This window comes from Elephas maximus, chromosome 2 (assembly GCF_024166365.1).
Source record: "Elephas maximus indicus isolate mEleMax1 chromosome 2, mEleMax1 primary haplotype, whole genome shotgun sequence".
Taxonomy (NCBI): domain Eukaryota; kingdom Metazoa; phylum Chordata; class Mammalia; order Proboscidea; family Elephantidae; genus Elephas; species Elephas maximus.
Genome location: NC_064820.1, coordinates 146,451,949 through 146,591,989, shown reverse-complemented (window position 1 = coordinate 146,591,989; position 140,041 = coordinate 146,451,949). Strand labels below are relative to the sequence as shown.

The 140,041-nt window shown below is 46.3% G+C and overlaps 2 protein-coding genes and 1 long non-coding RNA gene across 7 annotated transcripts; 2 read left to right on the top strand and 1 right to left on the bottom strand.

Moving 5' to 3' along the window:
- The first annotated feature begins 40,075 nt into the window (after positions 1-40,075).
- Positions 40,076-63,262, top strand: SKP1 (S-phase kinase associated protein 1). The gene is made up of 6 exons (XM_049873652.1): positions 40,076-40,216; positions 43,231-43,327; positions 48,715-48,788; positions 57,403-57,546; positions 59,204-59,344; positions 60,042-63,262. The coding sequence occupies exons 2-6, from the start codon at positions 43,231-43,233 to the stop codon at positions 60,075-60,077; spliced, it is 492 nt and encodes a 163-aa protein (XP_049729609.1). The 5' UTR covers positions 40,076-40,216; the 3' UTR covers positions 60,078-63,262.
- A 101-nt stretch (positions 63,263-63,363) lies between these two features.
- Positions 63,364-101,027, bottom strand: TCF7 (transcription factor 7). Of its 3 annotated transcripts, none has more exons than XM_049873650.1 (11): positions 100,582-101,027; positions 100,331-100,397; positions 99,676-99,800; positions 76,304-76,415; positions 75,375-75,462; positions 73,298-73,390; positions 72,276-72,395; positions 71,641-71,803; positions 71,429-71,536; positions 70,359-70,407; positions 63,364-67,771 (listed from the first exon to the last, which is right to left on the bottom strand). In XM_049873650.1, the coding sequence occupies exons 1-11, from the start codon at positions 101,020-101,022 to the stop codon at positions 67,749-67,751; spliced, it is 1,389 nt and encodes a 462-aa protein (XP_049729607.1). In that variant the 5' UTR covers positions 101,023-101,027; the 3' UTR covers positions 63,364-67,748. The 3 variants fall into 3 exon arrangements, with proteins under 3 accessions (XP_049729607.1, XP_049729606.1, XP_049729608.1); XM_049873649.1 differs by having other exon boundaries at positions 63,364-67,748; XM_049873651.1 differs by lacking the exon at positions 73,298-73,390 and having other exon boundaries at positions 63,364-67,748.
- On the top strand, positions 100,332-137,723 carry LOC126069962 (uncharacterized). Of its 3 annotated transcripts, none has more exons than XR_007516099.1 (4): positions 100,332-100,420; positions 108,204-108,347; positions 108,655-109,210; positions 132,807-133,298. It is a non-coding gene; the product is annotated as an uncharacterized LOC126069962 (long non-coding RNA). The 3 variants fall into 3 exon arrangements; XR_007516101.1 differs by lacking the exon at positions 100,332-100,420 and adding an exon at positions 136,194-137,723 and having other exon boundaries at positions 102,602-108,347; positions 132,807-132,967; XR_007516100.1 differs by lacking the exon at positions 100,332-100,420 and having other exon boundaries at positions 102,602-108,347.
- Positions 137,724-140,041: the final 2,318 nt, after the last annotated feature.

Below are 140,041 nucleotides of genomic sequence, written 5' to 3'. Positions count from 1 at the left end.
ACATATTTTCTAAACTAAGTCTTGGGGTTAAGAGAACAGAGCTTGTAGCCAGAGTGGCTTAGCTTTAGAATGATTACTGGGGTTTATCTAATTGTGGAGAATGACTAAGCTTTGGTCATCTATTGCAGAAAGCATTAGTACCTTACCTGCTTATGAAATGGGTAAGAAAAATGTGCCGGTAAGTGCAGTGTTTTTTTTTTTTTTTTAATAAATAATTGTGATTGGATGGGATTCACTAAATTGGATAATCTTGTTTCTCAATAAAAGGTTAGAATAAGATTTTTATAAAAACTTTTAAAAAGCTTATTCTCTGGACAAAGGCTTGTCAACTAAGAATGAGCATTCTAAGTATCTGAGTGCTTGCAGAAGTTTCCTTGGAACTTTGTGAGGGTAAGTGAATTGGTAAGATGATGTGCTCATTTCTTGAGTTGAATATTCTACTGAGCAAACGATGTGGTTTTTTTTTTTCCCTTTCTTGGCTGCATGTTGAAAATTTGTTAGAGTAGATGTGTTTTTAAATGGAGGTGTAGGCCGTTAGATTACTTCTCAGAAGGACTTAATTTTATTTAGCTTAACAGGAAAAAGATGGTTATTTCTGTGATTCTCAACCTCGTTGCCCACGGTTTCTGATTTAAATGACTTGGAGAAGGACTCAGGCATAGGTATGTTTACATTTACCAAGTGATTCTAATTTACATCTAGGGTGTTGAGAACCACTGCTTTTGTTACCTGACACAAGTTTAAGGAAATTGGGTTTTGTGGTGATTGGTGGTGGTTTATTTTTGGTAAATAATTAAAATGTACTATGTGACCATTCCTTCGTTTAAATAGTGACTTTTACCTGCCCTGTGTAGTGTGCTCCTAGAAATTGGCCTAATGTTTAATAATAGGCTTGCTTGTTGGGAGGTAGGTTCTGTTTCCAGGAAGCTAGACTTTTTTTTTTTAACCTATTCTCACATTCTTTGACATACTTCTGGCTTTTATAAACCTTTTTTCGTTCACACTTTCACATTTTAGTGAATAACCTCATTAAGGCTGTAGGTACATTACTTTGGGTGTGTCTGATAATCTCCATATTTGTTTGAATTGTAGTTTACAACTACAGTTTATAGTCTTAGGTCTATAAATACATTTTATTTGTGTTTTTCTTACATATTTAAGTAATTGCACAAGTACTGCTGTCTAGACAAAAATGTAATGTCAGGAGAGCACTGTGGGATCATCAGTATGCTATCCCGTAAATGTACTGGCGTATCCTGTAAATAGGGTTCCATGTTCATTTATCAGCTGCTCTGTAAACTTGAGGGAAGAAGAATGTGGGATACAGACAGTAATTTATAATGTATAAAAGTTTGGGTTGCTTAAAAGTTCAACTTAGAAAGATCGGTGATAAGTAAGGGGCCTAGGCAGAAGACCAAATTTGATTTGTGTCTCCTGCTACACTTGGACCAGAATTGCTCTCCCAAGAGCTGAAAGAGAAGATAATTATAGCGAATGATTGAAAGCTAAAAAAAGTTATACAAATCCTCATAGCTGAAGTCAAATTATAAGTACTTTGTATCCTCAGTGGACCTGGAAGAAGATTTACTTGGGAGTTTTTTGTTTGTTTTTTAATTTTTCTCTGCCTAAAATACTGTGGTGGTGCTAGCTGCTGGCAAGTTGATTCCAATTCACAGCAACCCTGTGTGTGCAGAGTAGAACTGCTCCATAGGGTTTTCAAGGCGATGACCTTTCAGAAGCAGGTCCTCAGGCCTGTCTTCAAGGCTCATCTATGTGGGTTCAGACTGCTAACCTTTCAGTTAGTAGTCAGGCGTTCAACCATTTGCACAACGCAGTGACCTCCTAAAATACTAACTCAGCACACACACAAAAAACCATCACTGCATGTGACTAATTTTGCTATGTAGAGCCCTTGGGAATTTCTCAAGATAGTCAGCCATGGGATACAATCTCCTGAACACAGTGTCATCAGTGGAAAATAACTAGATGTGTTCTTTCGAGAGATGATTTAGGAGACCTTAGTGCAGTGGTAGGCTGCAGCCCCCAGTCCAGTGCCCTTTAGTGGAAGCCATAGACCAGATAGAAAAGGGAGTTAAGAGTGTGCTTTGCAGAACACTAGGAAGCCCAAAGTGAAAGGTCTAGTTAAAGCTATTGGAAGTGCCCAGTACCCAGTGTGTGCCTCAACCTAAGGGTTAGCGTTCCTTCTGAGCCGCAGGGAGACTCAGTCGTCTAATTTGATACAGGCTTTTGCAAAATTCAGCTCTAAGTGGAATGTAGGGGGAGCACGTTTGAGGGCTAATAGATTTTGTAGGCCTGGTCAAGGATGGGCCTCCTGACTTCAAGGTCAGGTATGTCTAAACAAGTCTCAGGAACAAGGCAGGTCATAAGGTGTAAAATATAGCAGATGTAGAATATACCCCTGCTGTCTGGTCCAGTTTCCTTTCAGGGTAAGCCCTTTCCAACAACAGTGAGGATCTGAGGTGTGTTTTGAATGTAGCAGGCTCCCAGGCAGAGGAGCAGGAACAGAAGCCATGTAATATATTTGGTCTTGAGTGTTCTGTTTCCCAGAATTGCATGCAGAGAAAAAGTGATTAATCTCTACCTTGGTCCAATAAAACTACCAGTTTCACTTGAATCTTTTCAAGGGTCAGTGACTAAAATTAGGAAACAAAGATAAGCCCAAGGTCCAGCCCACTGCCCCCTCCCCATAGCAACACTGGAACCGCTTGTGGGGAAAAGGGTTAAGTAGGGTAGTCAGGATTTTTAGGATGGCAGTGAGATGGCTCTCCTCTTGTGGCCTCTGAGTAGGTGAAGGAATGTGAGATCTAGTCATCTTCGGTGCCACTGCAACATTTTTGCCCTTAATTCTGGTCTCTGGTTCCTTTTTAAAAAAAATCTTAATGATTACTTCGTAGGTCTTTGGATTTTTTCAGTTCCACCTCAGATCCTAGGAAAAATTCTCTAGAGATTTTTTTTTAAAGGAAATGACAATATGCGTAGACAACTTCTGGATTGTCATAATGAGAGTATTTGTTTAAGCCATTACTTAGAAGCACGTAGACATTCTCCTGTCAACCTGAGTGACATATGGCCTGTCTCATTGAGTATGTTAGAAGAGTGCAGAGTAAGTGGTTTATGGCTCTTGAAATACATCATTTGGGTGTTATGATCCTAAAGGCAATAGCTGACATATTCTGAACTAGTTTAGGGCTCTGGTCCTCTCAGCATTAGTGAATGAGGAGGGCTGTGTGCTGAAATGACAGTTACTGTAAAGGGTTTAATTGAACTCAAGAGTGACCAGGAGAGCAGTAGGTATTGAATGTTCAGTCCCTGAAATGGCAGAAATAGTTAATGCATATCTAACACTGAGCTCTCGCAATGTACCAGGCATACTGCACTTTCTCAACGCAGTTCAGAACAGGAGTAGAAGGTTCTGCTATTCAGGCAGTCTGACACCAGAGCCCCTGACTGAAAGCATTAGAGTTCTGTTGTCTTCGCTGAGGTTCATTCACATTTAGGGGTATTTGAAGGGAAGACAAGAGCTTTTGCGTTTAGAGAAAGTGACCTTGTATGTGCCTGACCCCTGCGTCAGGGAGCTGAGTATGTGGCAGGCCCTTTGGGAAGCACGGTGAGGGAGGCTTGCACACAGACCTCAAGTGGCTGACCCAAGTCAAGTATCCTGGTTACTGAGTTCCTGGAGCCCATGGAATGACTTGACTGACTGTCATTGCAAGGGCATTTATTTGAACCAGATTTTGAATGGGAATCAGCTGAGGCTGATGAAGAAAGTGACTTCTAACTCGGCCACTGTCATCATCACAGCCTAAGTATTGCTCCCGGGGTTAAAGGTACTTTCACAATGGACTGGATTAACAAGTTTTTTTTGTTTTGAATTTTGTTTGTTTCTTCTTTTTGTTGTTTGTTTCTTTTAAGGAAGTACATATGGAGTGAGATGCCCTATCCCCAACTTCTAAAAATTCATCTATAAGTGAAATAATTCTCTTTTTCCCTGAAAGCCCAGTTGGTTGTTGAAGTATTCTTGTGGCTTAGGAAATGACCTTGATGCTTCTAGAGTCTTAAAAAATCTCTGTGATTCTGTACAAGACTGTCAGGAACTAGTCAGATGTTCAAGCTTTAACAAGGATGAAATCTCCTGCTAGCCCCTCGTCACCTGACCCCTCTGGACACCCTGGCCTTGTCTCGGGATCTTTGAGAGGAACCAGAAGCCAAGACCAACTTTCTTGTCTGGTCTCCAGGTGCTCAGATACCAACAGATTGTGATATGGAGGACTAGACGCCACAAACACTGACCACCTCTCTGTGTGGATGCTCAGTCTTTTTAAAAATTGGTCTTCTGTTTTAATAAAGTCAAACAATAAAGATATATACAAAAAAGTTGTCTCCCTGCCAACCTTACTCCTGTGAGGTGACTATGAATGGCTTCTGAGATACCTTCAAGCTCATACCAGTACGTACAAGAATACCTGTTTGTAGGGTGGTCCTGCTCTACCTTGTGATCACTGTATAAATTGCTTCCCTGGGAGCAGCTTAGGTTGTCTCTGTGTGTGTGTGTGTTTGTATTACTACCTCACCCTTTCAAAACACAAATGGGAGCAGACACTGTTCTGCACATTGCTTTTTAACAATTTCAGTACCGTGCCAACCAGTAGGAGCTTTTTAATTCTTTTATGGGTAGTAGTAGTAAGTTGGCAGGACCATGCTGGGTCTCTGAAATGGTTAAATAGGCAAAACTAAGTTGACTCACCAGTTTGTTCCTGTATGGTCATGGCTGAGCACAGGTCCAATATTGGGTGACTTAATCTTCCCAGTTTGCCTAGGGCTTAAAGGTTTCCCAGAAAGCAGAGTTTCTGTGCTCAAACCAGGATGATTGGTCACCCCAGTATGGAGTTCTGTGCACACACCTTGCTCTTCCCTACCCTCACCAGCCTGGCAGAATCCAGCCTCAGCTTTGGCTTCCAGCTGCGTTCTCAGTACAGGAGGTGGTAGCTGGATGAATTTACTCAGGCCCAAGTATTAGAGTCCGCCTGCTGCATGGTCTGGTGTCTTAGGTCAGCAGAAACCAGTTTTTCCATCAAAAGCCTGTGACTCTGAGACACATATCATTGGTCTGAGGGGGGTTAGAGATAGGAAAAATTTGACAAAGAATAGGAAGAAAGAGGGAAAAGCAAGAGCAAAGGGGTAAATATGTGATTATACCAAGAGAACCCTTTTTTTTGTATTCTCAATGTGGGTCTAATAAGAGTCTTCTCTGTCTGGAGGACCACAGCAAATAGTGACGTTTGAGTAACGTTCATGGGGTAAGTAACCCACCTCCAGCCACCAGCTGAGCTGTTTGGTAGATGTGCAGGTAATAGCTGGCTCAGGTGGTCTATCACAAGTACCTCGAGTTGGATAAGTGACTAGACAGCCTTGGTGGGCTTGGGAACCATTTTTATTTCATTGCAGCACAGGGCTGTGTCCACAAAGACAGAACTGTGTGGTGCCTGGTACAGAAGCGAAAAGGTGTGCAGTAAGCCTCCTCATCCTAGGTGTGCTGGGTCTTGGTCATTGAAGCTTTGAACTTTCTTCATTAGCCCCTTCTCTTAGCCAGGAGTCTTGTGGAATGTAACAACCTCTGAAAGGGCAAACAGGAAGAAATGGGTTCAAACACTCATTCAACAAATACTTTCTGAGCACCTGCTACGTGCCAGGTATTGTTAGATTCTGGGAATAAATACAGTAGTATACATGACAAAGGTTCTGCCCTGGTGGAGCTTAAACTCATGAGAGACAAAAAGAGGAGGCAAGAGAATAAAAAAGAGGTAACCTATTAGTCAAACCTGCACATACTTTTAGGCAGATTGTCCACTGCACAATTCATCACTCATGGTCATTGTAAGTTTGTAAATTATGACGATTTTCTGGGTGTTGGCTTTTAAAATTTTTAGCAAGGCACTATTTGGGCTATTCACAAGGCTAGTGGTCTCTGAAGGAGCCATGGTGGCACAGTGGTTAAGTGCTCAGCTGCTAACCAAAAGGTTGGCAGTTTCAACCCACCAGCTCAGGAGAAAGATGTGACAGTTGGCTTCCAAAAAGATTACAGCCTTGGAAACCCTGTGGGACAGTTCTACTCTGTTCCAAAGGGTTGCTATTGACAGGGACTCATTTATACAAATGTCAAAGGGACCACTGTTACTGCCAGACAATCCCCTCTGCTTCCTTAGATTCTTTCTCAGGCTTCCGAAGGACTGATTCACAGTCTTTTTGTTTATAATAATGACTTTAAAGAAAAGTTATGTAACACTAGGTTCTCATTTGGCAATTTCTATACATATAATTCAGTGACATTGGTTACACTTTTCACAATGTGTCAGCATTTTCATTATCTCCATTCTGGTTATTCTGTTTCTATTAACCTAGCTTCCTTGTCACCCTTGTCATCTTTGGTCTAGGGTAAATGTTGACTGTTAGGTCTTATTTAGATGATTGCTTAGAGGTGCACAATACTCACGGGTGTTGCTGTTTATTTTATGAGCCACTGTCTTTTGGCTGATGGGTGATCTCCAGGAGTAGTTTGAGTTCCAAGTTTAAAGAGTATCCCAGGGCAATAGTTTTGGGAGTTCCTCTAGTCTCCGCCAGTCCAGTAAGTCTGGCCTTTCTTAAGAATTTGAGTTTTGTTCTACCTTTTTTTTTTTTTTTTCCTTTTCTACCCAGGACCATCTATTGTGTCCCTGGTCGGAATGATCAGAGGTGGTAGCCAGGCAGCACCTAGTTCTGGTCTCAAGGTAGTTGAGGCTGTGGCTTGTGTAGACTATTAATCCTGTGGACTATCAGTCTCCTCAAATTGCTAATACCTCCCCTCCAGTACTCTAAAACTCTGATGACTTTGCCTATTACTACTTGAAAATGCAACCAGACAAGGCCTCTCCTTCCTACCATCACGCCCGCCAACCTTCTACAGCTGGATTTATAACCTTGGCCTCCCTATCGGGTTATGCCTATTAGCATACAAACGTAGCTCTAGTTATTTTTGGTCCTACAGTCACACTCCTCTGACCTCACAGCCCCCTTAAGTGATTGCCCCTTGTCTATGCTCCCATTTTTAGCAAAACTTCTAGAAAGAACTATATTCTGTTCATCTTCTCATCATTCTCAATATACCACTCCACTGAAACAAATGGCTTTTATCAAGGTCTTCACATTGTCAAGTATGGTAGATATTTTCCCAATTTCTATTTTTTAGCATTTGAAACTTAACTGAAATAATATCTTTCCCTATTTACCATTATACCACATTTGCCTGTTTTCCTCCCACCTTTCTGAGTACTACTTCCTACACTCCTTTGCTAGCTGTTCCTGTCTTCTAAATAATAGAGTGACCCAGAGCTTATTCCTGAAACCACTCTGTCTATCCTACTGTCTGTCTTCTACCTAGGTGATCTCATCTAGTCCCATCCATATGCTAAAGGGTTCCAATTTTATATCCTTAGCCCAACTTCTCCCCAGAGCTTCAGAGTTTTATATCCAACTGCCTACCTGACATGACTCAGATGTCTAACGTGTACATCAAGCTGAACTCTTGTTTGGGATGGCAGTGAGACAGCATGGTAAAATATAAGATGTAGAACGTGCCCTGGCTGTCAGATCCAGCTTACCTTTCAAGGTAAGCTCCTTCCCAGCAGCAGTGAGGATCTGGAGTGTGTGTTGATAAATTAGAAGCTTTTATCACAACATGACAATCATTTGTTTAAAAAGAAAACTGAAGGGCAGTTTGTAGAGCACCACAGATCATGACCAGGCCCACTACCCACCCACCCTAAACCTTTACTCCTGGTGTTTTTCTCCTACTTCAGTAAATATTACCACTGTACATGCAACTATTCTTGACACCTCTGTTTCTCTCATCATCCACATCTGGTTCATGAGCTGCACCTCCAAAATACATCCTTAACTCCCCTGCCCCTGCCCTAGTCCAAGCCTCCTAAAAGGTCTCCCTTCTTCCCGCCACTACAGTCCATTGTCCACACAGCCACAAGAGTGATTTTTTTTTCTAAACCGTAGATGGGATCAGGCACTAAACTGCTTACCAGACTCCACCCCCTGAAGCTGCTTAATGCAAATAGAATTAAATCTAAATTTCTTAGGATGTCCTACAAAGCTCATCATAATTCAGGCCTTACTGCATCTCTGCCCTCATCTCTCTCCCCGTGCATACTGGGCTGCAGTTCCTGCACCAGACCAAGTTCTTTCCCATCTTAAAGCCTTTGCACGCGTTTCCTCTGCCTGAACATTCTACCACATGTTTCCATGGCTGGTGCCTTCTTATGCAGGTTTCTGCTTAAATGTACTGCCCTGTTGCTTTCTAGCAAAACTATCACACCCGTTGTCGTCGAGTCAATTCCAACTCATAGCAACCCTATAGGACATAGTAGAACCGCCCCATAGGGTTTCCAAGGAGTGGCTGGTGGATTCGAACTACCAACCTTTTGGTTAGCAGCCGTAGGTATTAACCACTGCACCACCAGGGCTCCTCACTTTCTAGGGCATCTGTTTTATTTTCTTCACAGTACTTATCTGCTTAACATTATTTGTGCTTATCACCTCTAACTCAATAGAAGATAAGCTCCCTGAAGGCAGAAGTCTTGTCTCTCTTGTTTACCACTGTCTCCTATATATTCGGGGGAGGGGGATAAGGAGGGGAAGGCTGGATAATTATTCATTGACTGACTGACTGGCATAGTCCATACTGGCAGCTTTCAGGACCAGTTATATCTAGTGGGTCATTTGCTGGGCCTGGCCTCAGAGATTCTGCTGGGGAAATCCCTTCCACTCTGGTCCCTTGGCAGACTGGCCTTCCTGACTGGACGCTAAGCAGTTACAAGCTAACACTTGGCTTGTAGAACATTTTCAGGTCACACCATCACTTCACTGATGTCTCTCCCAGCCTGGCTCCTGGAGTGCTCAGCAATTCAGGGCCTAGCCTGGAGCTTCATGGGCAACCAGCTGGCTGCTGGCTGGGCTGTAGATCTTTCAGAGAGGTCTTCCCTGGTGGCTTTGCCCAGGTGTGCTGCCTATGGTTGCCATGTTGGTGCTAGGGTCCTTTGGGCTCTATAGGGGCAGAGGGGTGGGGGGATGTAGTGAGTGATGGTAGGTTATGCCTGTCATGGTTTTCTTATGTGTGAAGGAGCCCTTGCTGCACTGCACTGCCCTGCTCCTGATTGAGTCCACCCAGTCCTTGCTGCCCAGACTTGCTGTGGACCCTCCAGAGGGACACTGTGGCCCACAGGGCAGGGGGCTACTTCCAAGGGTCACACTGTCTATGGCTCATCAAGCTGCACTGGCATTCAGCCTCTGATGGCCAAACCAGGGCTCTGAACAGGACCCTGGGTCCTGGAGAGGAGAGAGGGCAGCTTCTGGAGGTAGCTACTAAGGGGGCCTGGCCAGAGGACAAGACGGGGAGGGGACAGGCTCACTGAAGCTGTAGTCTTCGGATGGCCATCTCCTTCTCTGGCACCATCTGCTGGTCAGAGCTAATCAGTGCTGGTAGTTCTTGAGGGCTTGCTAGGACCAGAATTAAATCCCATCCCTGTCCCTGCCTTTACCTGGGCCCAGCGTGGCCACTCTTAGCCCACAAGGAACCTAACTCATGTGTCCCCATAGACCTTCCTCCTGAAGGAGAGGGTGGGATGGAGGGGAGCCCATGTTCTTCTGGGAAGCTCCGACTAATCTGTGGTGAGTTAGCTAGACCTAACTAGACCCTGCTTTGTGGCCTGGGAAGGTTAGTTAACCCACCTCAGCCTTGCATTCTCTTCTGTAAAATGGGAATGATTATAGTCTCACCCTCCTAGGGTCATTGTGAAGATTAGGAAACTATGTACAGGAAGAGCTCGGCTCAGCACCCTGGCCCAGGTCAGTGTTCCATGCTGTGTTCACAGGCATGCTAATTGAGCAGTGCCACTGCCCAGACCCTGCCTCATGTGTAGGCTCACTCTGGCTTGACAAATCCCTCCAACCCAGCCTGGGATTTCTGCCTTCTAATGGCATTGGAAACAGATGTGGGTGTTACAGATTGAACCATGTCTCCCTAAAATTTGTGCTGTAATCCTAAATCCTACACTTGTGGATAAGGAGCCCTGGTGGCACAAAGGCTAAATATTTGGCTGCTAACTGAAAGGTCAGTGGTTCAAAGCCACCAGCGGATCTGCAAGAGAAAAGACCTGGCAATCTACTCCCATAAAGATTACAGCCTAGGAAACCCTATCGGGCAGTTCAACTCTGTCCTATAGGGTCACTATGAGCCAGAATAGACTTGGGGCACACGACAACATTCCTGTGGACGTAATCCCAATTGGGAATAGGGCTTTCTTTGTCATGTTATATAGGGTGTGTCCTAAACCTAATCATTTCTGAATGATATAAGGAGCACCCTAAACACAGACAAGTAAGCACAGATGATTGAAAAATAGCTGCCGCATGAAGATCAGCAAAGAACTGAGGAAGGCTGGGGCTAGAGAAGCTGAGACAAGGATTTTCTCTCAGACCTGACTGAGAGCTTTCCCCTAGAACTGGTGCCCTGAAATTGGACTTCTAGCCTTCTAAACTGTGAGAAAATAAATTTCTGTTCTTTAAAGCCACCCACTTATGGTATTTGTGTTACAGGAGCACTAACTAGCAAACTAAGACAGTGGGTCAGGAAGTTTTCTCTTTTACCACTTTGGTGTGTATGTTACTGCCATTTCTGCCTAAAGCAGCTTCTCCAGAGTGGGTCAGACAGAGGCAAGGTAGGTGATAAGTGGCCATTTCTACAGATTTGTCCGAGGTTTCAGTTGGACTCTTGGGCCTTGGGCAGACAGATAAGTCTTCTCTGGGCACAGGGGCCTTGAAGAAATTGCCCACCCTCCCTCTCAGCATCCCCCATTATGTCTTCAGCCTTGGCTGTGAATAGTTGGGCAGCCATGTGAAGCAGAGGCTACAGGGGCCTTATGTTCCTTCAGGAATTGGCACTGGCACCATGTTACATGCAACCCACCACCCCCCTGGTTTTTATTGTGATAAAATATATATAACAAAAACATTTGCCATTTCAACCATTCTACATGTACAATTAAGTGACATTAATTATGTTTACCAAGGTTGTACAACCATCACCACTAACCATTCCAAAATTTCTTTCACCCTTAACAGAAACTCCAAAACCAAAAAAAAAAAACCCCACTGCCATTGAGTCAATTCCGAATAACAGGAAACCCTGGTGGTGTAGTGGTTAAGTGCTATGACTGGTAACCAAAAGGTCGGCAGTCCGAATCTGCCAGACGCTCCTTGGAAACCCTACGGGCAGTTCTACTCTGCCCTCCAGGGTCGCTATGAGTCGGAATCTACTCGACGGCAGTGAGTTTGGTTTGATAGCAACCCTACAGGATAGAGTAGAACTGCCCCATGGGGTTTCCAGGGCAGTAATTTTTATGGAAGCAGACTGCCACATCTTTATCCCACGAAGTGGCTGGTGGGCTCAAACCACTGACCTTTTGGTTAGCAGCCGAGTACTTAACCACTGCACCACCAGGGTTCCTTTAACTGAAACTCGGTGCCCTTAATAACTTCTTTTTCCCCTTCCACCTGCCCCTGGTAACCAATAATAAACTTTAGTCTCTACAAATTTGCCTAACCTAGATGTTCCATAATGTGGGTTCATATATTTGTCTTTTTGTGCCTGACTTATTCACTCAGCATAATGTTTCCAAGGTTTATCCATGATGTAGCATGTATCAGAACTTCATTTCTCTTTATGGCTGAGTAATACTCTATTGCACATATATACCATATTTTGTTTATCCATTCATCTGCTGATGGATGTTTGGTTGTTTTTGGCTATTGCGAACAGTGCTGTAATCAACGTTGGTGTACAAGTATCTTTTTGAGCCAATGCTTTTAAGTCTTTTGGGTATGTACCTAGGAGTGGAATTGTTGAATCGTGGTAATTCCATGTTTAACTTTTTGAGGAACTGCCAAACTGTTTTCCACAGCACCTGTACCCATTACAATCCCACCGACAATGGACGGAGTTTCCAATTTCTCCACATTGTTGCTACCACTTGTTGCTTTCCATTTTTCAAATTATAGCTATCCTAGGTTTAGTAGGAGTGAAAGGAGCCTCGTGGTACAGTGGTTAAGTGCTCATCTGCTAATTGAAAGGTCAGCAGTTTGAACCTACCAGCTGCTCCCCGGGGGAAAGATGTGACAGTCTGTTTCCATAAAGATTATTCTGGCTCATAGGGAGCCTTGGAAACTCTATGGGGTAATTCTACTCTGTCCTATAGGGTCGCTATGAGTCAGAATCGACTTGATGGCAGTGGGTTTGGTTTGTTGTTTGTTTTTTTTTTGGAATGACCAATGACATTGTGTTTGTTGGCCATTTGTATATTTTCTTTGATGAAATGGCTGATGAGGTCCTTTGCCCATTTTTTGATTGGGCTGTTTGTCTTTTTATTGTTGAGTTGTAGGAGTTCTTTTTACATTCTGGATATTAAACCCCTATCAGATATATACTACCCAATTTTTTTCTCCCATTCTGTAGGTTGTCTCTTCACTTTGCTTATAAAGTCTTTTGTTGCCTGAAAGTTCTTAATTTTGTTGAGGTCCAATTTATCTATTTTGTCATTTGTTGCTCATACTTTTGGTATAATATCTAAGAATTCATTTTCAAAAACTAGGTTCGGAAGCATTACCTCTGTGTTTTGTTCTAAGAGCTTTATGGTTTTAGTTCTTACATTCAATTTTGAATTTATTTTCATATATGGTGCGAGGTATGGGTCCAGCTTCATTCTTTTGCATGTGGAAATCCAGTTGTCCCAGCACCACTTATTGAAGAGATTATTCTTTCCCCAATGACTGGACTTACCACCCTTGTCCAAAATCAGCTGACCACAGATGCATGCATTTATTTCTGAACTCTCAATGTTCTATTCCATTGGTCTATATGTCTATCGTTATACCAGTACCAGACTGTTTTGATTACTGTAATTTTATAGTATGTTTTGAAATCAAGAACTATGAGTCCTACTTTGGTCTTCTTTTTCAAGGTTGCTTTGGCTATTCTGTGCCTCTTGCAATTCCATATAAATTTGAGATTGGCTTTTCCATTTCTGCAAAGAAGGCTATTGGAATTTTGATTGGGATTGCATTGAATCTATAGATCACTTTGGGTTATATGGACATCTTAACAATATTAAGCCTTCCAGTCCATTAACATGGAATGCCATTTTATTATTTAGGCCTTCATTTAATTTCTTTCAGCAATGTTTTATAGTTTTCAGTGTATAAGTCTTTCACTTCCTTGGTTAAATTTATCCCTATTTTATTCTTTTAGGTGCTATTATAAATGGAATTTTTTCCTTAATTTCCTTTTCAGATTACTACTGTTGGTGTATAGAAACCCAACTGATTTTTTGTGTGTTGACCTTGTATTCTGCCACTTTGTTGAATTCATTTATTAGTTTTAGTAGTTTTCTTGTGGATTCTTTGGGATTTTCTATATATATGTTCATGTCATCTGTGAAAAGGAGGGATAGTTTTACTCCTTCCTTCCTGATTTGGATACATTTTATTTCTTTTTCTTGCCTAATTGCTCTGGCTAGGATTTCCAGTACAATACTGAATAGCAGTGGTGACAACAGGCATCCCTTGTCTTGTTCCTGATCTGGAGGTGAAAGCTTTTTCTCCACTGAGTGTGATGTTAGCTGTGGGCTTTTTATACATGCCCCTTATCAGACTGAGGAATTTCCTTTCGATTCCTAATTTGTTGAATTTTTTTTATTATGAAAAGGTATTGGATTTTGTCAATTACACTTTCTGTATCAGTCGAGATGATCCTGTGGTTCTTTTCCTTTTTTCAACTAGTGTGATATATTACACTGATTGATTTTCTAATGTTGAATCACCCGTGCATTCCTGAGTGTCTTAGCCATGTAGTGCTTCAGTAACAGAAATACCACAAATGGATGGCTTTAACAAAGAGAAATTTATTCTCTCACAGTTTAGGAGTTTAGAAGTCCAAATTCAGGGTGCCAGCTCCAGGGGAAGGCTTTCTCTCCATCAGCTCTGGAGGAAGGTCCTTGTCATCAATCTTCCCCTGGTCTAGGAGCTTCTGGGTACAGGGACCCCAGGTCCAAAGGATACACTGCCTCTGGCATTTCTTTCTTTTGGTAATGAGGTTCCCATGTCTCTCTGCTTGCTTTTCTCTTATATCTCAAAAGAGATTGACTTAAGATATAAGCTAATCTCGGTATATTGGGTAGTGGTGGGGGGGGGCTGGGAAAGGAGGTGCAGAGGGAAGGGTTCTATGCCCATGATTTAGACAAATTCAGATTATCTCAACATAGTTTTATATGTGCATTTTAGTTAATACTGCTGCATATTAAAGGACAAACAAGTCCTAATGCCCAAAGTATGTTAAAAGTAGAAGTAGTAAAACAATCTCTTTATAAATGTCTTTTTCTTAGTTTATAGGAAGGGCTGTCTTCTGGGAGTGACCTTTGTTAATCCACCACTTGGAGCTAGATGTATTTCTGTACTTAGTCATTGAAATGGTGGACGAAGGAGACGAGGAAGGGTGAAGGGCAGGGCTCTTGTCCAGTATCTCCAAATTAGAAAACTTTTAGATTATATGTGCATTTTTTATAAAGTACCCATGTTTATTGTGGACAACGTTTATTATTTTGCAGCATCTAAGCTTTTTAGATGTCTTGAGGTGGCAATGTATGAAAAAAAAGTAGCGCTAGTGCATTAACCAATTTGTAAATATCTTTTTGTTATAATTAATAGAAAAGCATCTTGGACATGGAATTGTTAAACCCCCTCTGAGCAGTGTACATCAGAATTGACTGGGTTGGCTGTAGAGGGGTAGACGGAAGTACAAGGGGAGGGTTGTATGCAGATGTCTCTATGTTTACATTTTGATGATAGCCCTTGATGTGTGTGTGCATCTCTTGGCTGTACTGAGAGGAATACATTGTTAAGTTCAATGGAAACGCCTTGCTTATATTTTAATAGATCTGAGTATTAATTCTCTTAGAAGCGTTATACTTACTGTACTTTATTGCTTTATATTTCATTTTAAATTGTGCATTAAGGGAATGCGGTATTTTAGTTGTAACTCTGCCAATATCTTTATCTAGAGACCTGTTACCTTTTTTGTTTTATGAAATTTTTGTCCTCAAGAAAGGCAGGGTTTCTTTTTTTTTTTTGTTCCTGATTGAGTCAGTGTCATGTATTCTTCGTTGTCAAAATACTCTTGGCTTTGGGATTTTGAATTGGTAAATATTCATGAGGTGTGAAAAAGCATAATCCATACTGTGAGACCTCAACCACCTAAAAATGTATGCTCAGTTGTGTATACATACGTAGGATGTAGGAGGACATGTCAAACTAAGCAAATTATCAAAATGATTTTGGATACCTTTTGTATTCTTTGCTTTTCAGTTTTCTATAATGCACATATTTTTAAAAGTTTGAAAAGAAAAAATAATTTTATTTTAAAAACCAAAAAAAAAAAAAAAAAAAGCTATAACCTAATCTTGTAGATTGAGTCCTGCCTCTAATCCTTCCTCATTAATATCATAGAGGTAGAATTTACAACACATAGGAAAATCACATCAGATGACAAAATGGTGAACAATCACACAATACTGGGAATCATGGCCTATCCAAGTGGACACACATTTTTGGGGTACACAATTCAATCCATGACATTCCACACTTTAACCCCAAAAATTCATATCCTTGCCACATGTAAAACTCATTCACTCCATCATATCATAGCAAAAATCTTACATCAACTCCAAGTCCAAAATCCAAAAATTCCTCTTCATTTGTGAAATCTAGAATACAAGTCATCTGCTTCCAAAAGTGCAATGGTACAACAGGCAGGAACAAGCTAGACATTTCCATTACAAATGGGAGAAATTGGAGGGAAATAAGGGATAGCAGGCACCAAACCCGAGCAAGTCAGCAGAACACATTATGTTAGCTCTCAAGGCTTGAAAATAATCCTCTGATTTCTGAGACAATTTACACAATGCCCCTGCCCTCCAGACTCTAGGTATATTGGCCATACTCTCCAGAACCTGAGTGGCAGCCCCTCAGCCCTGGGCTTCATCTTCACCTTCCAGGCCCACTGGGACAACAACTCTGCTCCCTCAGCTTTAGGTGCCCTAATTCTCCTAGTCCATCTGAGTGATGAATGACTCTACCCTTTGAGACACCAGAAGTCGTGGCCCTACCCTTTGAGACTGAGGGAGCTCCACTTCCTGTGTTCCATGTCTCTTCAGCTTCTGCTTCCTGGTTCCTTGGCCTCTCGGCCCCTTGGGCCTTGTCACCCATGTCTGCCCTGCTGGGGCAAGGGTTCCAAAGCTCTATAGCTCCACAGATAAGTGCCTGGAGGCACCCCACTTTGCCGGTAAACTTCGGTCGGAAGGGACATAGCTTTCTTGCTCTGTGGGTCAGCAAGCCTAGCTCCACGGATAAGTACCTGGAGGCACCCCACCCTGCAAATAAACTTTGGTTGGAAGGTGCTCAGCTCTCTCGCTCTGTGGGTCGGCTCCAGTGCTGTGTCATGCTGGTGTTCTGGTTCTGCTGCTGCTTCTCACCATCTGTGCCATCTTAATGTAACAGCTTTCCTCATTTCTGAGTCCTCACCAGAATTGTCTTTGACATCCATAATTCTACCAACAGTCTCTTCAAGGCAATCTAGGCCTTCACCACTAGGCACTTCAAAACTCTTGCAGCCTCTACCCATTCACAGTTTCAAAACTGCTTCCACATTGTAGGCATCTGTTACAGCAGCACCCTACTCTCTTGGTACCAAATTCTGTCTTAGTCATCTAGTGCTGCTATAACAGAAATACCACAAATGGATGGCTTTAACAAAGAGAAACGCATTCTCTCACAGTTTAGGAGGCTAAAAGTCCAAATTCAGGTGCCAGCTCTCATTCCCTGGTGCTAGGAGCTTCTGGGCTCAGGGACCCTGGATCCAAAGGATGCACTACTCCTGGCACTTTTTTCTTGGTGGTAATGATGTCCACATGTCTCTCTGCTTGCTTCTCTCTTTTACATCTCAAAAGGGATTGACTTAAAACACAACCTCATCTTGTAGATTGAGTCCTGCCTTATTAACATAACTGCCTGTAATCCTGCCTCATTAACATCATAGAGGTAGGATTTGTAACACACAGGAAAATCACATCAGATAACAAAATTGTGAACAATGGCCTAGCCAACTTGACACACATTTTGGGGGGACACAATTCAATCCGTAACACCAGGATAAATTCCACTTGATCATGGTGTATAGCCTATTTAATATGCTATTGGATTTAGTTTGCCAGCATTTTGTTGAGGATTTTTGCATCTATATTCACAAGGGATATTGGTCATTTTCTTTTCTTGTGATGTCTGTGTCTGGCTTTGGTATTAGGATAATGCTAGCCTCATAGAATGAGTTAGGGAGTCATCCCTCTTCTATTTTTTGGAAGAGTTTAAAAAGAATTGCTGTCCCTTTTATAAATGCTTAGTAGAATTCCCCAGTGGAGCCATTTGGTCTAGGATTTTTTTTGCTGGGGGCAGGGAGGTTTTTGATTACTGATTCATTCTCTTCACTTGCTATGGGTCTGTTGAGATTTTCTACTTCTTCTTGAGTCAATGTAGGTAGTTTATGTTTCTAGAATTTACCCATTTCATCAAAGTTGTGCAAATGGTTAACACACTTGGTTGCTAACCCAAAGGTGGCCAGCTCAGGTTCACCCAGGGGCTCCTTGGAAGAAAGTCCTTGTGATCTACTTCCCAGAAATCAGCCATTGAAAACTCTACGGAATACAGTTCTGCCTGACACACATGGGGTCACCATGAGTCAGAATTGACTCAACAGCAATTAACCGTTATTTTCTTAGGATCCTTTTTATTTTTCCAGTGTCAGTTGTACCACCCCACTTTAATTTCTGATTTTAGATATTTGCATGTTCTCTTTCTTTGCCAGTCTAAAGGTTTGTTGATTTTATTGATCTTTTCAAAAGACCAACTTCTGGTTTCACTGATTCTATTGCTTCCCCCCACCCCCCCACCATTTCATTTATTTCTGCTCTTGTCTTTGTTATTTCCTTCCTTCCGGTAGCTTTGGACCTAGACTGCTCTTCTTTTTCTAGTTCCTCAAGTTGTAAGATTAGGTTATTGGCTTTAGATCTTGGTTTTTAATATGCTTATTGCTATAAATTTCCCTCTGAGCACTGTCTCCACTGCATACCGTAAGTTGTGGTATGTTCTACTTTCATTTTTATTCAACTGTCAGTGCTTTCTAATCTCTTCCTTGACCCACTGGCTGATTAATGTGTTGTTCAATTTCCACATATTTGTATATTTTCCAGTTTTCTTTCTGTTATTAATTTCTAGTTTCATTCCATTGTGGTTGGAGAAGATACTTTATATAACTTCAAGACTTTAAAATTTATTGAGACTTGTTTTGTGACCTAGCATATGATCTATCTTGGAGAATGGTCCATGTCCACTAGAGATTAATGTGTATTGTGCTGTTGTTGAGTATAGTATTGTATATATGTCTGTTAGGTCTAGTGTGTTGTGCTATTGTTTTTGTTAGGTATTCTTGTGTCGGTTCTGACTCATAGCCACCCTATGTACAACAGAACAAAACACTGCCCGGTCCTGTACCATCCTTAGAATTGTTGTTATACTTGAGCCCATTGTTGCAACCACTGTGTCAATCCATCTCATTGAGGGTCTTCCTCTTTTCCACTGACCCTGTGCTCTGCCAAGCATGATGTCCTTCTCCAGGGACTGATCCTTCCTGACAACATGTCCAAAGTATGTAAGAAGCAGTCTCACCATCCTTGCTTCTAAGGAGCATTCTGGTTGTACTTCTTCCAGGACAGATTTGTTTGTTCTTTTGGCAGTCCATGGTATATTCAATATTCTTTGCAAACACCACAATTCAAAGGCGTCAATTCTTCTTCGATCTTCCTTATTCATTGTCCAGCTTTCACATGCACATGATGCTATTGAAAATACCATGGCTTGGGTCAGGCACACCTTAAGCTTCAAGGTGACATCTTTGCTTTTCAATACTTTAAAGAGGTCCTTTGCAGCAGATTTGCCCAATGCAATGCGTCTTTTGATTTCTTGACTACTGCTTCCATGGATGTTGGTTATGGATCCAAGTAAAATGAAATCCTTGACAACTTCAATCTTTTCTGTTTATCATGATGTGGCAAGTTGGTTTGTAGTGTTGCTCAAATCCTCTATTCCTTATTGATCTTTTTTTTTTTTTGTACTTTAGATACAGGTTTACAGAGCAAACTAGTTTCTCATTAGACAATACATATATTGTCTTGGGACAATGGTTGCCAAACCCACAACATGTTAACATTCTCCCCTTCTTGACCTTGGGTTCCCCATTACCAGCTTTCCTGTCCCTTCCTGCCTTCTAGTCCTTGCCTCTGGGCTGGTGTGCCCATTTAGTTTCATTTTGTTTTATGGGCCTGTCTAATCGTTGGCTGAAGGGTGAACCTCAGGCAGGAGTTACTTCATTACTGAGCTATAAGTGTGTCCGGGGGCCATACTCTAGGGGTTTCTCCAGTCTCTGTCAGCCCAGTGAGTCTAGTCTTTTTGTGTGTGTGTGAGTTAGAATTTTGTTCTGCATTTTTCTCCAGCTCTGTCTGGGACCCTCTATTGTGACCCCTGTCAGAGCAGTTGGTAGTGTAGTTGTGCTGGACTCAGCCTGGTGGAGGATGTGGTTCATTAGTCCTTTGGACTAATCTTTCCTTTGAGTCTTTGGGTTTCTTCATTCTCCCTTGCTCCAGATGGGGTGAGACCAGTGGATTATCTTAGATGGCCACTCACAAGCTTTTAAAACCCCAGATGCTACACACCAAGGTAGAATGTAGAACATTTTCTTTATAAACTATGTTATGCCCATTGAGCTAGATGTTCCCCGAGACCATAGTCCCCACAGCCCTCAGCCCAGTAATCTGGTCCTTCAGGGGGTTTGGATGTGTCTATGGAGTTTCCATGACCTTGCCTTGGACAAGCTGTGCTGGGTTCCCCAGTACTGTGTACTGTCTTACCCTTCACCAAAGTTACCGCTTATCTATAGTCTGTTTAGTGTTTTTCCATCCCCTCTCCTTCCCTCCCTCCTAACCATCTTTTTGTGTGTAAACCTTTTCATGAGTTTTTATAGTAGTGGTCTCGTACAGTATTTGTCCTTTTGAATTGACTTATTTCACTCAGAATAATGCTCTCCAGATTCACCCATGTTGTGAGATGTTTCGTGGATTCATCATTGTTCTTTATCGTTGCATAGCATTCCTTATGTGTATGTACCATAGTTTGTTTATCTATTAATCTGTTGATGGGCACCTAGTTTGTTTCCATCTTTTTGCTGTTGTGAACAATGCTGCAATGAACGTGGTGTGCACAAGTCTATTCGTGTGATGGCTCTTGATGGGGTTGCTGCATCATACTGTATTTCTATTTCTAGCTTTTAAGGAAGCACCATATCGTTTTCCAAAATGGTTGTACCATTTTGCATTCCCACCAGCAGTGCAGAAGAGTTCCAATCTCCCGCAGCCTCCCCAACATTTGTTATTTTCCTTTTTTTGGATTCATGCCAGTAATGGTGGGGTGAATGGTATCCATTGTGGTTTTGATTTGGATTTAATGGCTAGTGATGGAGAGCATTTCCTCATGTGTCTGTTAGCCCCTTGAATGTCTTCTTTGGTGAAGTGTCTGTTCATATCCCTTGCCAATTTTTTAACTGCATTATTTGTCTTTTTGTTGTAGAGATTGTCATTTTCCTGTAGATTGTAGAGATTGGATCTTTGTCGGATTTGTCATAGCCAAATTTTTTTTCCCAGTCTGTAGGTACTCTTTTTACTCTTTTGGTGAAGACTTTGCTGAGCATAAGTGCTTAATTTTTAGAAGATCCCAGTTATCTAGCTTATCTTCTGGTGTTTGCGTATTGTTAGTTATGGTTTGTATCCTATTTATGCCATATATTAGGGCCTCTAGCATTCATTCTATTTTTTCTTCTATGATCTTGATAGTTTTTGGCTTTATATTTAAGTCGTTGATCCATTTTGAATTAGTTTTTGTATATGGTGTGAGGTTTGGGTCCTGTTCTATTTTTTTGCAGATGGACATCCAGTTTTGCCAGCACCATTTGTTAAAAAGACTCTTTTCCCCATTTGCTGGATATTGGGCCTTTGTCAAAAATAAGGTGACTGCAAGTGGATGAATTTACATTTGGGTTCTCAATTTTGTTCCATTGGTCAATATGTCTGTCGTTGTACCAGTAGCAGGCTATTTTGATACTGTAGCTGTATAGTAGGTTCTGAAGTCAGGTAGTGCGAGTCCTCCTACTTTATCCTTTTTCTTCAATAGGGCTTTACTTCTCCAGGCCCTCTTCTCTTTCCATATAAAGTTAATGATTAGTTTTCCCATCGCTGTAAAGAATACTGTTGGAATTTGGATTAGGATTGTCTTGTATTTGTAGATTGCTTTGGGTAGAATTGACTTCTTCACAATATTAATTCTACCTATCCATGAGCATGGTATGTTTTTCCATTTATGTAGGTCTCTTTTGGTTTCTTGCAGTAGTGTTTTGTAGTTTTCTTTGTATAGGGCTTTTACATTCCTGCTTAGATTTATTCTTAAGTATTTTATTTTTTTAGGGGCTATTATAAATAGTATTGTTTTCCTGATTTCCTTTTTGTAGTTCTCTTTATTAGTGTATAGGAAGCCAACTGATTTTTGTATGTTTATCATGTGCTACTCTGCTTAATCTATTAGTTCCAGTAGTTTTCTCGTGGAGTCTTTTGGGTTTTCTATGTATAGTATCATATCATCTTCAAATAGGGCCAGTTTTACTTCTTTCTTACCCGTTTGGATGCCTTTTATTTCTTTTTCTTGCCTTATTGCTGGAGTTAGGACTTCCAGCACAATGTGAAGTAAGAGTGGTGATAAAGGGCATCCTTATCTTGTTCCTGTTCTCAAGGGGAATGTTTTAGCCTCTCTGTATAAAGAATGATGTTGGCTGTTGGTTTTGTATAGATGCCCTTTATTATCTTGAAGAATTTTCCTTCTATACCGATTTTATTGAGAGCTTTTATCAGGAATTGTTGTTGGACTTTGTTGAATGCCTTCTCTGTGTCAATTGAGATGATCATGTGATTCTTTTATTTATGTGGTAGATTATGTTGACTGATTTTCTAATGTTGAACCATCCTTGCATACCTGGTATGAATCCCACTTGGTCATGGTGTCTTATTTTTTGATATAATGCTGAATTCTATTAGTAAGAATTTTGCGGAGAATTTTTGCATCTATATTCATGAGAGATATTGGTCTGCAATTTTCTTTTTTTTTTTGGTGCCTTTGCCTGGTTTTGGTGTCAGGGTTATGCAGGCTTCATAGAATGAATCTGGAAGTATACCTTCCATTTCTATGTTTTAGTTTGAGTAGTACTGGTATAAGCTCTTCTCTGAATGTTTGGTAGAATTCTCTAGTGAAGCCATCTGGGCCAGGGCTTTTTTTTGTAGTTGTTATTGGGAGTTTTTTTGTTTTTTACCTTTTGAATCTCTTCTCTTGTTATGGATCTGTTCAGAATTTGAACTTAAGTTGTGTTAGTTTGGGTATGTATTGTGTTTCTAGAAATGTGTCCATTTCCTCTAGGTATTTCAGTTGTAATGTTGTAATGTCTCCCATTTCATTTCTTATTTGGGTTATTTGCATCCTGTCCTGTTTTTCTTGTCAATTTGGCCAATGGTTTGTCAATTTTATTCTTTCAAAGAACCAACTTTTGGTTTTGTTGATTCTATTGTTTTTCTAGTCTCTATTTCAGTTATTTCTGCTCTGATCTTTATTATTTCTTCTGATGACTGTAGGGTTCTTTTTCTCTTCTCTATTTGTTCAAGTTGTGTAGCTAATGTCTTTATTTTGTCCTTTTCTTCTTTTTTAGATGTGTGCGTCTACTGATATAAATTGACCTCTGTGCACTGCCTTTGATGTATCTCAGAGATTTTCGTATGATGTGTTTTCATCCTCCTTTGATTCTAGGAATGTTTTGATTCCATCTTTGAATTCTTCTATTTCCCAGTTGTTTTTAAGCAGGTTGTCATTCACTTTCCGTGTTTTTTGTTTTTTTTTTCCTTTTCCTTCCCGTTATTAATTTCTGCTTTGATGGTGGTGTGATCAGAGGAGATGCTATGTATTATTTCAGTATTTTGGGTTTTGTTGAGGGTTTGCTTTGTGGCCTAAGATGTGGTCTATTCTAGGGAATGTTCCATGTGCACTGGATAATAATGTGTACTTTGCTGCTGTTGGATGGAGCATTCTGTACATGTCTGTGAGGTCAAGTTGGTTGACTGTGGCCTTTAGCTCTTCTGTATCTTTGTTGAATTTCTTTCTAGATGTTCTGTGCCTCACCGAGAGTGGTGTGTTGAAGTCTCCTACTATTATTGTGGAACTATGAATTTCTCTTTTTAGTGCTGTTAGAGTTTGTTTTATATATTTTGGAGCCCTGTCATTGGGTATGTAGATATTTATTATGGTTATGTCTTTAGGGTGGATTGTCCCTTTAGTCATTACATAATGCCCTTCATTGTCTTTTATGGGAGATTTGTTTTAAAGTCTATTTTATCTGAGATTAATATTGCCACTCCTGCTCTTTTTTGGTAGCTGTTTGCTTGATATATATTTTTCCATCCTTTGATTTTTAATAAATTTATCTCTTTGTTTCTGAGATGTGTCTCTTGGGCACAGCATATGGATAGGTCCTGTTTTTTTAATCCTCTCTGTCACACTCTATGTCTCTTTATGGGTGCATTTAAGGCATTTACATTCAGTGTGATTATTGATAGGTGTGAGTTTATTGCTGTCATTTTGTAGTGCTGATGTTTTCTTTGTTCCTCTTTTCTGAGCTGAATTCTTGTTTTTTTTAAATTTTTATTGTGCTTTAAGTGAAAGTTTACAAATCAAGACAGTCTCTCACACAAAAACTTATACACACCTTGCTACATACTCCCAATTGCTCTGCCCCTAATGAGACAGCCTGCCCTCTCCCTCCACTCTTTCATGTCCATTTTGCCGGCTTCTAACCCCTCTACCCTCTCATCTCCCCTCCAGGCAGGAGATCCCAACATAGTCTCAAGTGTCTACCTGATCCAAGAAGCTCACTCCTCACCAGCATCCCTTTCTAATCCATTGACCCATCCAATCCCTGTCTGAAGAGTTGGCTTTGGGAATGGTTCCTGTCCTGGGCCAATAAAAGGTCTGGGGGTCATGACCACCGGGGTCCTTCTAGTCTCAGTCAGACCATTAAGTCTGGTCTTTTTACAAGAATTTGGGGTCTGCATCCCACTGCTCTCCTGCTCCCTCAGGGGTTCTCTGTTGTGTTCCCTGTCAGGGCACTCATCCGTTGTAGCCGTGCACTATCTAGTTCTTCTGGTCTCAGGCTGATATAGTCTCTGGTTCGTGTGGCCCTTTCTGTCTCTTGGGCTCATAGTTGTCGTGTGACCTTGGTGTTCTTCATTCTCCTTTGATCCAGGTGGGTTAAGACCAATTGGTGCATCTTAGATGGCTGCTTGCTAGCATTTAAGACCCCAGATGCCACTCTCCAAAGTGGAATGCAGAATGTTTTCTTAATAGATTTTATTATGCCAATTGACTTCGATGTCCCCTGAAACCATGGTCCCCAAACCCCTGTCCCTGCTATGCTGGTCTTCGAAGCATTCAGTTTATTCAGGAAACTTTTTTGCTTTTGGTTTAGTCCAGTTGTGCTAACCTCACCTGTATAGTGTGTTGTCTTCTCCGTCACCTAAAGTAGTTCTTATCTACTCTCTAATTAGTGAATACCCCTCTCCCACCCTCCCTTCCTCCCCCATCTCGTAGCCATCAAAGAATATTTACTTCTCTGTTTAAACTATTTCTTGAGTTCTTATAATAGGGGTCTTATACAATATTTGTCCTTTTGCAACTGACTGATTTCACTCAGCATAATGCCTTCCAGATTCCTCCATGTTATGAAATGTTTCACAGATTCATCACTGTTCTTTATCAATGTGTAGTATTCCATTGTGTGAATATACCATAATTTATTTATCCATTCATCTTTTGATGGGCACCTTGGTTGCTTCCATTTTTTTACTATTGTAAACAGTGCTGCAATAAACATGGGTGTGCATATATCTGTTCATGTAAAGGCTCTTATTTCTCTAGGATATATTCCAAGGAGGGGGATCGCTTGATCATTGGTAGCTCTATTTCTAGCTTTTTAAGGAAGTGCCAAATCAATTTCCAAAGTGGTTGTACTGCGCTGAATTCCTTTTGTTTGTGTATTTTTTTTAATTAACTTTTATTAAGCTTCAAGTGAACATTTACAAGTCCAATCAGTCTGTCACATGTAAGTTTACATACATCTTACTCCCTTCTCCCACTTGCTCTCCCCCTATTGAGTCAGCCCTTTCAGTCTCTCGTTTCGTGACAATTTTGCCAGCTTCCCTCTCTCTCTATCTTCCCATCCCCCCTCCAGTCAAGAGTTGCCAACACACTCTCAAGTGTCCACCTGATTTAATTAGCTCACTCTTCGTCAGCATCTCTCTCCCCACCGCTGACCATTCCCTTTCATGTCTGATGAGTTGACTTCGGGGATGGTTCCTGTCCTGTGCCAACAGAAGGTCTGGGGAGCATTGCCTCCGGGATTCCTCTAGTTCGCAGTCAGACCATTAAGTATGGTCTTTTTATGAGAATTTGGGGTCTGCATCCCACTGATCTCCTGCTCCCTCAGGAGTTCTCTGTTGTGCTCCCTGACAGGGCAGTCATCGATTGTGGCCGGGCACCAACTAGTTCTTCTGGTCTCAGGATGATGTAGGTCTCTGGTTCATGTGGCCCTTTCTGTCTCTTGGGCTCTTAGTTGTTGTGTGACCTTGGTGTTCTTCATTTTCCTTTGCTCCAGGTGGGTTGAGACCAATTGATGCATCTTAGATGGCCCCTTGTTAGCATTTAAGACCCCAGATGCCACATTTCAAAGTGGGATGCAGAATGTTTTCGTAATAGAATTATTTTGCCAATTGACTTAGAAGTCCCCTCAAACCATGTTCCCCAGACCCCCGCCCCTGCTCCGCTGACCTTTGAAGCATTCATTTTATCCTGGAAACCTCTTTGCTTTTAGTCCAGTCCAATTGGGCTGACCTTCCATGTATTGAGTGTTGTCTTTCCCTTCACCCAAAGCAGTTCTTATCTACTGATTGATCAATAAAAAACCCTCTCCCTCCCTCCCTCCCTCCCCCCTTTGTAACCACAAAAGTATGTGTTCTTCTCAGTTTTTACTATTTCTCAAGATCTTATAATAGTGGTCTTATACAATATTTGTCCTTTTGCCTCTGACTCATTTCGCTCAGCATAATGCCTTCCAGATTCCTCCATGTTATGAAATGTTTCAGAGATTCGTCACTATTCTTTATCGATGCGTAGTATTCCATTGTGTGAATATACCACAATTTATTTACCCATTCATCCGTTGACGGACACCTTGGTTGCTTCCAGCTTTTTGCTATTGTAAACAGAGCTGCAATAAACATGGGTGTGCATATATCTGTTTGTGTGAAGGCTCTTGTATCTCTAGGGTATATTCCGAGGAGTAGGATTTCTGGGTTGTATGGTAGTTCTATTTCTAACTGTTTAAGATAATGCCAGATGGATTTCCAAAGTGGTTGTACCATTTTACATTCCCACCAGCAGTGTATGAGAGTTCCAATCTCTCCGCAGCCTCTCCAACATTTATTATTTTGTGTTTTTTTTGGATTAATGCCAGCCTAGTTGGTGTGAGATGGAATCTCATCGTAGTTTTAATTTGCATTTCTCTAATGGCTAATGATCGGGAGCATTTTCTCATGTATCTGTTGGCTGCCTGAATATCTTCTTTAGTGAAATATGTGTTCATATCCTTTGCCCACTTCTTGATTGGGTTGTTTGTCTTTTTGTGGTTGAGTTTTGACAGAATCATGTAGATTTTGGAGATCAGGCGCCGGGCAGAGATGTCATAGCTGAAAATTCTTTCCCAGTCTGTAGGTGGTCTTTTTACTCTTTTGGTGAAGTCTTTAGATGAGCATAGGTGTTTGATTTTTAGGAGCTCCCAGTTATCTGGTTTCTCTTCATCATTTTTGGTAATGTTTTGTATTCTGTTTATGCCCTGTATTAGGGCTCCTAGGGTTGTCCCTATTTTTTCTTCCATGATCTTTATCGTTTTAGTCTTTATGTTTAGGTCTTTGATCCACTTGGAGTTAGTTTTTGTGCATGGTGTGAGGTATGGGTCCTGTTTCATTCTTTTGCAAATGCATATCCAGTTATGCCAGCACCATTTGTTACAAAGACTATCTTTTCCCCAATTAACTGACACTGGGCCTTTGTCAAATATCAGCTGCTCATACATGGATGGATTTATATCTGGATTCTCAATTCTGTTCCATTGGTCTATGTGCCTGTTGTTGTACCAGTACCAGGCTGTTTTGACTACTGTGGCTGTATAATAGCTTCTGAAATCAGGTAGAGTGAGGCCTCCCACTTTCTTCTTCTTTTTCAGTAATGCTTTGCTTATCCGGGGGTTCTTTCCCTTCCATATGAAATTGGTGATTTGTTTCTCTATCCCCTTAAAATATGACATTGGAATTTGGATCGGAAGTGCATTGTATGTATAGATGGCTTTTGGTAGAATAGACATTTTTACTATGTTAAGTCTTCCTATCCATGAGCAGGGTATGTTTTTCCACTTAAGTATATCCTTTTGAATTTCTTGTAGTAGAGCTTTGTAGTTTTCTTTGTATAGGTCTTTTACATCCTTGGTAAGATTTATTCCTAAGTATCTTATCTTCTTGGGGGCTACTGTGAATGGTATTGATTTGGTTATTTCCTCTTCGATGTTCTTTTTGTTGATGTAGAGGAATCCAAGTGATTTTTGTATGTTTATTTTATAACCTGAGACTCTGCCAAACTCTTCTATTAGTTTCAGTAGTTTTCTGGAGGATTCCTTAGGGTTTTCTGTGTATACAATCATGTCATCTGCAAATAGTGATAGCTTTACTTCCTGCTTGCCAATCCGGATACCCTTTATTTCTTTGTCTAGCCTAATTGCCCTGGCTAGGACTTCAAGTACGATGTTGAATAAGAGCGGTGATAAAGGGCATCCTTGTCTGGTTCCCGTTCTCAAGGGAAATGCTTTCAGGTTCTCTCCACTTAGAGTGATATTGGCTGTTGGCTTTGCATAGATGCCCTTTATTATGTTGAGGAATTTTCCTTCAATTCCTATTTCGGTAAGAGTTTTTATCATAAATGGGTGTTGGACTTTGTCAAATGCCTTTTCTGTATCAATTGATAAGATCATGTGGTTTTTATCTTTTGTTTTATTTATGTGATGGATTACATTAATGGTTTTTCTGATATTAAACCAGCCTTGCATACCTGGTATAAATCCCACTTGATCAGGGTGAATTATTTTTTTGATGTGTTGTTGGATTCTATTGGCTAGAATTTTGTTGAGGATTTTTGCATCTATGTTCATGAGGGATATAGGTCTATAATTTTCTTTTTTTGTAATGTCTTTACCTGGTTTTGGTATCAGGGAGATGGTAGCTTCATAGAATGAGTCGGGTAGTATTCCATCTTTTTCTATGCTTTGAAATACCTTCAGTAGTAGTGGTGTTAAGTCTTCTCTGAAGGTTTGGTAGAACTCTGCAGTGAAGCCATTCGGGCCAGGACTTTTTTTTGTTGGAAGTTTTTTGATTACCGTTTCAATCTCTTTTTTTGTTATGGGTCTATTTAGTTGTTCTACTTCTGAATGTGTTAGTTTAGGTAGGTAGTGTTTTTCCAAGAATTCATCCATTTCTTCTAGGTTTTCAAATTTGTGAGAGTACAATTTTTCGTAGTAATCTGAAATGATTCTTTTAATTTCATTTGGTTCTGTTGTGATGTGGTCCTTCTCGTTTCTTATTCGGGTTATTTGTTTCCTTTCCTGTATTTCTTTATTCAGTCTAGCCAATGGTTTATCAATTTTGTTAATTTTTTCAAAGAACCAACTTTTGGCTTTATTAATTCTTTCAATTGTTTTTCTGTTCTCTAATTCATTTAGTTCAGCTCTAATTTTTATTATTTGTTTTCTTCTGGTGCCTGATGGGTTCTTTTGTTGCTCACTTTCTATTTGTTCAAGTTGTCGGGACAGTTCTCTGATTTTGGCTCTTTCTTCTTTTTGTATGTGTGCATTTATCAATATAAATTGGCCTCTGAGCACTGCTTTTGCTGTGTCCCAGAAGTTTTGATAGGAAGTATTTTCATTCTCGTTGCATTCTATGAATTTCCTTATTCCCTCCTTGATGTCTTCTATAACCCAGTCTTTTTTCAGGAGGGTATTGTTCAGTTTCCAAGTATTTGATTTCTTTTCCCTAGTTTTTCTGTTATTGATTTCAAGTTTCATTGCCTTGTGGTCTGAGAAGATGCTTTGTATTATTTCAATGTTTTGGACTCTGTAAAGGTTTGTTTTATGACCTAATATGTGGTCTATTCTAGAGAATGTTCCATGTGCACTAGAAAAAAAAGTATATTTTGCAGCAGTTGGGTGGAGAGTTCTGTATAAGTCAATGAGGTCAAGTTGGTTGATTGTTTTAAGTAGGTCTTCCGTGTCTCTATTGAGCTTCTTACTGGATGTCCTGTCCTTCTCTGAAAGTGGTGTGTTGAAGTCTCCTACTATAAATGTGGAGGTGTCTATCTCACTTTTCAATTCTGTTAAAATTTGATTTATGTATCTTGCAGCCCTGTCATTGGGTGCGTAAATATTTAATATGGTTATGTCTTCCTGATCAATTGTCCCTTTTATCATTATATAGTGTCCTTCTTTATCCTTTGTGGTGGATTTAAGTCTAAAGTCTATTTTGTCAGAAATTAATATTGCTACTCCTTTTTTGCTTATTGTTTGCTTGATATATTTTTTTCCATCCTTTGAGTTTTAGTTTGTTTGTGTCTCTAAGTCTAAGGTGTGTCTCTTGTAGGCAGCATATAGATGGATCGTGTTTCTTTATCCAGTCCGTGACTCTCTGTCTCTTTATTGGTGCATTTAGTCCATTTACATTCAGCGTAATTATAGATAAATAAGTTTTTAGTGCTGTCATTTTGATGCCTTTTCATGTGTGTTGTTGGCCATTTCATTTTTCCACATACTTTTTTGTGCTGAGACGTTTTTCTTAGTAAATTGTGAGATCCTCATTTTCATAATGTTTAACTTTATGTTAGTTGAGTCGTTACGTTTTTCTTGGTTTTTATCTTGAGTTATGGAGTTGATATTCCTTTTTGTGGTTACCTTATTATTTACCCCTATTTTTCTAAGTAAAAACCTAACTTGTATTGTTCTATATCGCCTTGTATCACTCTCCATCTGGCAGTTCAATGCCTCCTGTATTTAGTCCCTCTTTTTGATTATTGTGATCTTTTACCTATTGACTTCCATGATTCTCTGTTATGTGTATTATTTTATTTATTTATTTATTTTTTAGAATTAATCTTAATTTGTTTGTTTTTGTGCTTTCCCTATTTGAGTTGATATCAGGACGTTCTGTTTTGTGACCTTGTATTGTGCTGGTACCTGATATTATTGGTCATCTGACCAAACAATCTCCTTTAGCATTTCTTGTAGCCTTGGTTTGGTTTTTGCAAATTCTCTAAACTTGTGTTTATCTGTAAATATCTTAATTTCGCCTTCATATTTCAGAGAGAGTTTTGCTGGATATATGATCCTTGGTTGGCAGTTCTTCTCCTTCAGTGCTCTGTATACGTCGTCCCATTCCCTTCTTGCCTGCATGGTTTCTGCTGAGTAGTCTGAACTTATTCTTATTGATTCTCCCTTGAAGGAAACCTTGCTTTTCTCCCTGGCTGCTTTTAAAATTTTCTGTTTATCTTTGGTTTTGGCAAGTTTGATGATAATATGTCTTTGTGTTTTTCTTTTCGGATCAATCTTAAATGGGGTTCGATGAGCATCCTGGATAGATATCCTTTCGTCTTTCATGATGTCAGGGAAGTTTTGTGTCAGGAGTTCTTCAACTATTTTCTCTGCGTTTTCTGTCCCCCCTCCCTGTTCTGGGACTCCAATCACACGCAAGTTATCCTTCTTGATAGAGTCCCACATGATTCTTAGGGTTTCTTCATTTTTTTTAATTCTTTTATCTGATTTTTTTTTCAGCTATGTTGGTGTTGATTCCCTGGTCCTCCAGATGTCCCAGTCTACATTCTAATTGCTCGAGTCTGCTCCTCTGACTTCTTATTGCGTTGTCTAATTCTGTAATTTTATAGTTAATCTTTTGGATTTCTACATGCTCTCTATGGATTCTTGCAACTTATTAATTTTTCCACTATGTTCTTGAATAATCTTTTTGAGTTCTTCAACAGTTTTATCAGTGTGTTCCTTGGCTTTTTCTGCAGTTTGCCTAATTTCATTTGTGATGTCTTTAAGCATTCTGTAAATTAGTTTTTTATATTCTGTATCTGATAATTCCAGGATTGTATCTTCATTTGGGAAAGATTTTGATTCTTTTGTTTGGGGGGTTGGAGAAGCTGTCATGGTCTGCTTCTTTATGTGGTTTGATATGGACTGCTGTCTCCGAACCATCACTGGGAAACTAGTTTTTCCAGAAAATCCACTGACTGGTACGCTGGCTCCTGGCTCTGAAAACAATCGCTGTCTCCCCGTATTTGTTCATTCTCCGTCTCTAAATCTGTGTTTGTTGTTCAGAGTTCATAGATTGTTATGTATGTGATCGATTCACTTGTTTTTCCGAGTCTTTGTTGCAAGAGGGATCCGCGGTAGCGTCCACCTAGTCCGCCATCTTGGCCCCGCCTCTATTTCTTTCATTTTTGTAGATTTTGTGTTTACTGAGACATTATGTTTTTCTTCTTTATTTTGATTAGTAGGTTTGTTAACTTTGTGGTTACCTTGAAATTTACCCCTATCCTAAATTTAAATCACTCTTTTATTAGTTGATAACACCTTGAGTTCCCCTGCATTTGAAAGTTCTATACCTACACCGTTTATGCTTTCTTTTATTGTTCTGATGTTTTCATTTACAGATTGACGTCTCTGCTTCAATGCTGTAAATTTTTTAGTTTCGTTTTATAGTTCTTTATTCCTTCATTTTTTACTTAGTGATCCAGGATTGACATTTGTATCTGTTTTACTTAGTTTTTCAGGTCTTTCCTGCTGAGGGATGGTGGCATGGATTGAATTGTGTCCCCCAAAAATATGTATATCAATTTGCCTAGGCCATGATTCCCAGTATTGTGTGATTGTCCACCATTTTGTCATCTGATGTGATTTCCCTATATGTTGTAAATCCTACCTCTATGATGTTAATGAGGTGGGATAGGGAGCAGTTATGTTAATAAGGCAGGACTCAATCTACAAGATTGGATTGTGTCTTGAGTCAATCTTTTTTGAGATATAAAAGAGAGAAATGAGCAGAGAGACAGGGGAGCTCATGCTACCAAGAAAGCAGCGCTGGGAGCAGAGCGCATCCTTTGGACCTGGGGTTCTCGTGCAGAGAAGCTCCTAGTCCAGAAGATTGATGAGAAGGACCTTCCTCTAGAGTTGACAGAGAGAGAAGGCCTTCTCCTGGAGCTGATGCCCTGAATTTGGACTTCTGGCCTATTAGACTGTGAATAAATTTTTGTTTGTTAAAGCTATCCACTTGTGGTATTTCTGTTATAGCAGCACTAGATAACTAAGACAGATGGCATGGTGCTTCTGTCTATAGTGCCATGTTGGCTCCACCTCCCCCTTATTGATCTTTCTAATTATATCTAATTATAATGAAGCTCCCAAAAACCAAAGATAAAGAAAGACTCCTGAGAGCAAAAGGAAAGGGAAATGTCATATACAAGGGATCCTCAATAAGATTAATTGCTGATTTCTCCTCAGAAAACTTGGAAGCAAGATTGTAGTGTGATGACATATTAAAAGTGCTGAAGGAAAAGAAATGTCAGCCAAGAATTCTATATCCAGAAAAACTGTCTTTCAAGAATGAATGCAAAATTAAGTCATTCCAAGATAAAGAAAAGCTGAGGGAGTTTGTGATGACTAGACCTGCACTACAAGAAATGCTAAAGAGAGTTCTTCACATAGAACTGAAAGTACACTAGATAATAACTTGAAGACATATGTAGAAAGAAAGATCTCCAATAAAGGTAATCTCACGGGCAAATATAAGGGCCAGTTCTTTTTTTTTTTTTTTTTGGCAACATTAGTACTTATGTCCTACATTATTCTGAAACACAAGTACATAAAATACAATTATAAATTTATGCTCTTGGGCACATAATGTATGAAGATGTAATTTATGATAAAGGCTACATAAAGGAGTGAGGAGTGATGCAAGAATACAGTTTTTGTATGTTACTGAAGTTGGTATCAGTTTCAACAAGGTTGATGTAAATTTAAGATGTTAAATGTAATCTTCATAGTAGCCACAAAGATTACTAAAAAATACACACAAAAGGAAAGCAGAGAATCTAAATGGCTCGTTATAAAAATGCCAAAACCAAACCAAAACCATTGCTGTCAAGTCGATTCCGACTCATTGTGACCCAATAGGACAGAGTTGAACTGTCCCACAGAGTTTCCAAGGAGCAGCTTGGAACTGCCAACCTTTTGGTTATCAGCCCTAGCTGTTAACCACTGTGCCACCAGGGCTCCCCATAAAAATGCAATTAAACACAAATGATGGCAGTACTGGAGGAAATGAGGGACAAAGATGGTATAAGACAGATAAAAAACAAATAGCAAAATGGCAGAAGTCCTTCCTTATAGATAATTACCTTAAATGCAAGTGGATTAAATTTTCTAATCAAAAAGGTAGAGAGTGGGATAATAGATACAAAAAGGCATGATTCATCTATGGGCTGTCTACAAGAGAGACATCTCAGGCCCAAAGACACAAAAAAGTTGAAAGTGAAAGGACGGAAAAAATATCTCATGTACATAGTAGCCAAAAGAGAGCTGGAGTGGCCGTACTGATGTTAGACAAAATAGACTTTAAGTCAAGATTTGTTGTAAGAGACAAAGAAGGATATTACATAATGATAAAAGGGTCAATTCTCAAGAAGATACAATAATTATAAATAAACATACATGCAGCTAACATTGAAGTCCCAGAATGTATGAAACAAACACTGACATTTGTGAAGGTAATAATAGACATTTCTACAATAATAGAGACTTCAATATACCAAATCTTGTTCTTTTGAAAGAGTCATCATTTCCAGTTTTTTTGTATGTCTTGTGATTTTTCTGCTGTTGAAACCAGGACATTAGAATATTACAATATGTTAGCTTTCTCAATTTCCCCATGTACATGGTGCTTTCAAAAACATTATGGGAGGGCTGGGATCTTAGACCTGCTCATGCTGCCATCTTACCGGCCACCCATTTTTTTTCTCTCCCTATTCTTTATAATTGACTTATCACCTACACACAATACACAAATATGCTTATAGTTCAGTGAATTTTTATATATGCATATAGCTGTGAAACCATCGCCTGAATCAAGATAGAAAATTCCTAGCATCCCAGAACCTTCTCTCCTCAATACCTGCCTTCCTGTCAAACCAAAACCAAACCAAACCCATCACCAGTGAGTCAATTCCAACTCATATTGACAGAGTAGAACTGCCCCATAAGGTTTCCAATGAGCAGCTGGTAGATTCAAACTGCTGACCTTTTGCTTAGCAGCTGAGCTTTTAACCACTGCGCCACCAGGGGTCCCTCCCTGCAAAAGGTAACCATTATTCTGCGTTCTTTCACCTTGGTTTTTGCCTGTTTTTGGTCTTCATTTCAATGGACCCACACAATAAGTCTCATGTCTAGCTTCTTTGTCTCAACATTATGTCTGTGAGATTCATATGTGTTGTTGCACGTGTTGCTTACATCAGTAGTTTCATTTTCACTGCCGTTTAGTATTCCCTTTTATGAATATGCTACAGTTTATTCCTTCACTTTACAGTTGATGGATTTGTTATTTCTAGTTTTTGGGTAAGGTTCCTAGGTGGTGCAAACACTTTGCATTTGGCTGCTAACCTAAAGGTTGGTGGTTTGAACCCACCCAGCAGAACCTCGGAAGAAGGGCCTGGTGATCTGCTTCTGCTAAGATTACAGCAAGGAAAATCATATCTAGCAGTTCTACTCTATAACACATGGGGTCACCATAGGTCAGAATTGATGACAAATAATAGTTTTTGCCTGCTATGGATAAAGCTACTATGAACATTCTTAAACAGATCTTTCGATGGATATAGCACTTATTTCTGCTGGGTATATATCCAGAGGAAACCCTGGTGGCGTAGTGGTTAAGTGCTACGGCTGCTAACCAAAAGGTCGGCAGTTCGAATCCACCAGGCACTCCTTGGAAACTCTACGGGGCAGTTCTACTCTGTCCTATAGGGTCGCTATGAGTCGGAATCAACTCAACGGCAGTGGGTTTTGGCTTTTGTATATATCCAGAATTGGAATTGCTGGGACATTGGGTATATGTATGTTTAGCTTTAGTAGATACTGCCAAACCGTTTTCCAAAGTGTACCAACTTACACTCTCACCAGCAATGTATGAGAGTTCCAGTTGTTCCACATCCTTGGCAACACTTGGTATTGTCATTCCTCTAAGTTTAGTCATTCTGCTGACTAAACTCATTAATTTTCACCAAAATGCTCTGAGGTAAGTACTACAAGCCCCACTTCACAGGAAAAGAGACTGAGGTTCAAAGAGGGAAAGCCACTTATTGCAGATCACAGAGGATGTGAACAGCAACTGGGCAGCCGTAAGTCTGCATAATTCCTGTGCTCCTAGGCCCAAGACCACTATGGCTGTATGAAATTTTAAAGTCAGAAAACGCAGGGGTGCCAAAATGGTAGCTCTCTTATTTTCTTGTTTCCTCTATTTCCACTTAATAGAAGAAATTAAGTCTAATCATTTCTTGGCAAATTCAGCCAAATGAGTGCATGATTACTCAGTCATTTCCAGCATACACTCTACCTAGTTGAGTTTTGTCCCTCTGCTCCTAGCCAGGGTCACAGCTACACTCTGCAGAACTTATGTGGTCATGGTACAGAGAGGGAGGTGAGGGGACCACTGTCTGCTCCTTGGTCATCATCCATCTTCCTCTAATGCTCAGACAGGCAGGCAGACCTGACCCTCATCAGTTGTTGGCTGTCATCCTTCGTTTCTACTGTGCCCACAGACGTCTGCAATGGTGCTATGGTCTCCAGCTTGGACTGTTCAGGCTCATATGCTTTAGGTATCCCTTTGTTACATCCCAGAAGCCCCTTCCTGGTCATCTGTCCCCTCTTTCAGCAACTTCCATACTGTTCTAGGGCCTCAGGACTTCTTTCAATGATCCCTGCGATCCTTACATATTAGACACAAGCCTGAGATGCTCCCAGGCCCCCTCTGCCTAGACACACCCAGTTGTAACTTCTATTTGATGGCTGCCATACCTTCCCATCATGGAAGACTCCTCAGGCCTTACGGATTCTTCCCATACTCAAAGCCCCACCATCTTATGTAGGGGTCCTAATCTCTCCCTATCCCTGGGTTGAGGGGTAGGGGTTAAGGAGTAGGAGTACCTTCACAGAGACCCACAGCAGTAGCTAACTTCAATGCTCTCCCTTCGAGCTCAATTCTTCCCCCTTTTGGAAATCTGCTTCTCACATCATCATACCTTCTTCCCAACCATGCTGTTTAAAATTTAAGATGAGTCCTTCAGTCTTTCAGTGCTCCAAAAACACTCCTTGCTCTAAAAAGCTTTGGATTTCAAGAGTCCATTTTGCAAATCAAGATCCAAGAATTTGACTTTTATTATTATTATTCAGAACTCCCGTGTGGGATAATAAGGTGGTTTAATTTTAGGTGGAAGGTCTACAGTTTGGCAAAAAGGAGAAAGAAGTGGCTAAGCAGAGGAAGGTGAGGCTCAGAGAGGTGAAGTAATATGCCCAAGATTACGTAACAGGGGCAGGTGGCCTGACTCTCCAGAGTCCCTGTTCTTACAATTCTATCAGGGGAACAAAACTGAAAGAGTTTACACAGTAACAGGGTGCAGCCAGGAGATCTTTGGCTATGAGACTGAATTACTTCTAAGCTTACATGCTATTCTATGGGCTGGAACACATATCCAGAGTCCAGAATTTGTTCCGTGGATAGATGCCTGAGAAAGAGAAAGTGAACTGAGTTTGGGCAGCAAAGCTCCATTTTAGATGCACTAAAGGGGCTGGTCCACTAAGGATTCCTCGTTTGAACCCTGACAACAATGATGACTCCATTTACAAATGGAGATCATCTCTAACCGAATTCACCAGTGACATAAAAATCCGAGTTACCATCTGGTTGCTTGAATCCGAGGTCTTTCGATGCCCTAGAGGTAGTACGCTGGGAACAGTTGTAAATCAGAAAGTGTTCCCAGCATTTGAAGAATGGGGCAGATTAAATATCTGGGCTGTGATGTCAGGAGCATGGCTGGGGCTGGAGTCTAGGAGTCTCAGCCCTGTTCTTTGTAACAACAGAAAAGTCCCTTCTCTTTGGTTTTGAGTTTCTTCCCTCTCTATAGAACAAGAGGTTTCACCACGTGGTGTGTGGAGTGACTGAAGTAGGATGATACCTTAGCCTCCTCAGGGTCAGCTCTGGAGCCAAAGGTATCCTCCATACCCTTACATCCACACTTACACCCACGTACACCAAGGGGACTCTGTGGGGACCAGTCCTTCCTGACCTGGACTGGTAAAAAAAAAAAAAAAAAAGAAATTTTTTTTTTTTTTTTTTAGCTGTTGATAAATGAGAGGGGAGAGTCATCCCCAGCCTGTACCCCACAGTCCAGCAACTACCTTGTCCCTCCTGGGTGGAGGGTTGATCCAGAAAGTCTGGAGCTAAATGAGTCCCCTCTGACAGACACTGCTAGCCCTTTATTTCCAGTGCTTCATCACTGAGACCCTACTATAGAGTTTTCTCAATTTACTCTGGGCTTAAGAATCACCTGGAGAACTTGTTCAAAAGGCAGAAAATCCTGGATCTAGATCAGATCCAGGAATCCACATTTCTCTTGACCTGGGGCCAATCTATTATTTTTTGTTAAAAAAAAAAAAAAAAGAATATTCATCTGACTTAAAATCCAAAAGGTAAAAAAAGTGAAAAATCACCCCTAGTTTTGGGATCTCTGTCTTCCAGACACCTGTTTCCCTTCTGAGGCAACCAATTTTTTTCTGTATCCTTCCTGAGATAATCTACGCATGTATCACTGAATGAAATCTGCATTTACAAAATAAGCATCTCTTAGTAATTCTTATGGTGGGGGTCCCCAGACATATTTGGAAAAATATATACCTACTTTGGAAAGCCTGGTAGCGCAGTGGTTAAGTGCTACAGCTGCTAACTAAGAGGTCGGCAGTTCAAATCCGCCAGGCGCTCCTTGGAAATTCTATGGGGCAGTTCTACTCTGTCCTATAGGGTCACTATGAGTCGGAATCGACTTGACGGCAGTGAGTTTTTTTTTTATACCTACTTTATGCCAGGCTCTGTGCTGGGTCCTCAGGCTAGATATGTGACCTGGCATTGCTCAGTCCTGCTTAGGATGCTCAGTAAGAGTTTACAGTGTGCCACCTTGTATGCCATGGGCAGGTGAGCACAGGGGCTCCACCGGGCCTTGCCTAGGAGGCCTAAAGCTGGAGCTGCTGAGGGCAGGGCTGTGCTGCAGAGAAAAAAGTATGAGAGCTTTAAGTACTTTCATCTTCCTGTCATCAGCTGTGGCACCTGGCAGACACTGGATACCACAGCTTGTAGACAAAGACCTAGTAATCCAAGGAACTGCTTGGCTTCCCATCCCAGAGGAACTGTAGGCCTCTGGTTTCTTTAGCGGGCCATGTGTGGAAGTGTCTTTGTCTGTCTGGTGCCAAGAATACCATCACGTGCCTGTTGGCCAGGTGAGCCAGGCGCCTTAGTCTTCTGGGGAGGGAATGGCAACTGCTTCCCAGGGTGAGCAAGATAGGGCAGGGCAGTTACACAGTGCCTGACTGGGGTACGCTGACGGCGGCAGGGGTGCCTGTCAAGCTTCTCCCTTTCCTTTAGAGTTGGTTTCATCCTATGGACCCTACCACAACCTTCTGGGGCCACCCCATACAACAGAATTCTGTCCAGGCTGGGACCATGGCTGCCTGGTTCACTGCTGAATCCCCAGCAGTGTACCTCATACACATAGGGACGAATACTCACTGCCAGATAAAGAGTCCTCCTCTCCAGATTTGGGGTTTCTCTGGGTCTTTTTGACCCAGAAGCCCCTTCAGAAATCAATAGTATGAAATAAAGGTTAAGAGCACCAAACCATGGAGTAAGGTTCATGTCCCGGTTCAGCCACTTAACCATTCTGTACCTGTTCCCTCATATAGAAAAAGGAAAAAAGGTAACAGTATTTTACCTCATGCAATTATTGTGGGGAGTGAGATAATTCATATTAAGCAGATAGCACGGGCCCTATCTGTTCAATGGTAGAAACTGAGGCCGTTACAGGAAACTCAGAGCGGTGACTGCAAAACCCATTAGCCAAGTCTTCGTCTTCCGAGCCCCAGATTTCCCATCATGAAAGGAGCATTCCAGGCCCTCCCAAACGTCACCCCGCCCCCGCCTACACACACACTCGTCTCCTTGTTTGTTTCTAGGCTTTTCAGGACTGGGGGCTTTAATTCGCCTTAAGACAGCCCCTGCCTGAAGGACCCTTCCAGGCTGCGGAGGTATCCCACTTGGTCCCCGGTTCCCCCTATGAGGAAAAAAAATTCGCGCTTTCCAGGGTGGGGTAAGAATAAAGTCCCTTCGGCCCCCTGGCCCCGCCCCGCCACCTCTCCGCCCTGCCCGGCTCCGCCAGCGCCCTACACCCACCCTGTCGTCTCCTGCCTCCCGTCAGGCAATCTCCGTGGGCACCCTAGCCGGCTTTGTGACGCCACAGGCCCTGAGGTCCTCGGCGCCTTCACCCGCCACTATAAAGACCGACGCCGCGCCGCGCCGCCGTAGTGGCCTTGTTCTCTGCGTTTTTCTTTTAGTGCTGACGCCACCCAGCTCTTGCTGGCCTCTGGTCCGCTGTCTCTCTGAGCCCGAACAGCGTGAGTAGCCGCTGAACCAGTTGGAAGGGGCAGTGGCGCTGCAGATTGCGGGCTGGGTAGCGACCACTGCGGTTTAGGCCTACCCGGGGCGGGAGGCGACTGGGCCTGGCTTTTCCTCAGGCCCGGCGGAATCCGTTGCGGACCCGGGGCATCAGAGGTGCAGTACGGCCCCGGTCAACGCACCCCGCCCCTCGGCGAGGCCTCGGCAAGCCGTGTGTCCTCACGGTGCCTCATGGGCGCCCAGGCGGGTGGGAGAAATTGCGAGGCGAGCTCCGGGTTGGGCCTTCTCTGCCCGGGGCGAGGGTCCGCCGGCGCGGAGCCCAGCTGCGAAGCCTGGGGCCTCCCTTGGCGTTCAACCTCGGGGACCCAGGCAGGGGTGGCGGCGAGGCTTTGAGTTGGGGGTTCCTTCATTGCGGCGTGGGCGTATGTCTGTGTCTGTTTTCTCACTGTCCGGAGGTAAGGTGCTGCCGGTAGTCTGGGACCGCTGGATTCTTGGCTCCATCTTTCCTCTCCCTTGTGTTTGGTGTTACTAGCTACCGGTCCTGGCTGAATGAGTTGTGTGTTAGGGCCTAGTGTTTGCAAGCAGGTAGTCGCCTGCTCCGTCTGAGTATTTCTGTCCATTATTTTGCCACGGCTTGGGGTCGTTCAAACAAGTAGTATAAATAAGGGATACCATCGTCGTAGAAGTGTGTTTTAGGAGCCCTAACTCTGAAAGTTAACTCGAGGTGTTTGGCTTTGGTTCACTTTTTAATGGAAACTGCAGGTTTGGGTCATTTGGGCATGAATTTTTCAGCAGAGGGTCACAATAGAATGTATCTGTGTCATAGAACAGTGCAGACGCCTTTACTGTGCGGTCTAAAAAGAGGTGTTAAGAATTTTGGGTCACTTAAAGACAGGGCTTACTTTTTCCCGTGTGATGTGATAGAACCCTCTTATGCCAGCCACCGTGGGTGATTTCATTTCCAAGTACAGGAGCCTGAAAAATTGAAGGAATGATCTTGAAAGCGTGTCAAATCAAAATTTCAGCCATTATTATCTGAAAATTTTGCAGTTAATTCTAGCAGTATATAAAAAAAAATTCTCTGAGTGTCAAGCCTAGGATTACAGAGTGCATCACATTACAGATTAACCGATTGCCTTCTGCTGTTTAATAAGACCTCAGCTGCCTTAACAGTAATTTAATACACGAGTTTGACTAAGCAGGTCTTGGTATTTATTGTGAGTTATTTGAAAGGAATATGAGATAGTCATCTCGATTAAAGGTAATTTTATCAATTGTATTGTCAGACTTTGACCCTTTAATGCTCATTCCAGTACTTTGCTGAAAAAGAACATAACATGTTGTGAGTTAAAATTGTGCTCCTGTTAAAATATCTTCTTTTGCGGGTGTCTTTTGTAGTTGCCTTGTCACAGGGAGAGAGTCCTCTGTTGTTTTTCATCCTGCTCTGAGCCCTTCTCCATTGAGCAGGACAACTGCATTATTGTCAAGCACTAAGGAACACGGAGAAACAGACATGTTTGTGAATTAATAAGTGAAATCTGATTCTCTCCAGCCATGGATGAGTGAGAGCAGGATATTTCAGTGGCTGGTTTTGAGACATAGGCTTTACCTTTTTGCTTCTCCTAACTGCTTGGCTGTTTGGGGGTGGGGACAGTTGTCTCAGAAAAGCTATTTTAACCGATGTCATGGGTCTTAAGTCTTTGAACCTAAAATGGGTGCAGTGAATGTTTTAAATGCGAAATTCTACTGGTTATGTAAGAATTGACACTTGTTAATACAGTGTACCTGGAAGGCTCTAGAGGGGTTTTGAGTTAGTAAATAGTGACATCACAGAATGAAGAATACACCAGAAACATGGGCCCTTTAAAAGCTGTATTTGACACTTGGGGAAGCCTTGAATTAATCTTTATAGTCAGGTATTGCTGCCCTTAAAAAAAAAAAAAAATCTGAAGATGATAAATTGCTCATTTGGAACTTCTAATTTTAAAGCGATTTTTCTTTTTGCCAAGTCCTTTGAAGTTTTAATAGCTTAGCTTTTGTAAAAGAGATGTCTTTTTCCTAATGACTCATAATTAGAGTTAAGAAATACCTTTTTGGAGCAAGTAATAAGTTATTGTGGGAACTTTGGTGGAAGATCTCAAACTTGGACACCAGGTCAGAAATGAAACATGAATAAGGTGTCTGAAATTTAAGCTGCTTGTTAGATTTAGGGAATTGTACTAATGTCTTCTCATCCTTAGTTTTATTTTCTTGTCTATGATCCTGCATTGGTCCAAACATAAATGAGAATACCAGTCTACTCTCTGGGTCTGAGCTTACTGGTAGGTCTCACTGTGGGCAATTACTGTTTTATTTAGTAGCTTTGTTTATTTTTGACTGAACTTTTTCAGGTTTTCAGTTAACTCTGTGGCAGTTAACTATTCAAATGGTAGTAATCAGAATTCACTGGGAGCAGAAAGGCAGGCACACGGTAAATAAACGAGTTTTGTTGTTGTTAGCTGCTGTAGAGCCTCTTACTCATGCCATTCCCCGTGTACAACCCTCATGATTGGTTGTGGATTGTGATCCATAGGGTTTTCATTTGCTGATCATCAGAAGTACATTGCCAGGCCTTTCTTCCTAGTCTGCCTTAGTGTGGAAGCTCCACTGAGACGTATTCAGCATGACAGCAACACACAAGCCTCCACTGACAGGTGGTGGCTGCTCATGAGGTGCATGTGGTCTCAGAATTCTAGAATATAACTCTTAAACTTGTATTAATAGTTCAGTAGGGCAGGCCTTAAAATCTTCTGTTCCTGGGAATTATACTTTGGAATTATTTCTAAAGAAATACAGGCTAGCCTGGGAATAACCACTTTATTTTACAAATCCTGTAAACATATCCTGATTATATACTGCAGGTCCTTAGGATTTTATAGTTTATAAGTTAGAGGGCTTCCGACAAACTGTAGTAGATCAAATGTCATAGAACTGACTAATCTTTAAATTTTCAAATTCATAATACCTTTTTTAGATGCCTTCAATTAAGTTGCAGAGTTCTGACGGAGAGATATTTGAAGTTGATGTGGAAATTGCCAAACAATCTGTGACTATCAAGACCATGTTGGAAGGTAAGTTTATTAGAAAACCTGGGAAGGAGAAAAGGTGATGAAATGTGTAGTTCGAGATAGCCTGTGAATACTGCGTATGTAGGAGCAGTTGTCTATCACAGGTGCTGAAGGGTAAGACAGGGTAAATTTTTTTTTTTTCCTTTAAAGTCATCCTTTCTGCATTGTCTGAATTAATGAGGTTTTTGTTTTCTTATTAAGTGGATTAGGTCAGAAGCTAGTAACTTCTGAAGTGATTTCCAAACCTCAGACTATGGCCCATTTCTTTTTCAAGTAAGTTTGGATTCACAATTTCTAATGACAAAAATTAGAGTTTTTGGAAAAGGGATACCTTCCTATATGGTAGCTAAATAAGGGTACCTTGTTTCAACAGATGTCTGTCTGTGTGTTTAGTAAGCTTTCTCTTTTGTCTGTATTTCGTTAAACTTAGATCTGTCTTTTGTATTGCTTTTGCTTGTGGACATTAGTATATGGAGACATACAATTTAGTGTCTAGAATTGAGGGGAAAAAACTTAGTAATAGTGTTCTTCTGTACTCAGATATCAAAGGTATTTCTGTGGGGAAGATCTACAGCTTATAGATAATTGAGAGAAGGGTTATACGTAGGACGTTAGGTCCATGCTGGTGAAAAGAAGGTAAGCGAGGCATAGTTTTTGCCCTTAAAGAATTTATAAACTAGTGGAGGAGCTAGACACCAATCAAGACAAATTGTAATGTGATATAATTAGTGCTTTAATAGAATTGTGTGCTAAGTGGTGCTGTGGAATACATCTTGGCTCTTATTCTTCAGGCCTGTGGAGAGAGGCCAACGTATATTACTAGTGAGGTGATATTTCAAATCCAGGAAGATTAGGATGTTTTGGGAGATCATTCTGAAGTATAGTAGATAGAGTGTGTTCGGGGATCTTTTGGGGTTTAGGTGGGATTGTGGTACTGGAGTTGGCAGAACAGAAGAACAGATTTGAGAGGAATGGAGAAGAAAATTATTTTGAGCTTGAACATGTTTGAGACGTCTTCAAAAGATCTAAGTAGTAATCTACTATGCAGTTAAGTATGTGATCTTGGGCCCTGAGTTGTGAACTGCTAGGATAGACTTGCTTTGTATGGCAGGTTATGGGAGGAGATGAAGTTGGCTGGGCAGCCATGTTGTGGGCTGAGGGGTGTCACGTTGGGTGTTAAGAGTGTAGAAATCAGAAGCAAGTGGAGTATATAGATTGTGGAAAGGATCAGTCAAGTGGGGATCCAAGAGAAGAAGTTAAGACTTCTAACAGATACTTAGGTGTGGTAGAGGGAGTGGCTGAATTGCAGTGGCTGTGTCTTTTGTTTTCTAAGCATGTGATTTGTGTTCTCATAAAAGCTGTATATGTAATTCCTTTGGTAATTGGTACCAGTCATGTGGCACTTAAGAGTCCTGTATCCTGGTAACTTATAGGTAGAGTTCTTCTATTAAGTTGTAAACCCCTTGGTACATCCCACAGTCACTGTTCATCAAGTACCTGTTGGTTGAAGAGCTAGGATATGCTTACTAATAAAGAGTGTGAAAGCAATCCAAGTGTTCCTAAAGGCAGGTGAGTAAGGTTTTATCTACAAGATCTAGGAACTGATACCAAAATTGCTGCCTGCATACTTGCTTTGGCAATGAAAGTGTTCTTTATTTCATCTTACTTGGCACCTGACACACTAATCTGTCCCGTGCTGCTTCAGAGAAGCATTTGCCAATGTGAGATTGTAAGTGCTCCTTAAAGGTTTTCCAAGCCAACTTCGATCATTGAAGCAAGTGAGCTATACCAAAAATAAAAAAGAAAAACCCCAAAGCCATTGCTGTCAAGTCGATTCTACCCCACAGGACAGAATAGAACTCCCCTGTAGGGGTTTCCAAGGAGCGACTAGTGGATTCAAACTGCTGACCTTTTGCTTAGCAGCCAAGCTCTTAACCACTGTGCCACCAGGACTCCAAGTGGGCTGATAGCAACAGTTAATTATTCTTTCCTGCTTAGCCTTTGGGGATCAGAGGTGAATGGCTTTATCTTAAGTAAGATGGCATATATAGGATTACTACCTAGATCTTTTGAAAAAGTCTCAAACGTAACATGTTCAAGCTCAAAGCAGTTTTCTTCTCCATTCCTATCAAATCTGTTCTGCAGTCTATTGAATTCACCAACTTAACTGCTTTCCTTGTTTTGCATCTGCAGTATCTCAGGTTTTGGGTTTTATATGACTTAGAAAACAAAAATAAAACCTTTTAAACACAGGACAATCAGAAGAGAAAATCTTGGCATGTGTACCTGTGGATTGGCTGATTTGTTCAGGACCCAGGTGTCGTATCATGATACAGGTGTCTTCCACAAGTCCTTGAAACTAAATAGCTTAAAGGAATGACTGTTGCTACTTGTGCATTCATTCTATAAGAAGGAATACATTGCAAGTCCTTAGTTTAAATGCTAGAGAAGTAATCCTTTACAACCATAAGGTCCTTATTTTTAATGTGACTTAAACTTCCTTCCAAATAACATTTGGATCTAAACAAACTAGTCTTCTGTATTGTTTCCTCTAATGTCTTACTTCCCTGTATACAAGTATTTTACATGGTGAAGTTTCTTTGTCTCTACTCTGATTAAAAATGTACCAGCTCAGGAAAAACATAAGTGATCCAAATTGAGCTTGAAGTGAGACATTGACTTTGCCATTTTATAGTTTTAGTCTAGGCTGGAATGGGGTCAGGGAAAGGGCATTGGCGAGAGGGAAGATGTGTGGGTCCACAGGATAACAAGGTACCATTCCTTTTGTCTACTCTAGTCTCTACCACTGCACTGGAACTACTCGTCAAGCTCAGTATCCTCCATGTTGTCAAATGCACTGTTTCTTTTCAGTTATCATCTAGACCTGTTAGGCAGCATGTGACATTTGATCTCCCCATCTTCAAAGGTTGCTGTACCCCAAGGCTTAGTCCTTAGGCCTCTTCATTATATCTGTACTCATTCCTTTGATCATCTCATCTAGTATTATTGTAGCATCATAATCCTTCAGATATTTCCAACCTATCTGCGGTTCTGATCTCTGCTGATTTCTAGACCTGAATATACAACATCCCAGACTTAGGAAGCAGAGCTCTGGATCTCCTCCCCCCAACCTCAAACAGAACAGTTCCTTGCCAGCCATTTCCATGTCAATTTATGGTAACTCCATCCTTCTAGTTGATCATGCCATAAACCCTTAGTTATCCTTGACTTCTCTCACATTCTGCTTCCCATCTGCCGAGAGATCCTGCTGGCTCTGCCTTCAAAGTGCATCCAGAATTGGACCATTTCTTGCCTCTCTGTAGCTACCAACATTGTCCAAACCACAATTTTGTGCCTGGATTATTGTCAACCCTGTAATTGGTTTTCCTGCCCCTTTCTCCCCCATCTTTACTGTCTCGTCCCAATATTTGATCCATCTGCTGCTCTCCCCCTTGCTAACCCTGCTCTAGTAACCTTCGATTTCTTAGTGTTTTTATAATGCGCTAGGCACTCCTTTCAGAACACCTTTGCATTTGTCATTCTCTCTGCCTAGGTATACTCGCCTCCTTAAGGATTTTACTAAAATTTCACCTTCTCAGTGAGGCATACTGAACAACCCTATCTAAAATTGTAGCAGTTTCTCTTTCTGCAGATCTTCTTTATTGCTTGCTGAATCTTCATTGCCTTGTAGAGCACCTGGCATATATTAGGGACTCAGATGTTTGGACTCAGCACTGGCCATGTGTGCATCACTGATACCGTGCTACAGCCAGTACACTGCTGTAATAACTGTTGGTGTCTGATTTTGGTACTTGTTAACTATGAAGTAACTTTCTTAGGTAGCTTTTCTTGATAGTCGTGTAGAAACTGAACAGCAGACTCATTTGAAGAATATTCAGAATCTTTAAGTAACATGGATGTTAAGTTTTTTTCTTTGGGGTTCACTGACCACTTTGAGAATCTGAAAGTTCGATCATCTTACCAGGAAAACCTATAGATTCAGTATTGTAGGTAATAACATGCACATGATGGACAACATGAAAGCATATATGTTGACAGTAAATCTCTTATCCCAGGTTCTAGTTTACTTCTGTAGAGAGAACATCTGTTAACAGTTCCTTATGTATTCTTCTGGAGATATTTTAAACATAAATACATAAGTGTATTTCCATTTGTATTCAGATAACATTTGTCTTTTTATACCTAGCTTTTAAACAATTAATCTTGAGATCATATTAGTGTGTATGGAGCTGCTTCCCTGTTTTTGTCAGTGGCTGCATGGTATGTTGTGTGCGTGTGCGTATATACACATACATCTTAGGGCTTCAGGTACGAATAGATTGAGAGCCTATTACTTGGCAATTCTTTTCATTGTATTACTTTTGTAAATACAGTCCATCTAGGGAATTTGATATAAAGAGTGAGAATAAGGATCTGGCTTTAATATTTTTCCAGATGGCTACCCATTCATTTCAGCCCAACTTATTAAATCACTTTTCCTCCAAATTTAGAACTCCCTTTATATAATACAGACATGTACCACATAACGTCCATTCAGGTAACCTCCGACCACACATACGTCTATGGTCCCATAAAGTTAAAGTTCACAAATCCCAATCAGAGAACGACATGTAGTGAACATAACCAGACGTAGCGAAGGCAACAGCTTCCTGCATGTAACACGTGTCTCTTATGTCTCTTGTATGCAAAGCAGTTGCACTGCCAGCCTTAAACAATGGTACAGTACATATATAACCTATAATACGTATGTCTTGGTAGTCATAATAAACACCTATGTTACTGGCTTATGTATGTACTGTATTTTACTTTCTATTGTTATTTTAATGTGAACTTTCCCTACTTACAGATAAAAGTTTACTGTATAACAGTGTATGCTTTGGCTCACAGGAAGCAGCATCCAGTCTCATGTATTGTGTGTCTCTTGAGTGTTGCACTCTCTCTCTGTTTAATTTCCTTTTATTACCGTGAAGTACCTCATGGCTCCCAGACACAGCAAAACCCGTGCTAGTGATAGCAGCAGCAGGAGACAAAGGAGAAGTATCAATTTGGAAGTGAAACAGAAGGTGTCCCACATAACTGCTAAATATATAATATGGTGTTTGCACAACATCCAAATCACATAACGTCCTGTTTCACAGAATGTATTGTGGACGTTATGCGACACACGACTGTACTCCTGTGTTTGTCTACTCACACAACGTTATCTACAGTTTCAGGTAGTTCATGGAGTCATTGTTTGGAACTGCTGGTTTTAAATGCTCTTAAGGGAACTATTCTTAGTACTAGTTTGAAACAGCTCGATTGGTGTGCATAATATAATGGTCTTAGGAAATAATGGTGACGCTCTTCCTTTTTTTTTTCTTTTTTAGATTTGGGAATGGATGATGAAGGAGATGATGATCCAGTTCCTCTACCAAATGTTAATGCAGCAATATTAAAAAAGGTAAAGTCTTTAAGGGTTTTAATTTTTAGAGCGAGTCACTTAGACTTCTTCGCGAACTTAGCTTTTAAGCTTTTGCTCACTTCCACTGGCCCTTTGTGTAGATGATTTGTTCTGAGCCCAGCGTGTGATACTTAAAATCCTGATGAAATAGGAAGGAATGGCTAACCTTTTTAGAGCAAAAATTCCTAGAAGTAGACTCATCATATTTGACCTTTTGCTATAGATTTTATTTGGCTATATACTAGCAACAGTGATTGATTAATACACATAAATTTAACAGCCTAATATAGCACTCTGGAGCCCTTGTGGCATAGTGGTTAAAGCTTGTCTGCTAACCAAAAAGATTAGCAGTTCAAATCCACCTGTCACTCCTTGGAAACCCTATGGGACAGTTCTAACCTGTCCTGTAGGGTCACTATGAGTCAGAATTGACTTGATGGCAATGGGTCTAATATGGAACTTACCACTTAGAATTACTCTGACCTTGAAAATCCTTAAACACTTATTTAAATAGTACTTGGATGTTCTTGGAGCCCTGGTGGTGCAGTGGTTAAGAGCTACAGCAAGCTGTGGCTGCTAACCAGAGGGTTGGCAGTTTGAATCTACCAGCTGCTCCTTGGAAAACCCTATGGGGCAGTTCTACTCTGTTCTGCAGGATCACTCACTGTGAGTTGGAATCGACTGAGTGGAAACGGGTTTGGTTTTGGATGCTCTTAATACAGTATTGTACCAAAAAAAAATCCTATCTGCTCCCTTGCCACAGTTGACCCTTGTCACTGATTGGGCATCTTTCTGATCCTCTATCTGTGCTTTTACATATCAGGTCTTATTTTGTAACTTACCCTTTAAAGAATATATCTTGGCAATCTTCCTATATCAGCATCCTTAGATTTACCTAATTCTCTTTAACTGTAAAAAAACTATGACTTACCAATCTATAGTGACTATTCTTACATTATTTGGTGCACCTATGCAAGCATTTCTTTAGGATAGATGGTCTAGGTGTAGAATATCTGTGTCACAGGATGGTTTATACACCTACAGTTTGATAGATACCACACCTGTTACTGCCGAGTCAATTCCGACCCATAGTGACTCCATAGGACAGAGTAGAACTGCCCCATAGGGTTTCCAAGGAGCAGCTGGTAGATTTGAACTGTCGACCTTTTGGTTAGCAGCCTAGCTCTTAACCACTGCACCACCCTCCAAAAGGACACCACCTCTCAGCATGGTGGAATTGAATCGTGAGTACTTTAGATTTATTTTTTCAAAATGGCCAGAGTCAGCAAGAAGGGATATATAACACATTGTTCCCATTCCTGTCCCTATCCACTCTCATCCCCCTTCTTCAGGTAATCATTTATTCTCTTAGTATTTTGTAATAGCAGATACTAATGTTTTCCCCTGTTCTTAAACAAGGTAGCAAATTATACACTTTAATGTGTACTTGTATTTGTACTTGTATTTTTTTCATTTAACAATAGCCTGGTGATCTTAGCTTCCCAATTCTTTTTTTTTTTAAACTCTACATAGTACGATTATAACTCTGTAAATATATTGTAGTTTATTTAGCCAGGCCCTGTGTATATTTGGAAACCCTGGTGACATAGTGGTTAAGTGCTGCAGCTGCTAACCAAAAGGTCAGCAGTTTGAATCCACCAGGCACTCCTTGGAAACTGTATGGAGAAGTTCTACTCTGTCCTGTAGGGTCGCTATGAGTCAGAATCAACTCATGGGCAACAGGTTTGGTTTGTTTTTTTGTGTGTGTGTATATTTGAGTTGTATAGTCTTTTGCACTAAAGCCACATTTAAATTACTGAAATACAACATTACATGCTTAGCAGAATAGGAAAAGTTTTGTTTGTCCACTGAATGGATATGCCCCACAGGGAGCTTGAGAACACAGATATGTTTTTTGTTTTGGTTGTTCGGTTGATTACCTTACTGTGTGTTAAGCATAAACAGCCCTCCACATTGAATAGGACTTCAGTGTTTCAGGGCACATGGTTCCTTTACACAAGCTATTTATTAGATGCTCACCTAAAGAAACAGCAACCTGTTTCCACATTAGGAAGCTGACTTATACTAGGCTTGAGAAATGGACCCAATTGACCTTATGCTTTCTCTTGAGAACTTGACCTCTGCTTGAAGTATCAGCTACAGTGCATATTTTTCCATATTCTAACACTGGCTATTACCAGTCTTTTTTAATCTCCCTAGACTAGGTAATTGTCTAAGCCTGCATATTTTTACATCTGTTATTAGCCATTTCTATTTTCTCTATTGTCTATTTTCCCTTGTCCATATTTCTATTAGGCTTTTTGTAGGAATTCTTCATATGGATTTTTCTATCATTATGCTTGTCTTAGTTAATGGTATTTCATGGTTCAGAAACTTTTAAGTTTCGTCTAGGTAGATCTCATTCTTTCTGACACCTGGATTTTGTCTTGCAGTTAACGTGTTCTATTTTATAGTAACATAAAATGCTTCTAAAAGGACTTTTGCTTTCATTCATTCAAAGCCAGGTACGTTTTAGATGGTGGGGATGCAATAGTGAGCAGTGCTGTTGTTGAGTTTATATTCTAAAGGACTGGGGAAACACGATGTAAGAAATGTGTCAAACGGAAAAGCTATGGAGATTAAAGGAAAGGGGGGATAAGAGAGGGTAGTAGATGGGGAGTTAGCTATTTTAAAAGTAAAGAGGAAATGCCGTACTGAGAAAGTGATCTTTGAACAAAGATGTGTGAATATGTGAGCGAAGAGAATTCTGGGCAAAAGGAGCAGATGCAGTAACCCTGAGACAAGAGCATTGCCTGGTGTCCTAGTTATCTAGTGGTGCTGTTAACAGACATGCCACAAGTGGATGACTTTAAGAAACAAAAATTTATTTTCTCACGGTTTAGAAGGCTAAAAGTCTGAATTCAGAGAGCCGGCTTTAGGGGTAGGCTTTCTCTCTGTTGGCTCTGGAAAAATGTCCTTGTCTCTTCAACTTCTGCTTCCCGGTTCTTTAGAGGTCTCCATGTGGCTTGGTATCTCTCTTACCCCATCTCTGTTTCCCTCACTTGCTTGTTTAATCTCTCTTATATCTCAAAAGAGATTCACTCAAAATATACCCTACACTAATCCTGCCTCATTAACATAACAAAGACAGCCCATTCTCAAATGGGATTGTAACCACAAGCATAGAGGTTGCATTTACAACATTTTTGGGGGGCATAATTCAGTCCATAACACTTCACCCTCTGGCTTCCAAAAATTCATGTCCTTGCCATACGCAAAACACGTTCACCCCATCACATCATTGCAAATGTCTTAAATCAACTTCAAGTCCAAAATCTCATCTTCTGAATCATTTAAATCACATATGGGTGAGACTTTAGGTGTATTCCGTTCTGGAGCAAAATTTCTTTTTTTGCTGTGAAATCTGGAATACAAGTTATCTGTTTCCAAAGTACAATGGTGGAACAGGCACAAGGTAGATATTTCCATTACAAGCAAGAGAAATTGGAGGGAAAGAAGGGATTACGGGCACCAAGAAAGTCCAAAACCCAGCAGAACAATTTACATTAGCTCTCAAGGCTTGAAAATAATCCTCTGTTCTCTGAGACCATCTGGGCAACGGCCGGGCTCTCCAGACTGTGGGTGTTGGCCTTGCCCTTTGGATTCTGGGTGGAGTTGCCTCGGCCCTGGGTTTCAGCTCCACCTTCCAGGCCCTCTGGGATGGCAACCCTGCTCCCTTGGCTTTAGATGGCCCCACTGGCTTAGTCTATCTGAGCGGTAGCCCACCTCTTTGGCCCCTGCAGGTCCCATTCTCCTGCCTCTTGGGCATGGCAATCCCACACCCTCAGTTTTGGGCAGTGGCACCACACGCCTGGCACAACTTCATGGCATCTCCGCACTCTGGAACCAAGTTGGTAAAGGTCTGACTGAATCCTAGGAATCTGTGGCCCCACCTTTGGAAGTTCAGGAGAATGTGGCTCCACCACTTTTGAAACTGTCTGCTTCCTGTACTCCTTCCAATAGTTCTGCTGATCTCTGAGCTGCTCCAGGGATCTCTTTCTTTTCTTGGAGGACAACAGATGTAGCTCCTCTGGCGTGTTTCCTGCCTGTAGAATTCCAACAGGCAGACAGCGTTCTTTCCTTTTTCTGACCCCTTTAGTCTAAGCTGATGGATTTTCTGCTGCGGTAGTTGGTTAGATCCATCAGTCACAGGCTTAATCTCTTTAATAAAAGATTGTGTAGCCACGTCCGTGGTGAACATTCTAGGACACTCGTCCTTAGTTTGTGCAACAGAATTTTCCAAATTTTTAGGGTTTGTTTTCATTTTGCACTGTTAGTTTTTAAGTCCGTCTCTTTATTCTCTCATTTTACTGTAAGCGTCAAGGAGAAACCACGCGATCCCTTTAAGATCTTGCTTAGAAATCTCATCAGGCAGATTTCCAAGTTTATCACTTACAAGTTCTGCCTTCCACCAAACATTTCAATATAATTCAGACAAATTCTTTGCCACTGCATAAAAAGCATCGCCTTTTCTCCATTGTCCAGTCACGTGTTCATCATCTTTTAAAGCTTCACCAGAAGCACATTTAACGTCCACATTTCTGACATTCTGTTGCTGGTGCCATATGTATTCTCTAAGACAGTAGAGACTTTCTCTGTAGGTCTCCTCACTTCTGAGTCCTACCCAGAGTTGCTTTTGACATCCATAATTCTACCAGCAGTCTCTTCAAGGCAATCTAAGCTTTTACTATTAGGCACCTTAAAACTTAAAGCCTCTACCCATTACCCAATTCCAAAACTACTTCCGCATTTTATGTATCTGTTAGAGCATCACTCTTCCAGTACCAAATTCTTAGTTATCTAGTGTTGCTGTAACAGAAATACCACAGGTTGATAGCTTTAACAGTTTATTTTCTCACAGTTTCCAAAACCCCCCAAATCTGTTGCTGTCGAATTGATTTTGACTCAGCAACCTTATAGGACAGAGTAGAACTGCCCCATAGAGTTTATAAGGCTGTAAATCCTTATGTAAGCAGACTGCCACATCTTTCTCCTGTGGAGCAGTTGGTGGGTTCAAACTGTAGACCTTCTGCTTAGCAGCCGAGCACTTAACCATTGTGCTACTGGGGTTTTTTTTCTCACAGTTTAGGAAGCTATAAGTGTGCATTCAGAGTGCTGGCTTGAGGAGAAGTCTCTCTCTGTCGGCTCTGGAGGAAGGTCCTTGGCTCTTCAGCTTCTGCTTCTTGGTTCCTTGGAGATCTCCATGTGTCTTGGCATCTGTCTTACCATCTCTGCTCTGCTTCCTTGTTTAATCTCTTTTATATCTCAAAAGAAATTGACTCAAGATATATTATATACTAGTCTTGCCTCATTAACGTAACAAAACCCATTCCTAAACAGGCTTATAACCACAGACATAGAGGTTAGGATTTACAACACATACTTTGGGGAGACATAATTCAGTCCATAACAGCTGGTGTGTCTTGAGGAAAGGCAGGGAGGCTGGTGTGGTGGCTAAAGCGTAGTATCTCAGCAGGGAAGGAGTGGATGAAGTCAGAGCTAATGAACTGGGTGATGCAGGCCTCCTTCTGAGAATGAAAAGTGTTTTATTTTGTTTTTTAAACATATTTTGCGTTATTACTTACAGATATTTAAACTGTTAAGTATGTTGAATATTTAATAATCATATGATCCAAAAACTGTGAAAGTATCCAATAAGATCTTCAGTCTTTGTCTCTCATCTGATCAGTTTTGTTGTTAGTTGCCATCGAGTCGATTCTGACTTACAGTGACCCCATGTGTGCAGAGTAGAACTGCTCCTTAGGGTTTTCAAGGCTCTGACCTTTCAGAAGCAGATTGCCAGGCCTGTCTCCCGAGGTGCCTTTGGGGTTTGAACTGCCAGCCTCTAGGCTAGTAATAAGTGCTTAACCATTTGTGCCACCCAGGGACTCCTGTCTGACCAGTAACCACCCCCCAGCCTTTGTAAGTAATAATTCTCATTAGTTTTTTACATAGCCTTTAAGAGTTTTTTTTGTGCCTCCATAAGCAAGTACGTGGTGCTCTTTCTTTAGTTTCATATACAACGATCAATATACAAGGAGTATAAGCTGTTGTTTGTTTTATTAAAGCCCCTTATGCTTTGTTTTTCATTCTAGAAAGTTCTTTTCATTTTTTTTCTTCATAGTATTTTTTTTGTTATTGTACTTTAGGTGAAAGTTTATAGATCAAATTAGTTTCTCATTAAACAATTAATACACAAATTGTTTTGTGACATTGGATGCCAACCCTGTGATGTGTCAGCACTCTCCTTTTCTCCATCCCAGGTTACCTGTTTCCATTCATCCAGTTTTCCTGTCCCTTCCTGCCATCACGTCCTTGCTTTTGAGCTGGTGTGCCCATTTAGTCTTGTATACATGATTGAACTACAGAGCCTGTTCCTCGCGTATGTTATTGTTTGCCCCATAGACCTGCCTAATCTTTGGCTGAAGGGTGAACCTCAGGAGTGACTTCAGTACTGAGTTACAAGGGTGTCTGGGGGCCACACTCTCAGGATTTCTCCAGTCTCTGTCAGGCCAGCAAGTCTGGCTTTTTTTTTTATGAATTTGAGTTTTGTTCTCTGTTTTTCTCCTGCCCTGTCCAGGACTCTGTTGTGATCCTTGTCAGAGCAGTCAGTGGTAGTAGCTGGGCGCCATCTAGTTGTTCTGGGCTCAGTGTGGCAGAGGCTGTGGTAGTTGTGGTCCATTAGTACTTTGGATTAATCTATCCCTTGTGTCCTTGGCTTTCTTCATTCTCTTTTGCTCGAGCTGGGATATATCTTAGATGGCTGCTTGCAGGCTTTTAAGACCCCAGACGCTGCTCACCACAGTAGGATGTAGAATATTTTCTTTATGAACTATGTTATGCCAATTGAGCTAGATGTCCCCTCAGATCATGATCCCGCGACCATGGTCCCCAGCCCTCAGCCCAGTAACTCTGTCCCTCAGGAAGTTTGGATGTGTCTATGAAGCTTCTGTGACTTTGCCTTGGTCAAGTTGTGCTGACTTCCCCAGTATTGTGTACTGTCTTAGTCTTCGCCAAAGTTACCACTTCAGTGTTTTTCCCTCCCCATGTCCCTGTGTCCCCCCTACCCTATAACCATCAAAGATTGTTTTTTCGTGTGTGTAAACCTTTTCATGAGTTTTTATAATAGTGTTCTCATACAGTATTTGTCCTTTTGTGATTAGCTTATTTCACTCAGCATAATGCCCTCCAAATTCATCCATGTTGTGAAATGTTTCACAGATTTCATCATTGTTCTTTATTGTTGCATAGTATTCCATTGTGTGTATGTACCATCGCTTGTTTATCCATTCATCTGTTGATGGGTACTTAGGTTGTTTGCATCTTTTTCCTATAGTGAATAATGCTCCCTTGAACATGGGTGTGCATATGTGTACTCATGTGCTGGCTCTTATTTCTCTAGGATATATTGCTGGATCGAATGGTATTTCTTTCTAGCTTTTTAAGAAAGTGCCATATCATTTTCCAAAATGGTTGTACCATTTTGCATTCCCACCAGCAGGGCATGTAAGAGTTCCAGTCTCCCCACAACTTCTCCAACATTTGTTATTTTCTGTTTTTTTGATTAGTGTCAGTGATGTTAGGGTTGTTTTCCCCATCCAGGCAGTATAATTTCTCAGCTCTCTCATTTTCTCTTAGCATTGTTTATTCCCCTAATGTTCTATTATGAAAAAATTTTGTACATATGAGAAAGTGGAAGAATTAGTACAACCAACTCGTATGTGCCCACCTAGATTATACAACTTAACGTTCACAGCACTGGTTTTGTTCTTTATCCAGTATAGTTAATCACTTTTCTGAACCTTAATTATGACATATTCATTCCCCCACTAAGGGAACATTTGGGCTTTTCCTGTTTTGTCCTTAACACTGAGTGTTCTTTTGCCCTTGTCTGGGGAATATTTAGGAATGTTCAGTCATACTGTGCACACACATGCATTTTAGTAGATAGTGCTGGTGCTTTAATCCTTTCCAAAGGGACTAAACCAATGTACCCTCTCCAGTAGAAGAGTTCCTGTTTCCCTCACAGTATTGCCAAGAGTTAATATCAAAATCTTGGTTATTTTTTTTGGCACTCTAAAGTAGTATATCAGATTTTACATCTCTGATTACTAATGAGACTGAGCATTTTCTCATGTTTGGCCATTCAGATTTCTTCTGTGAATTATCTGTTCATATCTTTAGTCCATTTCTTTCTAGTGATTTTTAAGATTTTATATTCTATAGGCTAATCCAGAGTCAGTAGCGCATGTTGTAGGTATCCTCCAGTCAGTGTTCTGTGTGATTTTATCATTTTTGCACAGGGGCTTTTTAATGTGGTCTACTATTTTCATTTGTCTGCATGTTTTGCTTTTATCTAAGATCTTCCGGCCTCTAAGGTTGTAAAGATTTCTTCAAGTTTCATTTTTGCTTTTCAGGCTTATCTACTGACTAATTTATTGTTCGAGGCAACCTCTAGCCAGTTCTCATCCCAGTGTAGGAATAACCCAAACCAGCAGTGGAATGAATATCTTGTGATGAAATGCCACAGAGGAATGAACTTTTGTTGTTGTAGGTCATTCAGTGGTGCACCCACCACAAGGATGACCCTCCTCCTCCTGAGGATGATGAAAACAAAGAAAAGAGAACAGATGATATCCCTGTTTGGGACCAAGAATTCCTGAAAGTTGACCAGGGAACACTTTTCGAACTTATTCTGGTATGTTTTTGATGTACACTATAAGGTATCTCTTTTCCATAGCTTTTAACACTTTTTACATAGAGTTAAATTTGTAAATTCATTGATAGTGAATTGTAGCACTCTGAACTCAGATGAAATGCTATATTTGAATCCACATATCAGTAATTACATAAGTGTAAATGACCTAAACATCCAGTAAAAGGGAGATTGTTGAATCAGATAAAAAGCAAGACTCAACTATGCTGCCTATATGAAACCCACTTTAAATATAAAGACATAAGTTAAAAGGATGAAAAAAGGTGTATTACGCTAACATTAATGGAGCCCTTGGTGGTACAGTGATGAAGCATTCGGCTCCTAACCAACAGGTCAGTGATTTGAACCCACCAGCAATTCCACTGGTCAAAAGACCTGGTGATCCTCTCCCGTAGAGATTGCAGCCCAGGAAACCCTGTGGGCAGTTCTGTTCTACTCTGTCGTATAGAATCGCTTTGAGTAGGAATTGACTCAGTAGCACATAACAGCAACAACAACATGCTAACGCGAATCAAAAGAAAGTTGGAGAATCTATAGAATATTGCCAGGAATAGAAGATCACTTTCAAATGTAAAAGAGATCAGTTCATTAAAAGGATATAACAATCCTAAACATTTATCGACCTAAAAGCAGACCCTGCGAACAGTGAAACAAAAACCAGTAGAACTCACAAGGAGAAATAGATCCACAATCATAGAGATGTTAACATCTCTCTCATTAATTGATAGAATAAGTAGATGAAAAATCAGTAAGGCTATAGAAGACTTGGATAATACTATTGACCAACTTATCTTAATTGACATTTACAGAACACTGTGTCTAATGACAGAATATATATTCTTTTCAAGTGTATGCTACCAAGGTACACCATGTTCTAGGCCATAAAAGTCCCAACATTTAAAAGAATTTAGGTGATACGAAGTGTGTTCCCTGACCACAATGAAATTATATTCTGATTACATTAGAAATCTGGAAAACCTGAAATATTTGAAAACTAAATAACACACTTGTAAGTAACACATAAATGAGAAAGGAAATTTAAGTGTAATAAAAAAAGGACACGTCAAAATCTGTGTGATACAGCTAAAGTAGTACTTAGAAATTGGAAATACTATAACACCTATATTAGAAAAGAAGAAAGGTCTCAAATCAGTGATCTAAGCTTCAACTTTAAGAAACTAGTAAAAGATACAAATTAAACCTAAAGTAAGCAGAAAAAAGGAAATAAAGGACAGAAATCAATAAAATAGAGAACAAGAGAAAATACGGAAACCAAAAGCTTGTTCTTTGAGAAGAGCAATAAAATGTTATGCTTCAACTGCTTATATTTGAACTCTTTAAGTACAGATATTTTTGCCTAGACTTGACATGTGATACTTGTCCCCTTCACCCCCAAATTTGAGTTTATATAGTTTGCTTAAGGCAGCACAAGGACTCAGTATTACACAGGTATAATAAAGAAGGGCATGTACAAAAGTGCCTTTCATAGGAGAGCTTATGTCTGACTTATTCTCCCTTTAATTTCTTAAAACTAACTAGCATTCTGAGTTTAATTACGTAAGGATTATCAATCACTAACTTTGGATTTAGTTTAAAACATTGGGCATACTTGAATAAAAAACAACATATCACTTTACAGGCTGCAAACTACTTAGACATCAAAGGTTTGCTTGATGTTACATGCAAGACTGTTGCGAATATGATCAAGGGGAAAACTCCTGAGGAGATTCGCAAGACTTTCAATATCAAAAATGACTTTACCGAAGAGGAGGAAGCCCAGGTAGGTAGCGCACAACTCATCCTTGATCACATGCTTTTTAAAAGACATTGCAACCCATTTAACACGCTAGGAAAAGAGGGCCCTGTATCAAGGAACCTTCAACTTAGTTGAGGGTTGGATAATGGGTACCTTCTGCATCCTAAGCGTATTCTTGTTAGTCTGTCTGTATTAGTCTAAATGCTTAGATATGGTTCTTTCTTTCTTATAGAAAAAAAAAAAAATTGAATCAAAGGAACTGTTTTGTATTAAATCGCTTAGCAGCTACAAGTTTTGGGACTTAGCGGCATCTGATACATACTTGATTTCGGTAAAGCAGGCACTATGGATGTATACCTCAGAGCAACTTAGTGAATGGGGAGAACATGGATGAATAGATCAGAATGATTTCGTTGACACAACCACAAACCAAAGTTATGTGAATAGGCTATTCGAATTTGCCCTTTCAGCTTTGACAACTAAAGCTGTAATTGCCCACTGCCTTTGCTTTTTTGATCATTTCAGCAGGGCAGAATAAAAATCTAAGGAGACTTAGAAAGGGAACCAGAAAGTATAAGCTTAGCCTGGTGTTTTTCCAAGTTTCCATTTGTTCCCTTCTGACCCACCTCACAGTCTGTTAATGAATCATTAGGTCTTATTATGAGTCTTAGGAAAGACTACTCAAGTTAAGGCATTTCCTTATATTTCTCTCTTCTTCTAGGTACGCAAAGAGAACCAGTGGTGTGAAGAGAAGTGAAATGTTGTGCCTGACACTGTAACACTATAAGGATTATTCCAAATACTAGTTGCACTGCTCTGTTTATAATTGTTAATATTAGATAAACAGTAGACAAATGCAGCAGCAAATCAACTGTATTAGCAGAATGTTGTCCTCATTGCATGTGTAGTTTGAGTATGGATTCTAAAACCTCTAGCTGAGTTTCTTCTAGTGTGATTTTTTAAAGTTTTTTTTTCTTTTTTTCCTTTGCTCTGAATAAAACTGAACTGTGGGTTCTCTATAGAAAGTGGCATTTTGGGTTTTCCCTCTTTTTGTAAAGTGGTTTCTGCCTAGTTAACTTTAGCAACCTTCTAAAAGTTGGCATTGTAAATAAAACAACTTGGAAAAGTTTGCTGAAATAGAATTAACAAAATAATTATCTTTATTCGTGAGTTGGAAACTGGAAAAGGGCTGTTTGAGGTAAATGGTCTGAGTGGGTTATTAATTAGGCTGTCTCCCAGCTCCCTAGGGTCAAGGAGCACCACCAGTGTGGGTTAGCCTATATGTAGCAAGGCTCCCTTAATTGAATCTGAGGACTCATGTTTGTACTTTTAATCCCCTCACCTTTGAATGTTTTGGCTAGAGACTCAGTTAACTTCTTAGTTTGTGTTTTGGGGGGAGAAGTGTAACTAGGCAGTTTGTTTTTCGATTAAAATAGGCACTTAAGTCATGGTATGTCATCTTTTTATAATCAGTGTTCCCATGTGGGAAAAACTATTCACACTACTTGCATGTAAAAAATAGTTTAACTTTTAATAATGTGTGGCAAAACGCAGACAGTATCCATCATGAATGCAAGGTACTTTCAATAAAATGTAAGTTACATAGTAGGTAGTAAATGATTTGCTTTTGTGGCCTTAAATGTCTCTTAATATATGAGTTGAATTTATGTACATTTGTATAGCTTAAAAAAAAGACATTTAGGTAGCTCTGTCTTTGCTCACTCTAGAGGCTGGTGACATAACAATAGGGTACTAATAGACTTCTCTCTTAGAGAAGTTGTCATTTAAATGGCTAAATGGTGCCAGTGCTTCAGTTCTTAGCTGGTGTACACAGGCACACAAAACTGTGCTGCCATTGTTTCCTGCTTCCCCCTACAGTAGAATGACCTTACCTTGAATGGCCCATACCAGGCAGGGTGGTCTTTTTAAAATTTTTTTTAATTGTACTTTAGATGAAGGTTTGCAGAACAAACTAGCTTCTCATTAAACAGTACACACATTGTTTTATGACATTGTTTAACAACCCCATGACACGTCAACATTCTCCCTTCTCGACCTCGGGTTCCCTATTACCAGCTTTTCTGTCCCTTCCTGCCTTCTCATCCTTGCCCCTAGGCTGGTGTGTCCCTTTAGTCTCATTTTGTTTTATGGGCCTGTCTAATATTTGGCTGAAGGGTGAACCTCAGGAGTGACTTCATTACTGAGGTAAAAGGGTTCCAGGGCCATATTCTTGGAGTTTCTCTAGTCTCTGTCAGGCCAGTAAGTCTGGTCTTTTTTTGAGTTAGAATTTTGTTCTACATTTTTTGCCAGCTCTGTCTAGGACCCTCTATTGTGATCCCTGTCAGAGCTGTCAGTGGTGGTAGCTGGGCACCATCTAGTTGTGCTGGACTCTGTCTGATAGAAGCACTAGTAGTTGTGGTCTGTTAGTCATTTGGACTAATCTTTCCCTTGTGTCTTTAGTTTTCTTCATTCTCCCTTGCTCCTGAGGGGGTGAGACCAGTGGAGGATCTTAGATGGCTGTTCACAGGCTTTTAAGACCCCAGATGCTACCCAACCAAAATGAATGTAGAACATTTTCTTTATAAACTATTTTATGCCAGTTGAGCTAGATGTACCCTGAGACATAGTCCCCACAGGCAGGGCAGTTTTTGAGGAAACTAAGAAGTTTGTTTTTTTTTAGTGTTGAACTGAAGCATTCTTCTGACTATTGGGGAGTTTACAACTTGAGTCCTGATGACTTTTTGTTATTGTTAAAATCACTACTTCCAATGGGCAAAGAGTAAGAACCAGACGTGCAGATTTTTTTTTTTTTTTTTTTTAATTTTTGTTGTTGAGAATACACAGTGGGACATTTCACCAATTCAACAGTATCTACACGTACAGTTCGAAGAATGTAATCATTCTTCGAGTTGTGCAACCATTCTCATCCTCCTTTTCCAAGCTGTTCCTTTCCATTAACATAAACTCACTGCCCCCTAAGTTTTCTCTCTAATCTTTTGAGTTGCTGTTGTCAGTTTGATCCTGTATAGGTAGATCTTAAAAGAGCACAGTGCTCAAGGCAGACATTCTTTACTAGTTAAGCTAAAGTGTTTGGTTTTAAGAAGAGGTCAGGGGATATTTTTGGTTTAAGGTTTAAAGATTATCTCAGGGCTGTAGTTTTCAGGGGTTCATCCAGCCTCCATGGCTCCAGAAAGTCTGGATGGATGTCCGTATTTTAATAAACTACGGTAAGAAGTAAGTGTAGAACATGTCCCTTGTCACAAGATGAAGCTGTTTGGACACCTAAGCAGGGCAGACATAGTTATCCTTCCTGCCGAGCTGTCAGTGGATGTGAGTATTGTCAGGGCCATAAAGGTGTTACTGAAGGGGCTCTTAAAGTGCAGTGATTACCAAGATGGGACTTAGTTTGAGTGGTACAGTCTGTTAACTTCGTAGATGACATACCTGATGTCTTGCAGTATTTTGCAGTGTTGGCTACTTTTGGCCTGTGTGCCAGTACTGAGAGGCATTTGGTGGGAGGAATGTAATTGCTGCCAACAGTATTTGCTTCTACATCTCTAGTTCTCATGCCCTTCTTAAACCCCTCAACTTTTAAATTTTCAGCAAGTATTTCTGAGCACCTAACCTGCTATGTGCTAGCCTCTGCTTTCACCCTGAAGATCAGCCTATTCCATAGAAGTACTCTCACTTCCAGTACCTTCCACCTATATGGTGAAAAATCTCTATTTGTCCTTTCTGTCCTGAGTGTGCCATTTCATCTGCTTCAAATGCTCTGCAGATTATTCTGTCACAGATTATTGAAAAGGGTGGGAATACAGAGATAGACCCCTACTCAGAAAACTGTTCAAGAAGGATTTCCAGAGTGGCTTTATTTATTTGAGGGAGGGAGGGTGGTGGTATGTGGAACCTCATTTCTCTTCCTTCCTGTTTCCTCCCCCAACATTGTACATGTGCCTGAAAGAACAAGGCTACAGATAAATGATTGACAGAATACCTGAATGAAAAAGAAGACCTGGTCCAAAGTCCCTGGTGAACTTGAAAGTGTCAGCCTGAGCTAGTTAATAGTACCTCCCATGTAGTTCACAGCTCCTGTTTCTTCTTCAGAAGTGAAATACCACTTACCTTGTGTTGGTACAGTGACCTAATTCCTGAGAACTGCTAGGGATGGAATGGTTGCTTCCCCCAGGATGGAGTTTGCCTTTTCTTCCATGTCAACCCTATGCTGCCCTTGGCAACTTGAAGATCTTGCCTGACTACTTGAACATGCCACATCTATGTTCTTCCCCATTTAAAAAAAATTATTGTGCTTTAAGTTGAAGTTTATGAATCAGGTCAGACTCTTATACAAAAAGTTATACACACCTTGCTATGTACTCCTAGCTGCTCTCCCCCTAATGAGACAGCACACTCCTCCTCTCCACCCTGTATTCCCTGTGTCCATTCAACCAGCTCCTGTCCCTGCCTTCACATCTCGCCTCCAGACAGGAGTTCCCAACATAGTCTTGTTCTTCCCTATTTTTAAACTCCCTGCCTGATGTGTGAATAGCTGAAGTTAGGGCTCCTCTCACATTCCTGCTGGCAGTTGTGGCCAAGTAGACCAGTAAAGGTCTGTTGGCCCCTGCAGATGCTTAGAGAGCCTGGAAGCCTGAGTTAAAAAGGTGCCCCCTGGGTGATTCAAGATCTGGAGCAAGAGGTGACTAGAATAGTTGGGATTGGGGATGTTGACATAGCCTAGGAACCAGGGTCTACTTGGGAGGCCAGCTTTGTTTCAGAGCCCCCTAGTGAACTTGTAAAGCTCTTAAGAGACCTGAGTGGTGTCAGCATGTGGAAAATAGTCTGTTAAAGTAGCTTTTCTAACCTCAAAGAAAAGCCAGTTCAGCCTTTTTATATAATAAGTTTGGGGTCTTTAAATTCTACTTCGATACATAGACTAGGCAAGTGGGAGTTTAAAATGGCCTTATTATTCTTGCTCCTTCTGTGCTGTATGTTTTCCTAGAAATGGATACAGGAGCTGATTGCCATTCTTCCTCTCTGGAACAGAATATAAAGAACCATTCTGCTTCTCTGCACGCGAGGCCTTCTAGCCAGGCTTACTGTACACTGTGTAGAGCCGTGCAACAGTGCCGAGGCAGTTTGGGGCTCACAGCCAAAAGGAACATGACACTAGGGGAACCATTCAAAAGTTCCAACTCAGCAAAAAAAAACCTAGCCACCAAAAAAAAAAATTTTTTTTTTAGGGGGGAAACGCCTTCAAAGTGGGAGACTTGGGAAGGCCTTGCTAGCCTGCTGAGCTGAGCCCTCACCAGACACACCGAGCACAGGAGGGCAGGGGAGCAGATGCAGCACAGAGGGGTCGCCAAGTCTGCCTTTTGTCCGGGAATGCGTTAGGAACTGTTTTTACAAGAGAGACTGGGATATGTTGTCCTATGATGTCATAAAAAAGGGTTGGCTCTTGGCTGCCAGTGAGGTGGGGCTGGTGTGGTATTTTAAGTTGAATTTGGGGTTGTGAGTTTAAGTCACCCTCTGGCCTCATAGGAATGTACTGGTGGGATTTGGGAGGGCTTGAGTTTCTTTTTTTGCAGTTTTTTTTATTTTTCAAAAAGGCTTGTCTGATTTTAACGAAGTTACTGAAGCCCCCTTCTGTATTCACATGCACAGAGGGTGCATTGTTCACGTATCCAGTGTACGCTGAACAAGACACCAAATCAGATGCAGCAACCCAGTCTTGCATAAGCCCGGTTAGAATGTAGTTTTTTGAAACAACTAGGCCAGTAGCCAGAGCGGAATTCTTTCAAATGGGACAGATGTCAAGGGAATGGCTGGTCTCTTGTAGTACTCTCCCAGAAAGAAGCGAGTCTAGGATTACAACTTCCAGTGGTCTACTTCTAAATAGATGCTGCTCTAAATAGATGATTTATGAAAAAAAAATTAAATATAAAATTCAAGAAATAAAACTTGAAGTGAAAATTACAATGCAGAGAGGATGCCTGCTGGCCTGGCGGGTGGCTGTACACTGGGAAGCACTTCTTACCCAACACTTCCCTAATGGGTGACTGGCCTACTGAGGTGGCTTATGACATCTTGTACATTCACAACAGGTCTCATGAAGTCAGTGTACACTTTAACATGTAAAAACTAGGTTATAGATTTATCCTTCAAATTTAAGAGCTCCTGTATGAAAGACACTTCAAGTGTCTTAACAGACATAGCTTTTGGGGGGAAAGGGTGCTATTAAACTACCATTCCTTTAGATTTTACTATAATACCAGGTTATAAAAGACATGTTTGCTCTTGTTTTCCTTGAAATGAGATATACATGTTTGTGAACTGTTGCCTTTTCTCTCTTTGCTCTCAGAGGAAAGTGAGCCTAGGTCATGTGTACCTATTTTAGGTCTTTCAAGGGTCGGTGGATGGCAGCTTCCAGCCCTTTTATCCTCACACGCACACTGGGGAACCGGCTGGTCTGCATTGACTTTTTTGAATGGGATCTTATGCCCCAAATAAGCCCAGCACTTGGAGATGGGACAGGGCTGAAGCCTTTTTAGGAGAGGTAATGAGGGTAACCCCTGGCTTCTGGAGGCTAGAAGTTTTGAAAATGTGTACCATGATAGGGAACAAACTCAGTTGTATGGCTGCGGAGATGAAAAGGAAAGAGTGTCATGCTCTGTGACTGAAACAGCTTATTCCTTGGGGTCAGGCTTTGAAAAAGAAACCCAGTAAAAGTATCTTTATTCTCACGATTAAAAAAGTTTGATTCTATGATGATGCATTAACAGTACAAAAATATTTCGAACACTACAGTGGTCTTTTTTTTTCCTCTCAAGACTTCTTACAGTACTACACTAGAAATCTGATCTTTGGATTCTGAAAAATCAGTGGCTAAAGTAGGAGCTAAAGGCTTTTCTTGAGGGGTATGTGGGGGAACATGGACAGCCCTTTTTCTTTGGATTCAGGCTATGTACAGTGAAGAGGATGCAAAAAACAATAAAATTAAATAATAAAAAAAGACTTGTTTTTCAAGGCTCAGGGTCAAAGCATGGCTCAGAAAACGGGTTAAAGTAGGCAGTGGTGAAAACCCATTGTCCACCACTAGAGGTCTTCTGGGCTCCTTGCTTTGGTTGTAATGGTCCTCCATTTGCCCCTGCCCTCCCTGCAGCTCCGTAGGGGAAGTGAAGCTGGCCTGGTTTGATGCTGCTGGAAGACAGGCACTGGTTGTTGTGAGGTCTGGGGTTTGCCCTCTCTCACAAATGCCCAAGCGCTGGCTAGACATGGACGAGCTGGAAATGGATCTGTGAAAAAAGTTCTCTGAACAGGAAGGGATGCACACCAGATTTGGGCCATAACTTCTGTGAACTGTTGACTTCAGCCACTAGTGACTGTCTGGGGGCCTTGGTATAGGGGCTTCTTAGGCAAGTAAGCGTCTCAGGAAATATTTCCAAGTGATTTGAATTAGAGCCAGATACCACCCACCACCCATGTTTGCCTGATAGGGTAGTGTCAGGTAATCCCTGTTGCCTAGGTGATCTAGACTTAATCTAACCCATTGCCTCCTGAGCTGCCTGCTCCTCTTGCAAGCTCCTGAGAACACACTGAGAGGCTTCATCTGGTCCAGCTTATGAGTCGCAGCTGGTTTTCTGAAACAGGGCTTCTGCAGTCCCTTGAGAGAGGTGTCATCTTGAGCTTTGTGGCTCTGACCATGCTTGCACATTGTTTGATAAACCAGCTCATTCTTGGTCCATAAAGTGTTTGGTATGGGGAGGACATAGTGGTGAGGATGCAGGGGTAGGGAGGGCAGCTGGGCTCAGTCTAGCCCATCTCTCACCTGTAGCAGAAAAGCATGGGAGGCAGGGGGCATCTGGCTAGCAAGACAGATGGTAAAAAGCAGGCTGCCACAGGCACAGTGGATGCCCTTAATGAGATAACACATCAACACATCTGATCCCCACCACTGAGCAGTTTGAATTGATGGCCCCAGGCTCAGGCAGAAGTTGTGCAGCCTCTGAAATCTCTAGGACCTGGACCCTGGGAGGGAGTCAGCAGGGCCCCTGGCCGATTTCCACACGCTTTGGGGCTCTGTCGCCTCCTCTCGGGGGGTGGGCTCCTGGAGGAGGCCAAGTGTCCTGGCGCTGCTAGGCTGCCTATCTCTGAGATTCCTGTGGCTGTACCTGTGTACTCTGCAGGGTGCGGCGGGGGGCCTGTTGGGGCCCAGTGGGCTGGGAGGCTGAGAGTGGCGCAGAGACCTGGTGATGTAGGCGCCGGCTCCGCAGGGCTAGCAAGCAGTTCTGTGGGCAAGTGGGGCAGCAGGAGGTATGAGGGCGAGTCCTGAGGGGCTGGGGACCCGGGGCAGCCTAGAGCACTGTCATCGGAAGGAACTGGGCTGGGGCAGCGGCCTTCTCCGGGTAAGTACCGAATGCATTTCTTTTTCCTCCTAGGAATAGTGAAGAGAGTTATCTGTAAACAGAGGGTGAATTCATAGTCATACACCACAACCAAAAAATGCTGTCCTTGCACAGGCCTAGCTGGCCTCTTGTCCCCTCTCCCCGTGACTTCAGTGATGTGCCCTCAGACCTGACTCAGCACTGCAGCTCTGCTGTGCCTAGCCTCTGGCACCTAGCATAGCCACAAGGTGGCACACAAGGACCTTTTGTAACCAGGTCTGTGGGCTGCCTCCTCTTTTCCATGGAGCCATCCTCTAGTTTGGGCCTTTGATCCTCTGGTTCACGCACTCAGATCTACATTAAGGCAAGGGGCTGCAATGGCTGGGCAATCCCAGTCCTCAGAGCTGCTGGGGGAAGCAGCAGCAGAAGAAATGAACCGTAACTTCTCACCTGCTTGTACCACCCTGAAAGTCTCTGGGCCACATTACGTATCTGAGTAGCGTGGTCCCCGGACCCCTCTGACTCTTGGATAGAACAGGGCCTCTGAGGACAGGTTGCCTCCCATCACACTCGTATATACACATCAAATTACTCTTTGTCCTTTGCCAGGGAGCATGGTGGGCACCTTGAGGGGCTGGACAAGTATTCCTTAGAGCTAGTGACCTTATTGCCTAGAATACCCTCAGCTTGAACCTACAGTAGCCAACTTTAGCCACTTGGTAGGTCTATCTTCTTTTCACCTGTACAAGTACTGTCCTGTTGTACAGTGAAACACAGGTTTAGTGCGACAAAGCCTGAGTGTGGCCCTTTGGCTAGGGCAGCCCAAGAGTACCCTTCCTCCTCTCCCCAACTTCCCCAGCCCTCTCGTAAGTAGGTACTCAGTTACTCTCAGGTACAAGAGAACGATGAGTCACAAGACCACCAACCAGGCTGTTCTCTACTACAGTTACCTTGTTTTTCTCAGATTTAAGGGCTCAAAGCTCAGCATTGTACAGGCAGGGCTCCCAACTTGGGGGAAAAAGTATGCGGGAAGGTGTGCTATGAGTCTGAGGCCTGGGAGGAGGGGTGTGCACACCACCTGAGTGGTGTTGAGATTTGTCTACTGAGAATTCCTGGGTGACCCTAGGCACCAAGCATCAGAGCTACCTTCTTGAGTCTGTCTTCCCTTTATTTCCACAGTATCTTGGGAGAAGAGATTTTCTTCTGTTCTGCAATATTCTGTTTCTCCCATTCCTACTGCTACCTAGGCCCAAGTGTTCTTACTCACAAGCTGTGTTCACTCCCATTCTTAGGAGGCATGGGTTCCCCAGTCTTCTGGGTATGCTAAGGGGCTGAAGAGCCAAGAGAGGGCTGCAGGCCCAGCAGAACCTGTGCAGAATCAGGGAAGCAGCTTGAAGCAAGAGGGGGAGGGTGGTGGGGACAAACCCACCTGCACGGACCACACCAATCCGTCTGCTGGTTGAGGCCAAAGCGAGCACGGCATTTCTTAGGCGAGCCAGGGTCTGCTCAGACATGCCAGAGGGGCAGGGCAGGGCAGAGGGCGAGCGGGCAGGCAGCAGGGCAGAGCAGGGCCCAGAAAGAAGAGGCAACATCAGTGTTAGCCAGTCACAGACACCCCACAGCCCCCACAGGCAGAGTAGGCCTCTCCATGGCACAGCCAGCCCCAGTGGGAGCCCTAGGGCCAGAGCAAGGTATCAGGAAAGGTATCTCCAGCTGGGCAGGAGGCAGTGGGATGAGTGGTGGTAGTGGTGGTTGGGGGAGGGACCCTGTCAGAGTAGCTCCTCTGGGGCTTGTGGGGCCCCTGACAGCATGGGAGCTACAGCAGAGTCCAGGGAGGCCTGTGGGGATCCAGCCTCTTCTGCCTTAGGGCTGCCTACCCCCTCCCCAACTCCTTACCCATTTTACTGAGTTTTCCTTCATGCCATTGTCCAATCTGCCCGACCCACAGCCCCTCAGGCTGTAGTGCACTTCAATACACTTTTCCAGATGGAAAGAAAGGACCATTCCTCAGCCTCAGAGAAAAGGCTGAGGACTATGCCCTGTCCCCTACAACCCCCAAGTCCCAGCCTCCAGCTGGGAAAGTCGTGGGTATGGAACCTGCCATTTTCAGAGTTGGGGGCAGGAATTCACCCACAGGAAGGAGGCCTGCAGTGGGATGTGGGCTCCCAGGTCCTCTACACAGAGCATTTTGCACTGCCATGAGAAATTTGGGATGATAGAGGAATTGCTAGGGACCAGCCAACAGGCTGTGTAACTGCTGGGCCCGGGTACAGGGCCTGGCTCAGCCTCTACCCAGATGCCTGCTCTCCTCGGCAGAAGTAACCAGGATGAATTGTTTGGGGTACCAACTGAACTATACTCAGTCTGTTCCTCACTAACTTCTCTGGGAGAGGCTCGCTGGGGGTAGAGCTAGAAAAGGCAGTGGAGGGGGGTTGGGTGGTGAGAAGGTATACCACCTGCAACGTGAACTATTCTGCTTGACTTCTCTGGAATTAAGTACAGCTGTTCTTCGCACAGGGCTCTGACTTGAGAGATGCAGGCCTTATTCCCCTGAAGGATCCTGGCTGGGTACACTGCCCCTCCCTCTGGGCCAGAGCAGAGATGCCCTTGAAATGGGGGCTTGGAAATGAGCCTCTACTACTGCTGAGGGAAGGCCTCACCTGTGTTGGATTCTTGGTGCTTTTCCCTTGAGCGCCTCTTCTTCTTTCCCTGAAGGGAACAAAGGGAGAGAGACTCAGATCTGGGAGGCAGTTGCTGTGACCTCAGTGAGTGAGGGGCTGGGACAGCTGCAGCCTGCTGCTGAGCTGATTTGCCCTCGGGATTGTTGAAGTTTCCTACCTTGGGGCCCTGGGGTTTCTTCACTGCAATTCTTGCTAGGCTACCATGGAGTGCTTTTGGGAGCTTCCTCTCCTGCTCTGGTGTCCATTTTAAATGGAGGGATATGAATTCCAGCCCTTCTCTTCCCCTTCTGCCCATCCATGTGGCCCAGTTCAAATATTGGGCAACAACCCTGTGTGTGAATGCATTCTACGGTGGGGAGTAGAATGCGGGTTTGCCTTTAGGGGCAGTTCCACCTGGCACGGCTTCTTCTGAGCTAGCCAGGTGTTAAGGATTGAATTGTGCCCCACCCTCCACCCCATGTGTGTTGGAATTCTAACCCCTCTACCTGTGGATGTAATCTAATCATCTTCCATAATGCAATCAGTTGAGGTCATACCAGTGTAGGGATCCTATACCTAGTCACTTCTGAGTTATAAGAAGAGCAGCACAGACACAGAGACATGCATGCACAAGCAGAGAAGACGGACACTCTCTGGCTACGAAGCAGGTAAATTAATCAGCCCAAGAACTCCAGGGACTGCTGGCTACTGGAGGTTGAAATAGATAAAGACCTCCCCCTAGAGCCACAACCTGAATTCAGCAGTGCCACTCAGGGTCAAATTCATTGTTCTAGTCCCATTCCTTCCTCCTCCTTGCATCCATACTCAACTGCCCCTTTCCCAGTTGGCCATCTCATGCCTAAGACGCTAATTAACATGTCCTGAACTATGGTATTTCTGTTACGACAGCACTAAGACTCCAGGGGAGGCCCTGGACCCTCCACTCCGGCAACTCCTTTCTCATCTGTGCCTTCGGGACAGTAGTAGTCTTGCCTTCTTTGCCGAGACTGACTCGGGCATGGCATCTTGAAGGTTCCCCTACCCGCCCAGCTGTGTCACTGGCCACTCACATAGTTGTCCCGCGCCGACCAGCCTGGGTAGAGCTGCATGTGCAGCTGCCTCTCTTTGCGGGCCAGCTCATAATACTTGGCTTGCTCTTCCCGAGACAGCGCGTGCCACTGCAAAGGGGCGGGGTAGGGTGGGGTGAAGATTGAGTACATCAGGAGTCAGCAAGCTGCACCAGGGTGACGGTAGTCTAGGGGCCACCCCCACCTGCCCTCACCCTGCGTCCCAGGATCTGGTTGATGGCAGCGCTTTCCTTGAGTGTGCACTCTGCGATGACCTTGGCTCTCATCTCCTTCATGTACAGCATGAAGGCATTCAGTGGCTTCTTGATGGTTGGCTTCTTGGCCTCCTTCTCAACCTTGGCCTCTGCTTGGGTCTTCCTGAGGGGCACATATCCAGATCCCTCAGGGGCCCCCAGTGTCCACCTCATGCCACCCCCTCCTCTTGTGCGTGTCCAGAGTGCCTGGGTATCAGGGTTTTTGTAAACTGAATCTTTCTGTAGTTGCCCCAAAGGGGGTGAGCAGAGAGGTAAATAATTGTTCTTTACAGGAATACTGTAGCCAAGTGGAAAGAAAATTCACGTGTAAGACTTCTCTGCCCCTCTCCTCTTGGCTCAAACTAAATCCTTGTTCCTACTCACCTGTCCGTCCCCTCCTGCTTTTGAGGGTCAAAAAAACAGAGTGGTCAGTGGCCAGAGTTCAGGGACCCCTGGGTTTTAACTAAAAAGGCTTGAACAGCGGCCTCTCTCCTGGCAGTCCCTGGGCATGGGGAAGGCCTTGATGAACAGATGGGAGTCAGGGTTGTTTACCTGCCCATCCTACACCCCCTCTCCATTGTGTGCTTTTCACTCACAGGCTCCGGTCATAGGGCTGCAGCTCCTGCTTCCCTGAGGGGGGCACAATGGCTGGGTGGGGGATGGCTGCGGGGTGGCCAGGTACGCCAGAGCCTAGCATCAAGGACGGGTGGGTGAACCTAGAGGCAGGAGGATAGTTAACACTGAGACAGGCGTGTAAGGACCAGACCTGTGGACACACGTGGAGGCCCCTGCACAGTACACGAGGACACAGGTAAACAGATACCCTCCCCCACTGGCCTGGACACAAGTAAACGGAGATGCATACAAATACCTGCTCCCAACACATTACACAAACACATTGCAAAAATTCACATATATACCATTTAGGTGCTTACTAAATAACTCCGAAACAGCTTTTGGACTTTTCTCCTCACCTGTCCCTAGCTCACCCTCACGAGCCTGTGGCTACCCTGTGGGTCTCTTCTCAGTCTCCTGCTTGCCCACTCCAGCCTCTCTCCACACAACAGCCAGAGTGACCTTTTTAAGACACCCAAATGCTCATGTCCCATTCCCACTGGAATCCCCCCACTGCCCAGGCTCCTTCCTGGAGCCTGCACAACCCTGCACAACCACCATCCTGCTGACATCCCTCACCCCCTGCCCCTATTACTCCCTACCCCTCTCCCAGCCAGCCCTGGCTATTACTGTTCCCTTTGTCCCCCTCTCCCAGGAGATGTCGTCCTTTTTTCATGAAGCTCCCTCTGACCCATCAGGCCCAGTGAGGTCTCCTTCACTTATCACCCAGATGGCCCCACTCAACTGCTGGTACCTGTGTTCATGCTCTGTCCCTGGTGTTCTATGCGACTCTGTTAGACAGAATGGCCTAGACTTAGGCCCCTCTTGTGCTCTGATTGGCTTTGCTCTCAGGCACAGGGCAGCGGTGGGGCTGTAAAATGACGCACGGACGGGTGGACGAACAACTAGCACAGGGCAAGCAGGGACCTGGGCATGGCCTCACGTGGGCACTGAAGCCTGGGAAACAGGAAGCAGGAGCCTGGCTGCAGGGTAGGGGACTCACCTGGGGTAGGGGGCGCCAGGGGCTGCAGTGGGGGCGGGGAAGTGCTGTCTATATCCGCAGGAAGGGGACAGGGGGTAGAGAGGAGGGCTGGGCCTGTGATTGGGAGAGACAGCTGTTAGCGGTCTAGCTGCTGGCCAGACTTGGGTAGGACTTCCCCACCTTGCTTGGGCCTGACCCAATATGAGGCCAGTTGGCCTTGGCTTGGACCACCCCACGGATGGAGCTCAGCCCCTCCGCAGCCAAGGCAGTGTGTGCTGCAACTATCTGCCACAAGGGGGCAATGTATGCTGCATCTGTTTTCTTCTGACAGCTTGTACTGTACTGATGCTTTAAGGGATGGACATGGCAGCTTCCCTGGGGACCCAGCTTAGCAGGCCCCAAGTCTCCTCCAGCCTTGAGTCTCCCCCTCACTGTGCTCTGACCCCATGGGGCAGTCTCCCTGTAAATACAGGCTGACTCCTGCCTTAGGGCCTTTATACCCACTGTTTACACTGTCTGGATTGCTCTTTGGCCCCACTTTGCCTGCTTCGACTAGACATCCTTCAGGTTTTGGCTAAATTAACATCCTTCCTGAAAGCCTAGAGATTCCTAGTCGGATGAGGCACCCCTCTGAGCTTCTAAAGTCCTCAATCAAAGCACTGCTTACCAAAACCCCCCAAAAAACAAACACATTGCCATTGAGTTGATTCTGACTCATACCGACCCTACAGGACAGAGTAGAACTGCCTCATAGGGTTTCCAAGGCTGTAAATTTTTATGGAAGCAGACTGCCACATCTTTCTCAGAGTGGCTGATGAGTTCAAACTATAGACCTTTTGGTTAGCATCACAGCACTTAACCACTGCACCACCAGGGCTTCTGGCACTGTTCACAAAAAAAAAAAAAAACAGTACCCTGTTAATTGCCTGGACTCTTTCCTGGGTCACCCACTAGGTGGACTGAGTCCCGAGATGGCAGGATCTAAGGATCGTCAGCTTCAGCAATGCTTCCCAGGTACCTAGAATGCTGCCTGGCACACAGCAGGGCTCAGTGCAGAGATGGGCAACATACCCCCACTTCTCTCCTGACAGCCAAGTGCTGTTCCCCCTCCCCTGTGCCTGAAGTCCCCTTATTAGTGCCTTGGGTTAACATCTCCTCTAGGTTCAAGTCTCTTGGTCTTTGGAGCTATTTGCCTAGGGATTGCTTTCAAGAGGCTAGTGCAGAGATTTGCTTCCATATGACACTGGCCCGGCCTAGTCAGGCTGAGCTCTGAGCAGTCCCACCCTGCTTTGATCCTGGGAGGGGGTAGTCCTGATTCGTATTCAGAATGGGGCTTTGTCTGAGGAGAATCTGGAAACAGGAGTGAGTTTAACATGGGCAGAGGGTGAGTGGAAAGGGGTAGAGAGGCCCCAGGTTGGGCCTTTGGACTACCCTGCCTTCCTGAGAAGCCAAGCTTTCCTGCTGCTGGGTGACTGCCACAGCCTAGAGATGCTGGGTCCCACTGCAACTGATGAGCAAAGGGCTAAGGAGCCTGCCCAGGCTCAGCTCTAGCTGAGGACAGACCCTTTGGTGCACAGTCAGGCCTGCTGAATTCAGGGGTGAGGGGTCTGGAGGGACCGGGCTGGCTTTCCTGGCCCAGCCTTAATAGACTCTAAGAGAGGCCTCTGTAAGTGGGCAACCAGCCCCACCCTGCCCCTCCAGCAGCTCATCCAAGAAAGGGACCAACCAGCAGCAGGCAGTGGGAAGTACTGCCATGCTGTCACCTTCCTACTCAGGCCTAACATTTCTTCCTCACATACTCCAATGGCTCTGGAGGTTTCTGGGCAGCCAGAGTTCCCCCATTCATACGGACCAGGACCCAGGTCTCCCGCCTTCTCAAATGGAGTCTGTCAAGCTCTCTGGGCAACACCCATAGGCCAAGAGGCCACAAGGAACCCTGGCCCAGAGCCAGCTTGGGCTAGAGCTGCAGGCCGGCCCATGGTGCCTATACCAAGCTGGTAGCAGGGTGCTCCACACAAAGGATGGAGGAGGGGAATGGAAGGGCAGGTATGGGTCAGACCAGCACATGGTGCCCCTTTCCCACTGGGCCCACACTCACCAGCTCACAGTGTGGGGGAGCTGTCCCATGCTGCCTGAGGTCAGAGAGTAGAAGCCAGAGAGGTCAGGGGTCTGCAGGGGCCTGTGAACTGCAGTGGAGAGGAGCCGAGTAAGTGGGCTGGCCTGACCCTCGGGCCACTTCAGCTAGTTAATCCATCCTAGAGCCTCACACGGGGGCCTCTACGATCCCATCCACCTTTACTAGAGGATCAGACATGATAGTCTGCTCAGGACTATCCCTGTTTATACCATTGCCCCAGTGTGATAATGCCCCTTTTACAGGCAAGGGAGCCAAGGGCAGAGGTTAGGGGACTTGCCTAATGACACCAGGCTGGCCAGTGGGCTGGGTTGGAGTCATTTGGGAGTGGTCCACTGCCAGACTGCAATTGAGGCTTCTTTGCTGGGGAGCTCTGGCCTGGCTTTCTGGGCAGGAGGAAGGGCCCCTGGTTTGGGGGAGCCTGGTGGGGAACCAGGGCTCCAGTGAGTCCCCCCTCAACCCCGGGTTGAATCAGCAGGTTTCCCACAGCAACAGTGGTGGATTTCAGAATGACTTTGCCTGAGGCTGAAGTGAATCAGTCATCACAACCACCACTTTCCATTTTCTCACTGGGGGAGGGGAAGGCTGCAGGTTAGATGTCTGCTCCCATACTGGCACAGGGTGGTGGTGGTGGGGGGGTTCCCCGTAAAATTAGGCTCCTACTTCAACCTGAAGTCCTCACATTTTAACTTGGGACCTCCTCCTCCAGCCCTCTGGTGCCCTCAGGCCCCCAACCCATCTTCCTGGCATCCTTTTCTTTGGGCCCTGGGTTTGCACAGCCCTGGTTTCTCCAGCTGTAAAAACGGGCCCAGCCACCTGGTTTTCTCAGAGGGCAGGGACTTGGCCTTCAGGCTCTGGGTCTCATTGGGCTCCTCCCTATCCCAGGCCCTTACCTTGCTTCTGGTTGATGTCGGCAGGCGCAGGTGTGGGGTGTGGGCTGCTGAAATGTTCATAGAGAGGAGAGAGTTGGGGGACTCCGTGGGGGGGCTGACTAGCCTTGTTGTGCTGAAAAATGAGAAGGAGGGTAAATGAATGTAAAAGGAAGGAGAGGTGTGAACCTGGGGCCTGGGGGCATGCAGGCAGGTGGAGCCACAATTAGCTGTATGTGGGCAGCCCTGTTGTCAAAGGAGGGTGGTGATCAAAGACCACAGGCCCCAGGGAAGGGGGACCACTCAAGCCACCCAGTGACAGTGGTTCTGACCTCCTGCCCACTAGACCCCTAGATGTTGCCCAAACAGTCCCACATGCTAGAAACCCTCTCGGTCTTTCTGTTTACTCAAATCACAGGAGGTATGGCTCCCCTGTCCGGGAAGACCTTCTGGGACTCCCTGGTTTCTCTGAGGCCCAACAACTTGTCTCTGGGGTGCTCACAGCCTCCACCCCAGCAGCAGGGCATTGTCTGAGGACCTGGCCTACCCCGACACAGTCTGGAGCTCTCTTTCCTCCTCCTCCAGCCCCCAGACTCTGAATCTGACCCTCTGTTCTACCTCAGGCCTAACAAGATTTGCTGACACAGGAAAGGGCCCCTCAGCCCCCTAACTCAGGGGAGGTGGGGCCAGGTGAGGCCTGGCTCCCTCCAGGGCCAACCAGCACATCCCCCACACTTCCTGTTTCCTCAGCACCGCAGGACTCTTACTTTTCACACTAGTTGCACGGCTTTGTCATGAGATGACTCAGTCAGCGGCCTGAGAAGGGAGCTCCCTACTCAACCCAGCCACAAGGGGTCGCTGCTCAGAGCCAAGGCCCCAGCTCTGCACCCCTTGGCACATGCCTCCACAGGCCAGGACCTGGCAGCATCATACCACAGCACCTTGGCTTCCAACTCTGAAAAGTCCCCAGCTGTGGGGTGCTGCTGGCTGGGAGCACAGATGAGTGACCTCTGACCCAAGGCACAGAAGAAATGGGAATTTCTGGGGGGCAGGACAGCAAGGAGAAGTTAGCCAGACTGCTTAGTATCCCTGGGCTTCAGTTTCCTTTCCTGTGTAATGGAGTTAATGATCCCTTCACCACCAGGTTTGGGGAATGCGAGGGTAGCTCATGGTCAGGAAGCCTAGCACAGGTGCCTTGGCATTGGACTTTGGAGGAGGCTTGAGGGAAGGCTGGGTGTGAGCCTTCCTACAGCCAAGGCATGAGGCTCCCAGGAGCACAGGCTCCCACAACTCCAGCAACAGCCCTAGCTTGCCACCTTTCCCCACACTCCTGCCTCCAGGGTAGCCTGGGTCCAGGCTACAAGCTGGACCCCTTCCCCTTAGATCCTGGGGAGGGTGCTGACACTGCCACCTGTTGGTCTGTGGTTCATTGTCTGCACACCAGGAGGAGTCTTACCTAAGTGGGCTGACCAGGCTTCCTCTGTCCTGAGGCAGATGGTGTTGATGTCTCAATAGGGTTGGGGACTCCTTTGAGGCTGGCATGAGTTTGGCAGCACAGCCCTTTCTGAGCGCCACTTGGTGGCCTGGGGCAAGGCAGGGAAGTGTTCCCTCTGTCAGCCCCAGGGAGGGCTGTCCACTGTGAGCTCGGAGGGGACAGGCAGACCTCGTTGAACCCTGACTCTGACATGATTTACTGTGTGGCCTTAGAGAAGTTACTGGTGTCTCTGAGCACCCCTTTCCTCCTCTATAAAATGGAGATGATCATAGGGTGGTCGTGAGCATGAAGACACAACATCCTAGAGCTCCACTACTCAATTGCCAGGTAATGAGGAAGGGGCATAGAGGAAGCCCCTCATTTGTCTTGAAGAGCCATGGTAGGTGAAAAGGAATCCCTGAGAAATGCCACCTACAGTGCTTCTCCCTGTGCCCTAGTGCTGGGCCTCAAATCCTAGTGTAATTATGTGAAGGGAGTTTCCCTGGGAGATGGCAGGCCCGCCTGGCAGCTCAACTGACGGCAGCAGGAGTGACAGCACGGGGATGACAGGCCATGCTGTCCCTGCCTGTGTGCTGTGACCCTCCTGTCGTGGTTGCAGAGGGGATAGCCAGGCTTCCTGGGCAAGACGGGGAGGCTCATGTCACTCTTTTCTTTACCCCTCAGCACTGACCCCAGACAAAACTGTGGCAGACTGGGAGTGTAGGGGGAAATGAGGGTGGGGCGAGGGGAGTGGTGGAATGCAGGCTCCTCTGGCCCAAGAGCAGCTGGTAAGGGAGAGATGAGTGGGCCAGGGCAGCTGTGGGATGGTGGGGTGTGTGGACACGTGAGCACCCGGCATATACTGAGTACGTGCCACATGCCAGGCGCCATGCCGTGTACCTTGCAAGCCCCAACTCATTCCTGCCAGCATACAAGCAGATTGTCATTTCTCCCCTCTGTACCTCCCCCAGCTTCTACCTCATGGCTTGCTGCCCTGTACAGCAGAGGTGTCCACTTCCGCTGCCTCTGGTTCTCGCTTTTGTTCTCCCCCCTTACCCAGCCCAGTCTCTTGCCCCATCACGTCACTGGTCGGCTTGTGTCCTAATGACTTCCATAGTGCTGAATTCAGCGATCAGTTCTCGTCTTCACTTTCCCTGACCTCTCGGCAGCATCAAACGCAACTCATTTCTCCCTCCCCCCTTGAAATAGTTTCTTCACTTGGCTTTCAGAACACCATACTCACCTGGTTTTCCTCCAGACTCATGGCTACTTCTCAGCCTTGTTTCTGGCTCCCTATCCTTTTCCTGACCTTACCTGACCTGAGATCGGCCCTCTGCTCTACCTACTCTCACTCCTAGGGTGCCCTCGTCAAGGCTTATGGTTCATAACATCTTCATCTGATGGCTCTACATTGATTTCTCTAGCCCCCACTTCTCCTAGGAGCTCCACTCTCCAAATGCCTATTCAACAATGTTGCTTAGAGGTCTGACGTGCCACCCGAAGTCAAAATGCCCAAATCAGAACCCTTGGCTTCCTGCTCCAAACCCCTCTCTCCGTCTTTCCCACCTCAGCTAATGGTAACTCCATCCTTCCAGTTGCTCAGGACAAAAACCGTGGAGTCATCCTGGACTCCTTGTCTCACATCCAACGTGTCAGCAAATCCCAACAACTCTACCTTCAAAGTATATCTAGAACTCAACCACTTCTTACTTCCTCCACACCTCCCACCAAGTCCAAGCTACCATCATGTCTCACCTGGATGGCTGCAGCAGCCTCCTCACTGGACCCCTGCTTCTCTCCTGCCCCCTCAGTCCCCTCCAGCAGCCACATGAACTGATGGTACCACTTCTCTGTCTCAAGCCTCCAGTGGCCTCCCACTGCATCATTGGCATTTTAGGTGTTATTCTATCTCCTTACCTGGGCCCTAACACCCTGTGTGACCAGGCCCCCCTCCCCACCAGCCCCAACTCCTTCCACTCTCCCCCTCACTCACTATACCCAGGACTTCCCATGAGTGCTTCAGCCTCCAGCATCCTTCTCCATTAACTCCAGCGGTAGTTTTCTGAACGGCCACGATGTGAAGTAAGTGGAAAGCCCAGCTGTAGCCTCGCTGACTTTTCCCTTCTGCAAGCTTTTTCCTGCCATTGGACTTTTGCACTTGCTTTTCCCTCTGCCTGGACTGCCCCTCTCCCAGATCTGTACAAGGCATCTTCATTCAGACTTTAGCTCAAATGATACCTCGGAGAAGCATTCCCCGACCACCCTAACTAACTGGCCACCTCACACACACAGCTCCTGGCACTTAATAGGGGCTTAACAAGTATTCGTTGAGTGAATGAGTCTCACAACCCTGAGATCAGTACTGTTGTCCCCATTTTACAGCTGAGAAAACGGAGGTCCAGAGAGGTGAAATGACTTGGAAATAAGAGTGTCTGAAGCAGGCCCTCCTCAGCAAACTCTGATGCTGGGTATATCCTTGCCACCATTATTACCCCTCTCTGCTGTTCCCGGAGTTCACCTCCATGGTACAGAGAACGCTGGACTTAGAGTCAGACAAACATGGCTTCTGGTCCACTCAAGCCTGTTTTCTCCTCTATAAAATGGGCTGATAATCCCCCTGATCTAGGACTACAGGTGGCCCTGTCTCACTGTAGGATTGTGGGCCAGTCTCATTCCTTCTCTGTGCTTCAGTGGTCACAGATGCAAAACTCCTGCTTTATCCTAGAGTTTTAAAAAGCAGGAGCCAAGGGCCTATGATGGCGGGGAAGCTTCCTGGACAGCGTCAGGTCTGACGAGGCCCTGTGGCGGCTGAAGGCACGGAGACTGCGCCTCAGGACCCACTCCCTTGAGAACAAAGGACCCTGATGGAAACCATTCCACCGTTCTCCACTTGGAGCCTGGCCCAAAAGGTGGAATGAACACACACCACAGGCCCCTCCACATCCAGGGACTTTTGAGATTAAGCTCCTGCTTCAGAGAAGGCCCTGCCATCCAGCCCTGGCTCCTGGCTCTTCAGCACTCAGGACTGTAGGCCTGGCTGGTGGAGTGGGCAAGCCTTAGGAGCAGGGCTAGGGTCCAAGGTGCCAGTCTAGGAAGATAGTCCCATAGTCTTCACTCTGCCCAGAGTTGAGGGGTCTGCTCCACAGCATGTTTCTCAGTAAATCACTCCTCTCTGGGGAGGGTCAGCTTTGCCCAGGAGGCCCTGGAGAGCCCTCTTGCCTGAGGGAGGGCCAGGGCTGACTCTCTTTGGCCATGCTCTGGCTGGCTCAGGTCCAGCTTTGCTACCTGAGGCCTGGTTCTAGCACAGCTCAGGCTGGGCGTAGGAAACCTCAGAGAACCCAGCCTACAGCCATTCACCTGGTACGTATGCAGGTGACGGGCTGGAAGCGGGGGAGGGGGAGAAGTTGCCTGGTGGGCAGTGGGCCCGTCCTGTCTATCAGCCTCCCTGGGAACTGGGAAAAAGCCTTGTTAAACAGGAGTCTCCAGCCAAACCACAGGAGAAGTGCTGGGTGGGCAGGGGTGGGGCAGAGAACCCGCCAGCAGCTGGAGGCCCTGCGGTGGCCAGGGCTCCAGGGCAGGGCACTGAGGGCCTGGCCAGCCCTTTCCACGTTCATGCAGGCGGCCTCAGCCTCACTCGTTAGTGCCCCTCCCTGTGCCTGGTGGTGGTAGCCAGGGGGAACCATCTGGCCCACAGCCCGGTGCCCCACGCCCCCCTCAGCTTGCAGAACGTCCCGCTCCAGGGCCTCAGCACAAGGCTGTCCCAGGGCCAGGCCGCCCAGACAACAGGGTGGGGTCGCCTGGGGCCTGGCATATATATGGGTGACTAAACCACCCCTTCCCCTCCCCTTGATGGTGACCTTGCCCAACCCCCCAAGGAAAGGAGGCAGGCCTGGTTTGACTGTCCCCACCAGGCACCAAGCATCTCAATGGCACAACCTCATCTCTCATCTCTGAGCGCAGGGTACCAAGAACAAAGCCAGGCACACAATGAGGGTTCAAAACGTGGTGGGCTGTATAAATGAATGAGTGATTGATCAGCAGTCCATCATTCTCTCTGGGCCTCAGTTCCCTTGCTGAGGCTCCACCTGATCAGAACACTCCGGGGTCCCTGTTTTTTGCCCTCAGGGCTGTAGACTTTGCCTGTGGCTCCCTGCTGCCCACCACCAGACCTCGTCACTCCAGAATGGGTCTGGAGTCAGACCCATCTGGCAGGCCACGTCTGGTACAAAAGCTACTCCCTTCTCCACCAGTGGGTTTGTCTAGTATCTTGTTGGATGCCTAGTGACCAGGCTCATTCCCAGCAGAGGCAGTCCTTCCTGTTATCACACTGCTCTTACTGCTGAAAGACTCTTCCCCACGATGACTTAAAACCTATTGTCCCAAAGGTGGTCCTGGCTCCGCAGAGAGATTTTCATTAGCGCATAGCTGGAAATACCTCCCTCTGGTGCCTCAGCACACCCCCCTCTTGATCAGCAGGCTACAGCTAGGAAGGGAACCAAGGCAGGTCTGGGCCGGGAGGAGGTGGAAACGGGGACTCCTGAGGAAGGCCTCCTCGGCTCTGAAGTTGAACTTGAGCCTTGGCTGGGCTGCCCCCACTCGCTGCGCCCCCGCCTGGCCCCCACTTCCTGCAGGCTCAGGTGAAAAATAAACACAGTCGGCATTTTCCCTGCAGACCGCAGCGGCCCTCGGCCCTCGGCTTGCAGGCTTTGTGCATGCAGAGAGCCCTTGCCACCACCAGCAGAGAAACTCCCTCGTCTCTGACGGTTGATTCTAAAAACCCCCAATCGCCTAAGACCCACAACACTTTCCCAGCGAAGAAAGTTGCCATTTCCTCTGGCCTCTAGAAGCCAGAAGGGGGGTGGGGTGAGGCCTGGCCAGGTCCAGGTAGCTCAGGCCCTCCCAAGAAGCCTCCTCTGGCAGGGGACTGTGCCAGGAGAGACACCCCCTCTACACACACACCCCAGGATTCTCAGGGCATATTTATTGAGTTCCTACTATGTGCTCAGCAAAAGAATGTTTCAGGCTGAGAGAAGGGCATCTGCTAATAATATCTGAGAGTTTCCCATGTGCTAGGATATAGTTCTGAGCACCTTACAGAGCTTAACTTATATACTCCTCACAACAGACCTATTATTATCCCCACTTGACAGATGAGGAAACTGAGGCACAGAAAAATGATAAGTATCACTTGTCTAAGGTCACAGAGCTAGTAAGTAGCAGAGCCAGGATTCTACCTGCTATACGGCAGAGGCCCTGTCGTGAACGGAACAGAGGCGGGGTGTAGGGCATCCCAAGGCTAGCCCAATCTCTCCCTTCTTCAACTTGGCTGGTCAGGGTTACCTGAGACAGTGTTTACCTGGCCCTAAAAACACTCCAGCAGGTTCTGGAACCCCTGGGATGGGGGTTCTGGCCATACTCCCTGCCTGCCTGCTTTCCAGGGGCCAACTGGCATCAGGAGCTGCCTGAGAGAGATAGTTGGACATGGCCCACAAGGCCCTCCACCAGACCTCTTCCCCACTCCCATCTTCCCTGCTCACCCTTGAAGAGCCCGCCCAGCCATGCCCCAGCCACAAGGACCTGCTCCTCTTCTGCCCAGGTGCCCAGATCTCTCTGCCTCAGTGCTCTCACCCACCACTTCCTCCCTCCCCCCACAACTTCCGATACTTCCTCCTGCCCTTTGCCAGGCTGGCTCCTTCTCTTCCCGACCTCAGTCTAAGGGTCACATCCTTGGAAAGGCCTGCCCTGACCTGAGTGAGGTGCTGCCAGCCCGGCAGGTGGAGGTGCCCACTAGGTGCAGAGGTCTGCCTGGGAGTCCCTGAGTCTGCTTGTTGTTTGTCTCTCTAGGCTTTGTGCTCAGTAGACTTTCTATAAACCGAGAACACCAAACCCAGTGCCGTCGAGTCAATTCCGACTCATAGCGACCCTATAGGACGGAGTAGAACAGCCCCATAGAGTTTCCAAGGAGCGCCTGGTGGATTCAAACTGCAGACCCTTTGGTTAGCAGCCATAGCACTTAACCACTACACCACCAGGGTAGGTTTCCAGACCTTCTATAGACTTGTTTAATTAAGGCCTTGAGGACTCCCGGTGTCCCCAGAATCTCAGTGTGCCCCCACCCACTCATCTGCCACCAAGCTGGGACTTGGAGTTCCTCAGGTGCCTGGCTCCTGAGGGCTTTGTTCTGATTCCTGCTCCAGAGCTGGGGAGAGGCCCTCAGGAACAAGCCCACAGAAGGAATGGCAGATCCAGGCCTCGCTCTGGGGCAGAAGCTGAGTGGATAGAAAGGTAGGCTATTTAGAAGGTTATTGTTCTGTTTGCAAAGTGCACAGAGGTAAGACTGAGTCATGTAAATGCCACATGTGACAACCCTTTCGAGGCAGGCATTATCCTACCTGTTTTACACATGAGGGAAGGGAGGCTCAGTGAGGTTGAGAAAGTGCCCTCAGTTACACAGCCCTCAGCAAAGTCAGTGCATGGGGCCCCTTCATGGGCTCTGGGGTCTTCAGTGATGAAGCCAGCCACACCCTTATCTCTCCCCCTTCTCACTCCAGCCCAGAGGGCTACTTGTGCCAAGGACCAAATGGTCCTCAGCCTGGAGCACTCTCCCCCACTTTGCTTGGCCAACTCCCATGCATCTCCCAGGCCTCCTCATAAATGGACTTCCCCCTGGAAACCCAGCTGACTGGGGTCTCCTGCTATGGTGCCACATGGCAGCCCTGACCCCTCTATGCTCTAGCTGTTTACTTGTCTGGCCCCGTACCCACCCTCAGGTCTTGGACTGTGCTCTGCACTGTTTTTATTCAGTGAGTTCAGGTTGGACCCTCAAGGCTGGGTCTCTACTACTGGTGCACGTGGATGGGGGCTCCATGTGAGCCAGTGTCTAGGGAGACTGTAGCAGCCCTGAGTAAAGCCCCTTGGGTGGCCTGGGTGCAGGGCCACAGCGGTACACAGGTTAGGAGGCTGCTGCTTAGAGTCAGGGACGTCCTGCCTGCACCTTAGTCCCCTCAGCCTCCCTTCTACCTCCGTATCCCTATCCGCTCCTACCTACAATACTTTAGGAGTCAGAATGACTGGTCAAAACCAGGTCCACCACTAGCCCATATAGCGCCTTTGTGGAAAAAATTAGGAAAAATAGTGCCCCTTTCCCTGGGCAGGCCTGGGCCCATATCAGCGCCCACATCTTGGGAAGCACAATGCAGACTGGGCTGCAGCTCACACATGGCCCCTTGGCCCACCTCCCCTGCACAGACCCACAGCGGTCTCATTTTTCTTCCCTGCATTGCCAGGAGCCAGGCTTGTCAGCCCCCACCCGGGCTCCAGTATCCAATCTGGCCCTGATCAGTTCTTCCAGGCTCCTCTCCCAGCTCTGGGCCCACCAGGTAGCCCCCCAGCTGGCCCAGACCTCTGTGTCTGGAGCTGGGGACCACTGTCAAGCACCAATATGCTTCAGTGCTGAGGACATGAGAATGACCTTCCAGCAGGATGCAGGCCCCCCCGAACTTCCCAAGTAAACTTGCCTGCATGTCAATTGGGCTTTGATTTGTGGGCTCCCAGACCCCACTTCTGCAAGAGGGCCAGGCTGGAGGAGCCCTTCTCATGCCCTTCCACCCTCAGCCCCCGCTCTGGGCCCAGCTGCCCAGGACATGGTGCTCTCCAGAGGACGGCCACAAGCTCCCCGCCCACAGCATACAGGACGCCCTGTGCCAGACGCCCACCGCAGAGCACAGAGCCGTGGCCGTGTGGCCAGCAGAGCTGCAAGGGCTGGAGGATGGCTGGGCCACACCCTGGTGGACCAGAAGGCTTCAGTCCTGCTTGCCAGTACAGCACTGTTGCCATGGTTGCATGCCAGGTACGTGTAGCCCTTCTACCAGCCGCCTGGCCTTGACATCAGATAATGAGACCCTGCCACAGCAGAAGTTAGGCTGGGAGTACCTGCATGGAGCCTTGGCAAACCACAGGCCTGCTCTAGGCCCAGCCCAGCCCCCAGGCACCCCCAGAGTTAGCTGAGCCCACAAGCTGAGTGGTGTGGCCCACAGCCGCCAGTGGTTTCTATGCATTCGTTTACTTGCATTTTCCTTCCTCCTATTTGAGGTGAACGCCCCTCAGGACAGGATGTTTTTAGAGGAAAATATAAGCTTCCGGGAGGTGCTGCAGCTGAGCTGCTAGTTGATGCTACCGACACACTGTCTGGGGATCTGCAGCAGCCCTGGCTGGGCACCACCCAGCCCACGCAGTAACTCACCCAGCCACTCTCAGGGCACAGCTACCCAGGAGCCCGCTGGGAACTCCCCAGCCCAGGCAGTAACTCCTCTAACTCCTCTCAGAGCCCAGCCACCCAGGAGCCCACTGGGGCCAAGGCCCTGCATACAACCTCAGAGATCAGCCTGTCTTTGGCAGTAGGGAAAGCAAGGCTCTGGGAAGGGAGGGGTTGAAGCGTTCAGAGGTTTTGTTCCCCTGGGAAGAAAACAGCAGGGGTGTAGATTTAGAGTTTGCAGCACCCAGTAGTAATTGCCAACTGTGTGCCTTGCACTCTGCAGAGTCCCACCAGCCCACAGAAATCCCACCAATCTTCCCAAACGTGTGTGTGGCAGATGAGGACAATGAAGCCCAGAGAGGTTAAGTGACTTAACTAAGGTCTCACAGCAAGTAGTGATCTTGGTTTGAACCCAGCCCTTTGGGGTTCTCAGCCTATAACCTTTACCACTCAGCCACAGGCCTCACAGGCAGCTGGCCACCAGGGAGACCACACAGACATGTGAGTCCTGGACCAGCAGTTCCCAGATTTCCTGCCAGCCTGAGACCTCCAGCCTACCAGGGCCCAGGAATCACCACTTTTGCTGGCAACACTCTGCCAAGAACCTTTGTTCCTGGAATAAACGAACTAGCAGCGTGGCTCTCATCTCCACCTAGACTCTGCTAAGCACCCTGTCCTCGAGGGGAGCTTGCATTCTCAGTCATTTATAGCCAAAAGGAAACGTGAGAGATATCCTTCCCACAGGATCTGGCCACAGGATGGGTGGGACAGCCGCTAGAAGCTGGGGTGGCTTTAGCTAGGGCTTGTCTAGAAAGGCAAACATGCTTCCTCCAAGGGAGAGCTGGGAGAGTTCAGAAAGATGGGGGCTGAGAAGGCTGTTGGGCCAGCAGTGCCTTGAGGGTGAGAGCGAGGAGGAGACCCGAAGAACTCGGGACTGCATTCTTGCCCCGGTTTAATCCAGCCAGCCTCTGAGACAAAGCAGGGGTCTGCAGGTCACCTGGTCTGTTCAGTTGCCTGTGCTGGCCCCAAGAAGCTCACTTGGGTCCAACCCTCACAGCTACTGCCAGTTAAGGCCCTTGGGTCTCTGAGTTGACTCGGTTCAGTGGCTGATCCAGAGGGCAATAAGACAAGGGATGGAAAAGGGCTGCTGGAGCTCTGGCACCTGTGTGCTCCCACCCTGGCCTCATATGCAGTGTCGGCGCAGGGAGGAGGGCAGGGCTACTGACTGATACAGGGGAGTCTGGAAGCAGAGCCCCTAATGAGGTTAGAGGGGTTCACACTTAACCACACCCCTGGGTGTAACAGTATAAAAACACAGGGGAGAGGATGAAACACCAAACTCAGGGCAGGGGCTACTGAGGAGTGAGGAATAGGGAGGGGGAGGCAAGAGAACTGGCTATAGCTATAACATGCAAATATTTTTTAAAAAAACGAATAGTTGTATATGTTGCCTGTGAGGCACTATAGCCTGATGGTAAGGGCATAGAACACAGATTTAGAGGGCCTGGGTTCAAATCTCACCTCCAGCACTTACTAGCTGTGTGGAGCAAGTCAAGTATATTCTTGATGCCTCAGGTTCCCCACCCGTAAACACACATATCTCATGCGGTTGCTGTGAGAGTTAAATGAGTTAGTATCTGAGTTTGCTAATTAAAAAAAAAAATTCATTAGGAGCAAAATAAAAAAAGGTCCCTTGGTGGCACAAATGATTTGCACTCAGCTGGTAACCAAAAGACTGGTGGTTCAAATCCACCCAGCGGCACTGTGGAAGAAACAGGCCTGGTGATCTGCTTCCGTAAAGAAAACCCTATGGAGCAGTTCTACTCTATAACACATGGGGTCTCCAAAGTCACAAACGAACAACAAAACAAAATCAGCAAGAACAAAAGAAAAGAAAAATAAGTAAAACAAATCAAGCACATCCCTCCAGTTGCTGTGGAGTAGACTCCAACTCACGGTGACCTCATGTGTGTTAGGGTAGAACTGTACTCCACACGGTTTTCAATGGCTGATTTTTCACAGGTAGATTGCCAGGTCTTTCTTCCAAAGCATCTCTGGATGGACTCGAACCACCAACCTTTCCATTGATGGGCAAGCACATTAACCATCTGTACCACCCAAGGACTCCTAAGCTCATCCCTAGACGTAGACTTTTCAGGAATACCAGCCCTTGTGCCAGATCCAGGGCCAGAGCCCTCCATTTCCCTTGGACTGTTGCCTGATTACTCCTGACTGGCCTGCAATGACCAGAGTGATGGGCAGAAGACAGAACACGGCAGCAGTAAAGAAACTGCCCTCAAAATGGTCCCGCAGGGCGAGCAGAAAGCTTTCCCATGGGTGGGGAAGAAGCAGCATACCCATGCCCCAGGACTCCCTCAGCTTCCTCAGTCTAGCCATTCCCGGTGACTCAGGGCCTAGAAAACACTTTAGCCCAGCCCTGGACCATACAGAGGCGGGAGCCTGGCCCAGAGAGGTCAAAGAGTGAGCTCTAAGCTGAGCTGAGACAGGGCAAAGTTAGAAAGAGGAAGGCGTTCACCTACAGACAGCTTGGAACCTACCTTCTGTCATGTCATGCCTCAAACCTGATTCAATTTTAAAATGTCACTTATAAAAATTTTTCTAGGTAGATTTGTTCCAGAAACCCTAGACTCCTATCTGCCAACAAAGAAACTCAGCCCTTTTAGCCCTGGCCCAGAGCTGTGAGGTCACCCCCAGGAGGGGACAGTGAGAGGCCATCTTTCCTTGGGGCCAGAGGGATCCAGTGTCAAGTTCATGAACCCAGCAGGCTGTGGGAGGAACACTCAGACTCCCCGCCTGCAATGCCCCATCTCCAAGGCATTTTTAGACCAAATGGAGCAGAGAAGTGAGGAGCACCGGCTTTGGGGAAAAATATACCCGTGTCTAAATCCTGACTTAACCTCTCTGAGCCTCTGTTTCCCCATCTGCAAAATGAGGGCAATGATAGTACCTACTTTTTCGGCTTGTTATAAGGATCTAAGGAGGCACTGCGAGTAAATGCCTTTGGCACAAAGCCTGGCACTCGGGAAGTGCTCAACACACACACTACTGCTGCGTCTGTTATGAATTTTTCAACAACTATACTAGCACCCACTGCCCTGTGCTGGGCACTGAGAATCCAGCAGTGGAAGGGACAGATGTGGCCCTAGCTCTGTAGATCCTTTCGATCACTTTCCGATCCAAACTGTCATCCTTGAAACCCCCCTCCCCAACATGGCGGTCAACCCTTGTGGACTTGGCTCTCCCAGCTTCATCTGCCCCCACACCCTGCGGACTCAGGCAACCCTCCCCCCCTCCACCCGTGGGGGTCACCCACCACAGCTGGGTGGCTCCCAGGGCCGCACAGTGCTTCAAAGCCTGCCAGCAAGCTCTGGGGTGGCTGCTGCAGCCAGGCATGGCCTCAGAGCTGGCCCCGCCTAGGCCGTGGCTGTAGCAGCAAGCTCTCCGCAGGCCGCCTCTCAGCATCTCTGAGGGCCCACCCACCCCTCCGCCTGCCTGGCCACGGAGAACAGCCACAGAGCCATCTGATTTGAATGAAACTTCAAACTTAATGACTTTCATGCTGGTTATTTAAAACGCAATGTAATTTTCTTAAACACCCTATTATTTCCTTTGATAGCTACAAAGCTTCCCCCAATCCCATAAGCATGTTTATTTTTAGGGAAAAGAGTGGTTTGCAGTTGGTCATAGAGACCATAGGAGAGAGAACCCGCAGAAAGCAGGGCAAAGAGTCAACCCTAGCAGCCCAGAGACCCACGGTCGCCCTGCCTGCCTACTGGAGCTGGCTTTCTGCTGGACACTGGCGGGTGCTGCGCAGCCCTGTCCTTAGCACACCAGCCAGTGGCCCTCCTGCCCACCAAGTCCAAGTCCTCATTAGGCTGGACCCCATCCCCCTTCTCGTGCTCCCCTTCCCAAGGCCTCTGTCCTCATCTGCAAGATGATGGCCTTGGTGTCCCAGTGAGCTACTCATGGGCAGTCCAGGCATGGATGGGGCTGGGGAAGGGGTCCTGGGGCCACCACCACCACTCTAGCCTCTTCTTCCTGGCTCCTAGGTGAGGCCTGCCCTGGGTAAGGCCTCAGGGCCTGAGCCCTGACCAACTGGTTGAGCTCTATGCCCAGATAAAGTGGCCTGAGGTGGTGGCTGCCCACATCAGCGTGGTGGGCAAGTATGGCCCTGCCAGACGGGGCTCCCTGGTAAGGGAGGTGGCCTGGTGGTGGGCATGCATGCCAGGGTCAGTTGAGCCCCACCAATGTAGGGTGTCCTCTGGGAGTGGCTATTTTTAGGCCCCAGGCTTTCATGTGGCTGAATGATGTGGAGTTTACAAAGCATCGGTAATGCGGGTAATACATTTCAGATGGCGGCCCAGCAGCCAGGGAGGCTGGGCCTGCTGCCACTGGAGCCAGGTCAGAGTTAGTCACAATCTCCCAGCCTAGATACTCGTCACCTGTGCCCTTCCTCCCCACCACCGCTTCTTGCCAGTGGGAGGCTGGCTCTGGAGTAGTCCTTGCAATGAGCTGCCCAGCAGACCAACTGAGGCCCAGCCATCCTGCCTCCTCACGCCTCTCCAGCCAACACTTATCTGAACCTCAGAAAACCTGCATGGTCAGGGATCACCACTCTCACTTTAGAGAAGGAGAAACAGACCCAGAGAGGCTAGCAGATTTGATCGAAGTCACACAATGGGGGAAGGAGGTGGCCCGGTGTCCTCCAGCTTCCTTCCCCATCACAGCCCACTGCCCTCAAGAGCAAACTGGGCTTTCTAGGAGGGGATGGTATGTGACCACAGGCTAGAAACCAACCCTGAGTCAGCTCAGACATGGGAGAGTGGGGGCAGCTGTAACCATGCAAATCCCTAAGCCCACTGCTCCCTGGGCCCTATCCATTCCTGGTGACGCTGCTGCACATGCGTCATTTGGAAGCAGTGTGGGACCCAGACAGCTCTCCTGCCCTTGGAGAGACAGTTGGTTGTGTTAGTTGAATGGGGGTGGGGAGAAGGGAATTAGGGGGAAGCTTATTTGGCAAAGCGTCTGCTTCCTCTGATCTCCAGGGAGTTCTGGCTGTGGAGACAGGGCCGTGGGTTGAAGGCCTGTGTGTCACCAGTCTCGCTCTGGTGTCTGCTGGCATGGCCCAGGCAGGCTGTCTCCATGGGTGGGACAGGCTGCATGGGTAGCCTCCCCATGGAGAGGGCCAGACCCACACCCACGTCAGCCACCCAAGGCCAGGGCCCTCATCCAGCAAGGAACAGTCCTAGCTGCTTTGAGCACAGACACCCATTACTGGGCGACTGAGCCAAGAGGAGTCCCCATGCTCCAGCAGGACTAGAGGGGTCAAACCCACCCAGGCTGCAGTGGGAGACTACAGGCCAATGCTGACACAGGCCACACCTTTAAAAAGGAGGGAGGTGGTTTCCCACGTCCAAGCATGACAGCTCTGCGAGATGGAACAACTACGGAAGGAAGAAGCTGACAATGTCCCAGGTTCTCAGAGACCCTCTCCAGACCTCTGGCCCAGAGCCTCATAGTTCTGCTAGAGACAGTACTGTTCAGAGGTGCTCTTCACACCTTGGTTGACTTACCAATGTGACGAGAACTGGACCTCTGGGGTTCAGTTCTCCTCAGAAAATAGGGCCAGAACCCTACACTCACAATCCTGGAGAGACTGTGAGAATCAAATCAAATAAAGGGGAAAATGGAACTTTCCACCTTGAGGCACTCTTGCCTTTGCCAGCACACCAAAGTCTCCCCCACCTCAAGCCTGCCCCCTCCCTTGGCCCTGCTGGCACTCCCCTTACCACCCCGTGTCTCCCTGGCTCCAGCCTGCCCAGCTGCTGGCCCTGCCTGCCTCAGCCCTCCATATCCAACTCAAACCATCTGCCGTGGGCACCGCCCTGCCCTTCCAGGATGCCAACACACTGCATGTGCCCACCAGAAGCTCCCAGGCTCCAGAACCAGTGTTGCCTGGATGTCAAAGTCACATACCAGGCCTTCAGTGCCAGCCCTTCTTCTATAGCCTCATCTCACACTCCCACTACCCACAGACCCTGGGTTTCATTCTGCCCTTCCAGTGACCAGGGACACAGACTAATTGCTGCCTCTCCACCTTTGCTCAAAGCGTTCCTCCACCCAGAGCCCTCCCCCACTACTTTCTGCCTGGCCAAACCTCCACATGCTTTATGCCAGCCCAAGCCCTCCTTCCTCAGGAAGGCTTCCTGGCTGACCCCACTGGCCTTTCTCCCTCAACTGGGTCCCTTACCTGACTCAGGCAGAACCTCAAAGCTGACTCTGACACACACACACACCCCCACACACCCTGAGGCTGGACTCTTTCCCTTGCCAGGATTGAGTTCTGGAAGGGAAGAGACAGCCTCTTGCTCTGTGCTGTGCCAAGGGCAAGGGTACAGGAAGGATTCAGTAAATGCCAGTAGGGGTCTGGACCCAAGATTCAAGACACAGCAGGCACTCTGCTGTTGACCAGCTGAACGCCCAAGGGTCAAGGGTGGGCCAGGACAGCTGTCCTCTAGGCATTGCTCTAGGGGAGGTGGCTGCCAAATTGGGGAAGGGGAGAGTGTCAAAGGTTTCAGTCCAGCCTCAGCTTCAGGAGTGCTTCACCTTCTTGGCACAGCATCCTTTATAAGGGGGTGTTCATACGTGGTGTTGACAACCCCTCCACCAAAATCTTCCACTCATGAAGCACCTACTATGTGCTAGGTGTTATTCCAAGTATTTCACATATGCTATCTCCTTCTGTTCCACAGTAACCCAAAAAGGTAGGTATCTTCATTATCCTAATTTTTCAGACGAGAAAACTAATGCTCAGAGAGGTTAGGTAGCTTACCCAGAGCCAAGGAGTGACAGATATGGTGTTTGAGGGTGGATCTTCCAGACTCAATGCATTCCCCTTCCACTCCTCTAAAGGGATTTGGACAAGTCCCTTCCCTGATCTGGGCTTACTGCCCCACCTGCAGAAGGAGAGCATTACTCAAAGATCTATGAACTGTACCGTTGGGGGCAGGGGTGCCCAGGTGACCTGATAAAACACCTGTTTCCTCTAACAGAGTCTTGTTTGTACACAGCGGCAGGAAGCGGCCAGTCACAAGATATGTGGGAGTGTTACTGTATGGCTTCAAGACTGTGGCTGCTCAAGGAGACTCAGGGAGGCTGTGGCTTCCCTCTCCCCTCCATGAGGCTCTGAGCTCACCCCAGCCCACCCTAGCCTCCGTGGTCATGCAGTTTTAAACCTGTACCCATGGCGTCCTGCTTACAGCTCAGCTAAACCTTCATTCTTACAGGGACAGGGTAGGGTGTGGTCTTAGGAGACCCAGAGATGATGGAATTGCTGGTGGCCTTGGCAAGGGATCACCCTCACCTCAAGCCCCCTCTCCTTTAATGCCACTCACATCTGAGTTTCAGAGCAACTGGGGAGGAGGGCAGGGCTGCTGTGAATACCCCATTTGCTGGCTGGGGAAACTGGCCCAATGAGACCCTGGTGGAGAACACCAGGGTCCCAGCAAGCAATCCAGGGCCCTTTATCAACCCCTGGGCCTTGGAAATGCCCCTTCCAGCCCACTGAGCTGTCTCTCCGTGCCTTTCAGAGCAGACAGGTTGCCCTAAAACTGCAGCCACCCCAGCCTGCCCTCGGGGGCAGGGTGGGGCAGGAAGCTAGGCTCTAACCAGGGGTCAGCAGGCTGGGCCTCCTTCATGGTGCTTTCCAGGCCCTGAAAGGCATCGAGGGGGTAGGAGCCACCCTCAGAGCAGAGACCGACTAGAGAGGGGCTGCGGATTTTTCAAATGCCACAGCCAATACCACACAGCCTCCCTGTTAAGGGAAAAAATACTCATCAAAATAACTTCAAGGTCCCAGGACCCACCTCCAGAACAAAGCATCATCAATAACAACAACAAAGACCAAGCTCCATGCTGGCTGTGCTCAGACACTGCAAACAACTGGGCACAGTCACAGGCTCAGAACCTGCAGCAAGCTGGGACAACAGGGAGCCAACATGCTGTGACTCTTCCTACCTCTCGACCCCTTAATTCTGTTTGGGTATTATGCCCCAGGAAGACAATCAACACAGGACCCAAGAAGTCACTTATATACCGCATAATTCTCACTGGTGAAGAACTTGAAGGCAACCTGAGAGCAAACTAGAATCCTCGTGAGGGATGTTACAAATAACATAGGTGTTGTCTGGGGGGTTACAAATGTGCACCCCACACCAGTGGTCCTGTCTCTATTGGATGCTCTCTTTAGACATGCAGGGTTCTCCCACTTTAGTGTGTATGAGAATGAATGACTTGGAAAGCTTGTTGAAATACAGATTCCAGGGGAAGCATGAGGCCAAGGGCACGAGGGGGTACATGCAGGGGGTGGCCATGGAGGAAAAGGTCTGAGAATTGTTCAGAGGCTAATGTCCATGAAGGTCTTTTTCCTTTTTTCTTACGAAACAGTTTACATCCCTAACATTTTATGTTAAGGGCTTCTATACAGCTGGGGGAGAACAGCCTCTTTCAGATAAATCTTTGGGAGGCAGGGGAGGATTTTCAGGACAAGTCAGTGGCTATGGCTCCCACCTGGGCTCCAGGGATAGCACTTCCCCTCTCAAGAACCCCTGGGCTGGGGAGGATAGGGAGGAGGGGCCTGCACACCAGACTCCTCGGTCTACGTGGAGCCTGCCACTGAGCCACCACTGACCCCAGAGAAGCAAGGACAGTGAGGGACAAGGGATCAGCATGGTCAAACCCCACCCTACGCCTGGCCCCATGCTGGAGCCTCACTGGGTACCTTTCACGCACTGCTGCCGCCAATCCTCACTCCAACTGTGGGAGGAGGGCTTGTCACGCCCATTTTGCAGACAAGGAAACCGGGGCTCAGAGATACTTCGGCAGATGGACTGCCTCTTGTGTAAGTGTGGCAAGTGCATCATAAAGCAGTACCAACTGTCTCAGCCTTCAGAACTACCAGGGCAGGCAGAGCTGGCCAAGGTCTCGAGGGAGGGTAAGGGAGACCTCACTTGATGTTCAGTAGAGGCCTCCTGAGGAGGTGACATTTGAGTTAAGCTCTGAATGAAGAACAAGAAATGAGAAGGATGTGGGGGAGGGTTGGAGAGAGAATTCCAAGTCGAGGAAACAAGTGCAAGGGTCCTGAGGTAGGGAAGAACCTGAAGACTATAAAAGCTACCAGGACAGAGGTGGCTGCTATGTAGGGAGAGAGCAGGAGGATGGGACAGATAAGGATGAAGTGGTTAGCAGGGCCAGGCCACCCAGGGATTCATGGACTGGTGAACGGTTTGACTTTATTCTAAGAGCAATGGGAAGCCATTGCAGGGTTTAATCAGGTGAGAGATGTGATCTGATTTACGTGTTTAAAAGATCCCTGTGGCTGCTATGTGAAGCCTGGATTGTGGGTTAGGGTGAGGGCAGAGGAACCCTCGAGGAGACTGTTACTATCATCTGGGTGAGAGATGGCAACGGCTTGGGTGTGGAGAGTGGCCACTGAAGTGGTGAAGTGGGAAGACTTGAGGTGTGTCTAGAGGGGAGCCCATGTGCCTGGCAGTCCCTACTTGTTCTTCATCAGTCACACAACTCTGCAGCCTTTAGGATGCTGCTCAGTGGACTCTTCCTCCATAGCCCAGGCCAGGGCAGCTCTGCTGGGACCCCCCAGCCAGGGCATGGTTCCAGCTCTGTTCATCTGCCTCCTCCTCTCAGCTGGCCACTCCCAGGGGCAGCACCTGGTTCTGGTCCATCTGGGTGCCCAGTGTCTGGTACCAACCTGGTACCAGGGTCACTCCTAAAATGGTTCCCTTTTCCTATCACTAACCTCCCAAGCAAGGCCCTACTGCTGCTCCCTGCTTGTGGAGCACTGGGCGGTGCTCCTATACGTATGCATCTCTGAAAAGCTCCCGCACCAGGCTGGCCAGGCGTCAGCAGCACTTCCTTCCTCTGCCTAAGCCTTGCTCATACCCTCCCCTCCTGCTCTTCCAGGGCTTGTTCTCATAGCCCTCACTAGACCCCAAACCTTGGAGTCCCGAACCTGACCTCGATGGCCAGGAGCCCAAGCATGAGTCCACTCCTCACTGCGGCTCCTCCATACTTAGCTGATGCCTGGCCCCTGGCTTGTGACAAGCCCAGGGACCAGGATAGCGGCAGAGATCAGGGACAGGGAGATACAGTTCCAAATCCCTGCGATAGCCAAAAGATCCAGCATTTTCTTTTTCATCGAAATATAATTCACATACCATAAAATTCACCATTTTAAAGTGTACAATTCAGTGGTTTTTAGTATATTTTCAAGGTTGTGCAGCCATCAGCACTATCTAATTCCAGAACATTTTAATCACCTGAAAAACAAACTCCGTACCCATTAGCATTCACTCCCTATCTCCCTGGTCCCTGCAATCACGAATCTACTTTCTGTCTCTTGATATGCCTATTCTGGACATTTCATATAAATGGCAAAGGCTCAGCATTCTTCCAGGCCACAGACTCAAAGTGGGGCCCACAGAAGGGGCCACGAGAACAACTTTGCCTCATATTCTTTTTTAGATGAGGACTTGCACCAGACTGACAGTCCTTCCCATCCACAAGCCTGATTTTCCTTAAGGAATGATGCCTTACTCATCCCAGAATTCTCCCAAAGCCCAGCCCGGGACCAGCTCATTGCCCCCACCTCAGCTCAGAGAGCAGAGCAGAGAATACAAAATAAAAACAAGCAATGGCTACTGGCCTAGGCCGGTAACTATCTGCAAGCCTATATTAGATGCCTGACAAACACCAGTCATGAAATAGACCTTGACCTAGTTTCCCCTCCCCAAAACCGAGCTTAAAAGAAACTAAGTACCAAAAAAACCTTTTCGGAAAATAAAAATCTCTCTTTGCCCAGTGGCAGGTGGCTGTGAGGTGGTCATTTAGCACACTGAACTCCTGGCAAGATTCAAGTCTGTTCTGAGGTATCCAATGTGGTAGCCACACGGGCATTCCACCCACACATGGGTAGGAGGTCCCTGGCATGGGCTTTCCCCACTTGTCTATGGAGATCAAACCGCTGACCGTGAAATCTTCAGAATTGTTGACCACTTGGATCCCCTTAGAGAAGGCTAAGCAAAGTGCAAGGGGGACCCACTTCTAAGGCCTCTGGGTAGAGGCTGGGCAACGTTGTCTGTCCTCCGAAGATGGGCTCAGGAAAGCGTAGCTGAAGAAACCTCCAAGGGCAGTTTTCCCTCTGGGCCCCCACGAGGGGCTCCAGACTCACTCTAAGAGTTTTTTCTGGTTCCAGACACATGAACTTGAATCAGATGAAAAATGTGCTCCCAAAACATGGGGGTCAATCAAGTTTTTTTTCTAAAACCCAGCCATATTTTAAATGTCCATGCAACTCTTTGAGTAATGCAAGCAACTACCCTTACTTGCTATTCATTTGTAACTATCAGGTTTGCCTAAATGAGGACCCCCTGTCATTCAGCTTCCTCACCCAGTATCACCATCACTTAATAAGTCCTGGCCGTTGTCCTTGCCACCCCCCCCCCGCCCGCCCCATGGAGCAACTGAGTCCAGGACACGAAAGTCAGTGCGACTCTGTCCTCCTCCTGTGCTCCCTCAGTGGGAGGCTGCAGCTGGGTGGGGTGGAGGGCAAGGGGATTTGCTCCCATGGGACAGGACCTGACACATAGAAATGCATCTCTTGTAGCCTGAGAAAGACTCCAACGTTGAAAAAAAAATTAATGACTGAGGCGGCGGGGGGTATGTGCCCTCTCCCTTGATCTGACTGCTGGAATCCACCACCCACCTACTCTTTGACTAGAGGGAGCCAAAGGACACCAAATGGTCCCATCACCCACACGGTTCTAGTAAAATGAGGCCCTCCCCTCCCTGGGCACTCTCCCACCACTTGCCCAAATTTAAGAAGCTGAGAAATGCTGCCTTTTCCTTGCATGGCTGTAGAGTCAAGAGGGGCTGGAAGGGAGCCTGGCTACTGGAATGTTCTTGGGCCTGGGTCTTTTGTCTAGTCATGGTTACCACGGTGACTCAAGCCCCTGTCCAAGGAACTTGGCTGCCAGTTGTTTGGCAGTAGCATGTTATGTCAACCCAACCCCAAATCTAATCTTAAGGGTTTATACCTTGTTAAAAAAAAAAAAAAAAACTCATTGCCATCAAGTTGATTCCGACTCATAGCGACCCTACAGGACAGAGCAGAACTGCCCCATAGGGTTTTCAAGGAACGGCTGCTGGATTCGAACTGCCGACCTTTTGGTTAGCAGCCATAATACTTAACCACTGCGCCACCATTGTTAAGCATCCCTTCTTGCAGGGTGTAGTGTTTCTGGAGAAAGCCACTGCATCAGTATGCAGGGTCAGTGGACAAGCTCCCTCTCCCACAGACCTGGAAGGAAATGAATCACCTCACATACTGAACCACAATGGAGGAGAAAGTCAGATACAGACCACTCAGAGCCACATGCTTATTTTACAGACGAGGAAATGGGGGTGCAAAGGGCAAGGTGTTCATTCTAGAGTCGGCAGTCTGCCATCCTGGGCTTTTGGAGAGAAGCCTGTATCTGTCTCTTTACCTCCTGCCTGCTGCGGCATGAAAAAGCTCTCAGAAAACAACTCTCCCCATTCCTGCTCTGAAACATTCTGGCACAGCCACCCTATCCTCCCTTTGGGTGATCTTCACTACTAACCATTTGAACCACTGGCCTGCTATTCCTGTCTGCACTGGTCTCACATCTGTGCCCAATACCAGACTACCAGAACCCCCTAAGCCTTCCCTGGAGTTTAGCTAGCTCTATGCTCACTCCCCATTTCAGGTCAATTGAGGACAGTCTGAATCACTAATCTGAATTTTTTAAAAAATGCAACATTACACTTCCAAAGCACTAGAAGTAGGCTCTTCACACTTTAGGTCATCTACATCAGTAGGCAGAAACTCATTGTTTGGAATGATCATGAAATCTTTTCAAAGCACTGGACACTTCTTAAAAACATTTAATTCACAAATTCATTAAACAGTTCCCTTACCGACACCACTGATTTGAAGCATCTCTGCAACGCTTTCTGATACTTTCGAGACCAAGCCAGCTTCATAGAAACCTGCTTTCCACATGTGTTCAGGATGCTTCTCGGCATGGGCGCACTCAGGCCAGCCAATAAGGACAAACAGCAGAATAGAGCATTTTTCTCCTGCACAACCAGGAGATCTGAACCAGATCAGCTTTTCTTGCCATTTCTCCCCAGCTCCAAGGCTCGGGGTTTGGTGGGAGAAGGCTAACTGCAAAGCTCTGCACTCCGATCACATTAAGCACACCACCCTCCCAGGGAAGGGGATCTCTACCCAAAGTTCTCTGCCTCTGCTTGAGGAGTCCCCACCTCAGCATCACCCAGCACCAGGAGACGGCTTGCACCTGTTTGTGAACAAGCTAGGAAGACAAGAGCTGACAGACAGAAGGCAGGGGGACGTCCCAGGGTGCTCCCTTCCTTCAGCAAAACTCTCTTTTTGCTGCAGATCCCACTGGGTGTGTACGGGTAAAAGGACCAGCGAAGAATTCTCACACATCTATTTTGTTGCAGGCAAAACTCACTTCTTGTCCATGCCTCACATACCTGGTCAAGGAGGTAGCAGGCACAGGGTGGGCACTGGCTGCTGGGGCCACTTACCAGCGGGGGTTGCGGCTGGGGGTGCTGCCCTGCTCCCGAGGGGGGTGGGTAGTGCATGAGCAGATTGAAGGCTGAGTAGACGGTCTCTTTGTACATGCCGCTAGCACACTCTGGGGCCTTCAGGCCTGGAAAAACCACAGCTGGGTCAGACACACCGGCCTAGGATGCTGGAGCTGAAGGCTATCTGCTCTTGAAGAAAAACTAAGAATTGCCAAAGAGTCCCCTTCAAGTTTGTGACTTGAGAAAGAACAGGCTGAGGGTACCCAAAGCACGAGGTTTCTGGAGGTCACTAAGTCCAGGCCTTCCTTAGGTGGCCTCCACTTGACCCTCTCCCACCCACCCTGACCCTCGGCCAAAGAACCCTGGCCAAAGCTTTCTTCTCAAGACAGGGGATTAGTCAGTCACCTGGGCAGGAGGGGAGGCAGAGATGGCTGGGGTCTGTTTACTCCTATAAAGGTCAGGGCACCGGAAGTGACTCGAGCCTGCCTGTGCCGGGGAAACCCGCCCCCCACCCCTTGGCTTTTACCGCCTCCTCGAGCTGCGATGGCGGGGGCAAGACACCCCCTTAGCTCCCTCCAGTCATGGACGTCCCCCTTCTTCCACCGAGGCCCGAGCCTTAGCGGGAGGAAGGGAGGCGGTCCGTCCAGAAACTCACCGTCCTCCAGAGACTCTGGAAGTTTGTCCGAGAAAAGTCTCTGCGAAGTGTGTTCCCGCCCGAGCGCCTGAAGGGAGAGCCAAAGAGGCCGTGAGTGGGAAGGATGGGGACTCTGGGGATGGGGCCGGGGGACAGGAGGGGCTCTGAGTGATGGGGGTCCCGGACCCGCGGGGGGAGCGGGCGGGTCAGTGCGAGCAGTGCGCCGGGGTCGTCGGCCGCGGGCAGAGAGCGGGCCGCCGGCGAGCGCTCACCTCGGCCCGGGCTTCGGCCTCGGCGCCGGTCCCCGGGACCCCCGCGCCCCCGGCCGCGCCCTCGGATTCGTTGACTAGAGACGACTTGAGCTCGGCCAGGTCGCGCTCGGGGCCCGCGGCACTGTCGCGGCTCTTGTCCTGCTCCTCGCCCTCGTCCTGGAAGGCCAGCAGCTCGTCGGGCGCGCCGAGGTCGTCGCCGCCGCCCGCGCTGCCCCCGCCCGAGTCCAGCTGCGGCATGGTGCGCTCCGCCCGTCCCGGCGCCGGGCTCCGGGCGCGAGGCGCGGGGACTGCGCGGCGCGGAGCCGGCCCGGGGGGCGGCGAGACTGGAGTCCGGACCTCCGAGCTCGAACCGCGGCTGGCGGACCGCGGGCTGACTCGTTGCGGCGGGCTGCGGGCGCGGGCGCGGGGCTGAGCGGCTCCGGGAGCTGGCGGGTCGAACATCAAAGGCGCCGCCGGCCGAGTGCCGGGGGCGGGGCGGGGACTCCGGGGGCGGGCCCGGGTGGGTGGGTGGGGCCAAATTGCCCCGCCCCGTCCCTCTACTCCCCCGAGAGGCCGAGACTTGCCCAGTGGGCATAGTCTTAAAGGGCTCGCTGTTTCCCGAGCTTAACCTCAGCAACGCATCGGAAGAGGCTGCAAAGCATTACCCTAAAACACTCTAAAGGAGAGCTCTAACCCTACTTCCTCGTCTACAAGTGATTCCCTCTCTGTGCCCAGGCTCCTCTCCCAGCTGCTGAGGGCCCCATCCCAAGGCTCTTGGGGTTTGGGAGTGGCTTGGAACACAACCAAACCATGATGTGAGCTGCCTCTGTGTCCTGGGTCCAGTACCTCCAGGGCCCAGCTTCCTAGGGCTGAAGAAAGGTTGGAGCTCTTCAAGGGCTGTGCTCGGACCCCGGGCTGGCAGGGTTAGACTCCACAGAAGACTCATTCTCTGCCTCACCCTTGAGCTGTATTCCCATCTGGGACCTCCTTATAGGTCGCCTGCACACAGCGCGAACATAAGTATATTCCCCTCACGTGTTGTATGCAGGGCTCATATATCACACATCTTTGGCGGGCTGGACCTTCCTCCTTACCCCAAGCCGATCCCCTACCCACACCCTCTTAGACTCTCTCAACTCAGTTCCATGCCCTGGGACCTGAGGTTTCCAGCAGCCACGTGGGCCACGGAATTCGAACCCGGGGTTCGTCGTGTTCACCAGTTCAACTGGGAAATTGCATTACCAAGTCCATGGCGGCCCCTGGTGAGACCTAGGCTGAAAGGTCTCCAGCCCGCGGAGCGTGGAAACCTGGTCAGACTTCCAAAGCATCTACACGGCACCCAGGGCGCGGGCGCGGGCGCGTCCGCGGAGCCTCCCAACACGCGTTGTCTTGGCTCAGCCACCACCCTTTTGGATCGCAGGGCTGTAAACCTCAACCTCCCAGCAGATTTCTGTGCTGGATTCAGTGTAGACGCTCCCGCCTCTCAAGAGAGCAATTGGGGTGGAAAGTATGGGGAGGGTGGGGGGTGCGAATTAGACGCCTCTGCCAATCAAGGCCCCACAGGACCCCCCCCCGCCCACCTCGGCTGCTGCGCAAAGCCTGTCCGGAAAAGGGCCGCGCGGTCCCTCTGGTCCAGGCCCAGCCTGGCTGGCTGCGGATGAAAGAGCCTGGCCGTGCTCCTGGAGCTGAACATGTGAGGGGAATATACTTATGTTCGCGCTGTATGCAGGCGACCTATAAAGAGGTCCCAGGTGGGAATGCGGCTCAAGGGTGAGGCAGAGAGTGAGTTTTCTGTGGAGTCTAACCCTGCCAGCCCGGGGTCCGAGCACAGCCCTTGAAGAGCTCCAACCTTTCTTCAGCCCTAGGAAGCTGGGCCCTGGAGGTACTGGACCCAGGACACAGAGGCAGCTCACATCATGGTTTGGTTGTGTTCCAAGCCACTCCCAAACCCCAAGAGCCTTGGGATGGGGCCCTCAGCAGCTGGGAGAGAAGCCTGGGCACAGAGAGGGAATCACTTGTTGTAGATGAGGAAGCAGGATCAGAGCTGCTCTGTCTCACTCTATGCCCTCAGATTGCGGGTATTCACGTTGAGCCAGGCTGGGGTCAAAAGCTAAGAGGGAGACCCTTCAGCTTGGAAGCTGGGGCTCCCACACTGCCCTGGCCGCCTAGCAGTGGATTCCGTGGTCCAGCTCTGGGTTCCCACAGAACTGGGAGGAGAGAAAGATCTGTGGGAGGAGCCCCATGGTCTCCCCCACCCATTCTGCAGCTTCCAGATCCCTTAACCCCTGAGGCCTTAGGGTCTGGTTTTGGAATGAGCCTCCTCTGGAAAAACCGAGCAGGAAGACTGATCTGCCTAATCCAAAGTAAAATGCTCTGGGCTCTTCCTGTCTTTGTGGGTGATTCCAGCTCAGTGTGAGCCTCCTTCAGAATAGAGGTCCCCAGCCCCACGAGGTCCCAGTGGGCACAAGGCAGTGAGGATCAGTTTTCTCCAGTCCGTGGAGAAAAGCACGCTAAGAAGCCAGGGCAACAGTGAGGCTTGTCTATTTTTCAATAAGGCTAAATTTATTCACCTTAAAGTGTTAGCCTTTAATCAGAGATTATGGCCTCCCTGCTTTATTGGTGTGAAAACAGCTTTCTTTCCTAAAATAATGGTGGGAATAGATTTTTTAGTATCCTTATTTGGCAAAAGAAAAACTTGGCCACTCTGTTTATCCTCCCGCCCCCAAGTTTCTTTGGACATTTTATAGGGTTTGAAGTCCCAAAGTCTGGGAACCACTCTTCAATGGGGTCAAGTTTCCAACCCCTTGCCCTGCTGGATGAAATCTGGGGAGGGGACGGGTGAGTAGGGAGAATAGGAGTGTAAGGAGATGAAAGGGAGGGAGGCGGGGGCTGAGTCATAGGCATCCACAGCCACACTGAAATCACTCTAAAAGCCTGATGAGGGAGCACCCACTGTGAATCTAACTCTGGGCTCAGGCCATGGGGAGGGAAGGGGGAGAAGAGGGTGTCCTGCCCTCCAGGAGTTCATGGCTGCTTGAGAAATTATTAGAGCAGAGTTTGGTGCTGAGCTAGTCTATACAGGCCGTGGCAGAAGGAGCTCAGATATGATGATATCAATGTGGGCTGGAGTAATCAGGGTGGCTTCCTGAAAGAGGCAGACTTCAGCTGGGCCTGGAAGACTTAGAGAGATAGAGAGGAACAGGAGCTTTGTCTCCAAAGGTGGGTACAGCCCCTCAGGAGCTCCTTGCCTGATTACCACTGATCCCATCCTTACCATTATCATCCACACAATGACTTTATTTTACTGAGTGGTTACTATGTCCAGAGCATCACGTCAAGAACTTCACACACATTATCTCATTTAATGATTCCATCAACCCTATGATGTAGGGACTATTATCCCCATTTTACAAATGAAGAAACCAAAGCTCAGAGAGGTTGAGTAAGTCACTTAAGGTTGCACAGCTTCTAAGTAAGGGAGTCAAAATTCCAAGCCTGGGAAATCTGACTCCTGTGCCCACATCCTAACTACCATGATCTAGAGTTCCATTATGACCCCTAAAATTCCAGGGTGAGCCTGCTTTGTGGTCATGGCAGACAAATGCTGATGGACGAGCTGTTACTAATAAAGCCCGGACTTTCTGAGTGGCTCATGTTGTATGCAGCGGCCAGCAGGAGGATTGAGGAACGTCCCTGGATGGACTTTATGGAATAGGCCAAGCCCTTATCTGGATGAAAGGATCCAGAGCCTCTATCTTGATCTAGACAGACCTTAACTTGTACCATTTCTCTCCTGGGCCCACCCTAGGGTGCCTGCTCTGGGCACTGACTCAGATTTGATAGACAATAAACCCCATTGCCATCGAGTTGATTCTGACTCAAAGTGACCCTATAGGACAGAGCAGAGCTGCCCTATAGGGTTTCCAAGGCTGTAATCTTTACTAAAGGAGACTGCCGCATCTTTCTCCTGCAGAGCAGCTGATGGGTTCAAACTGCCAACCGTTTGGTTAGCAGCCAAGTGCTTAACCTCTGTACTACCAGGGTTCCTTACAGAGACAATAGGCCCTGGGATTCCTTGGGTCTCTTCCATGGGGTGGTAAGTGGGATCTGCTGTGGCTGCCCCCCGAAGGTGACCAGGGAGCTTTGGGACCAGGAGCAGCTGTAGGGAAGTCCCAGAGTCTTCTGCCCTCATCCAGCCCAGGGTTAGAGCTGGTAATGAGACTTCATCTCCATGCAAATGAACCAGGTGAATATGAGCTGTCCTCAGATGCTGGATGAAGGACATAGTCGGGGCTCTTGAGGGTTGAAAGTCAGAGCAATAGAGCTGAATAGAGTTGAATAGACCTGAGTTACCATCCCTGTCCTGTCATTTCCTAGCTGTGAGACCCCAGGCAAATCACTGACCCTCTCTGAGCCTCATCTTCCTCATGGGTGAAATGGGTATCAGACCCAAGCCTGCCTGGCACTGTTAGAGCCAAGTTTAGTCATTGTATCCTAGTAAAGAGCTTAGCACAAGGCCTGGCACATTCCAAGTGCTCGAATAATGGGTGCTCTTGAGCTAGATATTTTTCGGAAGTTGTTAGGCTAATTGGCTCTTCATGTAACGTCATGTAAATCATCTGAATGTTCTCATGGCCTGAGCCCACTTAATCACAGCTAAGGCTGAAAATATACATTTCCTTTCCTTTTCTTTCAAGTTCTTTTAACATGAAAGGCCTACGTGAACTCCGTGACCTTTTCTAACAGGGAGACCCTTGAAATGTAGCATTTCCAGAAAATGGCTCAAAGGAGCCCCAGATGGATTTAGTAAATTACAGCGGGGAGAGGTTCGGGAGAGGTTCAGAGCTGCGTCTCTTCCTGCCTGCCCGCCCGCCCGCCTGCCTGGCATCCTGTTGGGGCTTGCTGAAAGCTGCCTGGAGGCTGGGCTGCCGGCTGGGGTAAGAGCACTTCCCATGGAGCCTTCTCTTTCAGGGCAAAGCCCAGTCACAGGTCCAAGAGGCAGACTGTGGTTTGTTATTAGAAGCACAGTGCACTATCTGGAAACTGTGTAGTTTCAGGGTGTGTGTGCCTGTGTGTGTCTGTGGGTCTACATGTGTGCGTGTGGGTGGTTGTGACCTGCATAGTGGCAAAGACACGCAATTGCTGTGATGGTCCAAGCACCAGGCAGCTGCTTTTAAAATGAAGCAAGAAGGGCATGGGGTCTTTTTTTTTTTTCCTTCTTTGTAATCTTCGGTGGGGTCTTCCCTCCGGACTTTGTGCAATAACCAAGAATTATTCTTAAAATTGAAACTTAATAATGGAGCAAGAAGATCGTTATTCCTGAGGAAACCCTAAGGAAGTTTGGCCAAATTGGCTTGAAGAGTGATGGTGGGAAATTACAAGGAGTGTTGCCCCACAGGCTCAGAGGCCTTGTTATTACAATTTCCCACGGGCTAATTTTCCACACGGTGCCAGCCATTGTTCCTGATGAATGGGCCTGGGGTTCGCGCAGCAGGAGGAAAAAATAACCCTGGGTTTCTACCCGAAGGGGTCTGGAGTCAGAGACACCAAGGCGTCAGCAGCAAAGCAAGCCTGGAGTGACGGCCGTGTGCCAGGCACTGTGCCACCAGGCACACTGGTCTCCCAAGAGCTTGGTGGGGGAAGGCCTGTGTCCTAGTCCCAGCTCCATCACTAGCATGCTGGGTGAACTCAAGCAAGTCCTCTGCCTTCTCTGAGTCCCAGTGTCATCATCTGAAGACTGCAGGTACTCCTTACCTAGCTCCAGGGATGGAGTGGGGGGCCAAAGGTGATGAGACCAAAGGTGCAGACCAAAATGCAAAAGGCAGTAGGAGACAAAAAAGGCCAACCGTCTGGGAGTCACCTACAGCTTCACTGATGAATGTACCCACATTAGCCTCTGTTTGGGGTATGGGGATAGCCCCACACAGCTTGAGTTAGGAATGTATTACTGGGAAAGCACCAGCAGACATCTCTTTTTGAGACAGGCCCTAAGGGCTTTGGTAGGTGTCATTTCAGCTGCACAGAGCTGGCAGACTATTAAAAAAAAAAAAAAAAAAACCCACTGTGATCAAGTCGATTTTGACTCATAGTGACCCTGCAGGACAGAGTGGAACTGCCCCATAGGGTTTCCAAGGGGTGGCAAACTACAGTGCTCAGGAATTTTTGGATGGCTGACTGAAAAGATGGATGGGTGGACGGATGGGTAGATGAATCATTCACAGCAGTGAGCACTTAGAATCCAGAGAGGAGGTACCAGGCCCAAGTATCTGCCGTAAAGGAGCTTGCCATCTTGTGGAGACGTCAGGCCAAGTAGAGGTTCCGGGAGCTAGGGGTTCAGAAACATGGCTGTTGTATGCAGGGTAGTTGGGGAGAGCTTCCTGGAGGAATAAGGCCAGCCCAGGAGACAAATGAGATTAAGAGAAGACAGAGGGCTCTTTAGGTGAGGCAGTAGCCAGTAATCTGGGTTATGGTGGATGTTGACCCCATAGGGTCCCTGGGGCCTAGGCGAATCAGGATTCTGATGAAGAGTTTGCCCATTCATTGAGCCTTGCCCAGAACGGCAGGTCTTCATGTCTAAATTCCTACAGTCACCTCCCCACCCTCCACCACTGCCTGGAACATTCTCCCCTAAGAACTCCCTTTCCAGGTACTGGCTCTCCCAACTTGACGCTTTTCCTGGAACAGACCACCTCCCTGGTGGATAATCTACCATCTCGAAGTGGGCTTCAAAGCTTTCCTGGTTCAGTGCCCCCTGGAGGGTGCCCCTTCTCTTAGTTCCGGCTTCACCCATCCCCCAGCCCAGAGCAGCTGGAGTGGTGGGTGTAAGGAGAATCAGAACATGATGGGTGGGTAGGATTTGAAGGGCACCTGTGCCATGTCTTGTAGCCATTGCCAGTCCTAACGCACACAGCCAGTAAAAGCTCTGGGAAGTCCTACACCAGAGAAACCTTGTCTAGCCTCCTTCAACCAAGCATCTCCCAAAATGATTTGACCATAGAACTATTTTTCCATGTATGAGTTTCTTAAAAAAAAAAAAAAAAGCATGATTCCTCTGAAAATCTGAGGAATGCTGGTGCCTCTGATTTCAGGGAACAGGAAGGGGCATTCCTTATCCAAAATATGCTGGGCTGCTGGGAAAGGTATTTCTAATTTGTATCTTTGATACAGGGGACATTAACAATAGCTCATCAAACTTGAACCCCAAACCGCTCACCACAACTTTAACCAGGCCTCACTCCTATCTTCTTGGATTCTCAGTTTCTTGGGATCATGGACCCTTCATCTGTGCCCCTGCTGAGTGCTAACATAAAAAAAAAAAAAGAAAGAAGCCCATTGAGTTGTTTCTAACCCACAGTGACCCTATAGGACAGAGTAGAACTTCCCCATAGGCTTTCCAAGGAGTAGCTGGTGAATTTGAACTGCTGACCTTTTGGTTAGCAGCCAAGCTCTTTAACCAGTACACCACTAGGGCTCCAGTGCTAATATAGACCCAGGATATTGTGAGTTCTGAATGAGTGCCTGCTGCTCATGGGGTGGAGATGTTGTGTAAAGGTCCAGCTTATTCTTCAGACCCCTAGGGGCGATTCTAATTTGTTTGTCAGTTGAGAATTCTGAAGTATCTGAGATGCTTTTATTTCTTCAAGGCTCATCTGGGGTCTCCCCTCATCCAGGAAACCTTCCCATCTACCTGGATCCACAGGGATCTTTCTCCTTTCTGGACCCCCATTGCCCTTAGGATTGGAGCATCTCAATTTATCCTGAGCTGTAAAGATCTCCGTTTCCTGTAGGTGAGTCTCCTGTCCAACTGCTATGTCTTTGTCTCCCGGTGGTCAAGAACTGGGCTTGAAACCCACACAGCCTGCATGTGAATTCCATCTGCTCCACTCACTCACTGCAGGTGGGACCTTGGGCAAGTTGCCTCCCTCTTGGAGCCTTCCTTCCTCATCTGTTAAGTGATGGTAATAATAATACCTGTTTCAAAGAGCTGGGAAGTTGGAATGAGTTCATGCTTGTAAAGTACTTAACACAGTGTCTGGTGCAGGGTAGGTACTTGCTAAGTGGTGGTTATTGTCAATTATTATTATTTGTTCCCAGCTCAGGCCCAGTCCCACAGAGGTGCTTCGCAGAGGCTGTCAGAGCAAGCAGCTGTCCTTGCAATCCTGCTGGTCATGGGTGGAGAGGGGGACCAGAGTGGGGAAGTCACCAGGAACCCTGTCTTCTGAGGCTGGGCAGAGGCAGCCAGGGCGTTTGGCCTGAGTGGAGACTCCTGCCAAGAGATGGCCATCTCCAGATGTCTGCAGGCCAGCCAGAGGGAGCCAGCTCACCCTGTGGGGCCTGAGGGCAGAGACGGGACTAATGGGAGGAAATTACATGGAGAGATTTCATCTCAGCTTGAGGAAGCACTGTCTACCAGTCTGAGCTGCCCAACCGTGGCCTGTCCAGGCCGCGACCAAAGGCAGTGAGCTCCCTGTCACCAGAGGTGTGTGAGCAAAGGCTGGGGGCTCCCTGGTGAGGGAAGCTGCTGAGGGGATTTCCGGCCTTGCGGCTCCTTAGAGGCTGTGGACAGTCCTTCATATTTCCTGTGCGGCTCTGCCCCTCACTTGGTTCAGCTTATTCCTCTGCAGGAACCTGACCAACGGCAGCCTCAGAGGTGAGTGTGGGGGCAACGGTGTGGACACTTCTGGCTCCAAATTGGGACTGGAGGCTGGAGGGGTAAGGAATACCTGTAAGAGGCCAAGCTCAAGGGGGACTTGTAACAACAATGCCTACGTTTTGGGGGGAGGTAGCTTAGTTCAGTGGCTGGCAACATGGAGCCTGGAGCCCATTCTGTGTCCATGTTCTGCCTCAGGCCTGCTGGGGTCAGGGAGGGCAAACACTGGGAAGCAGGGCTTGCTCTTAAGCAAGTCTTCCCCTCACTTGCTTCAACTTCTTCTAAAACTAGGGACTGGAAGGAGAAAGATGGGGAGCAGGAGAAGAGAGAGCCTGGATTTCAGTTTTGGCTGTGCCACTTGGTAGCTGTGTGACTTTGGCCGAATCACTTAACCTTTCTGTGCTTTGGTTTTCTCATAAGTAAAGTGGAATGATAATAATACCTATCTTATTGGGTTCTTGTGAGGATTAACTGTAAAGTACTTGGAACAGTTTGTGGTCCATTGTTATTGTTAGTTGCTGTTGAGTGGATTCCAACTCATGTCTACCCCATGTGCAGAGGAGAACTGCTCCACTGGGTTTTCAAGGCTGTGACCTTTTGGAAACAGATCACTAGGCCTTATTTCTGAGGCACCTCTGGGTGGATTTGAACTGCCAGCCTTTTGGTTAGTAGTCCAGTGCTTAACTATTTGTACCACCCAGTAGCGACTGGGTCTATAGTAAGTACTATCTAAGAAAAAAAAAAAAAATTTTTTTTTTTTCTTTAAGGAGCCCTACTGGCACAGTGGTTAAGCACTAGGCTGCCAACCAAAAGGTTGGTGGTTCGAATCTACCAGCTGCTCCACGGGAGAAAGATGTGGTAGTCTGCTTCCATAAAGATTACAGCCTTGGAAACGCTGTGGGGCAGTTCTACTCTGTCCTATAGGGTCTCTATGAGTCAGAATTGACTTAATGGCAATAAGTTTTTGTTTTAAGTGCTTTATAAATGTTTATTCAATAGATATTAATCGAGGAACACATCTATGCCTAGTGCTATGAAAGGAGCTTTACATTGATTACCTCACTTTGTCTTCACAACAGTCCTCTGAGGTTGGAATTACTAATATTACAGAAACTGAACCCCAGGAGGTCAAGTGCCTTGCTCAGGGTCACACACCTGGTGAGAGGCAGAGCTAAGGTTTATACTCAGGACAATCGGCCTCCAGACCCTGAGCTCTCGACCACTTACTTGACTCTGCCGCTCCCGGGTTTGCAGCCTCTCCAGGAAGATGAGGTGCCCAATGGAGCAGGGCAACAACAGATGAGCATGAAGGCTCAGAAAAGGGGAGCTTCCCTCAGGCTAGAAGACCCATCCCATGGCTGCTGCCCTCCAGGACAGATCCCTCTGACTAATTTGTGGACACGTTGCTCTGTGACTCTGGTTACAAATTGCAGCCCTTCTTCCTCCAGCTGAGTAACCTCCTACATGGGGTCCTGGAAGGAGCAGGGTTTCTGGGCTGGGCAGGTAGGGGGCTGGTGGTGACATTGTCGAGGGAGCTGGGCCACCCTGCCAGCCTCCAGGACCAAGGAAGGGACAGAGGCAAGGAGACCTGGGTTCCCTACCTAGTCTGTGTAGGCATGGGTGGGGACTGTGGGCCCAGGGTGTCCTGCTCACTCCCGTTTTCTATTCTGTCCCAGCTGGACTCCTCTGTCCTGTTGGTGGCTGTGTTCCCTGGCCAAGCCAGGGCCTGGCACAGAGTGAATGTCCAGCAAATACTTGTTGGTCCCAAGAATGACTCTGGGCAGTTGCACAGCACTTTGCTGTTTATAAAACCAATGTTATCTCATCTGATCCTTCCAACAACCCTGAGAGGTATGTCTCTCTTAACCCCATTTTACAGATGAGGAAACTGTGGCTCAGAGAGGAAAAGTGTGTGACTCACTGAAGGTTACACAGCTCAAACCCCGGGCTTTGGGCTCCTGATTTACTCTAGCTCTGTAGCCCACAGAGATGTCTCCCTTTCCTTGTGTGAGGATAATGGGGCACAGCAGGTACCCCGAGAAGTGCTCCCCAGAGACGGTCTTCCTCTTATTGGGCCTGCTGGGTCCTCTGGTGTATTGGCTGCCAGGGCTTCTGATGAGCGGTCCTGGGGATGCTCAGGGCTGTGTATTCATATAGAAAGTTCTTCCCTGGTCCCTCTGGGGTGCTGGGACTAGAAAGTTCTGTGCCCTCAGGAACTCTCTGCAAGGGAGATGGGTCAGACAGGTCCAAGCCACAGTCACAGAGGTGGGGGCACCAGACCGTTGCCCTGTCTGGGGGAATGGCACTCTGTACTGGAGACAGACTGCCAAAGAGCTGTTTGGGTTGGGGGCCTTCCGCCCTCTCATGCCTCTGCCTGGGGATCTGTCCTGTGCCTGAGGGTGGCGGGGCTGGGCCCGGGGAGCCAGCACCCAAGCCGCAGATGTGAAAGTGCTTCTCTTCACTTTTAGGCCAGCGATGGGCCTCTGCTGATGACTGTGACAAGGTTTTCCTTGTCAGCTTTGCTGCTTTTACTTTTTCTTCACTGCTCTGCTAAAAAAAAAAAAAAAAACTTGCTAGTGACATCTAAAAGGGTTTCCCGCTCCTGGTCAAATTGTATCTTGTTTTTGTAATTTTAGATCTTTTCTCCTCTTCTTTTTTTCCCTCCCACCTATGATTTTGGAAGAAGCTTAAGCATGGAGCAGGTAGGAGGGGGTGGTTTAAGAGTAACTTCCCACACATACCTGGCCTCCGCATCCCTGTCCCCAGCAGGCCTGAGGGTGTCCTAGGGCGGACCAAACTCTGAGGGCAGCAGTGGAGAGAGGGCGCCCCTTTAAACAGTGACTCGTCTTCTTGTTCTAGAAGGCAGCTTCAGCACGTATAGGTCCCTCCGTGCAGTGATGTGTCCATTCCCTGCCCTCCAACATCCTCCCCATCCCAGGGCTGCTCCCAGCACAGCTGAGCCCTCTGACCATAAGCAAGTCACCTCACTTCCTGGGGCCTATAATGCCCTGGCAAAACGGGCACAAGGCAGGAGCTGCTCTGCCGATCCCAATAAGATGTGGGCACCTCTGCTCACCTGATTCATTTTGGGACCAGGGTGGGGGTTTCCCCAGTTGCAGCAGGCTGGCCTACAGAAACTTGCTCCTTGAGGTGGATTTTAGGCCTCAAGCCTAGGTCCAGACTGGGGTCACGATGGCCCTTCCATCTGGCTCTGGGGCCAGCATTTGGCCTTTGGTTTCTGGAAAGGCAGGAATGGGGTTGCTGAGGAACCACCAGGCCCTCAGAGATTAACCTGAATTTCCTCCTCCGCCTTGGAGTCAGAGGAATGCTCTCTGCCCCTTGCTCAGCCCTGTACCCAGGACCCCAAACTGGGAAGGACAGAAGTCTCAAAGCTCTTTAGTCCAGCTCCTCTCGCTATAAAATAATGAATTGTGATCTGGCTGGCCCCTGAGCCACTCATGCTTGTGTGGCTGCACTGCTAACCAGTTGGTTGTGTGTTTGAGGAAAAGATTCAGATCTGCTGGGTTTTAAGCAATTAAAACCCCTTTGATTGTGGGACTTGCTGATGGGACAGGCCCACAGTGTGCCTGCACCCCAGCATGGGAAATGCTGTCTTGGCCTTTCCTTTGCAACCACAGAAAGTCCCGACGATGCCCCAGGCCTTGCTAGCCTTGGAACTCAGCTGTGATGAGGGCGAGAGCCGGGCCTGTCTTGTTCACCACTGGGACCAGAGCACTGGAGAATGGTTGAGAGTCAGTGAGAAGCCAGAGGAGAGCATCGTGTAGACAAGGTGTGATGCAGTTAGTGCCCTGAATGGCAGACACTCTAAGTTGTAGGAGCCCTCTGAGTAGAGAATAGTGAGGACCAGGGCGGTCAGGGAGGGTCTCAGGATGGGGTAGAGCTGACCACTGAAGAGCAAGCGAGAGGGATAGGCAGGGAGGCAGGGAGTTGGTGGGTTTTGTGGAGCAGAGGCTGGGGTGACCTTCCTCTGTCCCACCATTCCTGGGACTCTCCCTGAGCACTGAAGAAAGCCAGACTGTTACGGCTCAGAGAGGCTCAGAAGATCATTAGGCCCCCTGAACAGGGGAAAGTGAGGCTCAGAGAAGCAGGGGCCTGTCTAGGTCTCCCAGACCATTTGAGCTACTTCCTCTACCCCATAGCCCAAAGAATTTAGAAGCCATCTGCCCTAATCTCAGGAAATCTTGAAACATGCAGGAAAAAAAAAAAATCCAAAGTACACATTTCCTGAATTGAGCATGAGTTGCTTTAATGATAATAATAATAAAACCGTTCAATGTTCTTATTAAGAAATGGGGGTAGAATAAAAACTTTAGGGTGTGTGGTAAGGCAAGGGTGGGGAGGTTGACCACTTACAGTGGGTTCACTCACTGCTTATCCTGACCACAGGGTGACCAGGTGGCTGGCCTCTTTCACAGCCTTTTCTGCTCCCAGTGATTCTGGTGCAGAGATCAGGGCTAGACACAGGCGCCCCCTGGTGGTTGACTCAGAAAGAGGCGTGTCTCTGAACTCTAGCTTTAGGAGGTCAGGAGGGTGATGCTTTGGGGACCATGGGTCCCTCAAAGGGAGCCCCCCCCCACATTTGCTACCACTGCACACTGGAGGACAGGAACTTGGTCTCCCTGGCCGAATTTGTCTCCCTCAGGCATCAGGGAGCTGGGACAGGGTTCTCACTGGGCTTTGAAACAGGGCTAGTGGCCAGACGTGGTGATTCGACTGACCCCAGAAGGGGGCCATTTAGAGCTAAATCACTAACACTGGGCCTAAAGGGAGTGACAGGCTGCTTCAGAGCCTCGGTGGCTTGGCTGTTCCCAAAATGTCACACCTGGACCCCTGCCTTCAGTGTTGGTGATGGAGCTGTGGCACGCAGCTGGAGAGGCCCCACAGTGCGGGACGGTGCAAGGTGTGACCAAGACTGTCCGGGGTGAAGAGTTCTGGCTCTACCCTGACCCTGCTCCTCAGCCTGGTGGGATAATAGTCACAAGGCTAGCTCACACTGTCTGAGTCCCGCTGTGTGCTGCACGGGTAAAGCCTCACAAAACCCCAGTGAGGCAGGTTTTTTGTCAGTGAGTGTGAACAATTTCAAACAAAAGCAGAGAGAATAGTATAATGAAGCCACATATACCCCATCATCCCAACCTAAACACTATCCAGACTTTGCCACACTTGTTTCACCTATTCCTTCTTTCTTTCTTAATTAAATATCTAAAGTACATCTCAGGAATTATGTCACTTGTATGATTTCATTTCAGTATGTATTTGTATGTATTCCTAAAAATATGGACGTTTCTTACACAACCACAAAGCTATCACTAACTCAGTACCCAGTCCAAAAATTAATAATAATTCCTTGGTATCATCTAATACCCAGCCCTTGAGGCAGGTACTCTTTATCGTCCCCATTTTACAGATGAGGAAACTGAGACTCACAGAGCATAAGCAACTTGTCAGAAGTCACACAGCTTGTAAGTGATGGAGATGGTATTTGAACCCACAGAGTCTGACTTGTGAGCCCACCCTCTAAATCATTGGGCCTCAGTTTCCCTCTCTGTAAAGTGAGGGATGATAATGACTGCTTTGCTATTTCACAGGATGATGCATGCGAAAGTCCTGCATGAGTGGACTGTATTATTCTTGCTTCTAACAATAACAATGAAAATAATGAAATAAAGCGGTCAGAGGAGCGAACAGAAAATAGGTATGAATTGCAAAGAATGTGACAATTAAGGAAAACTAAGGTTTGCTGAACCCCCAGTCATATGCTAGAGCCTCCCTTATCTTGTTTAATCTTTACCCCAATCCTTTATTTCTTCACTAATAGCTCCATTTTATAGGTGAGGGAAAGGGAACTAGGGACTGAGTGGGGGAGTGCCTTGCCCAAGGTCAGGCCACTGGTGCCTAGCAGGATTAGGATTGGAGTCAGGCTGGTCTTTGGGGGTGGCAGAGAGCCCTGGGATATGGCAGGGGCTGATGGTGGCCTTTGCTAAGGGCTTCAGGGCATCCTTCTGTCATGGGGAGTGCGTTGGCTGGGATTACTGCTTGTAAGCAATAGAAGTCAGTGCTGGCGGTCTTGGGTAGAACAGGAGTTTATTGGAAGGATATAGAATGGCTTATAAAATGGATTAGAACCTGGGAGCCAAGTTGAGAAAAGGTGAGCATCCCATTTGGGCTTTTCCTGGGATGGATCCACTTCTATTTCTCTGCTCAGTGTCCTTTCCAAGACCTAGAACCCTGGAAGCAAGGCACATCGTGGGTGGAATGGCCCCTTCCCACCATGACTGGGAGAGCCCAGTCCTTTCTTGGGAGTGTTCTAGAGTGCCAGGCCAAGGCCAGGGCTTTTAAAGGAGTGAAACAGAGAGGGAGCTAGAGGGGATTCCCCAGAGGAGACTCAGCCGACTTCTGGTTTTCACACTGTAATTTTGTTTCTGGTCCTCGGTGTGAGTCACATGTGAAAGTATCTTGTTTTGCTATGCCTGTGTCTGCTGCTTCCACCACCTTCACAGCCCCTGACACCTCTAGGCAGGAGGCCACTGGCTGGGTCCCAGGCTACAGGGAGGCCACATCTAGGCAGAACCCTTCTGCTGCTGGGTGTAGAGGCTGTGGGACAAAGCATTAGGGACTGTAGCCTTGGGGCCCAGTGTGTGTTTGTGTAGGGGGGATTCCCATTCTTTGCATCACATGCAAATAGAATGCAAACGAAATGCCAATAAGCAGTGCCCTCGAAGCCCAGTGGCTGGGTAAGATGTGGGAGGGACCTTGGATCCAGCTGGCCTGTGCTTTCTCTTCTCTGAAAATGCTCAACTACACTCACTTGCTCCCAGGGGACAGCCCTGGCCTCTGACAGATCCACAGCTACCTCCTTCTCCTGGAAGCCTGCCCTAACCACTGCTAGGGTCTGTGTCCCTGGGCACTTAGTACGCACCTAAAAAAAAAAATTAACAAGTTGCCCTCAAGTCAGGTTTGACTCATGGAGGCCCTGTGTGTGTCAGAGTGGAAACTGTGCTCCATAGGGTTTTCAGTGGCTGATATTCTGGAAGGAGATTGACAGGCCTTTCTTCTGAGGTGCTTCGGCTGAATTTAAACCTCTAACCTTTCAGTTAGCAGCCAAACGTTTAACACTCTGCACCGCCCAAGGACTCCTAGCATTTGCCTAAGGGCCTGAAAAAGCTCTTGTAAGAGCATACAGTCAAAATTAAAAAACATAGGCATTCCCTGGGTAACAAGCGAGATCCATCCATTCCTAAGTCTGCCTTTAAGTTGAATTTGCAGGTAGCTTGGCACAGGTACATACGGTTCTTATCATATTTAATTGTATTTAGCATCAGTCAAATCTTTGTCTTGTCGTTATTAAGTGCCGTCAGGCCAGCTCCGACTCATAGCAACCCTATGTACAACAGAACGAAATGCTGCCCGGTCCTTCACCATCCTCACAATCATTGTTATGCTTGAGCCCATCGTTGCAGCCACTGTGTCAATCCATCTCTTGAGGGGCTTCCTCTTTTTCACTGGCCTTCTACTCTACCAAGCATGATGTCCTCCTCCAGGAACTGATCCCTCCTGACAACATGTCCAAAGTATGTGAGCATAGTCTTGCCATTCTTACTTCCAAGGAGCATTCTGGTTGTACTTTTTCCAAGACAGATTTGTTCGTTCTTTGGGCAGTACATGGTATATTCAGTATCCTTCGCACAACATCACAATTCAAAGGCATCAATTCTTCGGTTTTCCTTATCCATCCTCCAACTTTTGCATGCATATGAGACAACTGAAAACACCATGGCTTGTGTCAGGTGCACCTTAGTCTTCAAGGTGACATCTTTGCTTTTTAACACTTTGAAGAGGTCTTTTGCAGTAGATTTGCCCAGTGAATCCATGTAAAATGAAATCCTTGACAACTTCAATCTTTTCTCCATTTATCATGATGTTGCTTATTGGTCCATTAGTGAGGATTTCTGTTTTTTTTTTTTATGTTGAGGTGTAATCCATACTGAAGGCTGTAGTCTTTGATCTTCAGCAGTAAGTGCTTCAAGTCCTCTTTACTTTCAGCAAGCAAGGTTGTGTCATCTGCATAACACAGCTTGTTAATGAGTCTTCCTCCAATCCTGGTGCCCCTTCTTCATATAGGCCAGCTACTCTCATTATTTACTTAGCATACAGATTGAATAAAGGTATGGTGAAAGGACCCAACCCTGACACATGCCTTTCCTGACTTTACACCACGAAATATCCCATTGTTCTGTTCGAACGACAGCCTCCTGAACTGTGTACAGGTTCCTCATGAGCACAATTAAGCGTTTTGGAATTCCCATATCTTCACGATTCATTATGATCCACGCAGTCAAATGCCTCTGCAAAGTCAATAAAACACAGGTAAACCTCTTTCTGGTAATTTCTGCTTTCAGCCAGGATCCATCTAACATCAGCAATGATATCCCTGGTTCTGTGTCCTTTTCTGAATCCAACTTGAATTTCTGGCAGTTCCCTGTGGTTATGCTGCTACAGCCTCTTTTGAATTATCTTTAGCAAAATTTTACTTGTGTGTGATATTAATGATATCATTTGATAATTTCTGCATTCTATTGGATTGTCTTTCTTTGGAATGGGCACAAATATGGATCTCTTCCAGTCGTTTGGTCAAGTAGCTGTCTTCCAAATTTCTTGGCATAGATGAGTGAGCACTTCCAGTGCTGCAGCCATTTGTTGAAACATCTTAATTGGTATTTCTATCAATTCCTGGAGCCTTGTTTTTTGCTGATGCCTTCAGTGAAGCTTGGACTTCTTCCTTCAGTACCATTGGCTCTTGATCATATGCTACCTTCTGAAATGGCTGAATGTTGGCCAATTCTTTTTGGTACAGTGACTCTGTGTACTCTTTCCATCTTCTTTTGATGCTTCCTGCATTGTTTAATATTTTCCCCATAGAATCCTTCAATATTATAACTCAAGGCTTGAATTTTTTCTTCAGTTCTTTCAACTTGAGAAATGCTGAGGGTATTCTTCCCTTTTGGTTTTCTATCTCCAGGTCTTTGCACATGTCATTATAATACTTTTGTCTTCCTGAGCTGCCCTTTGAAATCTGTTCAGCTCTTTTACTTCATCATTTCTTCCTTTCACTTTAATTACTCAACATTCACGAGCAAGTTTCAGAGTCTCTTCTGACATCCATTTTGGTCTTTTCTTTCCTGTTTTTTTTTTAACGACCTCTTGCTTTCTTCATGTATGATGTCATTCCACAACTCATTTGGTCTTTGGTCATTAGTTTTCAACGTGGTGTCAAATCCATTCTTGAGATGATCTCTTAATTCAGGTGAGATATACTCAAGGTCATGCTTTGGCTCTCATGGACTTGTTCTAATTTTCTTCAGCTTCAATTTGAGCTTGCATATGAGCAATTGATGGTCTGTTCTGCAGTTGGCCCCTGGCCTTGTTCTGATGATACTGAGCTTTTCCATTGTCTCTTTCCACAGATATAGTCTGTTCGATTCCTGTGTATTCCATCTGACGAGGTCCATGTGTATAGTTGCCATTTATGTTGTTGAAAAACGTATTTGCAATGAAGAAGTTGTTGGTTTTGCAAAATTCTGTCATTCAATCTCTGGCATTGTCTCTATCACCAAGGCCATATTTTCCAACTATCAATCCTCCTTTGTTTCCAACTTTTGCATTCCAATCAATTTTTTTTTTTACAGTACTGTATACCTTCACACAAACACACACACAGATACTCTCTTCAGTACAGTATTGTATGTAGTTACTTTTTTTTATCATCTTATCAAATGTATTTGCTTTTGTTACTGTATTATTGTGTTTACGATGTTTTAGTGTATTTGGAAGTGTTTAAGTGTTTCATGTGCATAGAAAGGTAAAATATATGCTATATACTGAGACAAACATTATATATATAGTATACATTTTACCTTTATGCATTATATATACATATACATTATATAATATACATGCATCATATATAGTATATATTTTACCTTTATGTAAAATATATACTATGTATAATGTTTGTCTCAGTATATAGTACATATTTTACCTTTTTATGCATATAAAACACTTAAGGAACACTTCCAAATACACTAAAACATCTTAAACATGATAATACAGTACATAATAATAATACAGTTGTAATAAAAGTAAATACATTTGATAAGATGTTCAAAAAAGTAACTACATACGGTACTGTACTGAAGTGAGAATCTATGTGTGTGTATGTGTGAAGGTATACAGTACTGTCAAAAAATTAAACAGTTCTTAAAACAGTTTAGATAGAAAAAGATAAAAGTTCATAATAAAAAATTAACACTCTCCTTCGACATCTTACATATTGGAAGGGCCATTCATGAGGTAACATTATAACATTAATAATTGGATGATGCAGAAGATGATGGAGAGATGGCTACTGTTGAAGATGATGGGCCTGGTATTAGAGAGGATGGACCTGGTGCTGGAGAATCAGGGTTTGATTTTGCTGCTGGGGGTGGTGGGGGACTTACTACTGGAATCGATTCCTCAAAGTAGGCATCAAGAGAGGTTTGTACAGACCTTTTCTTTTTCTTGTTATAAATGGCCTGTAGCAGCTGAGGCCCTTGGTAAGTGTATGGTAAACTTTGGTGAACCTGTGTTAGGATCTTCTAACTCTACCATCCCTAGTTCGATGAGACAGAAGGCTTCAGCTAGCTCTTCCCTCAAAAACTTTTTTGGTTCTGGAGCTTTCAGGTCCTGGTCTTCTTCCTCAAATGCTATCGTCTGCTGCTCTAGTTCCGTAAGATCTTCACTGATTAGTTCTTTGGCATGGGAGTCGAGTAACTCTAAGAAATCATTTTCACTGATGTCTAACTGCAGTTGATTACCAATATCAAACACAGCTTGCCTGGCTTTGGCGATGTTGTCAGCTGTAAACCCCTGACAAGCTTCGTGAACTGGGGCACAAATTTATTCCACACTCTTTTCATACTTGACTGCTTCACTTCATCCTAAGAATCTCCAGGACTTGCATCGGACTTATGCTTTGGAGGCCTGGTTACAAGGATAAGTAAAAGCAAAATTTAAGCCAAATACAAAGTTACTCAACAGTGTTGACGGCGATGTGATCTGACTTAAAATGGCAGACGGCATTCCTCCTCGAGCTCACTGAACCACTGAAGCCGTGCAGTGTTTTCATGAGCGTAACAAAGGAGCGAGTGACTTTGTTATTACGAACCATTGTATTTAACTCAAATTTTTAATACAACAGGCTTTATGTCAGTCCCTTCTTAAGTACGAGTTGTTCCTAAGTTAGACGTTCTTCACTCAGGGACTTACTGTAAAAAGCATCCTGCTTCTCCGGTAGTTCCCCTCCTTTAGGGTTTGCACTGGGCGGACACACTAGGCTGTACCAGCAAGGCCTGGAAGGGATGGGACAGCCCATCCCACTACGTCTCAACCTCTGGGCCTAGACGGTGGATTCTGGTGAGACAAAGAAGGTGGCTGGGGAAGGCTGCCCCCAGGGAGGAGGTGCGGGGTGGGTGCTGGGGCATTTGGCAGCTGGCAGAGCCCCTAGAGACTCCTAGACGTGAGCCCTGCCCTACCAGGCTGCTCAGATGAGGAGCACGGGACAGTGGAAGAAGTGGAGAGGAGGGAGGCGAGAGACCATGCCCTCACAGGCCCTAGACCTGCCACTAAGTCCTCCTTGAGAAGTGGGAGGGCTTTCTGGAAGTTAAACAGGGACCACCACGTACCCTTGAGCCATTGCAGTGATCTCTCCAAGATGAGCTGAGGCGGCCCTGGGCTTTCAGGAGGAGTGGCTTCCCTATATCTATGCCCAGCATTGACCAACCGGAAAACACACCCGAAAGGTTTTATCATTCAAAGATCTACTCAAAAGATGTGTTATGGCTGTTCTGGGTGAAGTTCCTGGTGATCTAATTTTAAAAGTCTTTTTCCCCTCTGGATCCTCAGTAAATTGCCATAGAGATACTGCTAGAGTCAAAAAAAAAAAAAAGAAAGGGCTAATGAGCTTGGTTGGGTCTTTTGTGTTCCCGAATGTTTTCCATTCTGAGTCCTTAACATATAATTAGAGAGATTATTTAGTCTGAACTTTTTCTTTTCTTGCAAATTAATTTCAAAACCAAGTTCTGATGTTAAATAATGATTGTATTTGTTAATCAATCCAACCTGGGTTTCCTTTCGAAAGAAAACAGGATGCCATTTTCAAAATGTTGGAAACAGGATGTCTGAGACCTGGGGGTTTCATTGATTGCAGTGATGTTAAGGGTCCTGACAGTACTAATATGTGTTGCTCTCTTTTGATTAGACAGGGATGTGCTTTGAGAAGAGGAGAAACTGGAGATGCTGGTGGAAATGTGTGCTGGCTCCCAGGAAACCAGCTGCTTCCTGAGAGGGGGCTGAGAGCCCCTTGGCTAGGCCTCAGTCCGCCTGCTAGAAAGCCCTTAGATACCTGGTGGCCTGGTGGGGAGAGAGGGATCGAAGCTCAGGCTGGGCCACAGGCTAAATCAGCCTGCCCTGCCTCATGCCTCCCCACCCCTGTCTTTCTGTTAGCCTAAGTTCTGATGTTTTTCTCAAGTTTCCCACCCTTGGCACTGCTGACATTTTGGGTCGGATAAATCTTTGTGGGGGCTCTCTGGTGCAGTCTGGTGTGTTTAACAACAACCTTAGCCTTTACCCACTAGATGCCAGTAGCACACATGCCCACACCTCTGCTGTGACAAGCAGAAATCTCTCCAGACATGGCCAAATGTCCCCTTGGGATCAAAATCACCCTGGTTGAGAAACACTGAGTTAAAGCATAATACATGTTAATTGTAGAAAATATAGACAAGCCTAGAAAATAAGGTACAAAATAGTCTGTAATTCCAGTATCCAGAGTTAACCTCTGTTACACTTTTTTTGTGTGTGTGGGAAAATTATATATAGCAAGACTTTTGCCAGTTCAACAATTTTTACATGTACAATTCAGTGACATTGATTGCAGTCATCATGTTCTGCAGCCATCACCACTGTCCTTTTCCAAATTATTCCACCACCAGTAACAGAAACTCAGAGCCACCTAAGCAATGACTCCCCTACCCCGTAAATTCTAATAAGCTCTGGTCTCTATAGATTTACCTCTTTCATATAAGTGGGATCATATAGTACTTGTCCTTTTGTGACTGACTTACTTCACAGAGCATAATGTGTTCAAGGTTCATCCATGTGGTAGCATGTGTCAGGACTTCACTTCTCTTTATGGCTGAGTAATACTGCCTTGTATGTATGTACCACATTTTTTTTTTCCTTTTCTTTTTTTTATTGTACTTTAGATGTTTACAGAACAAACTAGTTTCTCATTAAACAGTACACATATTGTTTTATGACACTGGGTAACAACCCCACGAAATGTCAACACTCTCCCTTTTTCTCAACCCTGGGTTCCCTATTACCAGCTTTCCTATCCCCTCTGCCTTCTAGTCCTTGCCCCTGGGCTGGTGTGCCTCTTTAGTCTCGTTTTGTTTTATGGGTCTGTCCAAACTTTGGCTGCAGGGTGAACCTCAGGAGTGACTTCCTTACTGAGCTGAAAGGGTATCTGGGGACCATATTCTCAGGGTTTCTCCAGTGTCTGTCAGGACAGCAAGTCTGTTCTTTCTTTTTGAGTTAGAATTTTGTTCTACATTTTTCTCCAGCTCTATCCGGGGCCCTGTATTGTGATACCCGTCAGAACAGTCAGTGGTGGTAGCTGGGCACCATCTAGTTGTATTGGACTCAGTCTGGGGGAGGCCATGGTAGTCGTGGTCCATTAGTCCTTTGGACTAATCTTTCCCTTGTATCTTTAGTTTTCTTAATTCTTCCTTGCTCCAGATGGGGTGAGACCAGTGGAGTATCCTAGATGGCTGCTCACACGCTTTTAAGACCCCAGACGCTACTCACCAAAGTAGGATGTAGAGCATTTTCTTTATAAACTGTTATGCCACTTGAACTAGATATTCCCCCAGACCATGGTCCCCACAGCCCTCAGCCTAACAATTCAGGGAGTTTGGATGTGTCTGTGGAGCTTCTGTATATACCACATTTTGTTCATCTGTTCACCTGTTGATGGACATTTAGGTTGTTTCCACCTTTTGGCTACTGTGAATAGCACTGCAGTGAGCATTGGTGTACAGGTTTCTGTTTGTGTTCCTGCTTTCAGTGCTTTTGGGTATATACTTAGGAGTGGAATTGTGGGTCGTATCCCTGTTACAGAAACCCTGGTGGTGTAGTGGTTAAGAGCTATGTCTGCTAACCAACAGGTCAGCAATTCGAATCCACCAGGTGCTCCTTGGAAACTCTATGGGGCATTTCTACTCTGTCCTGTAGGGTTACTATGAGTCGGAATCAACTTGACAGCAACAGGTTTGGTTTTTTTTTTTTTTTTATTCCGGTTACACTTCTTTCTGGACTTTCTTTTCTATCTGAAATTGAGGCCACACAGTATGCATCTTACACTTTAAAGGTCCAGGGGATCAATATGACCATTCACCCAGAGAGGATCTTGCTGTGGAGGCTGACTCATAATCACCCAGGTGCTGGCATTCCAGACCAGTCCCTCAGACCCCTTTTCACCTGACCCGGAGCCTGGGCTGGATCTACATGGGCTGTGTGTTCTGGGTGGTCAGGAGTAAGCAGGGGGTTAGAATAGACCAAGGCAATCACAAGCTCTCAGGGACCAGGCAGGTGTTGGTGGTGGCAGGGGTGGTTCTGAACCTGCAATGGATTGTGGACCTTTCTGAGGATCTGGTAAATGTAGGGGCCCTTTCCCAGGGAAAATGCCCATGTGCTGCCCAGTTCTGCATTCAATTCTGTAGACTCTCAGGTAGGAACTTATGAGTATGGGGATTTTCCTGGGGCCCTGTGGTAACCTAGAGACTCACCCCTGTCTCTTCTAGGCCTTGGGAAGGCTCTGACCTCAGCCCTTCCAGGGTAGAGCCTCCCTCCACAGAGCGGCAATATCAGCCCTGGGCAATAGATGGATGGATGGATAGATGACTGGATGCATGGATGGACGGATCTGTTGAACTAGGTTCAAGATTGGAGCTTCTCCAGTGATAATGTAGGTCAAAGCTAGCATTTGTTGAGCCTTTACGCGTGAGCCAGGCTGTGCATCTTATGTGCTTTACTTCATCCAATCCCATAATGAGGAAGGTATCATTATTATAAATGAGTTGCCATTTTACTGAGATGGGAACAGGCTGAGACTTGCCTTATGAGTGAAGCCAGAATGTCCATGCTGTCAACCATGAAGCCACACTGCCAGGACCTGTGAAGTATGCACTCTGCCAGTACCCAGTAGGACCCTTGACTGGGCCTGCCTGCTCGGTAGGGATGAAGAATGCTTCTGGTTTTTGGCCTTGCCTCCTTCTCCTGAAGGTGGGCGCACCCCACCCCCTCCCCCAGCCAGCATCCTTACAGTTCGCTTTGGATTGAGGCTGAGCACTACTTAGCAGCCTCCGTGTTGTCTTGCAGGGTTCTTATGGGGCCAGAGAAAAACAGAAGCCATTTTACGGAAATCCACAGGATGAATGGGAAAGCAGAGCTTGGTCCAGCCTGCGGGCAGGGAAATGTGCACCTCGAGGGGTTTTTATTATATTTTAATTTCATTTATTTTTTTATTGTACTTTTGATGAAGGTTTACAGAGCAAATTAGTTTCTTATTAAACAATTAATACATGTATTCTTTTGTGACATTTGTTGCCACCCCCACGACATGGCAACAGTCTCTGTCCCCTTCTCAACCTTGGGTTCCCCATTACCAGCTTTACTGTCCCCTCCTGCCTTCTCATCCTTTCCCCTGGGCTGGTGTCTATTTCATTTATCTTTTGAAAAGACCATATAGGTTGTTGTTGTTAGGTGCCATTGAGTCAATTCTGACTCATAGTGGCTTCATGTAATAGAATAGAACTTCCCCATAGGGTTTCCTAGGTTGTAATATTTACAGAAGATCACTAGGTCTTTCTCCCGTAGAACAGTTGGGTGGATTTGAACCACCAACCTTTTGGTTAGTGGTCGAGCGCTTAACCATTTTGCCACCAGGGCTTCTTCACCTGACATAAGTACATGGGACAAAATTCAAAAGGTACAATCAGATGTACAATAAACATGAAGTGTCCTTCCCACCTCTCTCCCCTCCCCTGCATCTTTCCTGGGGTAGCCGTTGTTACTACTCTAGCACAACTCTTCAGAGATAGTCTATGCATATACAAGTGTATAGTACATGGGCAGTCTTTTTTTTTTTTTCTCTGCCACAGATAGCATGTTAAGCATACTGTCCTGCGCCTTGGTTTTTTTCACTTTAGAAGATATTGTGGAGATGCTTCATGCCAGTACATAGAGGTGGTTCTCAGTGGTGACATATAATCCGTTGTGTCGTCCATAAACTACATTTAATCTGCCCTCTCCTGATCACCACACTCCTGATCATCATGTAGGTTGTGGTAAAAACAAAAACAAAAACAAAACTATGCTGCAGTGAATGGTCTTGTGCATTCATCATTTTTACGCATATGCAAGTATGTTTGTAAGATAATTCCTGGCTGTGGAAATGCCGAGTCAAAGAGGCTGCGTTGCTAATCTCGTTAGCTATAACCCAATCATGTCCTTGGGTGGTGCAAACGGTTAAGTGCTCGACTACTAACCAAAAGGTCCCACTCGGAGGCACCTCAGAAGAAAGGCCTGGCACTGCTTCTGGTAGATCACAGCCTTGAAAACCCTATGGAGCAATTCTACTCTGTACACATGGGGTCACCATGAGTCAGAATCAACTCCCACAGCAACTGGTTTGGTTTTGGTTTTGGTTTTTTATTATCCAATGGCCCACGATAGGGGTAGTTCCCATTTAGGAGAGTGCGTAGTTCATCCCAACCTCACCACCTGTGTTATAAAACTTGTTGATCTTTAACAGGCTAATGGGAGAAAAATGGCATCTCATTATACCTATTTGCATTCTCTTATAGTATGTGAGGGTGAGAGTCTTTTCCTGGGTTTGAGGGCTGTTTTTTTTTTTTTTTTTCAATTCCTTGTCTATGACTTCTCTGTGTCCTTTGCCCATTTTTCCTTTGGGTTGTTAGACTTATGAGTTGGTAGGAGTGCTTATGATACTACAGGAGTTAATCCTTTGTCCATGACTCAAATGGCCTTTTAGAGAGATAAGAACATGAGACTCCTAGACCCCCTTCCAGTCTCTAGGGGCCTTGTGTAAGACTCACTGAGGAACTCGGGGGTGAAGCCCTGAGGGGAGGTCCTAGTACTGCGCACGCTGGGGCTGGACTCTGGGTTGAAATGGCCACTTCTGGGGAGAAGGGTCAAACTTGGTATCATGGAATACCAAACACAAGACTATTTCCTCAAGAGGTGTCATCCCACCTGCCTGGTTCTGGGGCTGCTGCATGTAGGCCCCTAAGCTTATACTTCACTACTTCAGGAGGCACCATATAAGTAGACTATAATGTGAATGGTGCCCCTTGGAGTTATGTGACATGGCAGCTCTATCTGGGCCCAGATGGAGCCAGCTATGGGAATTAGTACGTTCCTGCCCTAGAAATGGTCTCTACTTTTTCATTACTGGGCATGGTCTTATGGGCCCTATGGCTTCCTGAGTGCCCAGGGCAGGGCAGGTCCAGTCTGCAGCCACGTGTGCACTGACCTACATCTAGGTCGAATGGGACTGCCCATGTGCAGTGTCTGTGCTCTTGTGGGATTGGCTCCCTACAGAGATTTGCTCCTGGCCTAGCTGTTCACTTGGAGGGGGAGCACCCACCATCCTTTTGCATGGAGCAGGGTGATGCCTGGGAAGGAAGCCTTAGGGGGATCCTGGGAATCTGAGCGTAGGCAGAGAGGGGCATGAGTAGATCTGGTGGCTGCTCTGGGCATTGAGTGGGGCCCAAACTCCCAGGGAGTTGAGAGGTGGGGAAGCTTGTCCAATCTTTGGGGTTCATCCAAGAGTCTAGAGTGCCCCCTCAGCAGAAACTCAGTGGTGCCTGTGCCTAGTCCCAGATGTGCTGGAGGAGCAGTGGGCCAGAGTCTTTGGCACAGCCCTGCCAGAGGCCAACCCTTAGACCAGGTCCCCGACCATCCATCTAGCCAGCCTCAGCACGGCTGGCCTGGGCAGTAAGGAACCTGGGAAGTAGGGAAGCCAGACCCCTTTCCTATGTTTCTCACACAGGAAACTTGGAAGAGGGCCTGTGGCATCTGCCTGGATAAGTCCCCCGCTGGGACCAGGGATTTGATAATATTGAGAGCCCTGGCAGAGGCAGCTCCTGGAACCTGCCTCAAGTCCTACAGCTGGGGCTATTCACTCAAACTGCGGGCCCGTGGCCCTGGCTGGGGCCCTTGGCATGCAGGGTGAGGGCGTGTGTGTGGGAGAGGAGGGCAGCCCTTCTCTTTCCTTCTCCAGGACCTGCTGCCTTACACAGTAGAGTGAGGTCTGGAGGGAATGAGGGTGTGGGAGTCAGGGGCTGGCCCGTACTGTCCTGGGCCCTAGGGAGGGGAAGCAAGTACCCGCTGCGGTTTCTGTGAAACTCCTCACGTCCACTTGGATAGAGTTGTGACTCAATGGCTGGCACCCAGCAGCTTCTTGGGACTCAACGAAGGTTGCTTCTCAGATTCCGAGGCCAGGAGTGGAAGGCTGGAGCTGATTCTGGCTCTTTCTAGACTTACTGTGTGGCCCTGGGCTAGTCTCCTAGCCTCTCTGAGACTCTAGATTAGCACTGTCCAATAGAACTTCCTGTGACGATGGAAATGTTCTCTGTGCTAACTAATACGGTATCCACTACCACACGTGGCTATTGTGCATGGGACTAGTGTGACTAAGGAACTGTATTTAATGTGGCTGATGGCTACTGTATTGGGCAGTGTGGCTCTACATCCCAGTATTTCATTAGCCTTTCCCAGCTCACTGGGATCTCTGGGGGTGGGAACAGGTGGCAGCTTTAGGTAGACAGGCAGGTCCCCAAATAGATTTCAGTAAGCCCTGGTCTTGTGATAAGATCCATGAGAAAAGCAGAGATCAAATCTGGGAAACACAGCCCACTCCCTCCTCCTCTTGAATATTTGAGGTGTATATTAGCATGTTACATAAAGGCTCTGAGATATCCTGCTCAGAAGAAACCCACTTAGTTTCATTTAACCTCAAATTTTCCAAATGTGTTAGGCCACGAAGGAGCCCAGATGGCACAGTGGTTAAGTGTTTGGCTGCTAACCAAAAGGTCAAACAGTTCGAACCCACCAGTTGCTCCTTGGGAGAAAGATGTGGCAGTCTGCTTCCGTAAAGATTTCTTTGGAAACCCTATGGGCAGTTCTATTATGGCCTATAGGGTCACTATGAGTCGGAATTGACTCGATGGCGGTGGGTTTGGTTTGGTTTTTATTAGACCACGGGACCTTTTTGTCAGCACATCTATTGGTGTTCTGTGAACCCACCTTGGAGTAATGCTGGGAAAAGGAGGCTAGAGACCTAGAGGAACGAATGCCCCCAAATGGGGCTGCTCCTGGTTCATGCAGCCTGTATGTAGGAAACGCCAGAAGTCTTGGTTAATATTGAAGGCATTTTTTTGGGTTTCTCCAACCCTACCTGGTATGGGCAAAAACCCAGAAGTGTCAGTTCTGGCTCCTGGGACACCAGGCTGCTTTGAGAGGCCCCATCACTATGAGCTCTGCCCTGCGTGGGGCAGCTGTGGGGCCCAGGGCAGCTCCTCTGCTCTGAGGATGTACACTAACCTTAACCAAAAAAAAAAAGCTCATTGCCATCAAGTCATCTCTGACTCATTACTATCCTATAGGACACAGTAGAACTGCCCCATAGGGTTTCCAAAGCTGTAATCTTTATGGAAGCAGGCTGCCACGTCTTCCTCCCACAGAGCAGCTGATGGATTTGAACTGCCAATCTTTCCATTAGCAGCCAAGAGCTTAATCACTGCGTCATCACGGCTCCTACATTAACCTTAAAAAACCAAAAAAAAAAAAAAGAGTGGGAAATGGGCCTCTTAGTGGGGCACTCAGAGGCAGCTGCCTCATTTCATGTATTTTCAATCTTCTGCTGTTTTGACTGATCAGAGTTTGGGAGAAGCTCTTTCATCTTTCCAGTATCTGAGCTGGACCCTGATGAAAAGAGAGACAGGGCAGGTATCCATCAGGAGCTCCTTCCATCTGCCCAGGTGGCAGTTTGGAGGCCGAGTCCCAGAGCTGGCTGGGACTTGGATGACCTGCCCTCCTTCAGGGAGGGTCAAGGAGCTCTGGCTGGAAACTCTTCGTGTTGTTGGAATGATGTGGGCACTCAGCTCTGTTACTTTGGGTTAAATCAAATAATGAGGCAGCTGCAGCCCACCGGCCCAACACTAACCCCAAACAATCCCAGGATCACACAACCCTGGTCTGTGGAGCACTTCAGTGTGGTTGGTGCTGCTAATTGTACGAAAGTAACAGTACATCTCAGGTGAGGCAGAGGATGCACAGCTGGGAGATGTTCCAAGGTTCCCACAGTGCTTCCCAGAATAGGGAATGGCTAAGAGGATAAGGCAAGGGGCTGACTGTAGAACAGACCATAATTGCTCATACGCAAGTTCAAGTTGAAGCTGAAGAAAATTAGAACAAGTCCAGGGGAGCCAAAGTATGGACTTTGAGTATATTCCATCTGAATTTAGAGACCATCTCAAGAATAGATTTGACTCATTAAGCACTAATGACCAAAGACCAGACAAGTTGTAGAATGACATCAAGGACATCATACATGAAGAAAAGAAGAGGTCATTAAAAAGGCAGGAAAGAAAGAAAAGACCAAAATGGATGCCAGAATACTCTGAAACTTGCTCTTAAACATTGAGTAGCTAAAGCAAAGGAAGAAATGATGAAGTAAAAGAGCTGAACAGAGATTTCAAAGTACAGCTCAAGAAGACAAAGTATTACAATGAAATGCGTGAAGACCTAGAGTTAGAAAACCAAAAGGGAAGAACACACTCAGCGTTTCTCAAGCTGAAAGAATGAAGAGAAAATTCAAGCCTTGAGTTGCAATATTGAAGAATTCTATGAGGAAGATATTAAAAGATGCAGGAAGCATCAAAAGAAGATGGAAGGAATACACAAAGTCACTGTACCAAAAAGAATTGGTCAATGTTTAACCATTTCAGGAGGTAGTACATGATCAATGGCTGATGGTACTAAAGGAAGAAGTCCAGGCTTCACTGAAGGCACTGGCAACATACAAGCCTCCAGGAATTGACAGAATACCAACTGAGATGTTTCAGCAAACGGATGCAGCACTGGAAGTGCTCACTCGTCTATGCTAAGAGATTTGGAAGATAGCTACTTGGTCAACTGACTGGAAGAGATCCATATTTGTGCCCATTGTAAAGAAAGAGGAGCCAATAGAATGCAGAAATTATCGAACAATATCATTAATATCATACACAAGTAAAATTTTCCTGAAGATAATTCAAAAGAGGTTGCAGCAGTGTATCCACAGGGAACTGCCAAAAATTCAAGCCAGATTCAGAAGAGGACGTGGAACAATGAATTTCATTGCTGATGTCAGATGGATCTTGGCCAGAAGCAGAAAATAGCAGAAAGAAGTTTACCTGTGTTTTATTGACTATGCAAAGGCATTTGACTGTGGGAATCATAACAAATTACGGATAACATTGTGAAGAATGGGAATTCCAGAACACTTAATTGTGCTCATGCAGAACCTGTACATAGACCAAAAGGCAGTCGTTTGAACAGAACAAGGGCATTACTGCATGGTTTAAAATCAGGAAATTTGTGTGTCAAGTTTGTGTCCTTTCACCATACTTATTCAGTCTGTATGCTGAGCAAATAGAGAAGCTGGACTATATGAAGAAGAATGAGGCATTAGGATTAGAGGAAGACTTGTTAACAACCTTCAATATGCAGATTATACAACCTTGCTTGCTGAAAGTGAAGAGAACTTGAAGCACTTATTGTTGAAGATCAAAGACCACAGCCTTCAGTATGGATTATGCTTTAACAAAAATCCTTACAACTGGACCAATAAGCAACATTTTGATAAACGGGGAAAAGATTGAAGTTGTCAAGGATCTCATTTCACTTGGATGCACAATCAACATGCGTGGAATCAGCAGTCAAGAAATCAAATGATGCATTGCATTGGGCAAATCTGCTGCAAAACACCTCTTTAAAGTGTTAAAAAGCAAAGTAGTCACTTTGAGGACTAAGGCATGTCTGACCCAAGCCATGGTGTTTTTGATTGCCTCATATGCATGTGAAAGCTGTACAATGAATAAGAAATGCTAAAGAAAAATTGATGTCTTTGAATTATGGTGTTGGTGAAGAATATTGAATATACCATGGACTGCCAGAAGAATGAACAAATCTGTCTTGGAAGAAGTACAGCCAGAATGTTCCTTAGAAGCAAGGATGGGAAGACTTTGTTTCACATACTTTGGACATGTTATCAGGAGGGACCAGTCCCTGGAGAAGGACACCATGTTTGATAGAGTAGAGCATCAGCAAAAAAGAGGAAGACCCTTAACGAGATGGATTAACACGGTGGCTGCAACAGTGGGCTCAAGCATAATAATAATTGTGAGGATGGCACAGGACAGGGCAGTGTTTCATTCTTCTGTACGTAGAGTTGCTATGAGTCGGAACTGACTCCATGGCACCTAACAACAACAGGAGAGCGAGGGCTGCCTTGCTATTTTCTGTCCCTCTCTAGAGGGTTGCAGCCCAGCGGCATGTCTCTTTCTCTGGGGAAGACTCTGTCTTCTCTGGGCTGTAGGCAGAGATGTCTCTGTCCCCAGCTCTCCCCAGAACTACTTGGTTGCAGGCCTTTGCCCTGCATGCTCAATGCTGGCCTAGGAGGTCTGTTCTCCCATACCCAACCCTCTGCTTTGAGCCTGATGTGGGCATCCTGGGTGGAAGACCAGGAATGTTTCCCTCTGCCCGCTCTGGGGCTCTTGACATCTGAAGTCACACCTGGGAGGCCTGGTCAAACCCTGTGAAAAGGCATCTCCAGCCACCTGGACAATTACAGGTCTGTAGGGCTTGGGCTGAGATAGGATTCTCAGCTCTGCATCCTGTAGGGACAGCATGACCCAGCTTGGAGTCCCTGCAGCCTGGCTGCTTTCTTGGGGACACACTGTACACACCTGCTGGGATACAATGTTGTACAACTCTGGGGCACCATTCACATGGGACACAATCCAGCAATACTGGGGACACACACACACACTCCACACCCTCCTTGCCATACCTCAGTATTCCCAATACATGAAAATCCAACTTGATGCAAAAAAACAGGCAGTGATTTTTCCCACCCTAGGAACCCAATGGCTTCCCCCAAGGCATTTGGAATGGGGTTCCATCTAAATCTATCTTCTCAAGACCATTTCCAGCTCTATCAAGTGAGATGCACCTGTACTCATATGACTCACGTGTACCTGCAGTCTTGCCAAGGGCCAGGTAAGTGGTTGTTCCCAAGTGCAGCAGATCACTGTAGGCTTATGACTCAGGACCATGAATTCATAAATCACCTTTTTCTCCCTGGAAGGATGATTGTGCATTAGCTTAAAAGAGGTCTTTGCTGCAGGTATCTTAGGCAAACCCTGGGAACCATCAGACAAGGAAATTCCAGAATTCTACTGGTCCCTGAGATGCGGTGAGGACCACACTGAAGAGAGAAGACTTGAATTCAAATACAGGATAAGCTCAGCCCCAGGTAGTGAATTTGCCAAGCCGTGTGTCAATGCTGTAAGTACAGTACCTTTTTTTCCCTACCCTGGTGGCGTAGTGGTTAAGTGCTATGGCTGGTAACCAAAGGGTCGGCAGTTTAAATCCGCCAGGTGCTCCTCGGAAACTCCACGGGACAGTTCTACTCTGTCCTATAGGGTCGCTATGAGATGGAATCGACTCAACGGCACTGGGTTTGGTTTTTGGTTTGGTGGGTGGTTTGTGAAGCTGGTGTGGTGATCTGGCATGAGTGATCCTAGATCCAGTAATGGAGTTCACCCAGCAAAGCCTACACGCCTTCTAGATGAGGAAATGAATCCAGAAAGGCAAGACATTATTCATGATTGAGCAGCAGTGGGGGGGGGGGGGAAGGGTGGAGAGGTGGGCAAAGCTAAGACCCTCACATTTATCTTCTGAGGCTTGGCCTGTACCCTGGAGCCCCACTCCCGACCCCATGCAGTTCCATCACCAAACCAGGGAGAAGCCCAAGACAGTGACTCAGAGTCCCCTTGGCAGTTTTGCTGATAAATTTTTTGTTTTGAAGTGAGGGGTTGTGCCTTTATTAAAGAAAGTCTTTAGCAAATTATAGTGATTTTGACTCTTTTCAGACATGTTTGAATTACAGTCTGGAATTCCCATGCAGGGGGTGAGACCCAGAGAAGCAGTGAGTACAGAAGTTACGGGCACAGGATCAGGGGTCAGATGGATCTGAGTTCAAATCCCCACTGTGCCACTTATAGCTGTGTGAGTCAACTACTCTGAGCCCCAGTTTCCTCATCTGGTTATGGTGACTGACACCACAACTAATTTCAAGGGTTGCTGGGGGACTAAATGAGGTAATGAGTGGAGTGCACTTGGCCCATGGGAGGTCTGAGTAAATGGGCACAGGGGCTATGCCCTGAGCACCCGCTCGGGCAGGAAGACGAGGGTCTCACTTAGTGAGCACAGAATCAGCCTGCACAGCGGCCTCACGCATGCCTGCTCACACTTCTTGATCAGGAATCAGGCTTTGTAGGTTTAAATCCAGCTCCGTCTCTGTTCCCCTCTCTGAGGCTCTGTTTCCCTCTAGGAAAAATGTAGATAATGACAGCTCAGGTCTTTGCAAGGCCTGGCATGTTCAGTGCCTCGGACAGTGCCTGGTATACAGTCGGTGCTCATAGAGGATCATTTGATCACTGTCCCTGTTCTTTCTGCCAGTGTCTGCATTTCTGGCAGGGCAGCAACAGCTGATGTGTCTGCAGAGCTAGTGGGAGAGTTTCCATATCTCTGTTTCTGCCAAATATGGTGTGGATTTGTGCTTTTCTTGTTCAGCACATGGTCTGGTCTTTGCACATGCTGTTCCCTTTGCCAGGAAATCCCTTACTTCTCTGTCCCCACCTATTAACATCTCCCGAGGCCAAGCTCACAAGGCTGTGTGAAAAACTTTCCTGATCTCACCCAGTCAGAAACGTCCATTGAAAGTTCCCTAAGTATTTATTGAGTGCCTGCTGTCTAGGCACTGTGCTAGAGTTAATCCCTCCATTCTTCTTTCACAGTCATTGCTGTGCCACAGCACTTATATTCTGCCCTGTCCTAAAGCACTAATTTTTCTCTCTAGAGCCTAGACAGTAATCAAAAAGCCAAACCACTCCCATCGTATTGATTCCGACTCATGGCGAGGCCATGTGTTGCACAGTAGCACTGTGCTCCATAGGGTTTTCAAGGCTGTGACCTTTAGGAAGCAGATCATAGACCAGTCTTCACAGGTCTCTCTGGGTGGGTTTGCACTGCCAACTTTTTGGTTAGTAGTTGGGTGCTTAACCGTTTTTGTCACCCAGAAACTCCAGTCTAGACCGTAAAAACCCAAACCAAACCTACTGCTGTTGAGTCGATTCCAACTCACAGTGATCCTGTAGGACAGAATAGAACTGCTCCATAGGGTTTCCAAGGCTGTAAATCTTTTCTTTTTGTAACAGATTTGCCCAATATAATGCATCGTTTGATTTCTTTTTTCTTTTTATTTATTTTTTATTATTGTACTTTAGATGAAGGTTTACAGAACAACCTAGCTTCTCATTAAACAATTAGTATACATATTGTTTTGTGACATTGGTTACCAACGCCATGACATGCCAACGCTCTCTCTTCTCGACCTCGGGTTCCCTATTACCAGCTTTCCTGTCCCCTCCTGCCTTCTAGTCCTTGCCTTTCATTTTGTTTCATGGGCCTGTCTAATCTTTGGCTGAAGGGTGAACCTCAGGAGTGACTTCATTACTGAGCTAAAAAGGTGTCTAGGGTCCATACTCTCAGGGTTTCTCTAGTCTGTTAGGCCAGTAAGTCTGGTCTTTCTTCGTGAGTTAGAATTTTGTTCTACATTTTTCTGCAGCCATGTCCAGGACCCTCTATTGGGATCTCTGTCACAGCAGTCAGTGGTGGTGGCTGGGCACCATCTACTTGTACTGGACTCAGTCTGGTGGAGGCTATAGTACTTGTGGTCTGTTAGTCCTTTGGACTAATCTTTAAAAAAAAAAAAATTTTTTTTTTCTTTTTTAATATTTACAAGGCTGTAAATCTTTATAGAAGCAGGCTGCTACATCTTTTCTTCCGCAGAGCAGGCTGGTGGGTTCAAACCACTGACCTTTCAGTTAGCAGCAGAGCACTTAACCACTGCACTACCAGGACTCTTCTAGACAGTAAAGTGCCTTACAAACTTTCATAGTTCCCATGGCCAGTTTGAGCCAGGGCAGTCTCTGTGTCCTGGACTTTTCTCCCTGGCCGCAGCCCTCCCCACACAGAGAGCAGGACAGCTGTGTCAGTTGCCCCACCCATGAGCCAGTTGTGAACAAATCTGAGCATGCTCAGAAGGACCATGCGGTACTACCACCCAGTTGGAGATTCAAAGCCCTTGAGAGGTAGCCCCCAAAGAAAGATCAAGGCTATAAACTGTTATTGTAAGTGTGTCTCCTCCGTGGGTTGTGTGGAGATCAAAGTCTCAAGGAAGTGGAAGGTTGCTCTCTGACAAAAACACCATATTTTTAGAATCGTGGGGTGGTTTAGGATGTTTGCCCCAATGCAGAGGGTGGGGTTGGGGGGTGGAGGCCAGGGTCTGTGATCTTGAGCTAAGAGTTGGTGGGAGCGGGTTTCCTGGCAGCAGAGGGCCCAAGGGTGGAGGCTGAAGGTGAGAGGACAGTCCGTGCAGAACCGCCAGGCCATAGCAATTCAGGGCAGGGCACCCCTCTGAGGCCTCTGCTCCATCCTCTTCTTTCAGAAATGGAAAAGCTGAGATCCAGAGAGGAGCAGAGGCTTGGCCAGTCTCCACCCCACACACACACCCTGTCTGGGGAGCCGAGGCTTGCACATATGAAACTGGTGGAGGACAATGCATGCATTCTGTAATCAGGGCTAATTGGTGTGGTTCCCAAGGAGGAGGAATGCCAGGCGTTTGGGGGCAGAACATCAGTGGGTCTCTGAACCAACCGCCCAGGAAGACGCTATGGAGAATTAGACTAGCTTCTGGGGCCTGGGAGGATAAACTTGGGTGATAGTCCAGCACCAGGGGCAAAAGCTAACTGGTGGGCACCAACTTGACCTGAACATGGGGAACAGTGGAAGACTGGCATGGCTGGGGCAGGAGGTTGAATGACCCACAGACTGGATAAGACCGGAGGTTACTTGTCTGTGCCCTGAGCATTTCAGAGCTTGTTTCATTAGCTTCTACTGAGCCTCATTGTCAAAGGTAACTGGGCAAAGTAAACCAGGTACTCCCCACACCCAGAAGGCAGCAGAGGAAGTCTTGCCACGGCGTTGTCCAGCCCGCCCTACCTCTCCCCAGTTCCTCTACCTTATAATCAGGGTGGCCCTTGCTTAATGTTTATGCCAAATTCCCAAACAGCCAGGCTGGGCTGGTGAGCTATAATTTATATCATTTTTCATAGGAGTTATAGGCTCCAAAGGCTCAGACTCCTTCAAATGGGAACCACATTGGAGAAGGGATAAACCAAGAGGATGGGATGTTAAGAAATCTGGTCTCAGGAAGCTACCTGCTTCTTGTTTGAGACATGCCTCGGTTCATTAGTCGGTTCCTGTCTGGTTTTCAGAGATGGCAGAGCAGCCATGGATTCCAGCCTAACCTCGATGGGCATCTGCACTGAGGCTTGGGTGACCAGCTCACTGTAATCTTCACGGCCCCCGGTGTTCCCCGATCTAAAGCTTGTGAGGCCTTTAGGAGCACACTGCTCTTTGTCCTCATGTGTCCCCACAGAGCCATCTGGAGAAATCCGAGTCTGGGCAAACCCCCATAGGCTGGTGCACAGGAGGGAGGATTCGGGGATCCCCCAGTCACTGCTTTTTCCAAACTGAGCAGTGCTCTGGAGTAGGCAAAGGGTCAGCAGCAATGAAAACAAATGAGCTACAGCTATGCACAACGTGGATGAATCCTTGAGCAGAAGAGGCTAGCCACAAAATATTACATATGATTGATGCCATTCACATGAAGTTCAAAACCAGGCACAACTATTCTATGGTGTTAGGGAAGGCAAGCTGAGGGAGTAAAATATAAAGAAATGTATGAAAGTGATTACTTTAAAGGTTGGGATAGTGGTAACCTTTAGTGAGGAGGGAGTCCCTGGGTGGTACAAACAGTTAATGTGCTTGGTTGATAATCAAAAGGTTAGAGGTTCAAGTCTACCCACATGTACCTTGGAAGAAAGGCCTGGCCATTGAAAACCCTATGGACTCAGCTCTCCTCTGACATACATGGGGTCACCATGACTCAAAGTCAACTCTATGGCAACTGGTAACTGGTTTTAGTAAGAAAGAAGGGGGATAAGATTGGGAGGGGTGTGGGGAGTTTCCAGGGGGCTTGCCACATTTTACTTCTTTATTCTGGAGGCAGCTACATGAATATTCACTGTATAGTAATTCATTAAGCTATACACTTAGGTACTTTTCTCAGTATGTTATTTTTCATGATAACAACCAAAAGCCAAACCCGTGCCGTTGAGTCGATTCCGACTCATAGCGACCCCATAGGACAGAGTAGAACTGCCCCATAGAGTTTCCAAGGAGCATCTGGTGGATTCGAACTGCTGACCCTTTGGTTAGCAGTCATAGCACTTAACCACTACGCCACCAGGGTTTCCATTTTTCATGATAAGAAAGTTTAAAAAAAACAGAAACGGGGCATTGAGCCACTGAGCATTGCACTGCCCTCCCCAGTTTGCTTGTTTTTTCCATCTCACTTTTGCCTGCTGCCCCCCAGGAACGCTTTCTCCTCCCTTCCTCTGCACCCATGGTCAGACCCTCCCAGTTGTCCCTCCCAGACTGGCTCAGGCCCAGTCCTGTCTTGGGGCTGATGGAGCCACAGGTTGGTGAGGCTTCCTGACCCCCCAGACAGCCCAGGAGCTCAGAAGGCCTGGGCCTCTCTCAGTAGTCCTTAGCCTACCCTGGGCCCAGCCAGCACTGGGACCTGTGGTGGCGTCCTTAAGGGTTCAGGGACAGGTCCCTTTGGCTGGAGAGATTCCTCACTTGCCCTCATTAGGTCAGGAATGGTTAGGGCTGTGTGGACTTCTCAGCTGGCTTCCTGCAGAAACTGCCACTGGCTATGGGCTGATAAATGGACCACAGGACCTGAGTGGACAGCCATGGGGCCTCAGGCCGCAGGCCTGCCCTGGTAAGCTGGCTCTCCGAGGAACATCCTGGAGAGTCTTCACCATGAACGAAGGCCATGTCTTCTGAACATGTGTATATTTTTGGAAAAAAAAAGAAAAAAACTCTGATCTTCAAAGTTCTGTTCGCTTCTTTTATTTTCTTCAAGGAGAACGATTGATACACGAAAGCAGGTGTTGCCTTTTAATGGGTTAAAGGAATCCCTCACTATTGACGTTGAATAAACTGTATGAGAAAATGAACAGCAGGTGGGGGGTCCCTAGATAGGAGGGGAGACTGGGCTGTGGGGGCTGGGCTCCAGCACCCTCTTCATTTTTCTGGGGGCAGATGAGCCTCCCTGAGGTGCCCAGGCCGACTATCTCTTCCCCCCGGACCTTTCAGGTGAGAAACTTTCCATTGTTGCCTTATCTCGTGGCAATCCGCCTCGCCGCCTTGCAGCGACCACAGGTGCGCGCAGATCTGAGGCCTGATCTGTTCCACTCTCTTTGTGCCAAGCAGAGCAGGGGCCGCGAACCCCAGCATGAAACGGCGCCCACAACCACAAGGCCCCATGTGCGCCCTCTGAAACCGTAGGTAAAGACAATTACCGGCAATTTCCATAGCATGGTTTGTTTTTTGTTCAAAGGCCATGGAGGCATTCTCAGCAGCGAGCCCAAAATATAGCATTCCCACCACATGCCGCCCTCGTAAATGCGCAATAAAAGCTGTGGTCGCTTTGTCCCGGCTCTTCCTTTTAACAGTCAGATCTTCGAGTTTGATGTTGAAACTGCTTTTTTCTTAACGTGTACTTTGATGGCTCAGATAACGCTCCATGATAAGGAACCTGCCTTCGAAACCGCTCACTGTACCTCGTGGTCACCATTAGGATACGCGTCACAAGGGAAAATCAGGTGCCCGAAGTTATGAGAAGTGGGATACAAATGTGCTGAGTCTGTGAAATGATTTTCTCTGCTGCCTGTACTGGAGATTTTGCAAAACAGAAACAAAAAAATAAAATAAAACAAAAAACCAGACACCGATCAGAGGGGATTTGTGAAAGGAGAAAATAGTGGACAATGTTTCAGAAAGAGCCGTTTCTCCCTTGCAAAAGTTGCTGAGAATCTGCTCTTGGTCACTTAGGCCCATCAGTTTTCCTTAACTGAAAAGATTCCACGATGCGGCTGTTAAATGGCCCAGAGTCCCTGAGAGCATTCTTGGGGGAGGTTGCTGAGGTTCCCAGTTCATCAGCTACCACATCTCCTCTGGTTGAGTTTGTGCTCTTCCGTTTTTTGCATCAGTGTTTAGAATCTACCAAGGGCTGACCACACCTGAAGCCATTACATCACGATAGGATTAGGCCCTTGTGTTTCTTTGTGTAAAGTTGATTGGTTTTTTCAAAGCACTTTGATGTCTGTATCTTTCCCCCATCCTGCTGAGAAGGCTGACATCAATATGGTGGCCAGCACAAAC

Excerpts from the sequence above, each read along its gene's own strand:
- SKP1 (XM_049873652.1), top strand. The coding sequence starts at position 43,231 with ATGCCTTCAATTAAGTTGCAGAGTTCTGACGGAGAGATATTTGAAGTT. Across the intron at positions 48,789-57,402 it reads ATGCAGCAATATTAAAAAAG|GTCATTCAGTGGTGCACCCA; the intron begins GTAAAGTCTTTA and ends TTGTTGTTGTAG. Across the intron at positions 57,547-59,203 it reads CACTTTTCGAACTTATTCTG|GCTGCAAACTACTTAGACAT; the intron begins GTATGTTTTTGA and ends ATCACTTTACAG.
- TCF7 (XM_049873649.1), bottom strand. The coding sequence starts at position 101,022 with ATGTTCGACCCGCCAGCTCCCGGAGCCGCTCAGCCCCGCGCCCGCGCC. Across the intron at positions 75,463-76,303 it reads CGACATCAACCAGAAGCAAG|TTCACAGGCCCCTGCAGACC; the intron begins GTAAGGGCCTGG and ends TCTCCACTGCAG. Across the intron at positions 73,391-75,374 it reads CTCCCCCACACTGTGAGCTG|GCCCAGCCCTCCTCTCTACC; the intron begins GTGAGTGTGGGC and ends TCCCAATCACAG.